Below are 144,179 nucleotides of genomic sequence, written 5' to 3' on the forward strand. Positions count from 1 at the left end.
TGTGAAAAAGGATTTATATTTTGGTCTGTGCTCACAAAAAACCTACTGGATTACTTCAGAAGACATTGATTAAACCACCAGACTCTTATGGATTACCTTTATGCTGACTTTATCTCCTTTTTGGACTTTCAAAGTTCTGGCCACCATTCACTTGCATTGTGTGGACCTACAGAGTTTTTATGTTTTATTATTTATTAAAATACAGTCTTTTCTCCTATGATTGTCAGACCAATGCAAGACAGTGGAGTGTTTAGGAGTCTTATTTGGAAAAAAAAAAAAAAAAAAAATATATATATATATATATATATATATATATATATATATAGTTTTTGCAATAACTTTTGGTGACACTAGTGGCACAGAAACTTTGGAGCACTGTATGGCAATATGCACCAGTCCCACTGTGTCAATACACTCCACGCCACACCATCTTCTCCTCTATGTGAGATTATAGTTATCTATTGTCTCTGGGGAGCTCACGAGGCATACACATGTAGATGCATACAAACATACATACACATGTTGTTATTTTTGAGTGTTCTAGACTTGTTACTGAGAAAATGAACTGAGCTGTCTCAGAATATAACTGAGCTGACAGCTGGCCTTTATCAGATCAACAGACTGAACAATGACACCAATTCTTTCAGAGGGAACAGAGGTGGGTGGCAGATGGATGAAATAACAAGGAATGAAATTGTTTCCACCATCAGAACATTAACTCCACAATCATGACTTTATGTCAAGCAGCCTCTCTAAGCACCTGACCCCAACAACTTCTTTGAATATTATAATGGAATCATGTTCACTTTGAAGAACTGAAACATCTAATTATCCCCTGTGTCCACAAGCAGTTCAGCAATGTGGCTTATTTATTTTTTTTCTTTATCATTACATCCTTATTTCATGTCAGTGTGTTGCTTGCATTCACTTGCAAATATAAACTAGAAAAAAAGAAGAAAAAAAAAAACAGTTGCTGTAACATATTTGTCTCTGAACCACAAACCAACCAGCTTCCTCTGCTGTTGCCATAAGCAGTGTGCAATGCTGTGTGTCTTTGATGCAAGACAGACCACTGAGTGATAGTTACTGCACATCCATGACTGTTTTTAAGATACAGTAAAACAGGCTTTGTTCTTCATTTATTTATCAGGATTTTGCCTGGTATATTTTGAATGCTTTTGAATGCACTTTTGATTGCTGTGCTGAGAACATTTAAATGTTACACTGTGTTGTTCCATACATTATATTTATAAAATGCACTTACAATAGGCAGTATATATGTATATACACATACAGTACATTATGCTACTGACATATATTTTCTTTTTTTCATTCACATTTTTAGAGCCTGTCAAAGATCTTATTTAAAGCATAACTCCCGCCCATCTTTCTCTCTCTGGCACTGAGCAGCTCTTGTGCTACACTAACTGCTCCTGTACTCTTTGCAGCTGCAGGAAGTTGAGCAACTCAGCCTAAAGTGTGCCACAGAAATACAACCAGGTAACACATTTAAAAAAAAAATTGTTTTCTTTTAAAATGCATATACTATTATTATATTTAAGTTCAATATTTCAGTTTCAGTATGTTACACCTTTTTCTGCATGTTTCAAGATTAATGGTATATGTTCATTGTTGCTGTGCATAAAAGGACCTATATCGATCTTGAACGCATGTAAATGATGCTTGCCGCTTGGTAGCAGGTTAAAAAATGCTCATGCAGTGGCTGTTTGCAAAGAGGTACTTGGCATTTCTTGGTCATGGTTTGTAAGATTCCACAATTATGCATTCGCAGTCTGAGAGCTGGTGCTTCTGGTTTCCGTTCGAGCATCAGTCAAGGCCAATGTCTTTTATTTTTGTACGTCCCATTTCAAACAAGTTCATTATCTTGACTTGTTTCGTACAGTCTTTATTTGAAAATTAGTTTGGTTCATTTAGACATACATGAATGCGGTAATCGCACTTTGATCCGCACCAAAACAATCGGTCCCAGACCACCTGGACAAGGTATTCTCTGCCCAGTTTCAGACAAAATCTGGAGCAGTTTGCTTGTGGTGAGGAATTCCATTTGACCCAACGGACCAACCAATATCCCTATGATAAGTATAAACATACCTGTTGGATCTTTGGAGAAGAAATTGGTAAGTCAGCATGTCACTATAATACACAATTAAAAGCCTTGACCATATTAGATATTTAATCATGATAAATAAAAGATGGTGTTAAATAATTTTAGTATGCTTGCATCTTTCAGTTGGATAGAAGCTTTTGCACTTTTCAGTGCAGAAATTATGCTAATCAAATAAAGGACATTTTACAACTTATATCCATTCGAGTGAGGAATTATGTTTACTTGTAGCTTATTACTCTGACTGATTACAAGTAATGTGAAATGAGGAAATCAACAAACAGAGGTATGTGAATATTCTAAAAATGGAGGAAACAGAATGAAAAAGAACTGCACAGACAGACATATTTCTTTTCATTAACATTGTGTAAACAGCTCTCTGCCTTAAGGCTTTGCTGATGTCATGGCGGATGGGTGTATTGTCTGAGAGAATGCATGAGTTTCAGTAAGTGTATTTATTGTGTTGTTAATCACAACAACATAGTATATTATAAATAATATGAAACTTCCCTACATATACTGTATTTAACACAGCTGGAGAACAGTTTATTTAGGGGGTGGAGGTCAGGTAATGTCAAAGGAAGATGATTTACTGTAGCGTTTTGTAATTAACTGCTGTAGCCTTTTGTCTGTTTGCTATTTACACTGATTTCTGTTTGACGTGAAGTTTATGGTGTTTGCAAGCGAACTGATTGAATTAACTACTGTTATTCATATCTATAATACCCTGTAAAATATAAGGATTCTTCCATTCATGGTTTAAATGCTAAAATTATTAGCTGTTCGTTAAAAATTGCTGTTACGTAATTGCCGTTACCCAACCCTGATACATACTTACTGACATCTTGTATTTTTACACAACATCTTAAAGGGGTTATGACATGCCTTTTTTATATTTTAATTATATATTTAATATGTTCCTTGAGGTTCACTTATAATATTAGTAAAGTTTTTTTGCACACAAAATAGTCATATATTTGTAAAACATGATCATTTTACCCCCTCATTCTGACCCTGTCAGAAACATTTAGTTTTGGTGCTGCTTCTCCTTTAAGACTTGACAGTAATCACCCACTGTTCTGATTGGCTCTCTGCTCTTGACTGGCCTGATCTCACTGCTCACCACGACTGGGTGGGGCTACGGAAATTATAAGGTAAATTAGGCGTTGATGTGTTGTTATGGAGGCGTTCAGATGAAAAGGTCTACCACAGAGTGACATCACAATGTGGAGGAAGTAGAGAACGAGTTGTTTTGGCAGCTTGGTTTTAACAAATGCTCTTTTTGCAGTGAGGAGGAAGTTTTAAGTTCTGAAACTTACAATATGTTTTTTATAGTACAATGACCCCTTAAAACAAATCAAAATAAAATAAAATCACTTTATTGTCACTCAACCATATACACAAGTGCAACAGTGGGTGAAAGTCTTGGGTGCAGTTCCGAGCAACATAGATGTCATGACAGTGATGAGACATATACCAGTTTACAATAAACATCAGATTTATACAACACAATTTACATATCTAATATACACATAATTACACAACACAATATACAAATAATAATATACAATGTACAGTATACAATACACACAATATAGAATACACATACACACAATATAGAATATAGAGTATACAATAAAAATAGTATATATAAAATATACAGTATGTTGTATTGTGCTGTATTGACATTCAGGCTGTCGGTTGATAGTCAGTTGCCAGTGTGTTGTTAAGAGAGAATATAATTTATGACAGTCCAGTGTGAGAATAATAAGATTAATAAAGTGCAGTGGTGATGTATATTGATCGTGAGAGATCAAGAGTTCAAAAGTCTGATTGCTTGGGGAAGAAGCTGTCATGCAGTCGGCTGGTGCAGGTCCTGATGCTGCGATACTGCCTGCCTGATGGTAACAGTGAGAGCAGCCCATGGCTCAGGTGGCTGGAGTCTCTGATGATCCTCCGAGCTTTTTTCACACATCGCCTGGTATATATGTCCTGGAGGGAGGGAAGCTCACCTCCGATGATGTTTCTGGCAGTTCGCACCACCCTTTGCAGGGCTTTGCGGTTGAGGGTTGTGCTGTTGCTGTACCAGGCGGTGATGCAGCCAGTCAGGATGCTCTCTATGGTGCTTGTGTAGAACGGTGTGAGGATGTGGTGGTTCATTCCAAACTTCCTCAGCCGTCTCAAGAAAAAGGTGGTGGTGAGCCTTCTTCACAACCGCCTCAGTGTGGATGGACCATGTGAATTCCTCTGTGATGTGGACACCGAGGAACTTGAAGCTGCTGACTCTCTCTACCGGTGCTCCATTGATGGTGATGGGGCTGTGTTCTCTGTCTTTTCTCCTGAAGTCCACCACAAGCTCCTTGGTCTTACTGACGTTGAGGGAGAGGTTGTGCTGCTGACACCAGCATGTCAGAGTGTGCATCTCCTCTCTGTAGGCTGTTTCATCATTATCAGTGATCAGACCTACCACCGTCGTATCATCAGCAAACTTGATGGCATTGGAGCTGTGTGTTGCCACACAGTCATGTGTGTACAGGGAATACAGGAGTGGGCTGAGAACATAGTCCTGTGAGGCTCCGGTGTTGAGAGTCAGTGATGAGATGTTGCTGCCTATTCTAACCACCTGGCGTCTGCTTGACAGGAAGTCCAGGATCCAGCTGCACAGTGAGCTGTTTAAGCCCAGAGCCCGGAGTTTCACATCAAGCTTGGAGGGCACTATGGTGTTGAATGCTGAGCTGTAGTCTACACATTCTCACATATGTCTTCTTTTTTTCCAGGTGGGAGAGAGCAGTGTGTAGTGTAGATGCAATGGCATCATCAGTGGAGCGGTTGTTGTGGTATACAAACTGCAGTGAGTCCAGTGAGGCAGGCAGCACAGAGCAGATGTAATCTCTGATTAGTCTCTCAAAGCATTTGCTGATGATGGGGGTCAGAGCAACAGGACGGCAGTCATTTAAGCAAGTGATTTTGGATTGCTTTGGTACAGGTACAATGGTGGACGTTTTAAAGCATGTGGGGACCACAGACAAGGAGAGGGAAAGGTTAAAAATGTCTGTAAAAACACCAGCCAGTTGGTTCGCGCACGCTCTGATGACATGGCCCGGAATGCCATCTGGACCCGTGGCTTTACGGATATTCACCTGTCGGAAGGATCGGGTTACATCCGCTACAGAGATGGAGCGAGATCTCTCCATGAAGGCGGTGTTATTTCCCTCGAAACGAGCATAAAAATTATTAAGCTCATCTGGGAGAGAGGCAGTGGTGTTCATGGCGGAGTTTTTATTCCCTTTGAAGTCCGTAATGATATTAATTCCCTGCCACATGCTTCTAGATTCGGTGGTGTTGAACTGTCCTTCAATCTTGTCCCTGTACTGCCGTTTGGCTGTTCTAATAGTTTTGCGGAGGGCATAACTGGCTTGTTTATGCTCCTCCGCGTTCCCGGAATCAAAAGCGGAGGTCCGCGCATTAAGTACCGCACGAACATCGCTATTAATTTTTGGTTTTTGGTTAAGGTAGATCTGTATAGTTTTGGTCGGTACTACATCATCTATGCACTTCCTGATGAAACATGTTACGGTATCAGCATAGACCTCGATGTCGTCATCAGAGGCAGACCGGAATATCTCCCAGTCCACGTGATCAAAACAGTCTTATAGCATAGAATTTGATTGGTCCGACCAGCACTGGATCGTTCTGAGGGCAGGTGCTTCTGGTTTCAATTTCTGCCTGTTTCTGCCTGCCGAATTTGTCAAATGGTGGGTGGGGGAGGGATTTGTAGCCATCCCGGAAGGGAGAGTAGCAACGGTCCAAAACCCGGTCCCCTCATGTGTTGGTAGTATTTCGGTGCTACCAACACATCATAAGGTTATATATAAAGATCTATGTTATCTGTTTAATTCAAAAGTCTCTTGCTTCATTAATTTTCTCTGTGAATGTTCTGAATTCAACAAATGCCTGAAGCATGTTCAGAGTGCTACATGAGCAAATGACACTCATTTGAGTGTCACTGAATTGAATTGAATCTTTATTGTCATTGTATATGTACAACTCTCATTGCACCCGTACAACGAAATTACACTTGCAAATTCCTTAGATGCTGTAGATCAATAAAAATTAAAAATAAGAAATAGTAAGATTTTATATATATATATATACAACACAAAAACATGTGATGGCATGGGTGTGTGTGGTCCTTGTAGATGCTGATAGAGTGGCAGACAGAAAGAGATGGGGGAGGAGAGACATAGGTAGGGAAATGAGAGGAAGGCATAACAATCAAAGGGGGTGGAAAAGGGTTAGCATGACAAACCAGTCAGGCAAGTTCTTATTACAGTGGAGAAACATCATAGAAAAATGACAGACTGCAGGGAGTGAGTGTGTGAGAGAGAGCATAGAAGCACATGAGAGAGAAAATAGTAAGGCAGGATGGGGTGCACCTGTTCTCTCAAACGTCTGAGGGAAAGAGCAGTCCTCTAAGGTATGTTATTCCTGTTTGAATCAGAGCTGCATTCAACATGAGTTTTGTTAGCTGATGTGGCCGATTAAGTGTATGTCCATTGTTGTTTGAGTGCGTGCGTGCCTTGGGAGAACAGGTGTTTCTGTAAACTGACACTGACCTGTTGTCCTTGGAAATTCTGCAATGTTGCAGTGATATGGGACTTGTAATCTTGTTTTGCATTTCAATCTGTGGCTTCCTTTGCTGCTGTGGACAACCTTATGAGCAAATCTTTTCAAATGATTAGTATTCACTGTGTCAGTGTTTTCTTTATTTGTTTTCAACCAGTTCAAGGGTTTTTTTTATTTTTATGAATTGTATTTATTTTTTTAGTAGAATTAATATGTTGGCTTTTCTGGAAGGTGTATGGCACATCCCCTCTACCTCGCTCTCTATCTCTGTTTGCTGGTCTTTTATTTTAAACATAATTAAGAAATAACTGATATATATATATATATATATATATATATATAGATAAAGTTATCTCAGTTTAAGATAAAGGTGACCCTAAAAAACAGTATAAGGTGGGGAAAACAAATCTGGATTAGAGCAAAACTCATGTACACTATTTTGATTGAAGAAGTCTGCATTTTGTCTGTTAATTTAATATTCTTAGGGGATGGTTTGGATGTAAAAGTGTGAACATGCTTCATTGCATGCGACTCTTATCAGATGTTTTTAAAGTGTTTGAATTAATTTCAATGTGCTGCTTTGAATGAGCGTGGGTGTATAAGAGAGGCAGAGCGCAGAGTTCCTTCGGTTTGGGGATGTGTGTGCATGTTCTTTGTAATGTTATACCTTTAACCATGTCTGAATTCTGAGTATGTAACACATGTGGTGTCAGATAGGATTGTAGTTTGGTGTGTTTGACCTGTTATCTGACTGCTTATCAGGTTTTGTAATAAAGCTGAAGAGTGTGACAGGTAACATCAAGAATGTTGTCCAGATAAACATACAACGAAACGTACACACACACGTTGGTGTGGCTATCCTTATGAGGACTCTCCATAGGCATAATGATTTTTATACTGTACGAACTATAGATTCTATCCCCTAACCCTACCCCTAAACCTAACCCTCACAAAAAACTTTCTGCATTTTTACATTTTCAAAAAAAATCGTTTAGTATGTTTTTTTGTTTTTTTGTTTTTTTTAAGCTATTTGAATTATGGGGACACTAGAAATGTCCTCATAAACCACATTTATAGCATGATACCCTTGTAATTACCAGTTTGCAACCTAAAAAAGTCCCCATAAATCACCCAAACCCGCCCACACACACACACACGGACACAAATTTAAAAGACAAGTTGACATTTTGGTTTCTGCCTGTCCTGTGAGGACTGCAAGCAATAGTAGTGCTTGTCCAGAGTTTCAAGATGTTTACATAATGAGGGTATGGATGCAGTTTGTCTGACTGAGATTTATTGACTCTCGTTGTAATAAATACACAGTTTCAGTATGCTGAAATCCTCAGGTACTAGAATGAACTCAAGTAGGTGACTTGAATGTGCTCTTTATTAATGCATACATTGGGTGGAGGTGGTAGAGCTCAGTGATTAAAGGGACAGGTTATAGGCTGTAGTAGGGGACAATCCATGAACTATCACTATTAAAACATGCTACATAATCATGGTATTCATTAATAATTATCAAAATCTACTTTTTGCCTTTATGACCATATTAATTTATTGTACGCTTTCTGTGTCAGACTCCAGATGCTAGTTGTTAAACAGTCAGCTTTTTAAATAAACCATAATAACAGCTAAACTTCACATGTGGTTATTGCCTTTACATAACCTGAATGCATTCCTGAGAATGTGTGTACATACAAACAAAGAATTTGTCAAATTTGATAATGATTTTGTAATATGTTTATGCAGGATTTGTGGAAAGCTTTGACCACCTGACAGAACCAAATAAGGAGCAGAGGGACTCAAAACCATCTACTGCAGTACAGTAGCTCTCTTTGGATCCAGAGACCGTGATACAACTATCAAAGGAGCAAGAGAGTCAAGCTGAAAATTGTTGTTCTCCTTCACAACCCTTGGTTACAAACACATTTATTCCTGCTTATTTGAAATACTATTTAAAGTATAACAATGGTGGTAAAATATAACCCTTGATTACTTCACAAATACTGCCACTGAGACAGGAAAAGTTACTATTGTTTTGAAATCCATGCAAACGGGAATATGGACATTTTTGAACTAGCTACTGAAAATGCATTAGCAACCAACCTTTTATTCACATTGTAATGATTATCATGTATGTCATTCAGTGACATTTAAAAGCATGAATTTGCATACTCAATCAACTTTTGTACATCAATTTCCTGAATCAGACACAACTGGCAGCATAACTAAAGATACAGTATCATCCAATAGAACGGCAGCACAAGGACGAGGTCAGTCTGTGAAGCCCATTGGCTCTGCAGCAGCTAGATTCCAAATCCGCTCTGCTAAAACACTTCAGCACAGGCCTGAACCTACTACCAAAGACCTCCGGACAATATTTAATGTTTTTGAGGGTGGGAAAGCTGAGAGCACACGCAGAAAAAGTGATCCAAGTAAGGATGAGCTCCACAAAGATTATACTTCTTCTGCTAGTTGTAAACACACTGACATTGATTACACAGAGACCCCTAAGACTGTAGGTATTCAAGAGGACGAGAGTCAGAATGGAAGTGAAAGGAGCAGTGAAGCACTGAGGAGATTTTATAAGTCAAACAGAAGCAAAAGCTTAGACTGGAGAGGAGTGGCTAGTAAAGCAGAACTTGGAAACAGAACAGGGATAACTAGCAGAAACAGAGATCATAAGTTTATAAGGCGTGCTGATAGTTTAGAGGGACAGGGGGCAAACAACAAGATAACTTCACAGACAGAAGAGTATCAGCCTAATAGTATTTCATGGAGGATAAAAGCTTACAATGCAGCCAGTCAGTGTGATCAGAACAGTGACAAAAAGGCTTACCCAATCTCTGTACAAACACCTGTGAGAATGAGCCAGGTTACACTTGCTCTTGAACGGGCAAGCAGTGGCCAGTCACTACCTGCTAGACTTAAACCAAGACATAGCCAAGGCTCTACTGGAGAAGGTAGCAATCCCTGGGTACAGCTGAAACAAGGTGAATCCAGTTTTGATCAGACAGGCAACAGAAAGGGATCCTGGGCAAGAGAGCAAGGACTCACGAATACTGAGGAGGTGACAGGAAACCAAACGATAATGGAAAGAATTAAAAAACTATTTGGGGCAAGTTTAACCGATGACAAGTCTGATGCAAACCTAAAGGTTTCTATCAGGCTAAAACACAACAGTACTCCAAATTCGGATAGATCATTTTCCTTCTCTGATCCTGTGGATTCCATCCCTAGTTGCAGAAAGTCCACCACTGAATCCGAGTCTGGAACTCCTTCTCCTTCTTCTGACATTCAACAGAGTAGACTTTTTTACAGTGTAGACAAAGCTAGAACATTCCCAAGACAGTTTTCAAAAAATGAAAAGACATTCTTTGGTCAGATGCAAGAACCATCAACCAACTTGGAGAACGAAAATGATAAAAAAGATGCTTCTTCTGGATTAAGTGTTCCAGTGTCATCAAAGCCTAAATGGAGCATGGAAAGATTATTTGAGAAAAAAAATCAATCAATTCTACCTGCAGACAATGAAGAAATTAGTAAAATGTGGTGTGCATGGTCTCCAGAGTTCTGTAGTCGATCCTTAGAAAGGACCAAGAATAGGCTTTCTGCAACTGCTCAATCCAGAGGTTGCAAGATACAGTCCACATCTTATGAAGGTAGTCCCACAAGTCTCTCAAGTCAAGGTGTCAACCATTTGATAACCACTTCAGAAGACAAACAATCAGACAAGGTGACTACAAAAGCAAGTCCAAAAACATTAGACCTAAGTGAAAGAAAATATCTTGGATTGCAGGTAACCAGTTATTCTGACAAAGATCAGATCACCCAACCCAAATCCCCACTAGCCTCAAAAGGATTAGCAAAGAGTGAAATCCATGAAGAGGACGTTTTTACAGTTAAGACGGAAGGAAGGAAATTAGATGGTGTGCTAGAAGAATCCTGTGTACCTACCCTGGATTCTGTGAAGAATACAATCAATAAATTTGAAGCCTTGGCTCAACAAAGCAAAAATAAACACCAAATTCTACTTGTCAGGAGGGCCTTATCTGTGCCAGAGCCGCCAAAGCCAGTGGCTCTTGTGAAAAAAAGTGATTCAGATAGAAATCTACATTATAGTAGAGTTGTAGGGAACACAGAAGGTCTAAGAACAAATCTAAATAGTAAATGTGATGCCAGTGAGGAGACAAAAGATCTAAGTAGAACTCCTCAGTCAGTTTCCACAGTGAAAGTGAGACCAACATTAGAACAAAGTAGAGAGACAAAAGAGAGTGTTGAGAGTCCTCTGACACTGAAACAACTAAATGAACCAAAGACTGACCAAGACGTCACCATTTGGGATAAAAATGAAAGGAGGACTGTGCAAAACAAACACATAGATGAACCAGATTTTGCCATCCCTACTTGCTTAGGGCTCAGAAAAATAGAGGCAATGAAAGGAAAAGCAAGGAATCCAATTTCTCAGTCTACAATCACTCAAAAGTCAAATGCCAAAAGTTCATTGATAAAGCAACAAAGCATTAATGTAGAAATGGATGATGACAATGATGACACACCCACTAACTCTCCTGATAGAGCCACTCTCACAATAAGCATTCAGAGGCAGAGTTACCCCGCAACACCAGATCGATCTGAAGAAAGTCAAACCTCAGGATGTTCAGATGTAGGTGTTTCCACTCCAGTTAAGTCAGCAGTCTTAACAGTCAATGGTACCCATGGAACAGTGCCATCCAGTTTGTCTCACAGTTCTATTTCTTCTATTCCCGTCCAGACAATCTCACTCAATAATTCTAATAATAATAACTATGAAACAACAAGGAATGATTCAAACATATTTAGTGCTAGTATGGCTAGGTGGAGCTCCGATGAGGAAGACGATGATGATGAGGATGATGAGGAAACAGAGACAGAGAAAGACTCTGACTCAGGAGAATCATCTGTAACCATCACAAGCAACATGAGCCAATCAGATCGCAGAAGTTTCTCTTTAAGGTAATTGATCCACATATGGCTGGACAATCAAAAACTTTGAAGGCATCATTTTAGTTTCCTTTTCTAGGCCAGAATAGACTCAGGTTATAATCAAGATATTCAGAGTAAGTGTGTCAGAAAATATCCCACATGCACAAACCAGATTACTTGGTTTATACATTATACCTCAGAGTGCTTACTTCACTGCATTTCACCTTACATTTTATTTCTTAATGTTTCTGTCACCCTATGCTTGTCTTTCATTTCTTATTGTTTTATGTTTTTACATCTCCACCTCACCTCACCTCTCTACTCTTTCTACACCTTTGCCTCTCTCTTAATTATAGTCTTGTAGATCTATGTAATTTTGGTGGGGTGGACTATAAACCATCAGATGGCAGTGTGTCAGAGGATGAAGAAGATTGGCCGTCCACACGCTCTGCCTCCCTGAGCTCAGACATCTCAGCCTTCTCTTCTGTGACCCTGTTGAGCACTGATGAACTGGACCGCTTACTGGATGATGTCAGGAGTTTGGGAGATGATACCCTGCAGGTAAATCAAGTGACATTTGTTCTGAAATCAGCTGCAGCATACAATCTTTTTAAATGTAGAAATCTATAATTCGGCAATGAAATAGACTTAAACTTAAACTTGTTCATTTACATTCTAATATGAATATACAGCGGCTTTTTAAAATATTTGGACACTTTGGCTACACTAAAAGGACCTCTGGGACCTACAGGCATAAATGCAGCATCATTCAAACATGGTAGTTTTTAGTTACAGATGCCATTGCAGAAATTCACCATTAAAAGTCAACCATAATTAATTAAATCCATAAAAATGTCTGGTAACAGGGTGGCTAATGAGATTGAGTAGTATTCAGCTGTTCATGTGATGCTAACATGGCAGCCACCATGAGTGGACCCTCTCCATGTAGATTTAAACAGCTTTTATAAGGTTACTGATATAACTGAGTATTCACCTCATGTGAGTTGTCATGATTTTATACATACTGTACATATGTTTTAAAATTACTATTTATTTCGTTAAGTGTGAAAGTTTATCAAATGAGATCAAAATTACTGATTTTCTGATTTTGAACAATATATTTATTTTTTTTCTTTGAAAACCTATATTTTAATTATGCTAAGACATTCATACTAAACATTTTGGAGCCACTGTATATGCTTGTGTTTATGTAAGCCATTGTTCTGAAAGAAATTTGATCATTTCCTTTTGTTCTCATAAACTTTGTCTCTGACTTGTGACAGAAGTATGAAGATGTGCAAGTGGTTGTATTACACAAGGAGGTGGGGAGTGGTTTAGGATTTACCTTGGCAGGTGGAGTGGATCAAAATAAACCAGTCACAGTGAGTGTCTCTGAATCCTGCAATAGAGAAACAATAAGAAAAATTACAAATCTACTATTTACAGATAAAATAGTTTGTCTGTTAAGCATAAAACACTGTCAGTTAAGAAATTCATTTGTTCAGCTATTAATTATAAATATCATTAAAATATATTTTTCCTTTCTTTGTAAAGTGGATAAAGTAATCCTTGCAATGATATCCATCAAAGTTTATGGACAGTACTTTGACCACAGCATATTACAGTATATGCCTTTTTGTGATAGGAGAAAAGTAGCACAAGTTGAGCCTGAACTAATTTTTACTCCAACCAACTTTGCTTCTTATGGAGACTAGAACCAATAAACTGTCCAGCAGTGATTAGAATCATCATTGTGTTGCCCAATGCTTGTGTTGAGTTTTTGTTTGAGTTTTATTTTAATGAAATGAAATCTCGTCTCCTAGGTGCACAAAGTAATCCCTGGTGGAGTGGCAGCACAGGAAGGCTCTATCTTCGAGGGTGATCGGGTGCTGTCGATCAATGGTACTGCCTTGCAAAACTCAGCCCATTGGGAGGCTCTACGTACGTTGAGAAAAGCAAGGGGGAAGGGCATGGCAGTCGTGGTTCTTAAGAGAGGTGACCCCAGTGAGTCTCAACACCGCAAAAAAGAGGCCAGGCAAAGACCAGGAAACACAGGTGGGTGATGGAAGATGACAAAGAGGTGGTGAAGAAAAGCATTTTATTATAAATTGCTGATGCTAATTTTGAGACCACTACTTGGAAATCATGCTTGGAAAATTTTTGGTCAAAAGGTTTGAAGAGCTACACTGTTGTTGACATGATGACACCTATTTTACTATCCTAACAGAAAAAAACCCCATTCATTTTCCTCTTAAATTTTCATAATTTGGCATACATTGTTTTAAAGTTTTAGTCATTTCTAGTAAAATGTGGAAATTATCTTGCATCACTATGAGCATCATGAACTGTGAAATACAGAAACATTTTGAAATGAATAATGTGGATTTCTAAATGGACAATCTCTTGGGGAAACTCTTTGCTAGTTGGGGACCCAAGAGGAAGTCAAGAAGACATTGCAATCCTGCTAAAAGTGAAAAATGATGTGGAAGTACTTTGTGTTGGAGAGCCTGCGAATTGGTCTCCATCATGGGATTTTAATGTGTTCAATGGGCATTATTTGTTTTGTAAATTTTTCAATATTTATTGGAGTTTTATTGTGCAAATGTTTGGTTGCACATTATTTTACAGTACGTGTACTTTCAGGTATACTTACAGCATACCTACCCAAGAAAGTAATGAGTAATGTTAGGTAACTACATGTACTTAATATGGGTTAGGGTTGGGGTTAGGGTTAGGTTTAGGGTTAGTACCTAGTAATTACTGTAGTTTTTGTTATTATATAGTAAGTAAATGTAGAACAGTACTGTAAAATAAAGTGCTACCAAACATTTTTATCCGTCCTATTTATTGTATTTACTGGTGTTGTTTTTAACTCTCATTTATCTCTCATGTTCTTCTTTTATTCAAAGTAATTTGTTAAGAATGTGAGGGTGAGGGTTAATTTTATATTAAACAAAATGATATGTTCCAATTGGTGAAGGTGGGAAAAATTGTGTATTTAAACCAGCCACCACTAGGTGAGAGAAGACAAGATGAATGGATTGTGTTTGGAGCATTTTGGAACAAGGTAGTTTGTTAGCGCTGCTTGAGCACAATGGACTCTATTGTTTAGGGAGGCGAGTCTGTACTGCTTTTAGTATCCATAGTTCTAGTTTTAAACAGTTTTTTTTAAATGACCTTGGGTTTTATATGCTCTTAAAACACTATTTATTTGCACATTTACGAATTAAAAAAACATTTATATTTACATTTACTCATTTAACAGACACCTTTATCGACTTACAAATGAGGAAAACAATAGAGGCGATTCATCCTAAGGGAGACAGTAGGTAGCAACATGCTGTAATACTTGTTTCAAAAATTGCTTAGAGAGGTACACATAGCGAGGAAGATGAGAGACAGAGTAAGAATGGAATTATATACAGTATATATATATATATATATATATATATATATTTTATTTTATTTATTTTTTTATTTTTTTAAGTAGCGGAGAGTACATTATTAGGGTAGGATCAAGTGCTCATGAAAGAGCTGTGTCTTTAGGTGTGTTTTGAAAGAGGCTAGAGAAACAGCTGCTTGGGTGGAGTTCGACAGGTCATTCCACCAGTGGGGCACAGTTGAAGTGAAGGTCTGGGAAAGTGATTTAGAAAAGAAAGCCTGGACAAGAAGTTGTGTTGCATGCTCAGAGAGGAAGGGTCTGATCTTCCTAATGTTGTACAAAGGATCAAAGCATTGTCTTTGCAATGTGGTCCGAGAAGTTTAACTGATCGTCAAACACAACACCAAGATTTCTGGCTGTCCCGAATAGTGTAATCATTGATAAGTTTAGATGAATGGTGAAATTGTGATGAACCGCTAGGCTCTCAGGAACCACGAGAATCTCCGTTTTTGCAGGGTTGAGTTGGAGGTGGTGTTCTTTCATCTAATCTGATATGTCTCGCAGGAAGGCTGAGATCCGAGTACTGTAGGATCGTCCGGCTGGAATGAGAGGTAGAGTTGTGTGTCATCAGCATAGCAATGATAGGAAAATCCATGTGCCTGAATGACAGATCCCAGTGATGACATGTAAATAGAGAAGCTAGTTGGTGAGACTTGGACACCACTCCCCTCCAAGACACCCTGAAAGACCGTCTCAGAGCTTCAGTAATGGACAGCAGAGCAGTTTCTGTAGAGTGTCCATTTTTGAAGCCAGCCTGGTTACTGTCTAGCAGGTCTCATGAAAAGTTGTATATACTGTAACTTACGATTTGGCTATTTCGTACGGTCTCGCACAATGTTATTCGCATAAACTCGTACAACTTCATCACGTGCAAATTCCCGGATGTCTAATGCGAAAGTAAGCGTGAGTTCCACGCACGAGGCATTAAGGACATACTTATTAATATTATGCCCTTACCCAAACCCTTTATCTAAACTTAACCAATCAGTAGAGTGTGTAAACATGATAGGAAGCTGTTGTGTGTGACCGAAACAAGTAATTGTCGCATATTAGATGGAAAAGATATCCAGTGACATCACTGGCCGTAGTGAAAGTTGTGGGAATTCAAACGAGTGCAGTTGCACGATATTATACAAATTAGACAAATTTAGAAAAGTCATACAAATACTGACGATTTCGCCATGAGAGTGTTTTGCTAAAAACATCTTTGAAAGGCCATTCCTGCTTCCTGCTGTGATCTCTCCTTGTTACTGCCTTTGTCCTTACCACATACTTCCATTTTCATTTATTTCATTATGTTATGACGTCTCATACTAGAGAGAGATTTTCAATATTAATAAACATAAAATAAGTTAATGCTTTACTTATTTTTGTGGATGCTAGCATACGGTATAAAAATCTATTGATAAATAAAATAGCATACCTGAATACCTCGAAATGTCCTGCAGAGTGTAGAGTGAGCCTGTGGAGAGTCCTGCAGTGTGACGTGAATCTCCCTCTAAAACTGTTTCAAATATTTTTTCTAATTGTATTATTTTTCTAATGTGTATATTGTAGTATTTGTGTATGCAGTTTTCATGACTTCACATTAACTGAGAGACTACATGGGGTACATATTTGTACATTAAAAATACATATTTGCACTTTAAAAATTTATTTGGCACATCACAGGACCATTGAAATGAACTAGTATAAGCAAAAAAGTTGATTAAAAGAGGTGGAAAAACTTAAAAGAAATGGTGACCAGTTATACTGTTTATTTCCCTTATACAAACATGCATCCATTTTAACCTTAAATAAATACTTCACCCAAAAATGAAAATTCTCCAAAAGCACATAAAGGACTCCAGTGGTTAAACTGATTTCTTCAGAAGTTATTTGATAGGTGTGGGTGAGAAACAGATTGGTATTTAAGTCCCTTTTTTTTTACTATCAATCTCCACTTTCACTTTCATATTCTTCTTCTTTTGTTTTTGGCGATTCACATTCTTTGTGAATATTGCCACCTACTAAGCAGGAAGGAGAACTTGTTGTGAAAAAAGGATTTAAATATTGATCTGTTTCTCACCCACACCTATTATATCACCTCTGAAGACATTGATTTAACCACTGTAGTCTTATGAATTACTTTTATGCTGCCTTTCTGTGCATTCTGGAGCTTCAACATTTTGGTATCCATTTACTTGCATTGTGAGGACCTACAGAGCTGAAATATTCTTCTAAAAATCTCTGTTGTGTTCAGCAGAAGAAAGTCATACAAATCTGGGATGGAATGAGGGTGAATAAATGATGAGAGAATTTTCATTTTTGGGCGAACTATCCCTTTAAAACTTGATTTTTAAAAAAGTGCAAAATTGGTCGCAAAAATGCTTTCTATTGTGTGTATGCTCCCTTTAGGCAGGAGAATACGCGTGACTCTAAACAAGTCCAGATCTGATCTTGGTTTTAGTCTGGAGGGAGGGGTGGACTCCAGCTCGGGAGACAAACCCCTCACCGTACAAAAAATCTTTCGAGGTGAGAGCACTTTTTTATCAATTTAAATCAATACTACTCAACACTTATTCACACAACCATTCCCAACAAACAGCTGCTTACCTAACACCTTTTAGCAGCTCTTCTGTCATCCCTCCTATCAATGTCCATTTTCTTCAGGAGGGGAGCTTTGAACCTGGGTTGAGTCTCATGATCAAGCTCCTCAACTATAGACAACATATTTTTACCCTTTTCCACATCCCTCTAATACATTATACATACAGTACATGTTAAACTCATGAATCTGATTTTGTCTCCAATCAAAATGTTTGGAAAGACTGGAAGCATTTTTATTTAACCAAAGCTACATCCACTGGAATAATATATTTACTGTCAGGTGTAAATGACTTGTTCCTAGGTGGACCAGTCAGTGAGGTGTTTCCTGGGGATGAGATGTTGGAGGTACAGGGTCAGAGTTTGGTGGGCATGAGGCGTCTTGAAGCTTGGAACCTAATAAAGAAGCTGCCCCCTGGTCCTGTGGAGGTCTTACTAAATCGACCTCACCAGCCACATTAAAGAACTTTACTGCACCTCACTTTTCAAAGCACTTTGCAATACAGTCATAATTTAAACACTGGTATATTTTATATAGGATATAATTTTCCTATTTTTATTTTTATTTTTTTATTTTTTTTATTTTTTTTGCTGTTACAGTTTCTATGAAGTTATATTTTTGCAAATTTTTGTACCATTTATCATAGTGTTCTTGCTTACAAATTAGGTAACTGTTGATTAATACTGCCAAAATTCAGGACATGAAACAGCACTGGAGGCCAGTAGGTCATTTGTTTAATATGTCTAAACTGTATTATTTAAAATATTGGATATGCACTCACATTATGAAAATATAGATAATACTATTACTTTTTTGCTACCAAGTATGTATATATGTTTGTATGTACAGAACTGATCCATCCCCATTTAAAACTTTTTTAAATATTAAAGCCAAAGTAAGCAGCTTCTTTGTTGTTTTGGTGTTTTATTTAAATGTGACTTATGTTGTTGACTTAAAAAAAATCACTGCCCACCGTTACCATTAAAATATGGTAATGCATAGTAATAGGCATCTTCTAAGAAATTTTAATTACTTGGCAATTAGCAGATGCCTCTAAAGGACACTTTAATTTCAGAGATTCTACAACAGCCAAGGCTTTGAGCCTTGATTAAAAGGTGACAGTGGTCTCTTAACACAGCTCCAAGTAACTGGTCCCCTCTCAAGGATTAAACTTGTGGACTCAGCTTTATCAGTTCAGAACCATAACCATTAGGCTATAACCCTCTATTTAAGAGTTCACTTAAGAGATTTTTCATTCAAACCGACATTGACGTAGAATTGGGATATCTATCTATCTATCGATCTATTGATCTATTGATCTATCGATCATAGATAGATATCCCAATTCTACGTCAATGTCATATATTTCCTTATATATTTTGATCATTTATACACACTGCTTTTTAAAAAAATATAGACAATGTAGAATCTAATGATAGCATTTATGACTCTAAATCCTCTTGGAACAGGACAAGTTATTGTAGAACAAATATGTTCATGATCGAGTACATATGTGTGATTTAGAGGAAACTGTGTAAATCTGAAATTTGTGAATTAATGTAGTGTTTTCATATGTGTTACTTACACCATAAAATTGCATAACTTTTACAATAGTCTGACGTAAAATTCTGTATGCCACCGTAGAATGAGAGCATGTGCTTTTGGTTGTATATGCTATGCTGCCCATGTGTTTGTTCATGCAATTTAGCAGATGTTTTTATCTACAATAACGTACAGTCCATATTTAGTAAGTAAAATTACAGTGAAGAGACAATTCTCTATGTACTATGGGGGCAGTTTCAAAAGACAATCACACTGAATCATATTATACAGCTATAAAATACAACCTAATAATGTGTTTTTCCCCTGACGTAGCTGTTTGGTTGTGCTGCAGCAGCTCAGTTGAAAACCAGCAGAGACACTAAGGGGCAGTTCCCTATCTGTCACTCACTCGATGTTGGTGTCGATGTAGTGACACTAGGGGTCACTCTTGGGAGCCCGAGACACCTCTGGTCTTTGATAAAAGGCTGATGAAAATTGGGGAGTGGTATTTGCATGCCACGCCCCCGGACATACGGGTATAAAAGGAGCTGGTATGCAACCATTCATTCAGATTTTCTCTTCGGAGCCGAATGGTCATGCTCATTGAGGTGAATATTACTGTTCATTCACCTTTGCTGGATCTGACAGCGCATTTCAGCGGCTTTTCCCTCCTCTGCACTGGTGCACTGCAGAGAACGCCCCTGGGTGCTTCGGCTGAAAAACTAGAGAGTATATTTTCAGAAAGAGCATTTTTCCCCTCTAAAAGAGTATATATTTCTTTAAAAGAGCGCACACACGGAACATCTTTTTAAAGATGCTTTTCCGATTGTGTGTTATTCCTGGTTGCGCTCGTTATCTCTTGCCTTCTAACGGTCACGATCACTGTCTTTCGTGTCTGGGCACTGCTCACGCGGAGACAGCGTTCGCGGATGGTCATGTTCTCATTGCAAGAATATGTCGCGGCTCGCCATCGTAAGAAAGCAAGCCACCCCAGAGGCTCCCGCCTCGGTCCTTTTATCCACGGGTATGAGGCCAGCGTGGCTAGCACTGGGGGCGATTTGGGGACCCCAATGGGACCGCCTCCGCCGGATATCCCCCCGCGGACCTCCCATTCCCCAGCATGCTCGTCTGCCCCGATCAGGCTTCCGGGTGAGTCCGCCGGCTCGTCTCACAGCGAGGTCGACCTCTTATTCGGAGTCCGCGAAAGTGATGAGCTCTCGAGCGCAGCATCGGAGAGCGGGCTAGTCCAGTCGGAAGCCTCAGCTGGGCTCCTCCCTTCGGGGTCGATTGCCCAGTCACAGGCTGACGCGGAGATGACAACATGCCTTCCCGGGCAGCCGCGAGCGTCGGTTAGAGTGGATCTCACTGCTCTTCCCTGAACCCTTGCGGCTCAGCGATTGGTTCCTGGGCCCACGGCGCCACTCAAAGCCACGCCCTGCCCCCGTTCCTTTCTTCCCGGAAGTGCATGAAGAGCTGACAAGGTCGCGGGAGGCACTTTTTACTGCCCGGTCCTGATCTTTTCAGCTTCCCCGCCCTCACTACCCTCGATGGTGGGGTGGCCAAGGGCTATTCGGCAATCCCCCGGTGGATAAAGGCGCTCACGGTGCACCTATGCCCGCAGAGCATCGCCACCTGGCGCGGGTGCCCAAAGCCCCTGTCCAAGGCCTGTAGGTTTACGTCGTCTCTGACGGCCAAGTCCTATGGTGCCGCTGGACAAGCCGCCTCCGCCCTGCACACCATGGCTCTCCTGCAAGTCCGCCAAGGCGCTAAAGGAACTGCATGAGGGTAGTTCCGCCCCGGGATTGATGCAGGAACTGCACTCGGCGACCGACCTCACTCTACGAGCGACGGAGGTCATGGCGCGGTCTCTCGGGCGGACGATGGCCACACTAGTGGTCCAGGAGCGCCACCTTTGGCTCAACCTGGTCGGGATGGGTGAGGCCGACAAGACACAATTCCTTGCTGTCCCCATTTCCCAGGCGGGCCTATTCGGCGACACCGTCGAGGACTTTGCCCAGCAGTTTTCGATGGTAGAGCAGTAGATGGATGCTAGCCGGCATATCCTGCCCCGGCGCGGCTCAAGATCCCGTACCCCGTCTACTCATCGCCAAGGGTGTCCCCCTGCGGTGACTGCACCGGCTCCACTGCAGCCCGCCCCTTCAGCCCGGCCCCGGCGTGGAGCCCACCGCAGGAAGCAGACGCCACCCGTCTCGCGGTCGCCCAGAACCCATGAAATTCTTCAAAGCGCCCTTGAGATGGGTGACCCAGGGACAACGAAACCCGCTGCTCTGGAGCTGGTAAGCAGATCTCCATCTTTTTGTTACCTTTTGCATTTAATTGCACTGCATGCCCAAGTGGCTGCAGTACTCGAGCTCAGCAAGAGCGGTTTCCTTGTTCCCTGGGTCACGTATTCGGTGTGTATGGCCGTCATCACGACCACCGTCTACCACTCTATTTGGCAGGTTTGGCGCTCCAGCAGCGGTCTCCCGCCCAGCTGTGGCACAAATCCGCCCCCGATGTGACAGTCTCCATGGGTCATGAGGACAGGCCTCTTCCTCCCCGTCCCAGGCTGTTCCGGGGGTGGTCACAAGGAGCCAGGTAAGTGCTTCGATGTCCTTAGACTCAGCATGGCCACGACGTGGTGTGGCACCTCGAGCCCTGCCGCGAGGCCCCACCTGCTGGTACGTCCGATGACGTTGTCCCTTTGGTCCCCCTTGCACAGAACTTGGACGCATGGCTTGCACTTTCCAATCTGTCGCGAGGGCTGGTCCAGGCCGTCCGACTCGGCTGTGCGATTCACTTCGCCGGGCATCCGCCCAGGTTCAGCGGTGTCCACTTCACCTTGGTGAAAGACGAAAATGCTGCCACCTTGCGCGGAGATCACTACCCTCATCCGGAAGGGCGCGATAGAACCTGTCCCTCCAGCTGAGATGAAGAAGGGGTTTTTCTGCCCCTACTTTAACGTACCAAAAAAAAGGCAGTGGGTTGAGGCCAATCTTGGACCTGTGAGTTCTGAACTAGGCTTTAAACAGACTCCCGTTCAAGATGCTGACGCAAAAACGCATTCTGGCAAGTGTCCGGCATCAGGATTGGTTCGCGGCGGCAGACCTGAAGGATGCGTACTTCCATGCCTCGATCCTTCCTCGACACAGACCCTTCCTGCGGTTCGCGTTCGAGGGTCAGGCGTATCAGTACAAAGTCCTCCCTTTCGGCCTGTCCCTGTCTCCTCGGGTCTTTACGAAGGTCGCAGAGGCTGCCATTGCCTCTCGAGATGTGTTGTGTGCACACAGGGACCTGGTGCTCTCACACCTCAGCCGACTAGGGCTTTGGGTCAACTGGGAAAAGAGCAAGCTCCTCCCCGGTTCAGATCATCTCTTTTCTCGGTTTGGAGTTGGACTCCGTCTCCTTGACGGCGCACCTTACGAACGAGCGCGCCCAGTCGGTGCTGGCCTGTTTGAAGGCGTTCAAACAGGGAACAGCGTTTCAACTGAAACTTTTTCAGAGGCTCCTGGGACATATGGCATCCTCTGCGGTGGCCACCCCGCTCGGGTTGATGCATATGAGGCCGCTTCAGCACTATCTCCAGACTCGAGTCCCGAGACGGCCATGGTGCCATGGGACACACCGCGTGGCCATTACGTTGGTCTGTCACCATCTTTTCAGCCCTTGGACTGACCTCTCGTTCCTACAGGCAGGTGTTCCTCTAGAACTGGTCCTCAGGCGCGTCGTGGTCACGACAGACGCCTCCAAAACGGGCTGGGGCGCTGTTTGCAATGGGCATGCAGTCGCCAGCCTCTGGACGGGTCCGCGACTGCATTGGCATGTCAACTGCCTCGAGTTGTTGGCAATTCTGCTCGCCCTGCGGAGGTTTCGGCCGTTGATCCAGGGCAAGCACGTGCTAGTTCAGACAGACAACACGACAACGGTAGCATATGTCAACCACCAAGGTGGTTTGCGCTCTCGTTGTATGTCACAACTCGCCTGCCATCTCCTCCTCTGGAGTCAGCAGCACTTCAAGTCGCCGCAAGCCACTCACATCCCGGGCAACCTCAACACTACAGCGGACGCGCTTTCACAACAGGTTACCCTCAGGGGAGAGTGGAGACTCCACCTTCAGGTGGTCCAGCTGATTTGGAGTCGATTCGACAGGCACAGGTGCACCTGTTCGCCTCCCAAGAATCCTCCCCACTGCCCGCTCTGGTACGCCCTGACCGAGGCCCCCCTCGGCATAGACGCGCTGGCACACAGCTGGCCCCCTGGCATTCTCAAATATGCATTTCCCCCATTGAGCCTGCTTGCACAGACCCTGTGCATGGTCAGGGAGGACGAGGAGCAGGTCATCTTGGTAGCACCCTACTGGCCCACCCAGACGTGGTGCTCGGACCTCACGCTCCTTGCGACAGCTCCCCCCTGGCGAATTCCCCTGAGGAAGGACCTTTCTCAGGGAAGGGGCACCATCTGGCACCCGCGTCCAGACCTCTGGAATCTCCATGTCTGGCCCCTGGATGGGATGCGGAAGACCTAAGCTGTCTCCCACCTGCAGTGGTAGACATGATCACTCAGGCTAGGGCTCCCTCTACGAGGCGCCTGTATGCCTTTAAGTGGCGTCTGTTCGCTAAGTGGTGTTCTTCCCGTCGGGAAGACCCCCAGAGATGCGCAGTCGGATCAGTGCTTTCCTTCCTGCAAGAGAGGTTGGAAGGGAGGCTGTTCCCTTCCACCTTGAAGGTGTACGTTGCTGCCATAGCAGCACACCACGACACAGTCGACGGTAAGTCCTTAGGGAAGCACGACCTGATCATCATGTTCCTAAGAGGCGCCAGGAGGCTGAATCCCTCCAGACCACACCTCGTTCCCTCATCGGACCTCTGTATTTCTTCAGGGTCTACAGAGAGCCCCCTTTGAGCCTTTGCAGTCAGCTGAGCTTAAGGCACTCTCCTTGAAGACTGCCCTCCTGACTGCGCTCACTTCCATCAAGAGGGTAGGTGACCTGCAAGCGTTCTCTGTCAGCGAAACGTGCCTGGAGTTCGACCCAGGTTACTCTCACGTGATCCTGAGACCCTGACCGGGCTATGTGCTCAAGGTTCCCACCACCCCTTTAGGGACTAGGTGGTGAACCTGCAAGCGCTGCCCCAGGAGGAGGCAGACCCAGCCCTGTCGTCGCTGTGTCCGGTGCACGCTTATGCATCTATTTGGATCGCACGCAGAGCTTTAGAATCTCTGAGCAGCTCTTTGTCTGCTTTGGTGCACAGCGGAAAGGAAGCGCTGTCTCCAAGCAGAGGATCGCCCACTGGCTCATTGACGCCATAACTATGGCATATGTCGCCTAGGACATGCCGCCCCCGGTAGGGCTACCAGCCCATTCTACCAGTGGTGTAATGGCTCCCTGGGCCCTGGCCAGGGGTGCCTCTCTAACAGACATTTGCAGAGCAGCGGGCTGGGCAACACCTGACACCTGTGCAAGGTTCTACAACCTCCGGGTGGAACCAGTTTCGTCCCAGGTAGTGGCACGCAACACAAGCGGATAAGCCCGGGATAGCTGGCCAGGTGTATCGCTTGCACATAGCGCCTTCCACCTCCCTTTGAGCTGAATACGTGTGCCATTAATTCCCAGTAGTGTTCACAAACTTTGTTCCCTGGTTGACTTCCTCCGAGCCATGTGGCAGTCGAGTTTTTGGAGAGACTCGCTGCTGGCCCAGTACATGCACTAACTAAGAGCCCTGTTCTGGGGTAGGTGCTCCGCATGTGGCGGTTCCCTGTAAGGCTAACCCCATGCGATCTATATCTTCCGATAGTTCATTTCTCTGCTGGCAAACTGCATCTTCCTTGGGCAGAGCCCCTCTGCCCCAGTCTCCATGTTTGTAGTAACTCCTCCCCCATTGGGCAGGATCTACCTTGAAGGCTCTCCACATGGTTGGAAAGACCATGTGATGTATTCTTCCACTTAAATATCCCCCCCTCTCTTTGGGTGAGGTGTGGTCTCCGTGGTGTCTTCCCCTTCGGAGGGACACCCCCCGACTAGACCTGGCGGCCCAGTTGGATAATAAAAAGAGAAGGGGGAAAAGAGGCCACGACTGGGTTAAGCCTGTCTCTATCTTTGGGTAGTCAACTTGTCCCAAAAAAGGGCCGTTCGACACTCATAACTGTGTCGGGGGAGGTTACGTGTCGACCTGGTGTGCTGGCTATGAGGCACACAGCAAGTCTGCCCACCACACACCGCCAGTTCACGTGACACAGTTCAGCCTTGTGGCGTTTTGTATAGGGACCCCTAGTGTCACTACATCGACACCAACGTCAAGTGAGTGACAGATAGGGAACGTCATGGTTACTGGTGTAACCTCCGTTCCCTGATGGAGGGAACGAGATGTTGTGTCCCTCCTGCCACAACGCTGAACTACCCGCTGAAATGGCCGGACCTTATATCGGCTCCTCAGCATAAAACCTGAATGAGTGGTTGCATACCAGCTCCTTTTATACCCATATGTCCGGGGGAGTGGCATGCAAATACCACTCGCCAGTTTTCACTGGCCTTTTATCAAAGACCAGAGGTGTCTCGGGCTCCCAAGAGTGACCCCTAGTGTCACTACATCGACACCAATGTCTCGTTCCCTCCATCAGGGAACGGAGGTTACACCACCAGTAACCATGATGTTTCTTTCTGTTAACATGGCCTTCTCTATAGGTGTCATGTCTGCCATGTACCTCTGCAGGGGAGTATCAGGTAAAAAATAGTTATGTACTAATTTGAGGTAGTTAAAAGGATAGTTCACCCAAAAATTAAAAATCTGTCATTATTTACTCACCCTCATGTTTTTCCAAACATGTAAGATGTTTTCACCTCTGTGGAACACAAAAATAGATGGTAGGCATAATGAAAGTGTATGGTCACTGAAGCTAACAAGAAAGCAAGTCATACAGGTTTGGAACAACACCATGGTTAAAAGAAGATGACAGAATTTTCATTTTTGGTTGAACTACAGTATTCCTTTAAGGACAAATCCTCTGTAATCTTACTCTTTTCAGGATTCTCATACACTGATTTTCTCCTATATTATCACTGATACACTGTTAGGAGCTCATCTAAACCCGGCTGTGTCTGGGTTTCTGTGTGTTGGGTGCTCTACCCTGGAAAAAGCTGCTACCCTACTCTCTGGCTAAATTTTTGGGAGGTTACCTCGCCTCTGGGATTGTCTATCTCATCTACCGTGGTAAGAATAGGGACTGAAAGAGATACACATGGTTAGGAGGGTTACTTTTGAAATGTATTTCACTACAGATTACAGAATACATGCTGTAAAATGAATTTTCCGTTAGTATTCCGTTAGATTACTCAAGGTCAATAACGTATTTTAAATACTTTGGATTACTAATCACTGGTAGATTTTTTTTCACTTGTTTTGACTATAAAAACTCTGCTAGTACAGTAAGACAAAATACACATGTTAAAAATACATTCTCTGACAAACCAAAATATCTTCTGCAGTGTTGTTTCTAAAACAAGATAAATCAAATTAATCTTGTTTTAAGGATTTTTTGATATTTTTTACAGGAAAACAATACAAAAATTATCAAGAATATGATTTTTGCCCTAATATCAAAGGGCTTACTAGAAAAAAAGAAATTATGATCCAACGTGAATTTTCTTTTGATAAAAAAAATATGATCGTGTCTGGTAACGTGCATGTAAAATGGCTAGAAAAAGCATTTTAGCTTAGCGTAAAGCTGACAATTTACATAAGGTTTATTTCAATTTTTTGTGCTCCAAACTTACTTCAAATTTACTTCTCTGTCTGCTCGTATGAATGTAACACATCATAAGAAAATGTTTCACCGCTGTTCAAATGCACTTTGGATCGCATCATTTATATGTATAAATGTTTTCCATCTGAAAGGACTAAATATTAAATGAAACAAATGACAATAAAATGCAAAGTAATCTCTTCAGTAATCAAATTTTTTTTGAATGTAACTGTATTATATTACCAATGATTTAAATTGTAACTGTAGTGGAATACAGTTACTTATATTTTGTGTTTTAAATACATAATCCCATTACATGTATTCCATTACTCCCCAACCCTGGAAATACTTAATATCCGCTGAAAGTATTTGAAACCATAAACAAACTAAATGACCTGTCTCAACAATCATTTCAAGCCTCTCTCTATGGTCTGCTCTCTAACTCTCTTCTCCACAAGATGCAATCATGGAGTTCAGTGGGGGAGTTCTCACTGTATTTGGTCCTAATGAAATGGCCAGTATCTTTGACACTTACCCTACTAATGTGGTTTCAGTGCAGACTAACTTCCTGGATCAGGTCAGAGAAAAGGCCACTGAATATAAGACGAGCTCTGCCAGTGCAAGCACAGTAAAAATACTATATAGTAAATCTGCATAATCTTTTCTAATCTAATTTTATTTACAATACTGTATTGCAATATATTACAGTATTAGGCAACATAATATTGCACAATATAATAAAAAGATGCAATGTGTATAGAGATTTTCAACCATCAAAGAATTTCCAACAGATTCGGACTGATATGCATGCTTAGTTGTTTGTTTTCTTGTCTCTTGTATGCCTGTGTTTATGTTTAGGTGGTTGGTACAGCCATGCTGATGCTGTGCATTCTACCTTTGAATGATAAGAGGAACGCTCCTGCTCCTGAGTCGTTGCTCCCTCCTATTGTAGCAACTGTTATCCTAGGCATTTCCATGTCAATGTCGGCTAACTGTGGAGCAGCTATAAACCCTGCCCATGAACTTGGTCCACTACTCTTCACATTTACTGCAGGCTGGGGGACTGAAGTCTTCAAGTAAGTTGTCAGATCTGCCAACTACATCTATTTCCTACAAATTAAGGGTTCTGTTATCTCTTGTCCTTACACCAGTTATCGCTCAACTTATCTGTCCCCAATTAAAACTAATCACGGGGTATTTCACTTTGCTTTGCTCCACTGTTCTTTCAAAATGACTTCAGCCACATTTCCCCATTGGCTTAACGGTTCATTAGTGGCATTTTATTTCTTTACGAGCTCTGGGCATTAATGTAACAAACTCTCACCTCCTATTTCTCACTGAAGTGTAGATGTATATGACCACTCTCTGGCATTTATAGGCCTTATACTTATTTAATCTGTACATTCTCTTAACAATGTAATCTTATATACCCCTCCTCTTCTGTGACACACACAGATGCTATGACTACTTCTTCTGGATTCCAGTAGTGGCTCCTATGGTAGGGGGTGTGCTGGGGACCATTGCGTATCTGGTTTTTATTCAGTGGCATCTGCCTGAGGCTGAGGCTGAATCTGAGGAGGATAAAGATCAGACAAATGTTGTGGAACACAATGACCAACAACATGTGGACAAAAATGAGGAGTTTAAAAATGTGGGGACAGTTGGGGCAGTGACTTTACTGTTAGCGCACATGCTGCGGCACATTGAGCAATGGTGCTTATGTGCAACGTGAGTTTGAATCTTGCTCACCGCATTTCTTGATCCCATTCCCCTTCTTCCCTCCATCATTTCCTTTCTGATCTATAAATGATGCAAAAGGCCAAAAATAAAAACTGGGGAAAATTTACTCAGGATGGACAAAAATGTTTCATCACACTGCTGCAGATTTGATATGTAACTTATTATTTAGATATTACATTTTAAACCCTTTCCCTAATAGAATATTAAATTGGGACTGCTTTCACTGCTTGATAATGGAGTGAATTAACAAATTTGTATATAGCATGTACAGTAGCCTATATTAGCTATTTTTAAATATACCTCCTTTTTATTTAATCTGACCTGGTGGTAGTCTGGTGGCAGTTAGATTTGTGGCTTAGTACAAAAATACAAGCCAAATATATTTTGCGCCCCAATATTCTAAGGGCTGACTGAGCAAACTGGACTATTTTTTAAAGCATTCACAATGTTTCATTACAGGCTATTGCAACTAGGCCTACTGTTTGTATTAAACAACTGTTTGTGTTATTTATATTATTAACTAATTAAATTACAGAAAACAACAGGTTTTCTGTCAGTGGCATTGATATTTATGCCATAGAATATTAATCAATGGATCATTTGTTTATAGGGCGAATTAAGGTAATCACCTTCGACTTTCACAATTTACTGTGATTGTCACCCTAACACTTCAGACCAACAAATGAGAGTTTATCTGTTGAAAAGCCCACTCAAATATGGTCATATTAATATAGAGTTGCTTGTAATGGAGTAAGAAATGTACACAACAGATCTTAGATGTCCTACATTACCCAATGTCTTATATTAGCCTAATACACCCTACACATACACTATATTGTTTAGTGTATGAGTGTAATTAATTTTTTTCTCTCTGTTAATAAATATACCAATAATCATACCCCACTTTGTTTTGCAAAAATTTTATATAACCACATTGTACTCTATAATCTATTTGCAGGTTGCTCTCTCACATGTAAGTGAAGCAATATCTTACATCAAAAGCCTATTACATCACAGGACTACAGGGGGATCAGTGTGTGTTCATTTGCTGAGGTTTCATGGTGCATATTAACAAATATGCAACAAAGAGTTTATAGAGTGCATCAGGTTGAAGCCCCTTTTGAACTGTTGGGAATAGGAACACTTGTTATATATCCTGAGAAAGCCAACATCTACTTTCCTGTGATTTATTTTTTATTTTTATTAGAATATCATCTGTTCAGGGAATTATTTCACCTTGCATTAAATGTATGATCTACTCAAATGTAGTGGCAATAAAAAAAATAAAAAAAACTGCAACCATATGACAGAAGGAATTACCCAATGATTGCAAATACAGAATTAAGTCTTATCTTCTGTTATATGAAGGTTTTGGTGATAAAAGTACTGATCAATATAAGGCTGTTTAGCAGTTAATTTATTTGGTCTCACCAGACACACTCCAACAGCATCTGTTCTTTCAAAACTAGCTATAGTAAGTCTGGGCAAACCAGTGAGGCATGAACTCAGATCAGATGCAAGAGATTTACATTTTGCTGAAGTGAAAGCTATCTCATTCACAGCAGCGATATATGTCTGTGTAAGCTTTGTGAGCTCAAGTTAACCCAGGTGTGTCCATCGAAAGTGCACTGGCCTGAAACCTGTGACTCACAGAATTTGTTTTAGATACTTTTGACCCACACAACACAACAACCAACTATGTATTCAGTCTTCACTCTCAATCATCATACTGTATACATAATGACTTCTTATAATTATAAATGCTTTTGTTTTGTTTTTTTCTGAGGTCCTTACTACATTTAAACATGTCCCTATCAACTTCCCGACCATAATCGAAAACGTCCCGACCATAATTTGGGAAATTTTGCCACTTAGAAAATACTTTAACTTAATAATATATTTTTATTTTCATTTTAATGATTGTAAAAAATTATCTGTAAATTATTGTCCGACGTCTTCTAAAGCGGCATATAAAAGGCGTTGTCACGTGACACCTGTTACTTTTCTCAGCGATGTTCAGGCTGCACCAATCACAGACGTTTGTTTTTACTGTATAAGGGCTTTTTTTTTAATCATTCTCTGAAGATTACACAGGCGGATTTCCATTTGTATTTTAGGTCCAGTCCTTTAAACTAATAGTTTTAAAGCAATAGTTCACCCAAAAATGAAAATTCTCTCATAATTTACTCACCCTCATGCCATCCCAGATGTGTATGACTTTCTTTCTTCTTCAGAACACAAATGAAAATTTTTAGAAGAATATCTCAGCTCTGTAGGTCCATACAATGCAAGCGAATGGTGATCAGACCTTTGTAGCTCCAAAAATCACATAAAAGAAACAGAAGTAATCGATAAGGCTCCAGTGGTTAAATCCATGTCTTCAGAAGCAATATAATACGTGTGGGTGAGAAACAGTTTTGTATGCGGCCCAATGGAAGATTCTGCTTTTACGCGCCATCTTGGGGAAGACACCTTTGAATTTGAGCGACTGTGCCAGGTAAGGGGGTGGTTTAGAGGAGCAGGATTTTAAAATGCTAGTATAACTGCACAGACAACTAATGGGCATCCCAAATTAATAATTTAGTATTGGTCAGTGGGGTTGCACGATATATAACAGTTTATAAAGATACAGGTAGCAGAAAATCTTAGGCACACGCACTGGGCACTCGTCTAGTATGTGTGTGTTTCTTTGACAACATAGGCATGTGTGAGAAAGTCGAGCAAGCTGCTCGTCAAAATAAGTCAGTCTATGTCAGCGCAAGGATGTTTGCATTTTAAACTAATATTTCATATTGTTTTGCACACAACGTATTAGATACATTTAGCCAATACATGTTTTATTTTGCACATTGGAGAAGAACATCGGATTAGATAGGAAAAGCATGTTTTGTCTATAAAATACAGGAAATAAAATTACATCTTTGTGATCAAAATAGTGCTATTAAAAAACAGGATAGTATTTAATATGGTGGGGCAGAGGAATATAAAATGAGACTTGTTATATGAGGAAATATTGTGCATATAGGCACTGTACTATCTCGCATTATTAATATCAACATTTTGAATAATGTCCTCCTTGCAATATGTCTCTACCAACTTCCAAACCAAACCTGAGGGTGAGTAAATGTTGAGGATTTTCATTTTTGGGTGAACTATCCCTTTAAGTATCCCGACCTTGAATGAATAATCGATTACTATGACCAGCAGAGGGCGCACACGACAAACCAAAACAATGAGCACATGGTGATAGTAGGTTACCGTCTCAATGCTTCATTGTAAAGAATTACACCAATCTTCTCATACAAATAACCTATTTGCTGAATATAATTAAATAACGAAATCATCATTCTTTCAAGCCACACTAAGTAACAAAATGTGCAGTCGTCAGCAATGTTGAACAACTCTTTTTGAGCATTCAATAGTGCCGAGAGCATGCTGTTTGAGTTCAGTTGATTTCGCCTTACAGTAAATGTAAAAGCAGATGCAGATGGAAACACCGCCCCTTCACTACCGCCTCCCTCATCATACTATGAGCGGCTGCTGGCCTAACAAGTCCGATACACTTTCCCCTATCAAGGCTGTTTTGATCGTGAAGGAACGCATGCATCAGACATACATGTTGCCTTAAACCCGATGGGATACCCGAAGGGAAAGAAGATGTCCTTATAGATAACAGAGAAATGTCGGAAGTTCTCATTGCATACAGGAGGAGCTGAAAAAGGTAACCGTGGTCCCTGTTTATCCGCTCACGTCAATAAGCTTGATCATCATCAGTTTATTAACGTCGCTGTGATCTTTGTAATGAAATGTCTCTATGTCACGTCACGTTAGATGTTTTCTTATCTTTTAAAGACTGTCAAAGCATATAATGTAGCGTCTCACCACTGACAGTGGTGTCCCTATCAGTGTAACATCCTGCTTCATCTCAAAATTCAAATAAAGTTGACTAATGTGTGAATGTTGCCGACTAAATTTATTTGACAGGTTATCGTCAGATTCTCTAGAGTCTTGCAGATGATTATTGTATTTTTTTTTTTTTTTTTTCATTCCAGATTCACACATTCAGTGGCCACACTCATAAAACTCAAAAGATGATCACTAATAAATAACATAGGGTGGCCTTTCTTCTCGAAGAGCCACTCTTTGAACATTCAGACAGGTTTGCCTTGTGTAACAGACTGTGTGTGCATTATACGTACATTAGCATATGTGAGAGAATGTGTTTGTGTGCGTACACACTGCTATAGATGCTAATTAGAGATGCTGAGTCAAATGACCTGTTTTACACTCCTGCTATCTGTTGTCAGAGTGAACATGTTCATTTCTCTGTCTGTGTTCATATTCAAAATGGCTTTCAGATCGGAGTTATTTAGCATCAACACAGTCTGTTTACTGAGTCTGTCTTTGAGTATCTTTGTATGTATTACTGTGTGTGTGTGTGTGTGTGAGAGAGAGAGAGAGAGTGAGAGACTGTCTGTCTGTCTGTCTGTCTGTATTGTGGGTCACTGGTTTTGACCTGCTGGTGTGGACCCTCCAGTCAAATGCATGGTAAATCAGACTCTAATCATGGCTGACACACATGTGTGTCCAGATAGAAATATTGCATCTCATCTGAGGTACCCTTCCGTATTCAGCTAATATACTGTGCTCTTTTTGCATCTTTGATTTCTCTCATCTTTGGGTTTTTATATTTTTTGTCTGTATTTTTATCTGTATGTGTGTTTGTATACAGTTGTGCTCAAAAGTTTGCATACCCTTGGAGAATTGGTAATATATGTACCATTTTTAAAGAAAACATGAGCGAGCAGGCAAAACACATTTCTTTTGGGATTCATATTCAACTGTAGGTTATAACAGAATGGCACAATCATAAAACAAAACATGGCAACAAAGAAAAAAATTAAATGACCCTGTTCAAAAATCTGCATACCCTTAGTTCTTAATACTGTGTATTGCCCCCTTTAGCATCAATGACAGCGTGCAGTCTTTTGTAATAGTTGTCTATGAGGCCCCACATTTTTGCAGGTGGTATAGCTGCCCATTTGTCTTGGCAAAATACCTCCAGGTCATGTAAAGTCTTTGGTCGTCTTGCATGAATCGCACGTTTGAGATCTGATCTGAGTGGCTCGATGATATTAAGGTCAGGAGACTGTGATGGCCACTCAAGAACCTTCACCTTTTTCTGCTGTAACCACTGGAGGGTCAACTTGGCCTTGTGCTTAGGGTCATTGTCGTGCTGGAAAGTCCAGGAGCATCCCATGTGCAGCTTTCGTGCAAAAGAATGTAAATTGTCTGCCAGTATTTTCTGATAACATGCTGCATTCATCTTGCCATCAATTTTCACAAGATTCCCCATGCCTTTAGAGCTCATACCCCCCCAAAACATCAGTGAGCCACCACCATGCTTCACAGTGGGGATGGTATTCTTTTCACTATAGGCCTTGTTGACCCCTCTCCAAACATAGCGCTTATGGTTCTGACCATAAAGCTCTATTTTGGTCTCGTCACTCCAAATTACTGTGTGCCAGAAGCTGTGAGGCGTGTCAAGGTGTTGTCGGGCATATTGTAACTGGGCTTTTTTGTGGCATTGGCGCAGTAAAGGCTTCTTTCTGGCAACTCGACCATGCAGCTCATTTTTGTTCAAGGATCATCATATTGTGCTCCTTGAAACAACCACACTGTCTTTTTCCAGAGCAGCCTGTATTTCTCCTGAGGTTACCTGTGGGTTTTTCTTTGTATCCCGATCAGTTCTTCTGGCAGTTGTGGCTGAAATCTTTCTTGGTCTACCTGACCTTGGCTTGGTATCAAGAGATCTCCGAATTTTCCAGTTCTTAATAAGTGATTGAACAGTACTGACTGGCATTTTCAAGGCTTTGGATATCTTTTTATATCCTTTTCCATCTTTATAAATTTCCATTACCTTGTTACGCAGGTCTTTTTACAGTTCTTTTCCATGGCTCAGTATATAGCCTGCTCAGTGCATCCACGTGAGAGCTAACAAACTCATTTTCTATTTATACACAGACACTAATTGCAATTTTAAAAGCCACAGGTGTGGGAAATTAACCTTTAATTGCCATTTAAACCTGTTTGTGTCACCTTGTGTGTCTGTAACAAGGCCAAACATTCAAGGGTATGTAAACTTTTGATCAGGGCCATTTGGGTGATTTCTGTTATCATTATGATTTAAAAAGGAGCCAAACAACTATGTGATAATAAATGGCTTCATATGATCACTATCCTTAAATAAAATCAATGCCAAAATTTCACAATTTCTGCCAGGGTATGCAAAATTTTGAGCACAACTGTATGTAAATGTAATGCAAAATGTATTTGCTTTTACCTGCAGAAGAAAACACTTTTTGTTTTTCACTGTTATCACTTATCAACAAATCTACCATCTACCCAGTTCTTCCCACATGCTCAAATGAGCCTATTTTGATTGTCTACATAAAATGAGAATGTTTTATGCAGATATTTAAAGGATTAGTTCACCCAAAAACGAAAATTCTCTCATAATTTACTCATGACTTTCTTTCTTCTTCAGAACACAAATGAAGATTTTTAGAAGAATATCTCAGCTCTGTAGGTCCATAAAATGCTAGTGAATGGGTGCCAACCGTTTGAAGCTCCAAAAAGCACATATAGCCATAAAAAACGAATCGTTTGACTCTATTAATGAATGTCTTCTGAAGTGAAACGCTAGGTGTGTGCAAGATCAGTAATTTTTTTTAATAAAAATTCACGAGGGTCAAGGTCAAGCAAGTTGGCAAGTTCACGCGAGAATTGATATGTGAAATATGGAAAAAGGTGATGTTTACAACAGAGGATCATAGCGGATCGTACATAGATGCCTCATTCGGCTGGTTTGAATACATCAACTGTGGCGCCATATTGGAACCGTAAACAAGGAGAGCTGTTTGAATTGGTTTGAATGCAAGTGAGTGGAGGAGATGCCTCAGACCGAGCTCCTTGCTCAGACTACTGTATAAACTCCTTTTGTGACGAAAAAGTACCGCAGTCCATAGAAACAGCTGCTAATAAGGAATCTACTTATGAATATCTATGCAGAGGAGGCTTATCTCACGCGAGATGTACAAACCTCAAGTTGGCCGGAAGCTAACATTTTAGTAAAAAAAGTTTTAAATATTGATCTATTTCTTATACACATCTAGCGTTTCGCTTCAGAAGACATTAATTAGACCACTGAAATTATATGGATTATTTTTATGATGGCTATATGTACTTTTTTGAGCTTCAAAAAGTTGGCACCTATTCACTTGCATTTTATGGACCTGCATCTGTGTGGAAAGGCCTGAAAAGCATTACCAAGTATAAACACCTCCCCCTCGCTCTGTAAAGAACCAACAAATGGCTGATGAACTGAATGTGTTTTACTGCAGGTTTGAAAAGCCCAGTCATACACCCCTCCCCTGCTCTGATCTTCACTTCACACACACACCAACACCTTCTGGAACCCCCCTCCTTCCCCCTCTTGCTACTCAACCTGCACTTATGGTCTGTGAGGAGGATGTGTGCCGGGTCTTCCGGAAACAAAACACTAGGAAAGCTTCAGGCCCAGATGGTGTTTCACCTGCCCATCTAAAAGTCTGTGCTTACCAACTGACCCCCATCTTCACACAGATCTTCAATAGATCACTGGAGCAGTGTGAAGTTCCCTGCTGCTTCAAATGCTCCACCGTCATTCCGGTCCCCAAAAAAACCAAAAAAAAAATCACAGGACTTAATGACCACAGAACTGTCGTACTCACGTCTGTGGTCATGAAGTCATTTGAGAGACTTTGGCCTACCTGAAGGACATCACTGGACCCCTGTTAGACCCTCCTCAGTTTGCTTACCGTGCAAACAGGTCTGTGGATGATGCTGTCAGCATGGGACTGCATTATATCCTGCAACACCTTGACAGACCTGGGACTTATACAAGGATCCTATTTGTGGACTTCAGTTCAGCCTTCAATACCATCATGCCTGATCTTCACTCAACCAAACTGACCCAGCTCACCATGCCCACCCCAATCTGTCAATGGATCACCAGCTTTCTGACAGATAGGCAGCAGCTAGTGAGACTGGGGAAAATCACATCCGAGACCCTCACTATTAGCACTGGTGCTCCTCAGGGATGCGTTCTCTCTCCACTGCTCTTCTCCCTGTACATGAATGACTGCACTGCAAAGGACCCCTCTGTCAAGCTCCTGAAGTTTGCAGATGACACCATGGTCCGCGACGGTAACGAGTCTGCATACAGACGGGAGGTTGAACAGCTGGCTGTCTGGTGCGGTCACAACAACCTTGAGCTGAACACGCTCAAAACAGTGAAAATGATAGTGGACTTCAGGAGCACCCCCCACCATCCTGAACAGCACTGTGGCAGCAGTGGAGTCATTCAGGTTCCTGGGCTCTACCATCTCTCAGGACCTGAAGTGGGACACCTACATAGACTCCATTGTGAAGAAGGCTCAGCAGAGGTTGTACTTCCTTCGCCAGCTGAGGAAGTTCAACCTGCCACTGGAGCTGCGGACTCAGTACTACTCAGCCGTCACTGAGTCTGTCCTGTATACATCTGTAACTGTCTGGTTTGGTTTAGCCACAAAATCAGACAGAAGGAATCTACAATGGACAGTTAGGACTGCTGAGAGGATTATTGGTGCCCCCTGCCACCCTCCAAGACCTGTACGTTGCCAGAGTGAGGAGACGTGCAGGTAGAATCACTCTGGACCCCACACACCCTGCCCACTCCCTTTTTGAACTGCTACAGAGCACTCAGTGCCAGGACAACCACGCACAAGAACAGTATTTACCCTCAGGCCATTTACCACATGAACAATTAAACTGCCTTCAGGACTCTCATAGTGCAATAATGTATAAATATGTCTTGTACATATGTAAATGCACTCATATTTAATTCAGTAACTGTACATAACCCTACCTTGCACATATATTACCACTTGCACATGTACATATGCCATTCTATGTTATATGTCTTTATACTCTTACCTTGTTTATATCCTGTGTCTCACTGTAATGTTCTGTGTGCACTTGCTTGTTTCTCCTATCACCAAAAAAATTCCTTGTTTGCGTGAGCACACTTGGCATTAAAGCTCATTCTGATTCTGATTAAAGTGAATATTAAAAAGCTACTGATAATTTACAGAGAAGATGGGAAGTCAGGGCCATTGATTTTGCAAGCCAGTCTAAATGCTGTATAATTTGCCACAGCTAGTCCCAACCAAAAATACTGAAACCAAAGCATTGCTATGCTGTCTGAAAAATTGCATATAACTACGTCAGGTCACAGGCTGGAAAAATTATGTTAGATAAAAATGTAGTGCCTTTGGGTAATAAAAGATACTGACATAAACTTTCACTATCATTGACATAAATTACACTACTTAACTATGCCCATATTTAATAATTAACTGAAATTATTTAGCAAAAATTATCTGACACTGTGATATAAAACTGCAGAGCACAGCATTGTTTAAGTAGTAGTTTCAGTCTTAACATCTGCATTTCTATGAACTTTTTGCCCATATTATGGAGTCTATCAACTTTCTAATTGCTCCTATACACAATGGTACTCGGGACATAAAGAACTTATGTTATCTAAATTATCTAAATTTTGTTTTCATTTTATGTTTTTTTTTTTTTTTGAGTAGTAAGCAGATCCACACTAATACAGAAAATAATCTTTCTCATCACACTCCTATTCAGTAAAATGGTCCAAGTTTAAACAGAGCTCTGCTCTGCTGTCTGCCTATATTCCCTATGAGACAGAAAGCAGACTTCAAAGAGAGAATTATTGGCAACCAGAGCCACGAACATCAATGTGCTGCTGGAACACATCTAAACAGACCATTTCTATGACTCAGCATCAGAAATTACTGTCTTAAAGGAATATTCCGGGTTCAGTACAAGTTAAGCTCAATCGACAGCATTTGTGGCATAATGTTGATTACCACAAAAATGAATTTAGACTCGTTCCTCCTTTTCTTTAAAAAAAGCAGAAATCGAGGTTACAGTGAGGCACTTACAATGGAAGTGAATGTGGCCAAATTTTGCAGGGTTTAAAGGCAGAAATTTGAAGCTTAAAATTGTATGAAGGCACTTACATTAGTTCTTCTATTAAAACTCATGTATTATTTGAGATGTAAAGTTTTTTTAATGGTAATTTTTACAGTCATTTTAGGGTTTGTTGATATTATATCATCATGGCAAAAAAGTTGTAAAATTGGCCAAACCTTTACACAGAAAATGTGTTGTTTATGTCTTGTGGCTATACTTTTGAAAAAGTGAGTATTTAACATTCAAAAATTCAAATTTCTGCCTTTAAACCCTGCAAAATTTGGCCACATTCACTTCCATTGTAAGTGCCTCACTGTAACCTCGATTTCTGCTTTTTTTAAAGAAAAGGAGGAACGAGTCTAAATTCATTTTTGTGGTAATCAACATTATGCCACAAATGCTGTCGATTGAGCTTGTATTGAACCTGGAATATTTCTTGAATAATCCCATTACTGGTCACTTTATAAATAATGGGTACATGTAACAACTTTAAACGTGTTATTTCAAATGTTGACCAAACAGTTAGGTGTCTTTACTAATGCTGTATTCATGAGTCACATATCTCACGACCTGATTAAAGGAAAAATAAAGATAAACACAATTTGTTCTGTTTCACAACATTCAGGCGTTAAGATTATGGCAGCGGGTTCATTACCAGTGGCTTAGTTTTAGCTGACTGATCTGTACACTGTCATTGTTAAGGATTAAATATCATTGAATTTCCTGAGTGAGCGTAAACTGTTGGTATGTCCCCTGGTTTACCCTTGAGATCCTGTTAATAATGTGTTTCTCTCTCTCTCGTTGTGTGTGTGGGTGTAGATTTTCCCATGGGACAGAGCAGCAAAAATTTAGAGGTGTGGAAATGTTCAGAAAAAGTACTCCCCCAGGTAAACAAGCACACACGTTTTCATTTAATTGCCATACTGTGCTCTGAATTTATAATAAGAAACTTTAGCCTTCATGTGTGCAGCAGCAAATATATGCTTGATACCAATTTTGAAGCCTGACATTCGAACCACTACTACGAGGAAAACAGCTACAACACTATGCCATGAACCAAAATAAGTTTTTAAATAGCATATCATCATCCTTACTCAAATTATGTTAAAATGATGTTATATTAGGAAACAAACCAACCGTTTGCCTTCAGTTAGTCATATATTCTCTATATAGATTACTTAAATCAAGAACCTAATGAAGTGTTTATTTGTTGGATATTTCCAAGGAAAGAGAAAAATTTATAAGAGGAAGTAGTTTATAAAGTATGTAACTGAAGTATTTTTAAAGTGTGCATGTGTAATATATGCATGCAATGAGGTTAATTAATATATAAACCAATTTTTATTGATTTTCCAGGAACTTTTTACTATATTGTGAAATATATATTGTTATTGTGATATACAATTACTCATATCGTGGTATAAGATATTTGGTCTTATCACCCACACCAAATGTGGAACAATCTATATGAACAAGAGAGTGTGGTTAACAATTAAGAGACTACTTTATAGCAACATTAGCATTCTCATTGAGATAATAAGATTGTTCAGTGTATACACGGGTGTCATATTGATCCAAAGCTTGGATCTTGTGTGTGTGTTTTCTCTGTGGTGCAGTGTAAGATCAAAAGTTATTTAAAAAAAAATATTGCTTCACATGCACATGAGTTTGAATATGCTGGAGCATTGTGTTTAGCAGTCAGGAGGTTTCCTTGACACGAGACTGCCCCTTTCCACACACTCTGAGATACAAACAGACACTGCACGTGTACAGGCACCTGACTAGCCCAGATGTCTTCCACAGTGCCACTGCCTTCCCCTTCTTCCCCCTTCTTGCCCATCCTATGATAAAAGGTATGAAACTGCCTATCTATCTAGAGCCATTTTGGCTCTGGATCTTATTAGTGGATGTTTGATTGCCAACTGAGCCAGCATGGTGGTTGGTTTCTTGTATCTTGTAGCCATACATCTTTCACAGCTCTGCAGTGTCAAGTTGCTCAGGCAACCGCATCAGCTGGATCCTATTGGACACATCCTTGGCCAATAGAAAGCCTTTCTGATTATATCATATAAAAACAACATGGTGCTTTACGTGGTGCTGTTCAGTGTTTTTATTTAAAAAAAGAGTCCAGCCAGAGTGTTGTTATTTTAATGTCGTCGTCAGTCCTCTCAAAAATCAAGACAGGTATTTAGTGAATTAATGGTACTATTGGCCTATGTATGAGTTTAGAGGTCATATTAATATTAACTTAATAGACATTTACATTTAAGACAGACACACATTAGGGGCCGTTCAAACCGAATGCGTTCGTGCGCTTAAAAAAAAAAAAAAAAAAAAAAAAAGAGAGAGAGAGAGAGAGAGAGAGAAACGCAGCGCAACTAATAGGACAGAACGCAGGTGTCTCGAGGCGAATTTTTAAAGACGCATCCTGCACCAGACGTTGTAAAAACGCCGCGCAACGGTCAAGGACGCACGTAAAAAACAATGCAACAAGAGTGCAGACGGATGCAAAAAAAATGCGTTCGGTATGAACTGCCCCTTATGCAATTAAAAGGGCAAACACGATTGTCAGAGAGAATCTGAGATGTAGAACGTTACTTATGCTGATGCCTTGAGTGGATGTGGGATCACAGTCGTATTTAGCTATCAATAGCGTCTATTCATAGTGTTTAAAACAATAAATAGTTCTGGTGGCAGTGATATCAAGACTGGTCTACATCACCCCGAATGACCTCAACGACTCTGCGGCAAATCAACTGGGGGTGGTATCGTAGTGAAGACCGGGCGCAGCAGTGATTGTGTCTTTTCCTCTCACGGTAAGTCATTTGGCGCTGGTCTGAAGCTGCTGCGCACGTGTCTCCGTCTATCCTCTGTTGTGAAGTCCACGCGCCCCTGCTGCTGTGTGCGCAGAGCAAATGCAATGTAAACGAAACGACGGTAGGACAACATGACTATCCCAAAAGACATCCCGGAGAAGTGGTTTCCAATCATTCTCCCTTTGAAAAGGAAGAAAGAGGGATTATCCAGTTCTACAAAAATAAGAAAAGGAGCAGGTACCTTTACTTCGCAATACACAATTTGTTGACCATAAATTTGCTATCTACTAAAATGTTTGTCTTTGACTCGAAATGGTGAATGCAGGACTAGCTGATGATTTTTATTATTATAAAGCAGACTATGTAACATAGGCTATTCAAATGATTGAATAGAGGTAATTGGGACATTTTAATGATTATTTTTTAATTAATTGTTACGTCATTGTTTCATCCTCCTTGAACAGACCATCATGCAAATAAAGACTTTGTGCACTTTCATAAGTGTGTTTATTCATTCACTATTTCACACTCATGTTTCCTAACATCACCCCATGTCCACTGTGTGTGAAGAGATGAGAACATACATCATGATTTCCCCTGTCAACACTCATGATCACCCTCGTCATCAGATAATAACAAGTCCTTCTCACTGCACATTACATATTCAGTCATGTGTCCTGCGTCCCAGTTCACATCAAATGTTTATCATTCTGTACGGTCAAAAAGTCATGATCGCAGTGATTGTATAACCATGTTTTTACATTGAGAGAAAGGGTGTTTGCACATCAGTTGTCTCTAAAGACTGGAGGATAAATTAATTAATGAGAGAATATCCTATGAATAGTTAATTTTCTAGACTTTAAAATTTTCTCATATGTAGTTTGCTTCCCATGCCTGTTACTATAGCTGATTGTTTTACAACGTAAGGATCTGTTATCACTTGGTGAACCGCTGATCAGCATGAGATCAGATTGCTATAGAACTGGCCCCTTGTCAAAATGTCAGTATTGTGATGTGCATATAGCCTGCAACATTTCACACTGTGTGTTGTTAAGTTGCATGTTTGGTTAGAGTTTATATTTAAGGAAATTAGTGTTAGGAATGTTATTGTAACCAGTGTTAGTGAAACTAGGTAAGTGAGTGGTGCAAAGTATTTCGTTTTTGGTTTGGTTTGGTTTGGTTAGGAGTTGAGTTGGACAGCCAAACACTCTGCAGAACCGCAAATGTCAGGACAGTGCTTTTTGTTATTTCAGTTTACTGCAGATTGAGTTTGACTTCATGTGCTCTTTTAAAGGTCTGGGGGATTTCTTACACTCTTTGATCTGCTTGTACTGTATGTGTAGTCATTTTCACTTAGTGCTTGGAATCATTTGTGGCAGATTTTAACTGTACAAAAAGGCTTGAAATGAATGAGATTCTTCATTTGTCTGACTGGTTTATTTATGTCTCACTTTCCGCATAACAATCTGTTATGTACAGTATCTACAACATCATAGATGCACCCACTTGGACAGTTAGGGCCATCTGAAATTGTTCAGGGTGACTCATCAGTGATGGGTGCCTTGTGTACAAGTATACAAGACAAAATCAGCAGTTTCATTTTTAGTATAGTGGAGGCCCACAAAAATACCCTTGCTCTCTTAGCTGTACTGTTGTCAGCCCTCAAACATTCCGAAAGTGATTTGTCAGTTAGACCTTAAGTTGAAATTTCTTTTAATGGACCTTTTCTGTAATCACCTTGGGTTGAAATAGTCTAGTAAGACCTTACCTGCATTTTTCGGACATTGATTTTTGTTGTTGTTGTTGTTTGTTATGTGAAAATCTCCCAGATGTCTAATCTGAAACAGTGGTGACTACATGATATTTATAAAGACATATTGTCAGCCTGCATGGCATCAAATGTCTGTAGTGCCTTTAAAATGGCATTATTATGATTATTTCGTATTAGAGTCAGTTAGATTTTAATGATTTGAGGGAGATTAGTGACTCATTGTCATCTCTGTGGATCACACCTTCCATCAAAATAACCAGTCAGTACAGGTAAAAGTGACTTTGTGTTGCTTTGTGATATTTAATGTAAAATATTAAAATGTCAACAGAACATCACTGGTCTCCAATTCCATTTGAAGCCAATATAAGAAATATTTTAGAGCTTAAATCATATTTCATATTTCGTTTTTGTCACAATAAATACTGATAGCAGGACATACATTAATACACACATTTTATATTCAAAAGCTTCATTTTTTTATTTTAAGAATTTCATTTACCATATCTTTAATCCTTTTACGAATGTACATTTTTGTGTCACCTCCATTGAGTTTGAGTGTTAGATTCTCTGGTTTTGTTATAAGCACAGGAGTCCAGAAGCTTGTTATGTAATCTTTGCCTTGGGTCTCAGGAATTATGCTACCCTTTTCTGCTTTTGAAAGGCACACACAAATCTTGCTAAAATAGCCTTTGTGCAACACATTTTCTCCTCTGTTTATACTGAATGTACATAGATATTTCCATCTAGAATGGAATGTTCTGGGTTGCAGTCTGTGGGTGCCAAGCTCCTCTCTGTAGTTTTACACACAGCATTACACAAACCTGGACAGAAACCCCCTGATTATTATACATACACACACACACACACACACACATATATATATATATATATATATATATATATATATATATATATATATATATATATATAAATATGTGTGTGCATGTGCCACTAGTTGAAGTCAGAATTATACCTACACTTACGCTGAAGTCAATAAAACTCATTTTTTAACTACTCCACAGATTTCATATTAGCAAACTATAGTATTGGCAAGTTGTTTAGGACATCTACTTTGTGCATGACACAAGTAATTTTTCCAGCAATTGTTTACAGATTTTTTCACTTTTAATTGACTATATCACAATTCCAGTGGGTCAGAAGTTTACATACACTAAGTTAACTGTGCCTTTAAGCAGCTTGGAAAATTCTAGAAAATAGGTCAAGCCTTTAGGCAATTAGCCAATTAACTTCTGATTGGAGTCATTTGGAGGTGTACCTGTGGATTTATTTTCAGGCCAACCTTCAAACTCAGTGCCTCTTTGCTTGACATCATGAGAAAATCAAAAGAAATCCACCAAGACCTCAGAAAAAAAATAATTGTGGACCTCCACAAGACTGGTTCATCCTTGGGAGCAATTTCCAAATGCCTGAAGGTTCCACTTTCATTTGTACAAACACCATGGGACCACGCAGTCATCATACCGCTCAGGAAGGAGACACATTCTGTATCCTAGAGATGAACGTAGTTTAGTGCGAAAAGTGCAAATCAATCCCAGAACAACAGCAAAGGACCTTGTGAAGATGCTGAAGGAAACAGGTAGACAAGTATCTATATCCACAGTAAAATAAGTCCTGTATTGACATAACTTGAAAGGCTGCTCAGCAAGGAAGAAGCCACTGCTCCAAAACCACCATAAAAAAGCCATACTACAGTTTGCAAGTGCACATGGGGATGAAGATCTTACTTTTTGGAGAAATGTCCTCTGGTCTGATGAAACAAAAATTTAACTGTTTGGCCATAATGACCATTGTTATGTTTGGAGGAAAAAAGGTGAGGCTTGCAAGCCAAAGAACACCATCCCAACAGTGAAGCATGGGGGTGGCTGCATCATGTTGTGGGGGTGCTTTGCTGCAGGAGGGACTGGTGCACTTCACAAAATAGATGGCATCATGAGGAAGCAAAATTATGTGGATATATTAAAGTAACATCTCAAGACATCAGCCATGAAGTTAAAGCTCGGTTGCAAATGGGTCTTCCAAATGGACAATAACCCCAAGCATACCTCCAAAGTTGTGGCAAAATGGCTTAAGGACAACAAAGTCAAGATATTGGAGTGGCCATCACAAAGCCCTGACCACAATCCGATAGAAAATTTGTGGGCAGAACTGAAAGAGCGTGTGCGAGCAAGGATGCCTACAAACCTGACTCGGTTACACCAACTTATTGTGAGAAGCTTGTGGAAGGCTACCCAAAACGTTTGACCCAAGTTAAACAATTTAAAGGCAATGCTACCAAATACTAACAAAGTGTAAGTAAACTTCTGACCCACTGGGAATTCTCTCTACTATTATTCTGACATTTCAAATTCTTAAAATAAAGTAGTGATCCTAACTGACTTAATACAGGGAATGTGTTCTACGATTAAATATCAGTAATTGTGAAAAACTGAGTTTAAATGTATTTGGCTAAGGTGTATGTAAACTTCTGACTATATACACACATTGACTATATATACACACACAGTATATATACAGTATATCTTTTGGCACTGGTTGGTCATATTGTCTGCTGTTGTGAAATGGTTGTTTAGGAGGACAAATCTGGTAAGTTCACCTAAGGGAAGGAGTATTTTGATGAGAGATGGAGAGTGACTTTTGGTGTTTTTGTAACTCAACTGTTAGAGAATTGTGCTTGTAAAGCCAAGGTCATGGGTTTGAATTCCAGGGAGCACACATTTTGATTACAACAAATATACAGAATATGCCTTGAATGCACTGTAAGTTGCTTTGGTTAAAAGCATTTGCCAAATGCATAAGCGTAAATGTAATGTAAATTGCACAGGTTGAGCACAAGAGAAAGAAGGAGGGATGCAATGAGCGCAGGACTTCAAGAGTAAAAGCAAATGATGCAGAGATTGAATTATCACGAAGACGTTTTCTTTTTTAGCTGAACAGCATGACAGTTTTCAAATTCAGTAGTGCTGAACAGATGCATCAGCTGTCTTAAGGTACAAGCTCAGTCACACTCAAATTCAGGAACAATCTTTGATTGGAACAGGAAAAGTCCAAAAAACATATCCACTGCTGCTGTAAATCTTCCCCAACTTCACACACAGGATCACTTAAGTATCCATATATCTATATTTGCTGCTCCTAATCTTCCTTAAAAAAAAGTAAATTAAGATAACACAAACAACTCTTTAGGCAAAAGCAAGCCATTATAAAAATAGATGAGGAATTAGTGAGGAATTGGCCTCTGTAAAGGATGGAGTCAGTATTTGGCTCACCTCAATGCTTTGCTGTGTGAGCAGAAAATTTGATACACTGTAGCAATTAGCCCGGCTAATTTGGGCCTGTGTCTTGTCTCTTTTAGGCATTAACTGAGACAAATGGTTTGAAATGGTGGAGACAACAGGCACATCAGTGGTACTTTAGTGCTACTAAACAGTAGCACTTTGATTAAATAAGTATTGTTGTTGAAGCCTGATTCAAAGACTCCTTTTTTAAATATATCACATTTTAAATATTATGGGGCAGGGGCATTTTTGTCACTTTCAGAAGCATTTTTGCTCCATGTTTCAATCGCTATGAACCTGCCCATGACTTTCAGAATATTGTCTCTAGACAACACTAACTTGCATAAGATTTATATATGTTTAATGTATATGGCAACTGCCACCTACAACTTGCTGGTCTGTTTGAATTTGCACAGATTTATGAGCGAGCATTACGGATGTCTTTGACAGTAGTGCCGAATTGCAACAATAACAGCTGCTTCTCTGTCAATGGCTGTTTTTTGAGAGAAGTCACACAAGCAGCGTTTTATCCACTGCGGCTCTTGCGGTGCTGCCCATGGCTGTGTTAGGAAGGGCACTGTGTTAAGAAGTGCTTAATGCCCCAATTTGCTGAGGTTCACGCCGGCTAGAACCAGAGCCTTTGACAGTTAGTGCCATTATGTCATCGGCAGCCAACAGGCAAGTAATGCTCTCCCAGAGGCTGGAAACAGCAGTGTGGTTTTCCATCAGGACTGATAACAGAGAGGGAGAGAGGACAAGAGATAGCCATGAGGAAAGGCAAAAGATTGATGTGACCTTGAGGAAGAGAGAAGAAAGTGAAAGAGTAGGGTGAATACAGAATGACAGAGTGATGGGGCAAGAAATGGATGAGAGGATAGATACTTTTGTTTTCTTTTCAAAATAAAATGAATGGATGGAGAAGAGAGTAGATGAAAAACAAAATAACTCTTCAAAGATGTGTTTGTAAATGATCATGCCATTGACCCTCTGTCAATAAGTAGGCTTACAAGATATCAAAATACTACATTATTATTAAGAATTATTTATGTTTTCATTTCTGACAAATGGGGGGGGGTTGGGGGCCTCAATCACTGTTAGCCTCAATCACTATTCACTTTCATTACAACTTTTTCCATTCCATGAAGGTGAATGGTGACTGACGCTAACATTCTGCCTAACATCGCCTTTTGAGTTTTATGGAATAAAGAAAGTCATAAAGGTTTGAAACGATATGTGTGTGAATGAAATGATGACTGTGTGTGTGTGTGGTGTGTGTGTTTGTGTGAGTGAGTGAACCGGCAATTCTGACCATTATAAAGGAAAAACATTAGCGAGTCGAGTTGCCTTTACACAGGAAACCACAAAGAGTGTGAGTCTCAGTCACTGAGAGGACCAAAGCATGTGCGCGAAGCTCAGTGCAGATAGAAACAGGCCATAGATCTGCTGTGTCTGTTTGCATGCAAGGGTTTGACCTTTATGGTGCACACATAAATAGTGCATATGCAGGGTTCGGCCATTCAGTAGACCTCTCTGTCTGTGTCTCTCTTTTTCTCTTTGTTGGTTTAATGTAATGAATATATTAAGATGTGATTTTAGGTCTGTATGTCCTGTTAAATGTCCTTGTGTGTGTGTGTGTGTGTGTTATGTGTGTGTGTGTGTGGTGTTTGGGGACAAATTTGATTATTGAGCTTGCTGTGCTAAAAAGTGAATTACAGTCAGCACATTAAAACCTTTTGCAAGAAGTTTCGTCTCTTTAAAGCTTTCAGTGTAGTCTATTTGTACACCGCTGCTGTTTCAGCCATCAAATTGCTGCATCAACAATACATTTCAAAACAATCACTGCCGGACGTTAAATCCTTTGCTGTGCGTAATGCTCCCGTATTTGTGAGGTGCTTTTAAGAGATGAAAGTTTTCAGCTGATTCTGTCTGATACTGTGTAATAAATAGTTGCAGTAAAAAAGATTTAAACTGCTTGATGTCGTGAACTAGATGTGTACCCGCATAATTGTATTGCAATTCTGCGATTTAGAATGTGTAGCTAGGATCACTGGTTTACATGACATAGTGCTCTGCATTGAAGCACGTCATTCTGCATTCATGATACACATAAGCGGTTTGTGCTATTCTGTATTGGAGCCTTTCTTATTCCTTTCTTCTCTGACTTTGATAGTTTTGTGCAATAAGATGTTATAGTTATTTAACATATATTTTTGTTTAATATCCATTAGTTACCATGTTAAAGTGCTGCGCTTAGCATCCATATATCCATCTGAAACTTGTCTGATCGGGGTCACTTGAACATAGCTGAGCTGAATTATACATTATTATCCTTAACACTGACTAGTCGACTAGTCGTTCAAACAACCGACCGACTAGTCGATTATGAAAATTGGTAGTTTTGCACATCCCTAATATCAATATTTGCTGAGAAACAGCCCCCTAATGAAGATGAATCGGACAATACTTCAAAGGAATAGTTCCCAAAGCAATATTCAAAAAGAGATGTGTTAATAAATATAAAAGCTGGTCTTTTCTGTACAATTGTAGTAGATAGTTTCTTACTTTAAAGCTTAAAAAAGGACCCAAAAGCATCATAAAAGTAGTGCATGTGGCTTGGGCATCATATTCCAGGTCTTCTGAAGGCATACAAATTCAAAATCTTGATGTCCGTTGCACTTCCATGAGTGCATGAGAGAAGCTCGTGCACAATGGCAGAACTTAGACAACGCAATTCTCACGTGTAAACGTTGGGTGAAACATTTCTTTAAAGCATTGAATAGACATGACAAAAAGTGGCTTTAGAAGTCAATTATTTTTTCATATCATTGAACATAAGCCTGTCTCTGGCCTACAGTTGACTACACTGCAATGGAGTGTTATTTTTACATCTATTTTACATTATTTAAAGTTTGTCAGTTTGTCTGAGATACAACCCCAATTCCGAAAATGTTGGGACAGTATGAAAAATGCTATTAAAAATTATATTCAGCCTTTGCTATATTTAAAGCACTTCAACTAAATATTATATGATGTTTTACCTTGTGAATTTCATTGTTTTTTGAAAATGTACAGTAATTTCAAATCAGATGATTGCAAAATGCTCCAAAAAAGTTGAGACAGGGGCCATTTAAGACTAATAACAATTTGTCGAGTTGAAATAACAAGGCAATGGGAAACAGGAGATGTTAAACAGGTGAGGCAGTCGTGTCATAGTATATAGGGAGCCTCCAAAAATAGCATAGTTCTTCAAGAGCAATGATCATCAAGATTTGTCAATTTGCCAACAGATTCTTCAGCAAATAATCCAGCATTTTGAGAACAATGTTCCCCAAAGACAAATAGGAAGGATTTGGGGCATTTCACCCTCTACAGTGTACAATATAGTTAAAAGATTCAAGGAATATGGTCAAATCTTGGTGCGTAAAGGGCAAGACGAAAACCACTTCTGAATGCGCGTGATCTCTGACCCCTCAGACATCACTGTCTTAAAAATGGCATTCATCTGTAATGGATATCATGAACATGGGCTTGGGATAACTTTAGTAAACCTTTGTTAGTCAACACCACTCGCCGCTGCATCCTCAGATGCAAGTTAAGACTTTACTATGCAAAGCTGAAGCCCTACATCAACACTGTCCAGAAGCTCTGCCAACTTCTCTGGGCTCGGTCTCATCTTAGATGAAAAGTAGAACAGTGGAACTGTGTTTTTTGGTCTGAAGAGTCCACATTTCAAAAAGTTTTTGAAAAACAAAGCTGTCGTGTTATCCGGGCCAAAAAGGAAAAGGGCCATCCAAGCTGTTATCAGCGTCAGGTCCAAAAGCCAGTGTCTGTATGGGCCAGGGGTGTGTCAGTGCCCATGGCATGGGTAACTTGCACATCTGTGTGAACACCATGAATGCAGACAGATATGTAAACATTCTGGAGCAGCATATACTGCCATCCAGCACCGTCTTTCCCAGGGACATCCCTGCATTTTCCAGCAGGACAACTTCAAACCACATACTGCCCAGATTTCAAGTGCACGGCTGTGTGAGCAGAGAGTGTGGGTGCTAGATTGTCCTGCCTGCAATCCTGAACATCTCCAATTGAGAATGTGTGGCGCATTATGAAGAACCCCATACGACAATGAAGAACCCATACTATTTTGTAGCTAAAGACTTAAATAATGGATTAATGGGGGAAAATTCCACTTTCTAAACTTAACGAACTTGTGTCTTCAGTGCCTAAATGCTTAATAAGTGTTATTAGAAGAAATGGTGATGTTTCACAGTGGTAAACACTCGACTGTTCCAACTTTTTTGGAGCGTGTTGCAATCATCTGATTTGAAATTACTGTACATTTAAAAATAACAATGAAATTTACAAGGTAAAACATCATATAATGTGTAGTTGTAGTGCTTCCAATATAGCAAAGGGTGAATATAATTTACAAATCCCTCCTTTTTTTATTTTTTTTAGCATTTTTCATACTGTCCCAACTTTTTCGGAATTGGGGTTTTAGACTAGTCTGTCTTAGTATCCTAAATTAATGCATTAAATTGACAGCCCTATTTTTTTATACTTTGTTTTTGAGTTTTTGTATTGTGTGTCTGTCGGGCTGGAAAGACTGAGGTTAATATGGAAAGAGCTTTGTGTGAACATGTGAAACTGCGTTGACTCGTTCTCAGCAGAAGTGAAAACAGCAGGCTTATAAATATGTGGTAACCGCAGTCTATTCTCTTTCACAGTTAGTCCCTTTTCAGCCTCATATTACAGAATTTAATCAGACACACCACAATCAGCTGTTGCCTCCATCACCTCAGGCACGTTGTGTTTTTCTTAGCAGTCAAAGCCCTATCCTACCTAATAAACTTTGGTGTGTGTGGCATTGACATGATGAGCATCAGATCGCATAGTTTCTGTCTTATAGGGAACTGGTGGTTTAAGGCCTGAAAGTTACTTGGTGGCGTGCCACTAGATGGTCTGTGTGTGTATGTGTCTATTTGTAATGCAAATGATCCTTCAGGAAACTCAAAAGTGCTTCTGCCTCACTTTTCAGATATCTCAGTCCTGTTGTTTTTCACATTGAAGTGTGTTTTTTTCTTCACAGAGGAGGAAAGGAGAGTCCGAGCCAATGATAGAGAGTACAATGAGAAGTTCCAGTATGCTGTAAGTGACACACACACACACACACACACACACACACACATACACACAACTTTAAGATGACTTGCATCTTAATAGCTTAATTTTATGCTTCCACATCAATAGACCCTGAGTTCAGTGTTTTTACCTGTCTCATCTGTTTCTCTGTCCACAGAGCAATTGCATCATGACCTCAAAGTATAACATCATCACCTTCCTACCAGTCAACCTGTTTGAGCAGTTCCAGGAAGTTGCCAACACCTACTTCCTGTTTCTCCTCATACTGCAGGTATAAACTCTGGATTTGTGCTTACTGTTATGCAGTTTTATCGACCTAAGTGAAAACAATCTCAGGGATGGCGGGAATGTCAAGAGTGACGAGGAGTTTAAGTTATTGTAAGTGTTAAGAATAGATTGCGGTTATTTGCAAAGGTCAGGTGCCTGTTACCATGGCACTATTACTACAGGCAAAGAGGCTGTTGTTAGCTACAGTTAACAGCACACTTACAGATCATCTTGACACATTGGTCATACAGTACATGTTCTCACTTACTGTATAAGAACAGTGTATAGTTGGTGTGTTCTTTTTGGGAGAGAAAGGAGTCAAACATATGATTAAACAGACAGACAGATGGTACATTCCTCTCCTTGAGGGGGATATTATGTTATAGAAGTTAGACAGATAAGAGGTTAGGGTTATGTTTGTGTGTGTGTGTGGGTTTGGGTGGTTTACTAGGACATTTTTTTTAGGTTACAAACTGGTAATTACAATGGTATTATGCTATAAATGTGGTTTATGAGGACATTTCTAGTGTCCCCATAATTCAAATTGCTTAAAAAAACATACTAAACTATGTTTTTTTGAAAATGTAAAAATGTAGAAAGTTTTTTGTGAGGGTTAGGTTTAGGGTTAGGGTTAGGGGACAGAATCTATAGTTTGTACAGTATAAAAATCATTATGTCTATGGAGAGTCCTCATAAGGATAGCTGCACCAACGTGTGTGTGTATGTGTGTGTTTGTGTGTGTGTGTGTGTGCGTGCATGTGGGTGCGTGTACAGTACTGTGCAAAAGGTTTAGGCACTTGTGAAAAAAGTTGCATAGTGAGGATGTCTTCAAAAATAATGCCATAAATAGTTTTCATTTATCACTTAATGTCATGCAAAGTCCAGTAAACATAAAAAAGCTAAATCAATATTTGGTGTGACCACCTTTCCTTTAAAACAGCACCAATCTTCCTAGGTACACCTGGACACAGTTTTTCTTGGTTGTTGGCAGATAGGATGTTCCAAGCTTCTTGTAGAATTCACCACATTTCTTCTATCTGTTTAGGCTGTCTCAATGGCTTCTGTCTCTTCATGTAATCTCAGACTGACACGATGTTCAGTGGGGGGCTCTGTGGGGGCCATGACATCTGTTGCAGGGCTCCCTGTTCTTCTATTCTAATCTTTTCAATTTGCAAAATTAATGTTTGTGAGTCTAAAATGTACTTTTCCTATTGACACACTAAAGCTGAAGATATAAATAACCATCTTAAGACAAATGTTTTTGTGAAACATCTTATGTGCCTAAGACGTTTGCACAGTACTATATATGTGTGTCTGTGTGTCTGTGTGTCTGTGTGTGTGTGTCTGTGTGTGTGTGTGTGTGTGTGTGTGTGTGTGTGAATGTGGGTTAGAGAGAGAGAGTAATGGGAGCACTATTTAATATGTTCAGGTGAGAAGAGAGGTGTTAACAGTGACTGCACTTACATGCACATCAGAATTTGATCATATTATGATTATGCATTTGTCATTGTAACAGGTAATGGTTGGGCAAGGAGGAGGCGGGAACCGGCTGAATGGTCAACAAACATAAACAAACACAGACACACAGTGCATCTCTCTCTCTCTCAAACCGGCACCTCCAGCTGCCCTTTATCTTACTCTCCCGCTGATCAGCTGATTCAGCGCCGGCTGTGCTCCATTACAGCCCAGCCACGCCCTCCTCCTCGTCACAGTCATGTAAACATTTTAAAGGGATAGTTCACCCAAAAATTTAAATTCTCTCATCATTTACTCACCCTCATGCCATCCCAGATGTGTATGACTTTCTTTCTTCTGCAAAACACAATCATAGATTTTTAGAAGAATATCTCAGCTCAGTAGTTCCATACAATGCAAGTGAATGGTAATCAGAACTTTGAAGCTCCAAAAAGGACATAAAGGCAGAATAAAAGTAATCCATAAGACTTCAGTGGTTAAATCCATGTCTTCTGAAGTGATATGATAAGTGTGGGTGAGAAACAGGTTAGTATTTAAGTACTTTTTTACAAAAAATTACTCCTCCCTGCCCAGTAGTTGGCAATATGCATGAAGAGTGTGAGTCGCCACATTTATATTTTAAAAAAATTACATATTTATCTGTTTCTTGCCACTTGCATTGTATGGACCTACTGAGCTGAGATATTCTTCTAAAAATCTATGATTGTGTTTTGCAGAAGAAAGAAAGTCATACACATCTGGGATGGCATGAGGGTGAGTAAATTATGAGAGAATTAAACTATCCTTTTAACCTGATTACCATAACACAATTAAGCCAATATTCCGGTTTCTAGAAATCTGAATAATACAGCTGGCATATACCTAGCCTGCATTAATCAGAATTCTGTGTCATGTAAACAATTTATTTGGAATAACTACTGTACATTTACAGTATATATGCTCAAGTTCAAATGAAAGTTATTATGAGTGCCCAGACACTGGCAGAAAAGTGAAGCTGCAGTATTATAGAAAATGTTTTGAGTAAGGAGACTTTTTTCAAGAATGTGTTTATATTTGTTTATTCAGATTAAAATTAACCATTCAGACTGTGATTACCAATGTACTGTTTACAGGAATGTTCCAGCAGCTATGAAGAATGGAAACTTTTCTGCTTAATGCAGTCTTATGTAGTGTTTCTTATTTCCAAGTCTGAAATTCTCCTGCATAGATTTAGACTGCATCTACACAATTGTGTGGTGAGAATTTGTAAGTGTATTTTAAAATGGCTAAAGGGTAAATGTGGGAATGTCTTTTTCTCAGTTGATTCCACAGATTTCCTCGTTGTCCTGGTTCACCACCATTGTGCCTTTAGTGCTGGTGCTGAGCATCACTGCAGTCAAAGATGCCACTGATGACTATGTGAGTCTCAGAGATACACACACACTAACACACACTTATTTAGCTGTCTAAATGAGGACATATCGTAGACTTCTATTGTTTGTATGTAAGCTATACATACTACAGACTAATACTAACCCTACCCCTAAAAGAAAAAAAATCTGCAATTTGAAAATTGAAAAGTACTTTATTTATTGCATTTATGAAATAGGTCTCTGGATGTCCCCAAAGGTGGTTTTTGTTAGATTAAGCTCACCCCTGAGGAAATTGTTTTCACACACACACACACACACACACAACTATACTGTAATTTACTGTAACTAACAAAACCCCCTTCACACACAAATATCACATAATAACAACCACTTAACACACGTACCACAAGAAGAAACAGTTGGACACACACATTTGACATTTCTCTGTTTCACTCACAGTTTCGTCACAAGAGTGACAACCAGGTGAATAACCGTCAGTCTCAGGTCCTCATCGCTGGCATGTGAGTCTTATATTAATATACACACACTTCCTTTTAAATCGTGTTGACAAGAACACATCTGCCAAGATAGAAAATGAAATAGAAATGAAATATTGATCTTGCTAAATTATCATTTAAAATTGCAGAACATTTTTTCTGTCCATGTTATAATAACTTTTTGTGTACTGTATTTGCGTATTCACAAAGCACAAATGAGTTTTCTTCAATCATTTTTTATTTATTTTTTTCACTTTCTCAGTCTTCAGAAGGAGAACTGGATGAATGTCAGAGTGGGTGACATCATCAAACTAGAGAACAATCAATTTGTGGCAGTGAGTCTTTATCTGTTTATGACATCACTCTTATCCTGATCACCCATGTAGCTGTAACAGCTTTGCCTAAGGCCATTAATTAAACACTCTCTTTTGTAAAATCTTTTTAGGTTGGTACTAGCTCAGCACTCCCAGATACTGCTAATTCATAGCCATGTATTCACACTCACAAAGTCTGATGGATTTACTTATCCATCAGACATGAATACTTATGCAGCTGTTCTGCACTGTGTTATTGATCTAGTAACCAAGGTCTAATTTGTTTATTCTTCCTCTGGTTATGTAACTCTGTCTCCTGAGGATAACCAGCAGCTCAGAAGTCTTGTTTAATATGCTGAGTACTTCACATTTGAGTGACAATTACTTTGTTCATATTTAAAATTATACACTGTGTATGGGTATTTAACAATGGACATGTTCCAATAAGTTTTCCACTCAGATTTTGTTATACTTATAATGCAAAGACATTCAGACATTTTTTATCACAGCTTAACTGTCCAAATAGTAATTCGTGTTTACCCATTTTTAATAGCCTTTTTACCATCACTAGTTTATATTAAATTGTCCTTGGGCATAACAGATTAATTGTGTAAGTGAAAATGGTTGCATAACAATTATAATTATTACCCCATGCATGATAATTATAAAATAATTTTCATGTCAGCTACCCACTTTATGTGTTGCAGGCTGACCTGCTGCTGTTGTCCAGCAGTGAACCTCATGGTCTGTGCTACATTGAGACTGCAGAACTGGATGGGTAAGACTTTGTTTCCTGAGTTTGTCCTGTAAATTAGCATAGTGTTTTTTAATGTATCCAGTACAGTTCAATACTTGGATGGGTAGCATTGCTTGCTCATTTCTTTGTTTCTCTGCCACAGCGAGACGAACATGAAAGTGCGTCAGTCTCTGTCTGTTACCTCAGAGCTTGGGGATCCTAATAATCTAGCCCAGTTTGATGGTACGAACCTGCCAAGTCTTGTGTTTGTGTGTGTGTGTGTTGTGTCGGTGAGAGTGGGAATGAGTGTGTGATTTAGTAACTTACAAAGAGGGATTAGAGAACAGGTGAAATAGTAAAAGAGAAAGCACATAGAATACAAAATAAAAGACAGTGAAGAAGGACTGATGAATTTTCAGTGTGTTAATTCACTAAAGAGAATTAAAAAACACAAAGAGCGAGGGAAGGAGTTTATGAGTATAATGGACATTTTCTCATCAGCATTTCTTTCACACCCATCATAATGTGCTGCTACACACACACACACACACACACTCACACACACACACACATCAACACTTTCACAGCATCAGCAGCACAGACAACCTACGCTTCCTGTTTTTAAACAACAACAAAAAATTCCAAAGCTCACAAACTGTACCGGACTCCTGGGATGCTGTACTATTTATCATACAGGGCTTTCATGGTCATGGAAATGTCAGGGATTTATAAAAGTATGATTTCTAGGTCCGGAAAATTCATGGTATTTGATAGAATCTTAAAAAGTAATGGAAAGTCGTGGGAATTTCTATAGTGGATATTAATTTTTCTAGCTAAGCTCAAAGTAGTTCATCGGCTCTAAATTGCTCTTTTTGATTGCACAATCTAAAATACCTATCCAGGAATCACAAACAACTTGAAAAGTCATAGTAATTCATTGGTCAATACTGTAGATGTGGGAACCCTAATCATAACACACATCAAATTTACTGTAAGATTAACTTTTCAGTGTTTTTTATATGTGTTTTTATAATTGTGATTTTTTTTCTCTCTCTCTCTTGTCATGTATGTGCACATGCAGGAGAAGTGGTGTGTGAGCCTCCCAACAACAAGCTAGACCGTTTCTGTGGTACCCTGTATTGGAAAGACTGTAAATACCCCCTCAGCAACCAAAACATGTTGCTCCGTGGCTGTGTACTGCGCAACACAGAGAGCTGCTACGGCCTTGTTATATTCGCAGGTTGGCGTTGTGTGTGTGTGTGAGTTTATAATGTTCTTAACCTGATTGTCATAATGATGATGTTAATTTCCTCTGGGCTGCTCAGGTCCCGACACCAAGCTGATGCAGAATAGTGGCTGCACCAAGTTTAAGCGGACCAGTATAGACCGGCTGATGAACACACTGGTGCTATGGGTGAGAAACTGTTTACAAAAACACTCTCTTACAAACATCTGCTGAATGTGTGCAATACATATGCTGCATAGTATAATATATGTGTACCTGTTAATAGTTCAAACATTCAAAACTTTCTCCCTAGTGTGTAGGTAATTTAATGAAACTAAGCTGCCAAAACAACTTATTTGAACTTCTACAACTTTGTGATGTCACATAGATGCACACATCAACAAATGAATGTCCAGGTTTAGATGTCAATAAGAGGTCTGCGCGGGATTGTTTTTTCCATCCTGCTCCCGCCCTCTCCAGCAAGTTTCTATCCAGCACACGCCTGCTCCCATTACATTTTACTCCACGTTAACCCGCTCTCTGCTCCCAACAATTTTCTTCCTGACCGCTCCCGTTCATGCAACACCGTATTTGTTTTCCACAGTGGGCAAAAGCCATTCAAATAGACAAGTGTTGACAAAGAATGTTTTATTTTTCTGTTATTGCTATTATCAGATGACATGTGAAATGATGACCATCTGACTTGGAGGTTGGTTTCCTAACACTAAACTGACCATTTTCCAGTCCCAGTTTCACATCCTTTGATAACACAGTGTGCCCATGCTTTGCTCTGTCATTCTCCTAAAGCCCCTTTGACTACCTACATAACCTGCTTTATATAAGGATTGGATAATTTGATGTACGTGCTATATGCAAATTTTTTCACGTCATATTTTTCATTTTATTGTTCTAAAAAAAAAAAAAAAAAAAACATTATTATTGTTTTTTGCATGTGGTAATAATAATAATAATAATAATAATAATAATAATAATAAAACATATCCACATAGCATTTTTATAGGCTATTCTCTGACTGCCCGCTTCTGCCCACAACTAATAGAATTATCGCCCGCTCCCACCTTCAACTCTGAAATGTAATCTTACGCCACAAACAATCTAATCAGGTCCCGTGGATACTGTGTGAGTTCTGTGGGTTTGCTGACCTCTGAAGTCAATGACGAATATTGCTCATTTCATTACATGCGAATGGGGTGCTTCTTAACCCTCAGGGACCCAATATATCATTTATATTTATGATATATTTTCTTTTTTTCCTTCTTGAAAGTGTTTTTAGAAAGTCACTGATGAAAAAAATCTTGACTGTTAAAGGGATAGTTCACCTAAAAATGAAAATTCTCTCATGATTTACTCATGTGTATGACTTTCTTTCTTCTGCAGAACAGAAATTAAGATTTTCAGAAGAATATTTCAGCTCTGTAGGTCCTCACAATGCAAGTAAATAGGTGCCAAAATTTTGAAGCTCCAAAATCCATATAAAGGGAGCATAAAAGTAGTCCATGTGACTCCAGTGTTTAAATCCATATCTGCATACACAAGATGATAGGTGTGGGTGAGAAACAGATACATTTTTAAGTCATTTTTTATCATAAATTCTCTTCTCTGCCCAGTGGGGGCAATATGCATGAAAAATGTGAATCACCAAAAACAGAAGAAGAATGGGAAAGTGAAAGTGAAGTGGAGATTGACTGTGCAGGGAGGAGAATTTATAGTAAAAATAAAGACTAAAATATTGATCTGTTTTTCACCCACAGATAAAATGTAATTTTTTACCATTTTTTAAAAAGTAAAGTTTTTTAAGTAAAAAAGTGATTTATATATCTTAAAATATATATCATATCTCTTCTGAAGACATGGATTTCATGGATGGAGTCATCTGGAGTACTTTTATGTTGCCTTTATGTGGATTTTTAGAGCTTTAAAATTTTGGCACCCATTTACTTACATTGTATGGATCTACAGAGCTGAAATGTTAAAAATCTTAGTTTGTGTTCAGCAGATGAAAGAAAGTCATACACTTCTTGGATGGCATGAGGGTGAGTAAATTATGAGAGAATTTTCATTTTTGGGTGAACTATCCCTTTAAGTATATCTTGTTTTTAGGTGAATTTTATGTGACTTAGCAACATGTGACATTCAATGTTAATTTTTTTCCCACCATACAGTTACTACTGTTCTATGACAGTTCAGAGTAGGGGTCCCCAAACTTTTTGCTGCCAGGTTTAGGTCACTCTGTTATATTTTCATGGGGGGGGGGGCTATGGTGTTTTTTTCAAAGAGATTATTCTTCTGCTTTTAATACATGGATTAAATTTACAATTAAAATCCATTCACAGAACATGATTTTCATGATTTTATATGTTTTCTATTGTAGGCTAACGAGAAAAAAACGTAAAAATCTGTGTAAACTGTTACATTTTAGCCTACTTCATTTTACACCAGTACCATCCATTGGCTCAAAGAACTTGTAATAAGTACTTTATTCATCAAAAAGATTCATTCAGGTTAGTTTATTGATTCATAAGCGTTTCCCCACAAATGACAGCAAAGCATATCATCATATTGTGCAACTGCTGATTATGACTTTTTATCAAGCTATCCAAAAAAATAGACAACAATAAAATAATTATGAGTTTCAGTCAAGTCCGTATGCCATTGTAATAAGTTGTTCATCACCCACTGTATTCATAATTCATCTGGCTCCAAACGACTTGTCTCCATCTCACTTTCAGCCTGTCAGCAGATCCTCTTGTTCACGAACAAGATGACTGATTTGTGTATTTCATTCCCAAACAAGTGTACCAATACATTCTGTTGGTTCATGAACGAGACATCTCATCTTGTTCAGACTCAGATGAATGATTTGAAGTTAGGTGGGTGAAACCAATGATATGCTCCTTAACAGCCCACACTCGAATGCTATTGGCTCACGCTATAGTCAGTCTTTACAGGCATGAAAAGCCACCAGAGCAGTCTTGCGCTTCATGACATGGTTTTGCGGGCCGGTCAAAACATTTCAGAGGGCTGTATTCGGCCCGCAGGCTGCAGTTTGGAGACCCCTGGTTCAGAGCGTCAGCTACTGTTATGTGTAGTTTTTTACCATTTTTTAAAAAGTAAAGTTTTTTAAATAAAAAAGTGATTTATATATCCTAATATATATATATATATATATATATATATAAAATATTATTATATTAAAACACTATAATATATAAATAATGATATATTTATATAATAAAATATAATAATTTTATTGCAAAAATGTTTATTTAATTGCTTCAAACAAACATTGCAATTTTGCTACAATGTAAAGGCGCAGCAGCAAAAATGGACTAAATAATTCTAAGAGTCAGTTGGTGGGAAATTGTCAGTGAAAACTAGAATATTATAATAAAACATTATGATATGACCCCTTTAATACTTCAAACAATAGAAATTAATCAGAATTTTCATTTACATAATTCCCTTTCCCCAGTTTTCCCCCTTCTTCAAATCTGCACCTACTTTTTAACATTCTAGTTTCTCTCCCTTTCCTCATTACCCCATTTCTACCTCTTTGTCAGATTTTTGGGTTCCTGGTGTGTATGGGAGTGATTTTGGCCATAGGGAATGCGGTGTGGGAAAAAGAAGTGGGCTCTCTGTTTCAGAGTTTCCTCCCCTGGGACCCTCCAGTCAACAACTTCCTGTTCTCTGCGTTCCTCTCCTTCTGGTCCTATGTCATCATCCTCAACACGGTTGTGCCCATCTCCCTCTATGTCAGGTGAGAAAGAGAGCAAGGTGTGGGGAGAGGGATGAAAGCAGTGAGTGAGCCAATGGAAATCGTTCGTGTGAAATCAGTTTTTCTTCTTGATCTTGATGCTTTTTTATTTTTAGGCATTTTTGGATGTTATTTTATGTTTAATACATTCTTTATACCAGTGGTTCTCAACTGGTTTTGCTTCAGGACCCAGATATTACATTGGACATGCAGTAAACTGGCGAGCTTGACACAGTACTAAAATTATTTATCATACAAAAGTAAACAAAAATGTCCTTAAAATCAAACATTAAAATGTAATTTAAAATTATTTAAATATTAAGAAGCCTATAATTCACTGCATAAAACACATTGTGTGCACAAACCAAGTTTATCCTTGCTGCATTAAAACAAGTAAACTTATATTAAATGTATAGTAGACTTGGACAAATTTTCTTTTACCTTGTTTTGTCCGTGTTGGCTAATTTGGCTAGCTTCTGACAGATGAATTTGCGGCATTAATTTTAGCCCTTGATTGAATGCAGGTCCTTTGACGTCAACAACACTAGATATAGGCAGCGTTTTCTCCTCCCTTTTAAAAGTTGATAAGACTATTTATTTTGCTGTCTTTGCACAATTAAATGCTGAATCTGTGTTACAACAGCATTTATTGTTTTTCCCTGTTGTCCGAAAACCTATCAGAAAAGACCTGCGACTAATTTGTGGGTTTGACGAGTTGTGAACCACTGCTTTATGCATTTCTCATTTTATTTGGATTTGTTTTGTTGTTTTTATGTTTCCTCAGACTTTCCCTATCAGGTAAGAGATCCATATGCCCCACTCTCTCTTCTCTCTCTCTGAAATACTGTAATAACAGCCCCCCATATGATATAATCAATGTAACATCACTAAAGTCCTGAGCCCAACCTGGCCCTACTGAATTTAGCTCTGTCTGAGCTTTAACTCTGCCATGTGCTTCAGCTAATGCAGCCCTCCTCTTACCTGTGCGGACTCATTAGGAAGAACTGCAGCACGGCACTGAGCAGCACCACATGGCACAGCATTTACTGTACAGTCACAGACTTTCTGCTGCGGCTACACACTTTATATATCGTCCCTCTGACATGCATTTTTTTTTAAATTGCTATGAATTAACATTTGTATACTGACAAATAATAAAAGGGATTGTTCGCCAAAACAATTTGTCATCATATACAGTACTCACTCTTACTGTATGTCGTTCTAAACCTGTAAGACTTTCTTCAGTGTAACAGAAGGAGAAGTTAGGCAGAAAGAGCAGTTTGGACAATCTGCTATAAATAACTTCTTTTGTGCTCCATAGACGAAAGAAACCCATACAGGTTTTGAGGTTTTTAATATTCCTTTTAAGTGCCTTCATTTAACAGGCTGGCAGACTGCTGTGCTATTGTCTCTCAGTTGCACACTAAAATAATGTCTGTGTCTGTAGAATAGAAATCTGTGTGTGTGTGTGTGTGTGTGTGTGTGTGTGTGTGCCAAGTTTGTATGGTTTACGAGGACATTTTTTTAGGTTACAAACTGGTAATTACAAGGGTATTATGCTATAAATGTGGACATTTCTAGTGTCCCCATAATTCAAATCGCTTAAAAAACATATTAAACAATGTTTTTTTGAAAATGTAACATTTGTTTGTGGGGGTTATGTTTAGGGGTAAGGTTAGGGGATAGAATCTATAGTTTGTACAGTATAAAAATCATTATGTCTATGGAGAGTTCTCATAAGAATAGCTGCACCAACGTGTGTGAGTGTGTGTGTGTGTGTGTGTGTGTGTGTGTGTGTGTGTGTGTGTGTGTGTGTGTGTGTGTGTGTGTCATTTTGGTGGAAGTTTGGTTAGGAGGTTTGCAGTAAATTTTGTGTGCTTCCATATAAAAAGCATATCATATTTGTGTTGTCATAACCCTCTGACTCTCTCACTCTCTTTCTCTCTCCATAAACCTCTTAGTGTGGAGGTGATTCGTCTAGGTCACAGTTACTTCATTAATTGGGACCGGCGGATGTTCTGTAGCCATAGTAACACAGCAGCAGAGGCCAGAACCACCACACTAAATGAAGAGCTGGGACAGGTGGAGTACATCTTCAGTGACAAGACAGGAACCCTCACGCAGAACATCATGACCTTCAACAAGTGCTCCATCAACGGGCATGCATATGGTGAGACACACACACAATTTCCATATTGGCAATTCTGTTGAAGAAACACACATAATCACCAGTCATTTCATGTTTTCTGGGAACAGCTTGACCCAGTGTTTTTCATATTTTCATGAAAGACTCACCAAAAGGGTTAGTTGAGCAAAAAAATTCAATTCTGTCATAATTTGGAGGAAAGAAATTAAAATAGCCATGGAATAACATGAGCATGAGTAAATGATGAGAACATTTTTATTTATTCCTTTCACTGAGAAGAACAGTGATTTAAAACAAATAAATAGATAAAACATACTGTATAAAACCATATGGAGCCAATAAATCATGTAATATACAGTATACAGTATGTAGAACATATAATGCACAGATAAAGATGTTGCAATATGCTGTGTAAATATTTGCTTGTCTTTCTTTTTACAGGTGAAGTAATAGATATCCTAGGGTCTCAACAAAAGGTGAGCACAGCCAAGATTCATTGTATGGACTGAAAAGGGATAGTTCCCCCAAAAAGGAAATTCTGGCAACATTTACTCACCCTTGTGTTGTTCCAAACCCATATAAAGGAGAAATGTAACAAATTGTCCACACTATTCTTTTCCATTCAATAAAAATGAATGTGGAAAGTAGGGATGGGCATTTCAAGTAATTTTGTATTTGAGTACACTAACGCACAACAAACAAATAACAGATTGCTCGCTAATAAGTACGAAATTTATGTTTTGTTTTATTCACAAACATTACCAAGAACTTCAACAAACTATGCTTTTTTTTTTCTTCTTCTTCTTTTTTTTTGGGGGGGGGGTGGGGGAATTAAATGAACAATATGCATTAAAGGTGCACTCAGTAACATTTTGTTTGTGTCATCTTGGACTTACAGTCACACCTAGTGGTGTGGATGCAGCATCATTCAAAACCAATACTTCTCAGTTACAGATGCCATTGTTGAAATTCACTATTCACAATCAGCCGTGATTCATTTAATTCTAGCGTGAAAGTGTCCAATAACAAGACAATTACTGAGATTAAGTGAGTAGTATTCAGCTGGTCATGTGATTCTAAAATGGCAGCCCCCATGAAGGAGCCCCTGCCCCATGTAGAATAAAACAGCTTTTATAAGGTTACTGATACGACTAGAGTCCTCATCTCATGTGAGTGGTCATGATTTTAAACATTATTTTTCAAAATTACAATAAAATTTTTTTTAGGAGTAAACCTTTTTTAATGGGAAAAAAATTACTGAGTGTACCTTTAAAAAAATAACCGCAAAAAACCTTTGTACTCACCCAGAACTGAGACTACAAAAAGCAATCGTATTTTTGTAATTTCACATTTCACAATTTCATACAGTTGGCTTTTTACAAAATGCGCTCTGCCGGTGTTCAAAGATTTAACATACATACACACATACTGGTCTGATAAGCTTCCAAGTTTCTTGTACCGCTTTGCATTTTCTTTCCACCATAAAAGCTGATAATTTTCCATTGGTAAGCATGACTCCAATAAGAACCGAATACCAATAGAGTATAATTCAATAAGAATCCAAATATTACAAGTATTACCACACTTCACTTCACATTTGACCAAAGACGGCATCAGAATTCTTTCTCTCATCCAAGACCTTGACAACACACATCCACAGCGTCCCAAAATGAACTCAATTGTAACTGCGAAACTTAGTAAGCTATTCAGAGGGAAAGTAGAGCATAATTCAGTGCTGCTCATGGTAGGCAAATGCACAAAGGAAAATCAATTTGTGATATTCAAGTAGTGTTTTTAATAGTCGACGAGCTGATGCAAAACGATTACTCCATTAGTCGATTATTTTATATGCACATTCCTATTGGATGGATGCTGTTCCAAAAATGAAAAAACAAAAGACACCATAAAATTAGTCCATATGACTTGTGCACAATATCCAAGTCTTCTGAAGATATACAATAGCTTTAAGTATGGAAAAGACCAAAACTGGTCTTATTAGGGTTAGGTTATGGTGCTTTCTTGTCATTTTTGGAGCGTAACAGCATCTATCCTCTTTTACTTTCATTGAATGGAAAAGAGCAGTGTAAATATTTTGCTAAACTTATCCTTTTATATTTTATCAAAGAAAGAAATATATATGGGTTTGGAATGACATGATGGTGAATAAATGATGACAGAATCTATGGGTGAACTATCCTTTTAAAGGACTAAATCGAGTGTACAAAGTACGGTAAATATAGCGTCTTTGCGTCACAAAGTTGCTCTCATTGTTGAAATGTTGTTGTACAGAAATAAACTTCTAACTTCTATTAATTTATAACTTCTAATATATTATTCTCAGAGGGCACAGCCCCTGGATTTCAGTACTTGGAACCCCTTAGCAGACCGGGACTTCTGTTTCTATGACCAGTCTCTGCTTGAGGCAGTAATGGTGGGAGAACCGGCCGTGCATGAATTCTTCCGAGTGCTTTCTCTCTGCCACACAGTCATGAGTGAGGAGAAGAGCGAGGGTAAGGGTTTGGATCAAGATTGATTATCTGGCAGACTCAGTAATGTCTTTTCATCCAATAGAAGCCTAAAATGAGCTGTTGCCTTTAATAATGTTAAAGGGAAATGATGGCCCAAATTTGAATTGTAATATTATTATAACTCATTATGTGTTATTTGTCATTACTGTATGTCTTCCTTACCCATTCTCTCCTCTCCTCCCCTCCCTCACTTTCTTTCACATCCTAAAGGAGAGCTAGTGTATAAGGCTCAGTCTCCAGACGAGGGTGCATTGGTAACGGCTGCGCGTAACTTTGGCATTGTGTTTCGCTCTCGCACACCTGGTACAGTCACCACACAAGAGCTCGGCAAAGAGGTCACATATACGCTCCTCGCCATCCTGGACTTCAATAACATCCGCAAAAGAATGTCTGTCATAGGTATTCAAATATGTTTACAATCATTCCAGCATCTTGCCTACTGAAAATGTCAAATAATCACACACTTTACTCAGTTCCCTGTGGGAAACTCTATATTGTACAGATTTTAAACACTGTTTTAGAGGGCCCTAATGCCAGATGGCTTTGTACTGTTATAGAGCGAAATAGCCAGTAAAATTCCCAGGGGTCAGAGAAATCTGGATACAGCATAAATACTGCCCTGCCAAACATTATAAATAAGTGGAACATAAGTGCTAATATAGAAAATATTTTATGAGGTATATACACTCTCATAATGTGGAATTATGGCCCTCGTGTTTGAGTAAGTGTTGCTTACAGTTTGGCAGGCGTTTTATTTCTGTGTTTGCGTATGGACATTTATGTCCATGTGGTCTTTGTTTACATGAAAAAGTAAGAGATTTTTTTTTTTTTTTAATTTAATGTGAGAGTAACTTCTTCCATGACCACAGAGACACAAGTGCAAGATCTGTAATTTAATGAGTGTGTGTGTGTGTGTGTGTGTGTGTGTGTGTGTGTGTGTGTGTGTCTCAGTAAGGAATCCGGAGGGTCGTATCCGTCTGTACTGTAAGGGGGCAGACACTGTGCTTTTTGAGAGGCTTCATTCTTGCAATCAGGAGCTGATGAATATCACTTCAGACCATCTTAACGTGAGTGTGTTTTGGATTGTTACCGTGATTGCAAGGCAGCACTCTATTTATATTCCTCAAACATTCCGGGTTGGGTTATTGTAAATAGCTGACCCACCTTGTCTTGGAGATGATGTAAGTGTGCTATTTTTGTAAACTTAAAGGAATAGTTCACCCAAAAATGAAAAATCTCTCATCATTTACCCACCCTCATGCCATCCCATATGGGTATGCAGAGCACAAATGAAGATTTTTAGAAGAATGTCTCTGCTCTGGAGGTCCACACAATGCAAGTGAATGGTGGCCAGAACTTTGAATATCCAAAAAGCTCATAAAGGCAGCATAAACTTAATCCATATGACTCCAGTAGTTTAATCCATGTCTTCTGAAGTGATCAAATTGGTTTGGTTGAGAAGAGACCAAAATGTAACTCCTTTTTCACGATATATCTTGACGTCTCCTTGGCGATCATGATTTCAAGCTTGATTATACTTGTATGCTCTGTGCATTCATCAAGCACTAGGAAGTGTAATTGAGCTTGAAATCATGATCATGCAATTATTTATCGTCATCAAGATTTATAGTAAAAAATTAGATATGTTTTGGTCTGTTCTTATACAAAACCAACTGAATCACTTCAGAAGACATTGATTAAACCACTGGAGTTGTATGGATTACTTTTATGATGCCTTAATGTGCTTTTTGGAGCGTCAAAGTTTTGGTCACCATTCACTTGCATTGTATGGAACTAAAGAGCTGAGATATTCCTCTTAAAATCGTTGTTTGTGTTCTAAAGAAGAAAGAAAGTCATACACGTCAGGGACAGCATGGGGGTGAGTACATGATGAGACAATTTTGAATTTTGGGTGAACTGTCCCTTTAAAACTTTTGAAGACATTTAGGATTAAATTTGAAAAATTTGAAAAGCGTTGATGTCATCATAATGTTTACATAGTGAATACCAAGTTGTCTTTTTTCTTAAATGTGTTTGCATACTGGACGCCATGTGAGAAACAGATGTGTGAATCACGAGCTCTGCGCACTTTGCTGTTTTTTTTTTATTATTTTCATGTTATAATCCGGTGAGATTCGATACACCCAGTACATATTTGTTCTTTGAGGTAAACATGGCAAAGAAGTCAAAATCCTCTGGCTCTGGAGACATTAAAAGACACTTACGTGCTCAAGATGAAACCTCTGGGCCTGCAGACCGGGGACTCGATTTGGAAGGCTCGTCAGGAGATGAGATCCAGCGTCAACTGTCCAACATCTCGGTGATGCTGACAAAGGTTGTTGCTGACTTGGAGGATCTCGCTGTAGTACGTCGATCGATTACGGCGATGGAAACAAAATTCTCTGAGTTGGTCACAAGAGTCGCAGAAGTTGAGAAACGAATCAATTATCTGGAGTCTTCGGAGAGGGAATTATCCGCTAATCCGCCCGCGTCCAAAATAGTCGTGGAAAATTTTTGGGAAAAACTTGAACATTTGGAAAATAGGAGCCGAAGGAATAACATACGAATTGTTGGAATTCCTGAGCATGAAGAAGGCCGAGATATGGTGAAATTCCTAGATGAGCTCTTCACGAGTCTGCTCGACATAACAGGCCATAAACTGGAAATCGAGCGAGCTCACAGAGTCCCTGCTCACAGATTTGCTGAGGGAGACAGGCCCCGATCAATTCTGGCCAAATTTCGGAGATCATCCGATAAAGAGCTCGTGTTGCGCCAGGCGAGGTGCAAAGGAAAGCTTTCTTGGAAGAATCACAATATTTTCTTGTTCCCAGACTTTGCGAATGCAACGAGAGAAACGCAATCGATTCAAGGAATGTAAGAAACTCTTACATCAACGGAAGATCGCTTTTGCACTGATGTTTCCGGCCAAACTGAGAATAGGAACGAAGGATGGTTGCAAGGTATTTACATGTCCAAAGCAAGCACTGTCTTTTATAAAAACAATGGGTAAGCCATTTGGGGTTTTTCATGTAGCTCCAGAGTGGATTAACTCACTGTGCTTACTCTGGCTGTCTGAGGAAGCTCGATGCCATTTTTGTTTCTTTTGCGTTGGCTCCGCCTAGTGGCTGGAGTTTATTTGTGGCATGACTCCTTCAAGAAACTTTTGCATGGACGGATGATCGCATTTACACTGAAGTTCCCGGCCACATTAAGAATGGACACTAAGAATGACTGCAAAATATCTTCATGCCTACACAAAGGATGTCTTTTATAAAGTTGACGGACTGAGTAAGTCATGGTGTATATTTTTTTTATTTTATTTTTTTTATTTATTTATTTTTTTTATGCAGCCTCCGAGTGAATTTGACTCACTCAGTACACACTTGACCATTCGAGAAACCGGGGCGTCTGTTTTGTTTTTTGTGGTTTTTTTTTTTTGTGTTGGTTCCATCTGGCGGCTGGAGCTTGTTTTGTGGAATAACACTCCTTCGGATTAGCTGTGGATGAATCTGATCGTTCTTTGTGCTTACACCTCCCATTGGCTGGAGTTTGTTTTGTGGAGTATTTTTTAAGGGACATTAGAATGATTACGTCATCTGCTGCACTCATAACAGCTGGCTCACTGAACACTTGTTTATCTGTCCGAGGAAACTGAACAACTTTATATCAGCTGGAATTTGTTTTGTGGAGGAACACACCTTCAAAACAGTTCTGTGAATGAATCTACATGTTCTTTGTGTTTATTCTGCCTGTTGGCTGGGGTCTGTTTTACAAAGTATTTTCTGTTATGTGGTGTTGCCTTACAAAATTTGTGCAGAAGCACCGGACTTGAATAACCCGACGGCAAAGTTGACGCGGGGGCACTCGTAGGCGTACATGGACCTTTTGAGTTTAGAGGGATCGACGCCGGTTGGCGCTGTCGTGCGCGGGGTTATGCGCACATTTTTCTTTTTTCTGTTTGTTTTGTTCAGGGGGAAGATTGGGGTTTGATTGTCGCACTAATGTTGGAATGTGGTCTGTATAATCTTGTTTTTGACACGCAATTTATTTTTTCTATTATATCAAAATGTCAAATGTTAGTATGAGTGGATTGTCTCTCTCCACATGGAATGTGAATGGGTTTGGGCACCCCATAAAAAGAAGGAAAGTTATTTCTTTTCTTAAACGCAAGAAATATGATATAGTGTTTCTTCAAGAAATGCATCTAACCCCACAGGAAGCTGAAAAATTTGGGAAGATATGGGGTGGACATGTTTTCTTTAGCGCTGGCTCAAATAAGAGCAGGGGGGTCATTATATTGATAAATAAACATCTACAATTAAAATCTCTCAAACAGATTAAAAATAAATTAGGAAGAGTCATTATTGTTTTAGTAGAAATTCAGGGGCAAATGTTGATTTTGGCTAATATTTACGCTCCTAACGTTGATGATCGGGGCTTTTTTGTAGATCTTGAAGGGATGTTGCATGCCGCTGGCACCCCTCATGATATTATATTGGGAGGAGATTTTAATCTTTTGATGGACTCAGTCCTTGTTCATAGTGAAGCAAAAGTGTGTAAGCCCCCTAGAACAACATTGACGCTTCACAGAATGTGTACAAATTTTGGTCTTACAGATATTTGGAGACTTTTGAACCCATCTGGGAGGGACTATACATTTTTTTCATCAGTCCATAAGATTTATTCTAGAATAGATTTTTTTTTTATATCTAAATCCCTCATTTCATCTGTTGTTGATTGCTCAGTTGGAAAAAAAATCATAAAGTTGATGCTTTAATGTATCCCTTTTGCAAAATCCTGATTTTCAACAAATGTTAAAGGCTGAAATCAATGTTTATATGGAGACCAACTGGTCCTCCGTATCCTTTGTAGGTGTGGCTTGGGAGGCACTTAAGGCAGTTCTTAGGAGTCGGATCATACAGTATGCCTCATTCATCAAAAAATCCAAAGCATGAGAACTCGTGGAATTGGAAGAGAATATTAAAAGTGTCGAGGCAGAGCTGAAGCACCGAATGTCGTCTAATGGCCTCAGAGAACTGACCCATTTGAAATACAGATATAATACTATTTTGTCGCGGAAAGTGGAGTTTTGGTTATTCAGGGCAAGATAGTCATATTTTGAGTCGGGTGACAAAGCAGGAAAACTTCTGGCTAGATAAATAAAACAAAGAGAGTCTTTTTCTACTATTCCCTCAGTGAAATCTGCTGGTGGTGAAATTTTTACCTTGGCCACTGATATTAATAATGCTTTTAAAGAATTCTATCTTGATCTCTATAGTTCCACGTCTTCATCTACTGATGAAGATATTAGGAACTTTGTGGAACCATTAGAACTACCTAAACTGACGACTGAGCAAAAAAATTATCTTGATTCCGAAATAACCTTAGAGGAGATTGACGAGGTAATTAAGGCCTTACCTACAGGCAAGGCTCCGGGGCCAGATGGCTTTGCCGCTGAATTTTGTAGATCTTCTGCTACAGAACTGGCTCCACTTTTGTTAGAAGTTCAAACGGAATCATTAAAGAATGGAATGCTTCCCCCAACCATGACACAAGCCCGGATCAGTCTGATTCTTAAAAAGGACAAAGATCCAAGTGAGTGTAAGAGTTACCATCCAATTTCCCTGATCCAGCTAGATGTAAAAAGTTTGTCAAAAATTCTGGCTAACCGATTGAGTAGAGTTGTGACATCTCTTGTACATGTAGATCAGGTGGGGTTTGTTCGGGGCCACAGCTGTTCTGATAACATCAGGCGTCTCATCAATATCATGTGGTCAGTAGCAAATGATCAGACTCCGGTCGCTGCCATCTCACTTGACGCCGAAAAGACATTTGATATGGTAGAATGGGTTATCTTTTTAAGATTTTGGAAATATATAGGTTCAGGAATACTTTTATTGGATGGATTAATTTACTTTATAGACACCCGGTAGCAAATGGATTAGTAATTGGATTAATTTCAGATTATTTTACTCTGAATAGGGGCACCCGGCAGGGTTGCCCTCTTTCCCCATTATTGTTCTGTCTTGCCCTGGAACCATTAGCAGCCGCGATAAGAAAGGATGGTGATTTTCCAGGGGTGGTGGCAGGTGGTGTGGCACGTAAGCTTCTGCTTTATGCAGATGATATTTTGTTATTCGTCTCTGACCCTACTAGATCTATGCTTTGCCTCCACAGAATTATCAATTCCTTTTCTAAATTTTTGGTATACAGAGTTAATTGGTCTAAATCCGAAGCTTTGGCACTGACAGCGTACTGCCCAGTAACGACTTTTCAGCCGGGCACCTTTCATTGGCCCAAAAAGTATTTGGGCATTTTATTCCCAGCAAATTTATGTGATTTAGTTAGAGTTCATTTTGACCCTTTAATAAAAAAGTTTTCGAGCGATGTGGGCAGGTGGACTTCATTACATTTATCTATGATTGGGAAGGTTAATGTTATTAAAATGAATTGTATTCCAAAATTCAACTACCTGCTACAGTCTCTCCCTGTAGATGTCCCCCTCTCTTATTTCAAGCAATTTGATAGCATAACGAAGTCCTTTATTTGGAATGGAAAACAACCCAGTTTACATTTCAATAAATTACATAGGCCGATTGACAAGGTTAGGACCCAGCTTTTCATATATTTATCTCCTATATTCAGGACCCCTCCATCACCCAAAATACAAAGTCTGGGGCAAAATGAAAACTGAGTGCCCAGTACGTCACACACAAAACGATGGATCCTCAACCAAAATTCCTGAATCTTAATACAAGCCCAAAAAACATGGGTTATGTCCCCGTCTTCTGACTGGCATCGCGAGCAGGTGGGTGAGCCTTTAAGACCAAGCCTATACAATCTAGAGGGGGTCCAGTAGAACCGATGCAAAATCTTAAATTGCATAAGGCGTACCCTTGCATCTCTAGATGCAGACCTGATGCTTTTTAGAATCCTAGCCCACACTCCCTCCTCCAATATCAAGCTTAAATTTTTCTCCCATAATCTCTTGAGAGAAGACGAATTAACAGGGAGTAATACACAGAAGCTTCATGACCTTTCCCATAAGCAGTAATCACCATTTTCAAAGTATCTGCCACTTTAGGGGGGTGTATACCATTCCCAAAAACAGTACAGAACAAGTGGTGCAGCTGTAAAAACCTAAAGAACTGGGATCCAGGAATCTTAAAATGTTGAACCAAATTATCAAAAGATCTCAGTACTCCACTCTCATATAGGTCACCGAGTGTAGTAACCCCCCTCCCAATCCACTCTGACCAACAGAAAAGGGACTTATTAATATGTAATTTAGGGTTCAGCCATATGCTTGAGGCAACATTTAAATAAATGTCTGAATTACACACTCTGGGCACTTTAGTCCAAACCACGTGCAAATGTGAAATAACGGGGTGTGACTTTTTTAATAAATTTGCATAGACAAACAAACTTCTTTCACGTTGTCATTATGGGGTATTGTTTGTAGAATTTTGAGGAAAATAATGAATTTAATCCATTTTGGAATAAGGCTGTAACATAACAAAATGTGGAAAAAGTGAAGCGCTGTGAATACTTTCTGGATGCACTGTAAGTTCATTCCTAATGCATAATTTTGTGGTTAAATTTATTTTTGTCTGTCTTGGAATCAATAAAAAATGTTAATAACAAAAAAAAATGTGTTTGCATACTGAATTTCTTGCATTTATATAACCATTTATAGCCTTTAAACCGAACAGTAAACATGTTGATTCTCTTACACAGCAAAAAGAAAACTAGACGCATGCTGAATGTAGTGAAAATGGCAATGAGGCTCTGATGACGAATTTAATTTACTGTACACAGAACCAAATTCTTTTCTGCCTTGCAAGGGCTGACATTTTCTTGAGGAAATGCAAATCTAGTTTTCATGATTCATGTGTATGCAATTTTTGGACCATAAGACCAGCATTTGCATCAAGTGTGCTTTTTCAGTATTTACAATTTTACATTATACCTTTACTGTTGTTTATATATATTAGCTAGAAAATGTAAGGTTTAGTACTCTCAAGGGGAATGCCATAGTCTGCAGCAGTATTTATAAGTTAAACAACAGAGCCCTCTTGTGTGTCTTGTTAGTATTGTAAGTCTATAAAGACTGCTATTGCCAAATGTCTTATTTCACTTACACTGATTTAAAATTCACTATGTAAATTTAATTTTACAGACTTGTTTATATTTGTTTACACTTTGAAGATGATGACAGTGTGTAAAACATAATACTAGAATTGACAATGTCATGATGTCATGAGTTGATTTTGGAAAAACGTGTGTTTATGTAGGAGTATGCGGTTGACGGGTTGCGGACTCTTGCTGTGGCGTATCGGGATCTGTCTGAGGAGCAGTGGGAGCAGTGGGCGGAGCATTACCGTCGTGCTGATAAGTCCACAGACTGCCGGGAGGATCGACTGGCTGCTGCCTATGAGGAGATCGAACAGGATATGATGGTGTGTTTTTAATTCCTAAAAACATGCATAAATATGCTTGCTTTGTTTCTGATGTTTAGATCATATTTAATGTTTACATACTATCTTTTGCAGTTGCTAGGGGCAACGGCTATAGAAGATAAACTGCAGGAGGGGGTTCCTGAGACCATTGCCATACTCTCATTGGCTAACATCAAGATCTGGGTGCTAACTGGAGACAAGCAGGGTAAGTGCTTTTTGAAGAATGTCAGAGATTATTTTGAAGCATATTTGCTCTTGCCAAGTTTAAAATTTAAATCTAAGGCTCAGTTTCACACTTTGCATAAACCGTATGGCTCAACATAGCAAAAGTGTAAATTAAAGTATTGTTACAGTTCTGAGAACAGCAGAAACACATTGAAAATGCATTATAAACCTATTTCTAAACACAATCTTCTGCAATAACCGCTTTTATGAAAAAACAAAAGAAAATTATGGAGCCAATTACTAACTCCCTTATTAAAAAAAAATACATCTGTTGACCTTGATGTAAGTTGACAGTTGGGTTATTGTAGTTTTGGAGTTTTACTTTAGTTTTTATTTCTATTTTATATTCAATTTGTCATTACAATTTAGTTTAGTTTTCGTTAGTTTTCACAGTTTGTCTGTTAGTTTAGTTTTTGTTTTCTCAGTGTTTCATAGTTTCAGATTAGTTAGTTTTTATTTTAGTTTTAGTATTTTTTATGGCTGCCAAAGCTGAGCGTTTACTGGTGTCATTTAAAAATGTTTAACATCATTACATTTCTCAGGGCAGTCTTGTTTTAGAGGTATTTTCATGTTTAATATGGATTGTTAGTGTTGCAAATTTTGTAATATAGGGTGAATATGGGTAAAGTGACAAAGGACATTTAAGCCTGATTCACATTGTATCCATATGTATTTCTTTAAATGATTATAAATCATTACTAAACTAATCTTTAGGGAGTAAACAATTAAAGGGATAGTTCATCTAAAAATGAAAGTTTTCTAATCATTTACTTACCCTCATGTCATCCCAGATGTGTATGACTTTCTTTCTTCTGCTGAACACAAACAAAGATGTTTAGAAGAATATCTCAGCTCTGCTGGTCCATATAATGCAAGTCAACAGGGGCTAAAACTTTGAAGCTCCAAAAAGCACATACCATGCTGTTTATTAATTAATGTCTATTTGCATGTAAATTTGATCCCTTTTCACATCTAATTTATATTTCCCGATTATCAAATTTGTAAAAGTTCTCAATGGCCCACTACCATTAATTATTTTCAAATTTATGGCTGTTATACTCCTCACTGTAGTAACCCAGAAATCAAGTTATTTTCAGTATAGAGCCGCAGTACACTACTCATTGGAAATGCTATCAATGTGAAAGCCCTATGCAAGCCTGCTGTTTCAGTTAAGCTATAGGTTTTCCTGCAGGAGTAATTGCTTACTCTAGTCTTTCTCTTCCACTGTGACAGAGACTGCAGTGAATATTGGTTATTCCTGTAAAATGCTGACAGATGACATGACAGAGGTCTTCATTGTAAATGGACGCACTGTACAAAGTGTGCGGGAGGAACTGAGGTACAATGCAGCCATCTGTCACATCTGACCATCCATCAGTCCATTTAAACATGAGAACTGAAAGTCTTTCAGGAAAGGCCTTTTCACCTCCAATATCCTCTTTTCTGTACATCGCTGTAGAAAAGCAAGAGAACGAATGTTGGAGTCAGCACGTGCCAGAGATGGAGGGAAGGAGGCTGAAGCTCAGGGTTGGGGTGGGGTGTGTGCTCTTGGAAATGGTTGTGGAGGTGGTGGTGCTGCTAACTATATGCCTGATGAGGCCAAATGCCCCCCTCCTCAGGCCCCGCCCTCCTCCTTGCTGGAGTCAGTCAGTGGAGAGTTTGCCCTCATCATCAATGGACACAGCTTGGTGGGTTGCAACGGCATGCTGGAAACTTATATTCTTAGATCGGAATATTTGTAATTTTATAAAATTGTGCAAAAAGTGTGAAAATATTATTGAAATGTGTGTATTTAAGGTGCATAAAATGCTAGGTGCGTTTTATTCCAAAAAACTAAAAAATAAATTCCAAGAAAAAAAACATTCTCCTGTGATGCATGTACGTCCACTGTTGGACATTTTTAGTAGGCAATTTAAATAAACTAGTTACTGTGAAAAGGGCCACAAGGACTGCAAGTACCCATTGCAGAAGAAACACCTGTATATTTCAGAAAATGATTGATTGTGCAGTAAGTGAAGAACATTGTAAAATTTCTAGAATGTGCTGTGACAAACAAATAAAGTCCAATCCTCTCTCTCTCTCTCTCTCTCACTCTCTTCCTACGGCAGGCTCATGCATTGGAGATGGATATGGAGCGTGAGTTTTTGGAGACAGCTTGTGCTTGTCGAGCAGTAATTTGCTGCAGAGTTACTCCTCTACAGAAAGCTCTGGTGGTAGAGCTGGTTAAACGCCGTAAGAAGGCCGTCACACTTGCCATCGGAGATGGAGCCAATGATGTCAGCATGATAAAGAGTAAGAGGAAAATAGAGAATATTAGAGAGAAACACGGTCATGTTTAGCACATATAGACACCCATGGCCAGGAGAATGACATTCTTTTTGGCTGCTGATTTGTTTTGTTGTTGATATCTAAGTGTTAAGAGTTTATATTTACTTAAATTAGTTAAGGCTGTGAAGAGCAAATTAAAAAACCCACACAAACAATTTATATGTGACGGAGCTTCAAAATATATATACAACTGTCACCATGAGAATGAAACTCTTGATGAAAGAAGAAAAAATAAATTAGATTTAACAATCTCAGAAACAAACTTTAAACTGTAGAAACAATACTTTTGCATTATTTTTTTATAAACAGCAAACCTTGAAATATTAATAATTAAAAATTACAATTGATCCTTGACATCAGTTTTTTACTTTGGTTTAGTGTAACTTAGGGCAACTTTTTGAAAAGAATCACTAAGCTTTAATGTGTCAGATTTTTGTTTGACAGATATTTATGACCCTTTTTGTGAGAGCATCTCACTTATGGCTTTCCAGCAGGAAGAACAACAAGACTGACTGAAGTTTATTTTGTACATAGTTAAATGTAAGGTATGTCTGCTGAATAGAGTTCAGGAAGCCCCATAAATAATGTTTTAAGCATTAAGCATAAGTGTGCATATATAGCCAATCTCTTTATTTGGTTGAGTTTTTTGTAACCAAGAGGTTGATGAATCCAGGTACAAATCCAGAAATCATCGTTCCACCCCAAGGATCCTGTTTTAAGAGCGCTAAGCACATATCTTTGTGATAAGTCATGTGCATGAAGTCAGTGGGCATGGCCATGATGTTTTGGTATTTTTGTGCAAGTATGCGCTAAGTGTAGGCGCATGTGGGTTTGGTGAAATTGCGTGTGCAAATCGCTAATGGGCTGGATCAAGTGCAGTCTATTTCTGAGGTTCTTCTCCGGTTATTGCACTGTCAGCATCCTATTATATAGTCTATTCCCTCAAGTACCAGCGATATAAACAAAGACAGCACATTCATAAGAAATTGGTAGTGTAAATGGACTGTATGCAATTAATTAGATGAATAGAAATATGGACTTGCGTTATTTTGTGCATTAACTGCATCCTTGTTGAATGTCAGGCATATTTCTAGTGACATGCTCCTTTTATACTGAAGTAAAATGTGTTTCTCGTCAGGATTTGGATGTAGGCTCAGTTAAATTATAGAGAATGTACACCAAGTATTATTAATAATTTCCATCTACTGACACACAAATCATGGCTAGTATTAACAGTGAATGTATTGGCTTTCCAGGCTAGGCTGTGGAGTTTTGCACGCACTTCACTTCTGGTCGATTTTGCTTTTAAAATTAAGATTAATTTATTGAAACACAAAAAAATTAAACCAAAGATTTTTCTAAATTCAAATTACACTTCAAACAAAATGAAAATATAATCAAAATGACAAAGTGGTCAAAAAATCATATACTGTGTAACCAAACCATCTCCCCAAATCCAAACATTTTACCCTCTCCAACTTCTTCTACTGGCCTCTTTTGCTGTGACAAAAATCACTCTAAAACAACATTTGGAAATATAACAATATAAATTAGATCATAAATAGGCTATATTGTAAATATAGCCTAATAATAATAATAATAATTGAGAAATAAACCTTGACCTCTAGAGAGTTTAACACAAATCTCATAATTTTTTTTTTTTTTTTTTGCATAAAACAGGTACCACTGATTGTCAGGGACAAAAACAAATTGCTCTTTGCGCTACTTCATTAACATACAATACACCCACACCCACTTGCACTACGCTTAGCGCAGTCATGAAAATAGAGCCCCAAGTATAATTGACATTTTATGGGGGAAAAAACTATGTTTGTAGGGGTTTCTGTGCTTTCTTTTCCCACTTTTAACTTGAGTACATCAGAGAATATTTTTCAGATCTAGCGTTTGTGATATTCATACTGTTTTGTTGTTACTGTATGAGGCTGTGTCACTTCCCTCGGCTCAGAGATCCCACCATGGGCTCTCACGGTGTCACAACCATATTTCAAAAGGCTGCTGTGAACATGGATAAGAACAAGATGTGGCGGATGTGGTTTATGTCCAAATCTCTTTGCACCATTCTGTACTGTCCCAACTCAACCTGTTAACACGCACACACACCAAACATGGTCTTACCTTTGCAATAAGCGATGTTCCATCTTCTGTTTGTTTGATGTTGTGGGTGTCTGTTTTGTTGGTGTTTTGGAGTCAAATGTAGAGGTCAATCAGAGTGCAGTGCAGTCATAAAAACACAGACTGAAAATAATACTGCTGTGTGAAACAAATCATTTTCACAGATGCACATCTCTTAGGAGAGCCACAGATCTAGTCCCTGTATTCTTTCTGTTGGCATAGTATTAGATTATAAAATTGTTTCAGGTTTTTTAGTTGGAGAGAAATGAGTTTATACATCATAAACAGACACAGTTCATACTACCTCTTTTTGTTGCCAACCAGCATGACTTTCTTTCTTCCATGGAACACAAAAGGAAGGAACCTCAGTGACCGATCACTTTCATTGCATCTTTCTCCATATAATAAAAGTGAATAGTGACTGAGGCTGAAATATCCTTTTGTTTGGATTTGGAACAAAATGACATGGCAAGATTTTAATTTTGGGGTGAACTGTTTCTTTAACTTAAAATAACCCCTTTAGAATTACCAGCTAACACCAACCAGTCAAGTTAGATCAAACTTTGGATAAATCAAGCTGCATCAGCTGATCTTCCGTTTGTCTCTCCATCTCCAGCAGCTCATATTGGTGTGGGCATCAGCGGTCAGGAGGGGATCCAGGCCGTGCTTTCATCAGATTACTCTTTTTCCCAGTTCCGCTTCCTGCAGCAACTTTTGCTGGTGCACGGACGTTGGTCCTACCTGCGTATGTGTCGTTTTCTATGTTACTTCTTCTACAAAAACTTTGCCTTCACTATGGTGCACTTCTGGTTTGGATTCTTCTGTGGATTCTCAGCACAGGTGAGAGCATGTGTGCGGAGTGCAAAACATTTTTGGAAGGCAGTGTTCTCCTTACTTTAAACTGTACTTTTAAACTAATATGTGCTATGCTAATGAAATGCACTACTACTAAGTTGTTAAAAAGTTTTTTGTTTTTCTTTTGGTCATGTCTTATCTCACCTATGGCACCGAGTGAGCCAGCACTGCCACTGGTGCACCCTCAAAACATTTTCATAAATATGAGAGGTTAAGGAGATTTCATAATCTTCCTTTTTTTTACTCACTGTCATTATTTTATTTAGACTGTCTACGACCAGTATTTCATCACTCTCTACAATATTGTGTACACATCCCTGCCTGTGTTGGCAATGGGCATCTTTGATCAGGTAAATAGTAAAAAGAAAAAAAGCATGAACATTTTTGCACTAAATACTGATTATTTTTTCTTAAACTTTTAAAAGGCATTCACCCCCATGCCTGTCTTTCTTAGGATGTCCCTGAACAGAGGAGTCTAGAGTATCCAAAGCTGTATGAGCCAGGCCAGCTGAACCTGCTGTTTAACAAACGCGAGTTCTTCATCTGCATCGCACAAGGAATCTACACCTCTGTGGTTCTGTTCTTCATTCCTTATGGCATTCTCTCTAACGCCACACAGAGTAATGGAATTCCACTGGCAGACTATCAAACTTTCGCTGTCGCTACTGCTACAGCCCTTGTCATAGTCGTCAGCGTCCAAGTGAGTCCTTGTAAAATGGCTGATAACTGTATCAGCAAGTTAAAGACAAACATTAGCACTTCATATATCTATTTAAATTATATTTATCATTATTATTATATATTAAAATAACTTTTTTGGGGGGCTTTCTCAGCAAATATTGATATTTGTGATTAATTGCATTTAATTTGATTATTCGTCATTTGTCATGTAATTAGTTTGCTTCAAACTTTTAATCAATTGACAGTCCTAGTATTCGCACTAAATAGAGTAAATAGTGGTAGATACTGTTTGCATCCTGGTGTAAATACCAACATACACTATGCTGGATTCGAACTGATTGCCTGCGCAAAAATACCAGTGCACATGCTCTAACTTCCAGGCCACTTCTCTATTACGCAAATGGCACAGTCACTGCATTTTATAATTTTTTTAGCATTTTAAATAGTGACATGGAATTATGTAGCTGTTTTGTTGTTTAGTGTTCTGAATAGTGCAACCTTTTCTGTTACTTGTTTATAGATTGCTCTGGACACGGGTTATTGGACAGCTATAAATCACTTCTTTATATGGGGCTCTTTGGGTACCTACTTCACTATCCTCTTTGCTATGCACTCCAGCATCCTGTTCAACATCTTCCCCAAGCAGTTCCATTTCCTTGGTGAGTCGGCACTGTGGTCCAACTGTCTGGGCAGTTGAACTGAAACCAACATTTCATAACATCTACATTGTGTCACAAGCACTGCTTATAAGCCGTACCTTGTGACATCTGGAAAATCAGATAGCATTACTCTTATTTAGGTTATTAAAATACAACCTACAACAAATAAAACTAAACAAAAACCTACTCAATAAATAAACTAATTGTTAACGTATATGTACATAAACAAATTGGTTTTCCTTATGTTAAAGATTTCAAATTGAAAGATTCTATACAATCTTCAAATCTTTAATACGCTTTTATTTAAAAGCACTATAGTACAGCTTTCTTTTAAACTAATTATTGATACTGTTTTGTTTGGGTTTTAAATTTGATCTTAATCATCTTTTATTTTTGTCTTTTGTCTGCGTGTGTGATGCATTGCGACCACAGGAAGTGCACATAACACACTAGGGCAGCCAGTGGTGTGGTTAACTATTGCTCTGGCTACCGTCATCTGTATTGCTCCCGTCCTCGCTTTCCGCTTCCTCAAACTGGACCTAAAACCTCAGCTCTCAGATACTGTAAGTGTGTGTGAAAGAGTGTGACTACGCAGCATATTTTTTTTATTATTTATTTAATTATCTTTTATCCCCTTTTCTCCCAATTTGGAATGCCCAATTCCAACTACTTAGTAGGTCCTCATGGTGGCACGGTTACTCACCTCAATCCGGGTGTTGGAGGACAAGTCTCAGTTGCCTCTGCTTCTGAGACCGTCAATCCGCGCATCTTATCACGTGGCTCATTGTGCATGACACTGCGGAGACTCACAGCATGTGGAGGCTCATGCTACTCTCCACGAGCCACGCACAACTTTCCACGTGCCCCATTGAGAGCGAGAACCACTAATCGCAACCATGAGGAGGTCACCCCATGTGACTCTACCCTCCCTAGCAACCGTGCCAATTTGGTTGCTTAGGAGACTTGGCTGGAGTCACTCAGCACACCCTGGATTCGAACTTTCAACTCCAGGGGTGGTAGTCAGTGTCAATACTCGCTGAGCTATCCAGGCCCCACCATTATTGTTTTTATATATATATATATATATATATATAAATCAAACTTGTATTATCGGTTCACTGCAGAGCAAATATAATACTTAAACAATAGTTAAAAAGCTGATATTCACTAAATGTTCTTCATTTTTGTGAGACCACTGAGTAAATCCCAAGTGATTTTTATTGAGTGAGTTTCTGTGGATGTGTGGGTTTATTTTATGTGCGTGTGTGTTAGTGTGAGTGAGAGCACCCTGCTTTAAGGTTTCCACAGATAAGTCAGGGACAGGATCCACAAAAAATTAATAAAGTTAGGAAATTATAAGAAGTTTGTAAGATTGTCTCTAAGTGTGAGAAAGAAAGAAAAAATAAGTCTTTTCAGGAACACAAAATATTCTTTACCTTTTTTTAAGTTAGACAATAAGAAGAAAATAGTAGTTAAGAAGAATTTTATTCTTAGGAATATTTTGTGAATCCGGCCCCAGATTTAATTATCAAAAATGCTCAAACACTGAAGGAATTGGACTTCAGCACTTACAGAGACTAAATATGGGTACAGAAAGACTCTGACACAAAATAACACATGGAGAAGAGTTGCAAAGTAGATGTGTAAAGAAAGTATATTTGAAGTCGTTGATAACTGTCCTTTCCACTTCTTAAAAAGGTTTTGATTTGGATTAGGTATTGGAGAAAATTAAACCACTATTTTGTACATGAAGGCAAAGCATCTATTGTAGCATTATATTTTAGAAAATGTTATGAATAATATACATTTTTATATATAAATATAATTAAACAAATCTGATCATCAAAATTATTGTTGGAAAAGTTATGGTTGATTGAAGAGTATACCATGTTAACCCTGAACACTGCATAGTCTGATTCATACCAGTAGGTTTGATTCATTGGCTCTTTTTTGGTTATCCCGTCACACTCATAATCACCCCCTTCTTCAATTTTTCACTCTCTTTCTGCAGGTGCGCTACACTCAACTCGTGCGACAGAAGAAGAGAAATCTCAGTGGGCGCACGGGTCGTGGAGTGGGTGGAGCTGGAGCAGCTGGTGGCAATGCTCTGGGTCGTCTGGGCAGAGGTGGCTCTCGACGCTCTGGTTATGCGTTTGCGCATCAGGAAGGTTTTGGCGAGCTGATCACATCGGGAAAGAATATGCGCCTGAGCTCATTTGCCTCCCGCCACAGCAGTGGCTGGATTGACACTCTTCGCAAGAAAAAACATTCAAACAACAGTGGTGCACAGAATATCCTGACAAATGGAGATGACTGTAAAGTCTCCTCTCAAGCCCCACCCCTTTCCACTTCTTCATCAGTGATTGGTCCTCAGGGCACAACCCCAGGGGAGACAGGGCAATCATGTAATGAAACTGACCTCACTCGCAGCCTTGATGACATTGCTCTCAGCATGGTTAGGTGTACAGAAAAAGTGGCTGGAGGATGTAGTAATGGAACTGTGCAGGTAAATATGTTTATGAAAACATCAAATGTCTAAGCACAGTTTGAATACAGACACATGACAAACAGGACAATGTTGGACATTTGTAAACGTTGGATAGAGTCTTCATGCTTTAGAGCCCTGAGAACAAATTTTTTGAATTGACAAGAATAGATAATTTCCCCTAAAGAGAAAACAGCAGGAAGCAGCACTATTAAACACACTTTCATTTTTCACCTTTTGCAAGTAATAATGGTCTCAGATATAGCTTCCCAGTATTAAGGGGAATCCTGTTGATTTTCAGATGGGTCACTAATTTTCATAATATTTATTAATTTTTTTAAACAAATACTGTACTCAATCTTTCTGTGTTTTAACTGTGGCTACATTTATTCATCATATAATTAGTGCTGAGGTTGCCTTGCAATGGCTATGCAAATGTAAAATCTGAAAGCCTAGCAGAACTGACCAGTTTGAGCTATGGACTTCAAATTTCACACTCACAAAGTGTGCAGATTTGCCATTTGGGTGCCTATTGTGCATTTTCTGTTCTTTTTTTTTTTTTGCTTAACCAATTTGCATGATATTTTTAGGACCTATAGCTTACTAATTTGCAAAGTATTCGTTGAAAAGGCACATTTTTTGTTTTTGTTTTTTTTAAGGTTTTTGTCTTTACGTTCTCATTTATGTTTGTGTATGACCTTCTTTCTTCTGCAGAACACGAATAAAGATTTTTAGAAGAATATCTCAGCTCTGTTGGTCCATACAATACAAGTGAATGGTGGACAGAACTTTGATGCTCAAAAAGCACATAAGGCAGCATAAAAGTCCAGTGGTTAAATCCATGTCTTAAGAAGCTATATGATAGGTGTGTTTGAGAAAAAGATCAATATTTAAGTCCTTTTTACTATTAATCTCCACTTTCACATCTACATTCATCTTTTATTTTTGGTGATTTGCATTCTTCATGCAAATCGACACTTACTGGTCGGGGCTGGTCAAAGGTAGAGATTTATTTTAAAAAGGACTTAAATATTGATCTGTTTCTCCCCCACACCTATCATATCACTTCTGAAGACATAGATGTAACCACTGGAGTTGTATGGGTAACTGTTATACTGCCTTTACTGTATGTGCTTTTTTGAGCTTCAAAGTTCAGGCCACCATTCACTTGCATTGTAAGGACCTACAGAGCTGAGATATTCTTCTAAAAATCTTCATTTGTGTTCTGCAGAAGAAAGAAGGTCATACACACACACGCACGCACGCACATGCACCAAAACCTTCAAGCTCCAAAAAGACAAAGGCAGCATAAATGTAATCCATATGATTTGAGTGGTTTAATCCATGTCTTCTGAAGTAAAACGATCATTTTGGGTGAGAAAGGACCAAAATTTAAATCCTTATTCACTATAAATCTATTTATAAATTATAAATCTATTTAATAAACTATTCCTTTAAAACAGTTCTTATTAACACAAACAACAATTATCATTTAATTATGGCCTCTGGCAAGACAAACTGCTCATTAAACTTATATTGTCTTTGTGTGACCTGCAAGTAGTCATGGTCTCCCTGAATAACAACATTGAAGTGACTACAAGAAATTATCTTGTGTGATGATGAACCATTACAATTAATTAGCAATTAATTTGGGCCCTCTGTTTTGCAGAACTCCCAGTTTGTTAATTTGTCCACTTTGAAATTGCAAGGTAATGTAGTTCATAGGCCTATTTGAGTACAATGGACATTGAAAACCATCAAACTTCAGTTAATTAATAGAAATTAATAGTAATGTTATAATAATAGTAAAATGAAACACTTAGGTTTAGGTAGAGGCACACTTATGTTAGCACATTTAATCTAGATTTTATAATCATATGAAACTTTCATTGGAACCTTCCTTGTTTAGCAGCTCTTTCACTGAAAACTGACTCTTTCTTCTAGGAAACACTGTTTGTTTGGAGGGGACCTGCACCCCGGATCAGTGGTGCCAGCAGCCCAGTACCGCCCCCCATTGCAGAGGAAACTTCTAGTGGCGAGTGAGAAAAGGTGAATGACAGGTGGATAAACCAACTGGAATCCTTTATGTGGATGCTCTTGCCTTCTGGTTTGTTTGGTCATGTTTCTGTGTGAGAAGATGGCCAGTGAAGACAGGCACCAGACAGCTTGGAAGTAAAGACATGTTTTTAAAAATATGCAGATTCAGTGGACAGCAGGCAGTACAAAGAGGGTTATTTGTTGTCACATTCCCTGTATTTCACTGTATACATTCTCTCATATCTTGTCTGTAAGGAGAGCTTATTTGAAGTTATTTGAGCTGTTTATGGCTGAAAGAATGTTCTATTCTAGTCGACTTGTTAAAACAACAAACCACCAAATAACATGACATGGGTGACATACCACACACCTCCCTGTCCATGTAGCTGATGTTAATAGCTCTCATATGCTAAATGAAATTTTAAGTTAAAATTACATGTTTAATTTATATGTGTAAATTTAGACTTTTTTTTATTTGGAGAGAAAGCAAGGAAAGAAATGTCTACTTATTAGTTAAATGAGTATTACCTCAGTCATTCTCAGTCATATCGAGTTTTGTTATGTTTTCTTTTTCAAAGGGAGTAGTCCTGTATTTTATATTCTTCTTTTGAAATCTCAGTCAGGTCAACGGATTTCTTTTATTCTAATGTACATATGACAAGCATTCTTATTCTTCCTTCTTTTTTTTTTTTATCTCTCTGTCACTCTCTTTCTCTTGTGGTCTAATTTTAAGATCTTTTTCAGCACATTAAGTCAAATTACTTCTCTTTTTTATCTGTTTGTTGCTCAGCATAAGCCTTTTGACCTTTTCTTTAATGATAATCTCTTTTAAAATTCTGCTCATATACGATGATCATATATACACTTAAAAAATATTTTGCCCTATTTTTTTTCTCCCCAATTTTGAAATGCCCAATTTTCACTACTTGCTAGGTCCTCGTGGTTGTGCGGTTACTCACCTCAATCCGGGTGGCGAAGGACAAGTCTCAGTTGCCTCCACTACTGAGACAGTCAATCCGTGCATCTTATCACGTGGCTTGCTGTGCATGACACCGTGGAGACTCACAGCGTGTGGAGACTCATGCTACTCTCCGCGATCCATGCACAACTTACCACGTGCCCCATTGAGAGTGAGAACCACTTAATCGCGACCACGAGGAGGTTACCCCATGTGATTCTACCCTCCCTAGCAACTGGGCCAATTTGGTTGCTTAGGAGACCTGGCTGGAGTCACTTAGCACACCCTGGATTCGAACTGTTGACTCCAGGGGTGGTAGTCAACGACAATACTTGCTGAGCTATCCAGGCCCTATTTTACCCTATTTTTTAAGATTTGTGCGTTTTAATTTTTTAACAAAATTCCATCAAATTGAATTGTGTAATGTTTAACAAAAATGTATTAAAAAATGTAAAAAATAATAATTTTACTTTATTTTTTTTTACTTTTTGATGAATGATTACTCATTTCAATGTGATAGAATTTTGTTATGAAATTGAAATGCTTAAATCTTAAAAGTATTTTTTGAGTGTATGTAATCGTCAGCTGAGAAGTGAATATCCCCATGTGCTGTTAGAGAACATGTGTTGTGGGTCTGTTTGACATTGAATCCATTTCATTTTCTGTAAACTATAACTTCAGCCTGCTTAGCAGATTCGCTTTGCTTCCCACTGATGAGAATAGCACTAAGTGTGTGTTTCTGAGCGACAAAACACTATTGTTCTCAGTGAGAACGTGACTCTACTCAAATGGATGAAACCCTTCTTTCCTCATCCCTCTCTTTTCACCATATTGGTGCTCCAACCCTGAACGTCTATCAAGACTAAAAGCTACTGTAAAAGCTGGTTGACTGGAAGTCCAATCAGTTCAAACCCGAAACTGTTCAGCTGGATCTTTGAGCAATTAGCCATTTGGTTTACAGTGGTGCACTGATCCAATGGACTATAAAATTGAATATGTTTGGAGTTTTTGTGAAGTTGGAAAAAAATGTTTCACAAAAGAGTTACCAAATGGATTCCACCTTGACTGTCTTAGTCTTAATGTGGCCTTCACCAGTATTTTAATTTATTTTGCGTGTATGTTATTGTGAATGAGAGACAGACCAAGAGAGTACTGAGAGACTATAACTTATTGAGACTTGCCATGCGCTCTTATAGTTAGACCTAGCTCTCATACTGTTCAATAGCGGTAACAATGTATGCCTTAAAAGTAAAAAGTGTCAGTGTTATTTTTTTTTAAAAATGTGTACATATTTCCATCCACAGCATAAAAATATATTGCAATAAGATATTTAAAGTAACTCAAAGCATATGGGTTTCTGTCAGCCAAATTAATGGGAAGGTCCATTCATCATGACCTGTGTTGTAAACAGTAGATGACCCTGCTGTTGTGACCTAGTAAAAAATGGAAATATATGATTAAATGATTTTAATCAAGTGAAAAATCAACTGTGTCTTCAGTGTGTACACCATTTGAATGCACGAGGTTTATAAATCTTTGAAGACGTATTTTAAGTAGGCTAATAAACCATTAACATAGCCTGATACTAATTAATCAATAGTTTAATTTCACAGGTTATTCACTGTAATGAACTTCTCACCTCACATCTTTAGTCCATAAATTGACTTGATGTTTTGGCGCCCCTCTGTGATATTATTAGACCTTGGGCAGTATTTCCCTATAGTAAAGTTTCATAAACCTGACCGCAAACAGAAATACTTTGTTTCTCGGTCTTTGCCTAGTCAAATAGTAACTTGTTTGTCTTTTTGGTTCAACAGTTTCGCAATAGCGGATTTGTTGAAGTAACAGATAGTTCAATAAACGGCGCGAGAGGAAGGGGAAGGGCTGGCGTCTTCTGGATCTCTCACAAACACACGAGAACCTTGTCGAGATGATGTCTTGAAGGAACTGTTTTTTTTTTTTGTTTTGTTTGTTTTGTTTTTTTTTTTTTGTTTGTTTTGTTTTGTTGTTTTTTCATTTGTAAACCTCAGACTAAATTTAATGAAACTAACTGTTTAAATTCGTATAATCTTTTGTCTTTCTGTCAATTGGGCTGTCTAAAATGTTGATGTATTGGCCGCAAATGTAAGTAGCCTAGGTATTTTGTATGTTTAACCTGCCTGAACTACATTATCTCCCGTTATACACTGATTATTTGTGGCTGATTCTATCTGGAGGTGAAAAACTCAATAATAATGTGGACCGGGTCTGCACTCATGTTGCTAATCGGCTTAGCTGTGATCAAAGTTCACTCTGCTTACAAAGATGAGCTGTGTCCTCGAAAAGGTAATAAATCATTTTTTTTTCTTCTCCTCTTCTTATTCTTCTTCTTTTTTTTTTCCTCGCAACAGAACCAAGATTAAAAAAAAAAAAATTTTTTAAAAATCACATTTGTGTTATTGACCCAATATCAGTCCAACTTTCTTTTTTACTTGTATCTCTTACAGCTGAGCCTATAGCTATATTTTGACATTTGAAAATAGCAGGCTAATTAATTGTTTTCCCATCTCTGACATGGTCATATTTGATATAAAAATTCAAATTTAGAAATTTTATTCAGAATTTTATACTTCTGCTTTGCGTCTTCAGGTTTAGGGTCCATATCTATAGTTATGGTGGGCGCTTGCGCTAAAGAGTTGGCTCATTTTAAAAGATATTTCCTTAGTATTTTAATAAATGTTGATACAGTTTTATACTATAATTACCTTTATATTACCTTTATTAGCATTTAAAATCATTTCCAAGCAGAAAATGGAGAAATGAATCCGACAATTGCGCCGCGTCTCGCTGTTTTCAGCGTTTTTCAGATGCCGTCATGTTAAAGGAATATTCCGGATTCAGTACAAGTTACGCTCAATCGTCAGCATTTGTGGCATAATGTTGATTTGATTACAACACACAAACTTATTTTTATATCATATTTGGGGACTCTCCATAGACTTCCATGCATTTTATGGATTTTATACAGATCTAACGGTAATTTCTATCCCCTACATTTGGTCCCCACAATGTAGTATACACACACACACACACACACACACACACACACACACACACACGTGTTGGTGCAGCTATCATTATGAGGACTCTCCATAGACATAATGATTTTTATACTGTACAAACTATAGATTCTGTCTCCTAACCCTACCCCTAAACCTAACCCTCACAAAAAACTTTCTGCATTTTTACATTTTCAAAAAAACATCGTTTAGTATGTTTTTAAGAGATTTGAATTATGGTGACACTAGAAATGTCCTCATAAAGCACATTTAGAGCATAATACCATTGTAATTACCATTAACCTAAAAAAAGGTTACAACCCCCCCCCCCCACACACACACAAACAAACTCGACTTGTCATTCCTCTTCTTTAAAAAATAAAAATAAAATCAAGGTTACATTAAGGCACTTACAATGGAAGTGCATGGGTCCAGTTTTGGAAGGTTTTAAGGCAGAAATGTGAAGCATATAATTTTATAAAAGCACATTAATTCTTCTGCTAAAACACGTGTAGAGTACAACGGGGCTAAAGGCACTCCTTAAGAGTAATTTACTTCATTTCTGGTCACAAAGTGTATCAACTTAAAATAACAATAATTATAATAAATATACATTGATTGATGGAACAACATAATTTGTGTGTGAAAAGAAATAATAAGATTGCTTTTATTAAAATTCCTTTTTTCTTTAAAAAGGTTGCAAGGGGGACTTTAACCCTACACATGAAGTAAAAGGCCCCCAAGGTGTTTATATTGATATTGTAGATATAGGGGCGATAGTTATAGTACAAACTTTTCCTGCAAAATGTTTTTTTGAGTAGCAAATTAAGATAAGTCTTATTCAAAATAACCACTTCCAATTTGGCATTTCATAACATCCCAAGTATTCTATAAACAACTGAATTTCTATTGTAATTGGATCAGTCAATGTGAGCCCACAACAGGGAGGCTTTTGACTAATCGTGCACATATTGGACAGTTATTGGAAAAAGTTTTTATTTAATCACCTTTCAAAACTGAAAACAACAAATAAATACAGTACTTTGTCTCAAAACAAATGAAAATTTCAGGGATTTTCATATAAATTTGCAACATTTTTAAAATTATTAAATTTTTGATCAAACTGCCTCAAAATCAACCTTTAGACACTGAATACATTTATCTCATGGATCAGGAATAATTTGCAGTGCATAGTGACAAGCAGGTGTTTTGAAAGTAGTTTTGTTGCTAATTAGTGTTTTGGGAGAAAATAAAATCAAATGTGCCTTTTACCCGGGGGGCTGTAAAGTTTTTTAAATGATTGTTTTTATGGTTGTTTTAGGGTTTACAGTGTTACAACATCATGGCAACAAAGTTTTATAATTGGCTATAACTTTACACAGAAAAGGTTAGTAAGCGATTTTATCACACTAAAATCACATTTACACACATATCATTTATGTCATGTGGCTATACATTTGAAACGGTGGATATTTTAATGTTTACAGATTGGCCCCATTCACTTCAATTGTAAGCAGGGCCACAGCAAGGTAATCTGGGCTCCCTGACTGTATCTGGGCCCTTTTTCTATTAAAAAATACAATTTAGAATTTGTTGTGGGGCCCCCTGGACCTTTGGGACCCTAGAATTATTACCACCTTTCACCCCACTAGCTATGACCCTGATTGTAAGTGTCTCGGTGTAACCCAGATTTTTTGCTTTTTTAAAGAAGAGCAGGGCAAGTCAAATAAATTTTTGTGGTGATCAGCATTATGCCACAAATGCTGCTGATTGAGTTTAACTTGTATTGAACCCGGAATATTCCTTTAAAAATAAATTCAACTGTTAAAAATGAGCCTTGAGACACCTACCTTCTGTTCTATTCATTGTGCTGTATCTAGCCTTTTTATCAAAAAAAAAAAAAAAAAAAAAAAAGAGTTCTGTCTGAATGACCTCTATCTTGTTACATAGATGCAATCTATACCATCAGTGACAATTTAAGAGTGAAATCCTTGGTAAAGTTAAAGAAGGTGCTTGCGTATGACATGCATGATAATTGACTGTAACATTTTAAAGTTGAATAATAAAGACTTTCCATTTATTGTATTATATTTCTTCTACACATAGTGATTAATACTTTTTAATCTATATTTAAATATCCTAAAATTGTATTGTTTTTGTGTAATGCCATTTCAGTTCAACTTGAAATGAGTGACAGAAAAAAAGAGGTTGTGGGGAAGAAACTTTTGGAACTAAAAGCAAAAGTAGCTCTTTATTGCACAGTTTTGTTCTATATTTAACCAAGCCAGTGAACTATGAAATGTATATAGTCACCCATGGGATTAAAGGGATAGTTCATGCAAAAATTAAAATTCTGTTATTATTTACTCATCCTCATATACTTACAAACCTTTGTGACTTTCTTTCTTCCGTGTAACACAAAAGGATATGTTAGACAGAATGACAGCCTCAGTCACCATTAACTTTCAATGAATAGGAAAAAAGATGCAACGAAAGTGAATAATGACTGAGGCTGACATTCTAGGCCAATATGCTATGAGCTGACTCTGAATTTGTTTGAACTGTCTTCTTCAGAGCCCCCTCCTGGAGTTTTGGTATTGAAGTTGGGAAGCAATGTTGTGCTTGGCTGCAGGGGTGATGTCACTGTGGATGATGTGCCATTGGTTTTGGCCACTGTAATGAATAAAAAACACAGAAATGGGTGGAAAGAAGACATAAATGTCAGCTGGTCAACCCAAAGAGAAAAAGTATTCACTGGTGTTAATGCTACACATCAGACCAATATCAAGGGAGTTTCTACAACTGGAACACACCAAAAGATAGCTGATTCAAGTAAATGTACCAAAGCTAAAGAGGACACGATGATCACTGTTAAACCCCCAGTATCCATGAGGGAGGAACAAACCACTTCAAGGCGTGTTTCACGTGCTGTCAATCAACCCGCCCAGTCAGAGAGATCAGATGGAACCGGATCAGAAGAACACGCATTTCCTGTTACCATGGGGACAGAAAACTTTTCTGAGGATGATGAATATGAGGACTATTATGAAGAGGAAGGGTCCAGAGTGACAAGAAGCATCAAAAAGCGAACACACTGGACCCTGAATGGTCGACAAGTACGTGTGGGAGTGGAAAGGGGAGGGATTTTAAAACTTCCTAATCTCAGCTTGGCCAATGGTGGTAATTACAGTTGCTACAGAGGAGAGAGACTGATTTCATCTGTCAAAATCAGTGTTGGGGGTGAGGAATCTTTTTCACATCCACCCACATAATTAATTATTTACTGATCTACAGAGAAACATGCATATTTTTGTGTTATTTTCACAGTGCCCCCAGAGAGACCTACTGTCTCATGCTACAGGAAGTCTCACACAAGCAAGGTCCGCTGTGACTGGTCATCAAAACAACCAATAACCCCACGACCACTGTGTTATTTACTTCTTAGAAGAGGGTGAGTGCATGTAAAAAAGACTAAAAAGATAGGCACTTTATTTTGAAAAGTATTTAAAAGTAATCAGAGCACTTCTTAAAAGAACAGAAATTCTGTCATAATTTATTCACCCATATGTCACTCCAAATCCATTTGACTTCCTTTGTTGTGCGGAACACAAAAGAAAAATTTGTAATCCATCCATCCACTTGTCCTATGCAGGGTCATGGGTAGTACTGGAGCCTATCTCAGCTGTCTTGGGCTGAAGGCAGGGAAACACCCTTGACAGGTGGCCAGTCTATCACAGGGCAACACACACAGACATACACATTTACACTCTCACTCACACCTACGGGCAATTTAGGGTCTCCAATTAATTTAAAACCAGAGCACCTGGAGGAAACCCATGTGAACACTGGAAGAACATGCAAACTCCACACAGAAAGGCCCAGTTGAGCCATGACTCGAACCCGGGACCTTCTTGCTGTGAGGCTACAGTGCTACCCACTGAGCCACCGTGCTGCGCATGAGAATTTAGTGTCTTACATTTTTGGAAGCTTAAAGCTTAAAAAAGGACCCAAAATCAGTTCCACCTCTCCCTATACCATATGCATAATACACAGTCTGGATAGGATACAAACTGGGGGGCTGGGGGGAGTGGGAGGGGCATCTTACTAGGGGGATTTCTCATGCACTCATGAACACGCAATGGACATCACAAACTTGCAACAGATAACACAAGTTCATGCAATATTTGCCCCGATTTCCTGGGGCATTGTTTTAACCTTTCTGAGGGCAAATTTTGTCTAATACCAAAGACTACCTCTACTACTGCTATGTATGATACTATAAAATATATAACATTTTAGATGACAGATGATTTGCTCCCAATATGGTCACTTTTGATGGCATTTTTGCCCTGAGCCCTGTTCAATTTCTGAGCCTTTTCTCTTCCACCTCTTTTAAATGAATCCCTTTTGTGTACTTCTCTTCCTCTCTCTCTGTCCCTCCAAAGATTCTTTGGTAATGTCACACATGTGCCTTGTTTATTCTCCCATTCGCGGTGTTGGTGTGCTTTTTCTGTGGAGGAGGGTGACAAAACTCTTCATGTGGCAAAACTGTGTGTGAAGAACATAGCAGGCAATACCACCAGCCAAGCAATCAAATTCAAGCTACAGGACATCAGTGAGTGCTTGTGTTTCTCTGTGCCACAAGGCATTTTAAAAATCAATTTTAGCTGTTGATTATCTAATGAGATTATTTAATACAGACACAGTGAGCTGGCTATCTGGCAAGCACACATGTTTTTAATAAGAGGCTTTTAAAAGCTTGCCACCTTGTGTTTGAAAATAATTAATAAATAATAACTTATTTTTCTCTCTAGTTAAGCCAGATCACCCAACCAAAGTTGTGGTGAGAGCAGTTGAGGGCCAGAAAAACACACTTCAAGTGTCCTGGACTTATCCCAGTAACTGGAAGCATGGCTACTATAACCTGCATTTCCAGATAAGATACCGACCACAACAGGCACAGAAGGTAAAGTGGTAGACTTTTCATACCTGCATGCAAAGTTTGTGGATAAAATGGAGGCCTCAAAAAATATAGTTTTATACACAGGTGTGTCTTCCCATAAGAAAGAAAAATCATAAATGAGATCTTTAATCATAAATGAGTTGTTTCTCCTAGACAGCAATGAGATTTGATGGAGACCAAAACTGAGACTTTCGTGCAAGTGTCTTCACCTGAGAAATAGACTCTGATAATCTTACATGTGTCTCCCTTAGGGTTTAGAAGAGATCTCAAAAATGTCTCAAACTGTGCTCAGATTTGCCAAGATAACAAAGTCTGCAATTAAGAGTCAGAGATTTCAAGATGAACTCATCAAATTCTTCCATAACCTAATGATCTAATATGCTTCCAACATTAATTTTATACCTCTTTACTCTGTCTGTATGTCAACAATTGACTCATTTGTGCAAAACTGAACAAACATACTTCATCACAATATGCATACGCAGATGCGAGTGCTTGGTCATCGCATTGCCAACACACAGTCAGCTGAACATACACACTGCGTTATTGTGTTACTGTGGTGGTAATTAACCTCAATACTCAATGGGGTGATAAAGGTACCTTCAAAAGTTTGTGCAAAATAAACTGGATGTGTTATTATTTAGGTAAGTTGCTATAAATATATTGACTTTATCTTGCTCAGCAATGCTTTCTCCCTCTCTTACACTGGTGAAGTGCAGAGAACGCCCCTGGGCACTTCAGCAGCTAAAAGAGTATATTCTTCCTACTGAAAGAGTATATTTTCCCTTCTAAAAGAGTGGCATTAATGGAGAGCGTCTTTTTAAAGATGCCTCTCCGTTTGTGTGTATTTCCTGGTTGCGGTCGTTACCTCTCCACTTCCGATGGCCACGATCGCGGTCTTACGTGCTTGGGTGTTGCCCGCGTGGAGACAGCGTTCGTGGACGGGTCATGTACTCACTGCAAGAGCTTTTTTCCTTCGTTAGAGGGAAAGACCACCCAAGCGGCTCCCTGCCTTGGTTCTTCTACCTGCGGGTTTGAGGCCGCATCGGTTAGCACTGGGGGCGATTTGGGGACTCCAATGGGAGCCACTCTGCCGGGTAACTCGCCACGGACTTCCCATTCCCCAGTACGCTCATTTACCCCGCTGGGATGAGACCGCCGGCTCGTCTCAGGGCGGGTTCGTGATTTCGTTTTGGCATTCGTGAAATGGATAAGCTCTCGAATGCAGCATCGGAGAGCGGACTGTCCAGTCTGACACTGAGGACTCGACTGGGCTCCCACCTTCGGTTGCGGTTGCCCAGTCGCAGCCTGACGCGCAGCTGGCAGCTATGCTTGCCCAGGTGGCTGCATGTGTCGGGCTGGAGTGGAACCCTCCACCCCCCCAAACCCTCGCAGCCTGACGATTGGTTCCCTATGCCCCGGTCCCTTTCTTCCTGGAGGTGCATGAGGAGCTCACGAGGTTGTGGTGGGCACCTTTCACTACCCGGACTCAGTTTCTGAGCTCTCAATGATGTGGCTGCCAGGGGGTACTCGGCGATTCCCCAGGTGGATAAGGCAGTTGCGGTGCACCTGTGCCTGCAAAACGCCGCCACCTAGTGCGGCCGACTGAGATCCCCATCCAGCGCCTGTATTACGTCGACTCTGGCGACTAAGGCCTGCGGTGCCGCTGGACAGGCCGCCTCCACCCTGCACGCCATAGCTCTCCTGCAAGTGCACCAAGCCAAGGCACTAAGAGAACTGACCCGGGATTGATGCAGGAGCTGCGCTCGGCGACCGACCTCACTCTCCGGGCAACGAAGGTCACGGCATGGACTCTCGGGCAGGCAATGTCCACCCTGGTGGTCCAGAAGTGCCACCTATGGCTCAACTTGGTCGAGATGTGGGAAGCTGACAAGGTATGGTTCCTTGACGCCCCCATCTCCCAGGTCAGCCTGTCCGGTGACACCGTCGAGGACTTCGCCCAGCAGTTCTCGGTGGTGAAACAGCAGACGGAGGCTATTCAGCACATTCTGCATCGGCGCGGTTCAAGACCTCGCACCTCATCTGCTTGTCGCCAAGGACGTCCTCCTGCCGCAACAACACCAGCTCCACCACAGCCCAGCCCCAGCGTGGAGCCAACCGCAGGAAGCAGACACCACCCATCTCATGGCCGGCTGCCGAAAACCCGAGGAAGGCTTTGAAGCACCCCTGAGATCAGCGACCCAGGCACGTGGAGACCTGCTGCAGGCCTAGAGATGGTAAGCAGACCACTCCATCCCCCGGTGGAGGGCCGGGAGGAGAATCCTTTGCGTATTCTTTTATTCGCCGCATGCCCAAAGGGCTGCGGCACCTACACGTTCAGAAAAGGAGCAGTTTCCTCATTCCCTGGGTCACATATCCAGTGCTCACGGCCGTCATTATCACAACCACCGGCCACTGTTCCCTTATGTCAGGTATGGCGCTCCAGAGGCAGCCCCCCCGCCCCTGCGTGCCCAGCTGTGGCACAAACACGCTCACGCCAGGCCGGTTCTGATGGACTGCGGGAACGACTTTCCTCCTCCCACCTCCCTGACCGGCCCTGTGGTGGGTGTCCGGAGCCAGGAAAGTGCTTCGATGTTCCCAGACTCAGCACGGCCATGAAATCGGGGCTCCAGCCCCCTCGTCGTGGCCCCTCAGGCTCCGCCCCGTCGCGAGGCCCCACCCGCCGGTACATCCGATGTGATTGTCCCCTTGGTCCCCCTCGCTTGGAGCTTGAGGGCGTGGCTCGCGCTCCCCAACCCGTTGCAGTGGTTGATCAGGACCGTCCGACTCAGCTATGTGATTCGTTTCACCAGGCGCACGCCCAGGTTCAACGGCGTCCGCTTTACTTCGGTGAAAGACAAGAACGCTGCTGCCTCGCACACCTGTTCCTCCAGCCAAGATGAAGAAGGGGTTTTACAGCCCCTACTTCATCGTACCCATAAAAGGCGGTGGGTTATGGCCAATCTTGGACATGCGAGTTCTGAACTGGGCCTTGCACAGACTCCCATTCAAGATGCTGATGTAAAAGCGCATTTTGGTGAGCACCTGGCATCAAGATCGGTTCAGGGCGGTAGACCTGAAGGACGCGTACTTCCACGTCTTGGTTCTACCTCGACACAGACTCTTCCTGTGGTTTCTTTTCGAGGGCCGGGCGTACCAGTACAAGGTCCTCCCCTTCGGTCTGTCCCTGTCACCTCACGCCTTCACAAAGGTCGCAGAGGCAGCCCTTGCCCCGTTAAGGGAAGTGGGTGTTCGCATCCTCAACTATCTCGCCGATTGGCTGATTCTAGCTCACTTGCAGGACTTGTTGTGTGTGCACATGGACCTGGTGCTCAGGCACCTCAGCTGGTTGGGGCTTCGGGTCAACTGGGAAAAGAGCAAGCTCTCCCAGGTTCAGAACATCTCTTTTCTCAGCATGGAGTTAAACTCAGTCTTAATGATTGCGCGCCTCACGAGCGAGCACGCAGTTGGTGCTGAACTGTCTGAAAGCATTCAAGCGGAAAACTTCGGTCCCACTGAAATTATTTCAGAGGCTCCTGGGGCATATGGCATCCTCAGCGGTGGTCATGTCGCTCAGTTTGATGCATATGAGACCGCTTCAGCACTGGCTTTAGACTCGAGTCCTGAGACGAGCATGGCACCACGGCGCACACCGCATGCTCGTCATGTCGGTCTGCCGCCATCTGTTCAGCCCTTGGACCAACCTGGTGTTTCTATGGGCAGGAGTTCCCCTAGAGCTGGTCTCCAGGTGCGTCGTGGTTATGATGGATGTCTCCAAGCGTGGCTGGGGCACCGTGTACAGTGGGCACGCAGTCGCCGGTCCTTGAACTGGCCCGCGACTGCGTTAGCACATCAACTGCCTGGAGTTGCTAGCAGTATTGCTCACCCTGCGGAGGCTTTTGCCGTTGATCCAGGGCAAGCATGTGTTGGTCCGGACGGACAACATGGCAACGGTAGCATACATCAACCACCAAGGCAGTGTGCGCTCTTGTCGCATGTCGCAACTCACCCGCCGTCTCCTCCTCTGGAGTCACCACCAACACGCTTGGGGGAGAGTGGAGACTCCACCCTCAGGTGGTCCAGCTGATCTGGAGTCGATTCGGTCAAGCGCAGGTGGACCTGTTCACTTCCCGGGAATCCTCCCACTGCCTGCTCTGGTATTTCTGACCGAGGCTCCCCTCAGCACAGATGCACTGTCACGCAGCTGGCCCCTGGGGCTACGCAAGTATGCATTCCCCCCAGTGAGCCTACTTGCACAGACGTTGTGCAAGGTTAGGGAGGACAAGGAGCAGGTCATCCCAGTAGCACATTACTGACCTAACCAGACCTGGTTCTCAGACCTCACACTCCTTGCGATAGCCAAACCCCCCACCGGCGAATTCCCCTAAGGAAGGACCTTCTTTCTCAGGGACGGGGCACTATCTGGCACCCACGACCAGACCTCTGGAATCTCCACATCTGGCCCTTGGACAGGACGTGAAAGACCTAAGTGGCCTACCACTGGCGGTGGTAGACACGATCACTCAAGCCAGGGCTCCCTCTATGAGGTGCCTGTATGCCTTGTAGTGATGTCTGTTCGCTAAGTGGTGTTCTTCCCAACGCGAAGACCCCCAGAGATGCACAGTTGGCTCAGTGCTTTCCTTCCTGCAGGAGGGGCTGGAGGGGGGCTGTCCCCCTCCACCTTGAAGATGTATGTAGCCGCTATATCGGCACATCACGATGCAGTAGACGGTAAGTATTTGGGGAAGCACAAATTGATTGTCAGGTTCCTGAGAGGCGCTAGGAGGTTAACCCCCCCAGATCATATCTCATCCCCTCGTGGGACCTCTCCGTTGTCCTTCAGGGCCAATGGGGAGCTCCATTTGAGCCCCTAGAGTCAGCTGAGCTAAAGGCATTCTCTTTGAAGACTGCCCTCCTGATGGTGCTCATCTCCATCAAGAGAGTAGGGGACCTGCAGGTGTTCTCTGTCAGCAAACCTGCCTGTAGTTTGGTCCAGGTTGCTCTCATGTTATCCTGAGACCCAGACCGGGCTATGTGCCCAAAGTTCCCAAGACCCCGTTTAGGGATCAGGTGGTGAACCTGCAAGCAAAGCTGCCCCGGGAGGAGGCAGACCCAGCCTTATTGTTGCTGTGTCCGATGCGTGCTTTGCGCATCTATTGGGATCACACGCAGAGCTCTAGACGCTCTGAGTAGCTCTTTGTCTGCTTTGGCGGACAGCAGAAAGGGAGCGCTGTCTCCAAACAGAGGATTGCCCACTGGGTCATTGACTATCGCTGTGGCATATCATGCTCAGGACGTGCTGCCCCCCTTGGGGCTATGAGCCCACTCTACTAGGAGTGTGGCGGCCTCCTGGGCTCTGACCAATGGCGCCTCTTTAGCAGACATCTGCAGAGCGGCGGGCTGGGCAACACCCAACACCTTTGTGAGATACTATAACCTCCGGGTTGAGCCTGTTTCGCCCCGTGTGTTTTTAGGTACTAACAGGTAAGTTCCGGGACAGCTGGCCGGGTGTACCGCTTGCGCATAGTTCCCATTGGCCTTTTTTCAAAGATCAGAGGTGTTCAGGGCTCCCAAGGGTGACCCCAAGTGTCACTACATCGACACAACGTCTTGTTCCCTCCATCAGGGAACAGAGGTTATGAAAGTAATCAGGACGTTTCTTACACCAACGTATTGGTTTGCTACAGAAGACATTAATTGATTGACTACAGTCTGGTTTGGACTGTCAAACAGCCAGCAGCCTGATGGCACCCATTTACATATGGACAAACTGAGCTGAAATCTGCTTATAAAAATCTTAACTTCGATTCTGCTGTAGCAGGAAAGTCATACACATCTGGGATGACTTAAAGGTAAGTAAATCATGAGAGAATTTTCATTTTTGTGTGAACTACCCCTTTAAGAGTGTGTGTTTGGCAAGAGCAATAAAGTTTCTCTCTGGGTTAGTTTGTCTGAGTGTGTGGCATAATTTATGTGTGTCTAGTACCAGACCGTGTTGGTGGATGAAAGTTTGGACAGACTGCTGTCCTGGATGATTTTCGATGCTCTGCCAGATACTCAGTATGAGGTGCAGCTTCGTGCCAAGGATGAATTTGACGGCATCTGGAGTGACTGGACCGACCCTGTCTTTGCACTCACTTGGTCAGGTAACAATACATACATTTGTACACACATTTTTGTTTAACTCTTAATTATAAAATTGATAGTTCTAGTCCTGGATGCTGATTAGTCAAAGCACAGCTATGACCTTCTCACAGAGCTACTATTTGTATCACTGCGCAGCAACCATAGCTGACCATTATTTTGTTGCATAGCTACGTTCTGTTATTGTTTACTGGCAGGGACTATAATATTCAAATGGAGGGATGACATTTATTGATTGTACTAAAACAATACATTTTAATATTAATTTTAATGAACATTTGTGCCCTTAATATTTTTGCTATGTGGTTTCATAAAAGCAATAAGGCACTCAAGGGTGTGCCATATTGTGAATGTAGTCACTCCACCTTAGGTTATGCCGAACAGCGCCCTTCAGTCTTGACTATATTCACAATATAGAATGACCTCTCTTATTCCTTAAAACCTTTTTAGATTGTCCTCCCATCATTCCATTCACACATTAGTCAAAAATGTTCAGTATTTTTCTTTTGTCTTTTGTTTTTGTTTTTCAACAAGTTGTTTGTACATGTTTGTTTGTTGTGTCTCTCTATAGCTCCTGAGACTACTACTGCCCCTGAAAGCAGCACTTTGGTAAGTTAACCCTAACTTCTAAGCGGAATTTTCGTGCCAGTGCAAAGTTCAAGTGGGCGTGGGTGGGAGTGTTTGTGCTAGTGTGGGTGTATGCGCACAAACTGTGGGTGTATTTTAAAGCGCAATTTGCTATTTTCCTGAGAAATAGGTCATTACGCTAAGACGTTTGAAAACCACGTCTTAACTTAGCACAAAGTTTAAACTCAGTTTCTGCATTTGCAGTCTGGAGATTCCACCATCAGGTGGTAATAAAGTTCATGTCCAAACTCTGAAAATATACTGGAACATAAAATTTGATCCCTGACGATCAGAGTTGAAGCCCTCTTATATGTAACAAATATTAATGAAATTTGTGTTAAACTATAGGTCATGGTTTATTTTTCAATTATTATTATGTTTAAATTTACAATTGTATTTATGGTCTAATTTGTAGGCCTAAAGGCATTTTTCCGCCTGTTGTCATAAAGTGATTTTTAAGTCACTGCAAAACAGGCTGGTGAAAGAAGTTGGAGTGAATAAAATGTTTTTGAATTGGTATGTTTTTTTGACCACTACATTATTATTTAGAAATATTTTTGGTTTAATTTTTTTCATGTTTCAATAAATTAGTACAATTTTTCAAAATCAAAATCGACCGGAAGAAGTGAAGTGCATGCTGATACAATCAATGTTAATACTATAGCCATGATTTGTGTGTCAGTAGATGAAAATGATTAATAATACTTACATTCTCTGTAATTTAATGGAGCCTATATCCAAATTCTGATGAGAATCACATTTTCCATGCATATAAAAGGAGCATGTCACTGTCATAGAAATATGCCGGACAATCATCAAGGATGCAGTTAATGCAAAAAAGAACGTAATTTTCAATTCTTCTAATTAATTGCATAGAGTCCATTTACACTACCAACTTCTTATGAATGTGCTGTCTTGGTTTATATCACTGGTGCTTGAGGGAATTAACTATATTTTAGGATGCAGACGGTGGAATAATAAACGGAGAAAACCTTAGAATTAAACTGCACTTTATCCAGCCCATCTGTGCGTTGCGCGTGCGAAACCTACTTGTGCCTAGACTTAGCGCATGCTTGCATGAAAATACCAAAATTTCATGGCCATGCCCACTGCACTTACCGCTAGCGCTCTTAAAATAGTGCCCCTAAAGTAATATCTTGTGATAATATATGCAATATTTATATTAATATATGCGATTTATAAAAAATCTTAGTGGGCCGGTCATTTTTGACTGGGAACACAAAATGTGTTAGCACAAAACAAACACAACAGAAGGGTTAAGTCAATACAATATCAGCACAAAACAACACTCACACAAATGCAGATCCAAACACAAAATTAACATATTTACTGGTACATAAACAATTTATTCTTCTTCAGGAACCCTTCGAGATGTTTCCTGAAGGCTCAGGTGGATCTGGAGATGACCGTGATATAGGTGAGTCTGTGTAAGACTGAGTAAGGTAGGTATGAGCTTACCATGTCTCATTGTTCTACTTCAGTTATTGTAGGTTACACATCTGTTATTTCTGTAATGAAATGAGATGAAAAATAATATGGTACCTTATTGGAGAACCAAAACAGGAAACGGTGTGCATTAACATTGTTGAAGTTTAACAATGTGCCTTCTCTGACATTTCACCTCTGTCCTCACTCACATTTTCTTTCTCTCATGTTCAGTGGTAATAGCTAGAGCTGCTGATAATGAAAATGCTTCAATGAGGCTGCATGTGTCATGGGTTTTTGGACTGTGTTTTCCTGTAGGCCTCACCATGCTCTCAGTCTGTCTCTTCAGGTAAAACTCCACATTCTCTGTGCCATCACAAATTACAGTTTGTATATACAGTAATTTTTCCTTAGCTCAGATTTGATAAAACAACCTACTTGAGGGTGTATGATGTATGCAGGCTGTGTAATTGATGTTAGCTGTTTAGCTAACAAATTTAGGGTGTCTCACACACAAACATACAGCACTTCAAGCTGAAGTGTGTAATTTTGTCAATGTTAAAATACTTAATTTGCTTAATATCCTGAGACAACCATAAATAAGCCATTGTAGGTTTGTAGGTTCATGAAACCTGTTTGAAAACAATCATTATTTTTTACAGAAATATACAGTTGTTTCCCTTTGGTGATACTAGCGGTGCAGCAGTTACATACTTCAGCTTTAAAAAGTCTGAGATCTGCAGTTAACTTTAAATTAAAGATATCTTTCTTTTTTATTCTTTGCCCTTCCATGCAAACCCCTCATTTACACCCCTGTGTTTTCTTTCCATCGTTGTGTCTCTTTCCCAGGATACATTTGGTTGTTAGAATGGGAAAGCAGATTTTGCCCTTTTCTTCCCTCCCTCATTCCTCTCCCCCTCCCCCTCGTCCTCCCCTTGCACTCTCTGAACAGCTTCCAGAGGAGGGAAAGTCTCTGATGTCTCCTTCCGAGCACAGCCAGCATCACTTCCTTCCTGTTCAGCAAAAGGAAGAGGAGGGCATTCACCTGGATAACATGGACTATTTCCTGTCTCAAGGGGTTGAGGGTGTGCCATGGATTGTCGGCTCTTCTACACAAGAGACATGAGTATACAAGCAAAACCTTTCTGTAGTGAATACACTGTGATTCAATAAGGACTAAGAAGGATCTCAGCCTTTTGCTCTTTAACACATTATATCACAGTGTTATTACTTTGTAAGTATTGTATTTTGTAAGTACAGTATTATTACTTTGTAAAAAAAAAAAAAAAAAAAAATGTGATGCTGAGAGTTAATGTATAGACAAAGCAACTCTCACAGCCAACTCTGATCTGTTGTGTTATTGATCATTTTTGACTACTATCAAAACAATTTCTACATGTTTGCCTTTTGTTGACCATTGCAGTCTCATATGTGAAGCACTTTTTTTATGTTCCTCTGAATAAGAGTGTCTTCTAAAATGCCTTTAAATGAAAATAAGCTTTTTTAATTATATGTGGAGAATTCTACCTAAAATAAAAATCACCTATATATAGCCTTGCGGACAACTGATTAGAGGTGACCAAGTGGAGAATAACTGAGATCCCTTTCATCATTATGTATAACAGTAACAATATGCCACTCTACTCCACGGAAACTCAACTACCAGTGTTTTGCTTGTGCTTTTTATAAAAAATGTATGAAAATTACAAAGAACAATGCATGACATGCAGTGTTTCGCTGTTTATAATATTTGTTTTTTAGAATATGTTTGTAATGAAATTTGTTCCACCAAAGTTCAAGACCATCAAACAATTTCAGGGGTGTCCTTTTTGTTAGAGAAGATCCTCTAAATTTGAACCTCCTTGTAACTTTGAGCTGAAGAACCTGTGCGAGTCTATCTTAAAGGACAAGAACCAAAAGGATGTGAAGTGTTCTGCAGTCTACACAAAAAGAAAATGAAACTGTTCTGTCTGGAGGACAAACAGCCTGTGTGTTTTGCATGTCAAACATCAAAAATACATAAAAATCATGACCTCTGTTTCATTGATGAGGTAAGAGAAAACCATTTCAAAAAGGCAGTCACAAGAAAAGAAAGTCTTATGACTGTGCATCTAGTTGACCTCTGGACAATAAAGCTGATGTCTGTATGTTTTGATAGAGATCCTTCTAGATCTTACTGTAGCTCTTATAAAATGTACATCAGGGGCCAGTTGCTTAAATATGTTTTGGACTAGTTAGTTAAAATCTAAAATCTTAGTTTAAGACTGGTCTTAATTTTTTCAGTCAGTGGCATTAATTATTCTAAGACCAAATTGTAAGACTGCACACACCTAAGATAACTTTTGTTTACATTCTCATGATATGTGCTCTTATTTTTGCACAACAAGCATGTAATGTAATTGTTCTAATTTGTTTACTTGACTTAAAGGGATAGTTCACCCAATTTTCTTTTCATTTACTCACCCTCATGCCATCCCAGATGTGTGAATTTTATTTCTTCTGCAGAACACATATGAAGATTTTTAGAAGAATATTTCAGCTCCGTAGGTCCTCACAATGCAAGTAAATAGTGGTCCAAATTTCACATAAAGGCATCATAAAAGTAATCCATACGACTCCAGAGTTTTAATCAATGTCTTCTGAAGCGATCCAATCGGTTTTGGATGAGAACAATGCAAAATGTAAATAATTTTTCACTGTACATCTTGCCATTGAAGTCTTTAGGCACGATCAGGATTTCTAGCTCGATTACACTTCCTTATGCTTGTCATGCAGAGCGCTAGATGGTGCTTAAGGAAGTGTAATCGAGCTCGAAATCACGATCGCCTAAGAGACTGCTAGTTTTTTGAGAAAAAGAAGTTACATTTTGCTATGTTCATGCAAAATAATAGCTGTATTAGACCAAGTTCTAAATTATTTTAAATGGTTTGCATACTTTATACAGTAAGGTATTTCATTGGTACACATTTATTTTTGACAGCCCTTCACAGTAGCGTATCACTAGCCCATGGACGTTAAATCATTGTTAACACTGTGCCTCAGACTATTGCTTAAAAAGTCTTCTACAGTTTAAATAGGGTTAAAGATTGTATTAAGGTCTTGTTCAGTCTTGCAACTGTATGTGCTGTAGGTGTACGTGTGGAGGTTCTAAGAGCTTTTTTTTTGGATGTTCCAGAGCTTGTGCACCTAAACTATATGTCATCTGGACTGAGTGTAAATGTATTGGAATCCTAGTGAGCATTAGTAGCCTACATCTATTTCACACTTTCCTTCAGGGCATTCCTATCTGCAAATGGAACAGGTATAGGCTACTAGACAACCCTTCAGTACACATTAACAGCCAAATCAATAGTAGCCTATACGAAAACATTCACAACAGGTAAACAGGCCACAATCTTATGGAAAATGTCACCTGTGCTCGGAATGCACCCTTTGAAAATGTATTAAAAATAACAAGTTGGAGTATTTGTTTGTTTGTTACCCTTTGCAGAATATAACTGTAAAACAGGTATAGATGTGAATGGCCAGCAGATGGAGCAAAGAATGGTACATGCTTAGGCTACACTGTCAATTCTTTCTTTTACGGCAAACAATAAATAAATAAAAAAATAATAAAAAATGAAAATAAAGAAATGTGAACCCATACCTACAGAAACTGATGGAAATTTTGGAAATGCAGGCAACATTGTAATTGCCTGTATTAAATGATATACAGTTTTCCTATTAGAGGCCATTTGGATAGGCCAGTGTTTCCCAACCTTTTTTCTGCCACGGCACACTTTTTACGACTAAAAAATTCTACGGCACACCACTATCCCACACTGGCTAGTGGCAAGTAATGAAAAAACAACAAATTTGCTTCTTTTATAATTTGTAGATTTGTTCTTGCAATGCCACAACAAATTAGAGGGATGCAAACTCATGAGGGGCGAAAAAGGTAAGACAATCACTGGTCCATGGTTTCTGGGGATAATCTTTTTTAAAGAATAAGCTAAAAGCACCAGTTCCAGCTATTTTAGTGATTCAAGTTTATTCAAGTTTACAACTGTGCAGAATTAACTGCAAAATAAATAATATTTTGGTGAGGCTTGCTTCTGTTTCACAAATTTGTTAAATTTTATTAACTGATTAGTTCAGTGACCCCTTCTGGAAATGTCACTAGGTGGCGACAAATGATATTCTTATGTGCTATGAGTGAGTCAGTGAATCATTTTGAGTCGTTCATGACTGAAATCTACCAAGATACTTTATAGTGTTTAAGCATTAAAAGAACAAAGCAGATCTATAGTCTTCCTTCAGTCTGAGCATTATTTTTCATCCAAAAAGACAACAATAATAGTCTAATAATAGTGAGTTTCAATAACGTCCTTACCTTCTCCTTTATTAAAATTTGCATGGCTACAAATCTACTGACTTCAGTATAAGAATTATAAACACAAAGCAGATCTACGGTATCATTTTCCTACAGTAGCCTATTTAAACTGCTGAGCATGGCTTTTATCAGAAAAGACCACAATAATAGACAAATAATAATAATTTTGAGTTTCAATAATGTTCTTTCATCAACACCAGTGTCAAGCCCCGCATTGCCCTCCACATGACAAGAGTTGCAGAAAGTCCTGGGTCAGTGGTAAAATACGCTGGCTACCACCCCTGGAGTTCGCTAGTTCGCTAGTTTGAATCCCAGGGTGTGCTGAGTGACTCCAGCCAGGTGTCCTAAGCAACCAAATTGGCCCGGTTGCTAGGGAGGGTAGAGTCACATGGGGTATCCTCCACGTGGTCGCTATAATGTTGTTCGTTCTCGGTGGGGCGCGTGGTGAGTTGAGCGTAGATGCACCGGTGGATGAAGTCTCCACATGCACTATGTCTCCGTGGCAACGCGCTCAACAAGCCACGTGATAAGATGCGTGGGTTGACAGTCTCAGAGGTAGAGGCAACTGGGATTCGTCCTCCGCCACCTGAATTGAGGCGAATCACTACGCGACCATGAGGACTTAAAAGCGCAATGGGAATTGTGCATTCCAAATTGGGTGAAAAAAAAAAAAAAAAACGTGTTGCAGAAAGCGTCACAGAGGGACGATTTTACGAGTTTGCCACATAAAAAAGCGGGAAGTATACACAATAAACATTAAAAACATGTATTTGGAAGAGAGAAAAAAAGCTTGCAGTTGCTTTGATAGCAGAAAGTATTAAAAAGACTCGTTTGTGTTTAGGTCTAAGCGTTTTCTTGGTGAATTTAAATTAGTTCAATAACTGGGGTCTCTGATATTCATAAACGATAAGGTCATATTTAATTAAAAAAATTATGAGACATTCAGTGTCTCTTCACAAATTTGGACAGTTTTTAAATATTTCTTGTTGCTTAGTACTCTCAAAGACATTATTGGTGAAGCAAAAACGTGTGTGTGAAAAACACTTTGGTGTAAAGTGACGTCACTTCATAGACTTCAATGGATTCTGCAGTGAGTCATGTGAAAGACTCTTAACATGTATAAATATCACTCACTTTTGCACATTAATCATTGCTCTTCACAATCACAAAAGTGACCGATTATGGTTTCCAAACGGCAAATTTCTCTGCAAGGTGAGGAGTTTGGATCCCTGATTTTTTTTTTTTTTTTTTTTTTTCATGCATTTATTTATTTTGTGGAATTTGATCATTTTCCATGGCACACCTGACAATCTTTCACGGCACACCAGTGATTGGGAAACACTGGTATAGGCTATGTGAATGAAGGAAAAACAATGCCAGTGGCAGGGCAAATGGCAGAAAAATATTTTATGCTCTTTTGTTGCAAAAATAAATAAATAAATAATGGAAAGATGACATGAAAATCTTCTTAAACTATACTTGTTTTTTGTTTTGCGCTTACATACATTTTCACACAATAAACGCAAATTTAATTTGAGACATTTTAATAACAATGGACTCACTGTTTGTCTCGCACATCCACAAGTGTCTGACTGACTTGTGTATGACTGGAAGGTTTCTAAAAATGTAAACTATTTAGATGCAAGCCCGCTGACCGCAGGCTGGTGCTCGCGTTTCATGCACTTGTGGGTGATACTTCTCTTACTGAGCTTTGATGATTGCTAAATGTAATAAATACACACTCTAAAACATGGTGTCAATTTTTGATTTTATTTTCCCCCCAGAGTTCTACCAATGAGCAAATAAATAAACAGATAAACAAATACAGTCCCAGACTCCAGACCAAGGGCATAGCCAGGAAATTACTAATGGATGGGCCAAATTTTCCCCCAAATTGTTTCTCTCCTAATTTTCCTTAGCAACAGAAAGGTGGAATATTCAAACTCTTCTTTCACTCTTTCAGAAAGCAGAATTTTTCATTATTTTATCAATATATATTTGGAGTCAAAAAATAATCTATAATATTCTGGGTGGACCACGGTTTAATTTGGGAGGGCCCAGGCCTACCCTTGGCAACATCACTGTCTCAGACTCAGGTGCTTTTCAATAGCTGACAACACAGTGTTTTAGAGTTTTCTGTTCTCTGACATGACTGAAGAACAGCAATCAAGCCATTTAAAGCCAACATTAAATAACCCAGCCTACCAGTTTGTGATGTATTTATTTAGTTTCACACGGGCGTTGCCGTTTGAAGTCCGCACTCATAGCGGCGAGTGACAGGCCGTGCTTTTTGAAACAGTGCTTATCAGGCCAGATATGAGCAACAGTCGTGCTGGTTTACGTGTTTGAGGTATTGTCAACACTTCCGGATTTCGCACATAAAGAAGAATGCGCAGACCGGCAACACAGCCTTCACCAAGGAGGACAACGACAGCGATGACCGGGACGATCCTACGCGCACTTTTCCTTGTGTTGCAGATGTTTTTAGTATTTAATACGTCTGCGGAATCTCGTCATTCTGAAGGTGAGTTAGTGGCTTGAAAAGTTTTAAAGCCGTAGCCTATAAAAGGTCATTCTCACAACCTTTTTTATTCGTCCTCTTTACCAATACGCGTGGTGAACTTTGCTAGTATTTGCACATTGTCGACTAATTAGTTTCAACCTCATGAATGATCCGAATGAATTACATGCTGCATTTTTGCTTTTCATTACTGAATGCGCTCGCATGCGTTAGGGATGGTCGGATCGATCCTAAAGTACCGATATATTAGCAAATACTTGTGCAGGATGGGAACTGTCTCTTCCGCTCAACCGCTTGCGCCGTCACAAGACTCATTCAAACAAGAGGGATCAGTGCCTTGTAGAGTCGTATGTTCTCCTATCTGTTTTAGGGTTTTGCGTATGCCCACCTGAAATAAGTGATGATACGTGTGGCCGCCAGAACAACGAGGAGGCTTTTGACCCGGAACTTGAGTGATTATTATTTTTATTTTTATTTTTTTTACAGAGATTCTCACTAAACGCGCAAGGAGATGCACTGGGGAGCACTGGCAAGACAGACAGTCCGACCAATCAGAACGTTCATTTCAGACGCGAGTAGATATTTGCTAACCAATCATATTTTCCGTTTTAGTAAGGGGCGGGACATTTCCAGCGTCTGATACACACGCATCCCTGGAGAAACTATAATTTGCACTGCATATTTATTTCCCTGCTAAACGTAAATATATGTATAATATACATTTAAATTTAACTTATGCAATTAAACTTTGTGAAAATACTGCATGTTATTGCACCCCTGATCATTTTTTATGCTCTTTTTTTTTCTTTTCTTTTTTTTTTGCCTTTTATTGCTGTCGTTGGTGCCTTTTTCTCGTGATATCAAATAAGTTACATTTATATTTCTAAGTAGGAAAACAATTTCACTCTACACAGAAAATCACATAATAGTACACAAATAAAAAAATATAACCATTAATTTTTATGTAGACTATATATGGTAATACAAGATAACATGTTAAGGTGAACATTACTATTCATATTAGCTACAATGCTTAACAGTTTATTGCGTATTATTATTATTCTAACTAATAAACTAATTCATAAAGTATTAACATTTTCATAGTAGCCTAATAAAAGGAACATTAATGACACCTATTAATTTAAATACATATTTAACATGAAGTTACCATATCATTGTTCTTAGCAGTGTAATCTACACCATGCCAGCAAGAAACTTACCCTGATACACATATTGTAAGTTTATGTGGGACTATAATTACAACAGTCACAATTTTAATGGAAAAAACAAAAATTCTTACACATTTTACATGAACTGTATATAAATATAACTTAATTTTAGAGATCGGGTTCATGCGTTTTTCATAAATTCACAGTATGCCCACATCTTCAGACACCACTACACCACTGCTTCTTGAGTAAATTCACTCTAAAATAACATATCTAAAGGTGACATTTCTTATTTCTTATAATTGTGTGTAATTGTTGTTAATAAGTAATTAAAAAATAGTTAACCATGGTTTTACTACAGTAATATTGTAGTAACCATGTTTTTTATTTGTATTTATTTATTTTATTTTTTTATTTGGGGGGGCTGAACCCATTGTTTTACTACAATAATATTGTAGTAGTAACCATGGTTAATTGTGTGGTAACTATGGTTTAACTAAATACCATGGTTAAACTATAGTGAAATGGTTAATTTTTGTAAGGGTAAATAAAACAAAAGTCTAATAATTTTCTGTTTAGGCAAAAATAATAATAATAATAATAATAATGACTTGAATTATGACTAAAAATATTCTTTTATATTACCCATTTTATCCCAATTAATCGTAAAAAAAAAAAGAAATGTAATAGAAGTATTGGTATCGGTATCGACGACATTGTACTTGAAATTATTGGTATCGGATCGAAAAGAAAATAAGTGTTATCGTCCATCCCTAGCATGCGTCTGTAGGCGCGCTGAGACCGCAGAGCCTTTAGTCCCGCTGTACTCTAACTGATGGGCTGGGACCCAAAATTTGCGGACAGCAAGATAAACAATGCTAAATGCATATAATAAAATGAAACTAACAACATAATGCAGATTGGATAGTAAGATAAATACTAGGCTTATCAATTTTAAAAAGAGTGGAGTTTACCATATCTATTGTTGACATCAAATGCTGCGGGTTCAATCAAATTCTACCATATTTTGACTCAGATTCATGTCATGTTAATATGGTTAATACAAATACATTTTCTGGCCCAGTGTTTGTTCCATTATGTTAACCTGGTAAATCACACTCCTGTTATGTCATGTTAAACATTTTGAATATTGTTGTTGGGTCTATGCAGTTCATGGTAATGTTAATAAACTTCAATGTTTGATGTTAAGGACATTTTGTTTACTTTTTGTATGATAATAATTTTGGTACTGTGTTGGGTCACGACTTGATGTCGACAGTAAAATCTGGGTTCTGAAGCACATCCAGTTAGCAATCAACAACTCAGCTGCCTAGAAGAATATAAAAAGATAACATATTAATTAAATTGTGTTTTGTGTTTGTCATTTATCAGAAAAATGTCCTACAAAAAAGGAAATACCATCATGTAAGAGTATACTCACGTCCACGGACAAGGAATATACATACCAGGTGCTGCCGAGCTTCTATGCATACTTGAACATGGATTGCGAACATGGATGGTATCATCAGGTGGGCACGTTTGATGTTTAGGATTTTATGTAATTTGGTAATTGTTAAATCATAGTATTGAGAGAGTAATATTGTTATTCCTCTGTTTTCTGTTCTTCTGTGCATAGAATGGAACATTTATTGTTGATTCGACTGTGCATGGCAGTGGGGAGAAGTTAGGATGTGTCGTGCATATGACACCTCAGAACCTGACAGTCAGTACTTGTATGAACCTTCAATGGCAAATTCACTGTGAACAAATTCAGGTGGGAGCAACAAATGTGTTTCTTTAGCCTGTGTTTCAAAAGCTTGTTTGTGTGGCTCTGTACTATAATTATCGATTTTGAAAGGACAGGTGAGTTTTTAACAATACATATTTTTTCTTCTATTACAGTATAACTGTACAGTCAATTATATAGGTAAGCATAATGAAGCCTCACACCACAGATGCTCTAGAAACTATTGTTAGGACTTGGTTAATCCTCTGATGCATTCATATTCACAAAAGATATTTGTTCTTAATGTTTCTTTTTACTTTAGAACAAGAAAATAAACAATCCTGATCTTCTTCTGCAAACTGATGTATTTTGCAAGAGTTACACATCTGTCCATTACATTATAAGTTGATGGTAATTTTTCCAGATGTACACTACCAGTCAAAAGTTTTGAAACACTTGACTGAAATGTTTCTCATGATCTTAAAAATCTTTTGCTCTGAAGGCGTATGCTTAAATGTCTGAAATTAGTTTTGTAGACAAAAATATAATTGTGTCACCATATTAATTTATTTCATTATAAATCTAAAATTTAATAAAAAAATAAATACAAAAACATTTTTGAAATTGATGACTTGGACCAAATAATAAAGAAAAGCAGCCAATAAGTGCCCAACATAGATGGGAACTCCTTCAATACTGTTTAAAAAGCATCCCATGGTGATATCTCAAGAAGTTGGTTGAGAAAATGTCAAGATTACATTTCTGCAAATTCTAAGCAAAGGGTGACTACTCTGAAGATGCTAAAATATAACACAGTTTTGATTTATTTTGGATTTTGTTTAGTCACAACATAATTCCCATTGTTCCATTTATATTATTCCATAGTTTTGATGACTTTACTATTATTCTAAAATGTGATAAAAAATTATAATAAAGAATGAGTAAGTGTTTCAAAACTTTTGACCAGTAGTGTATGTGGTGCATCATCATTTTCATCAGTATGTTTAAGATATGTTAAAGTGTATGTAAAATCATAATGACATACAGTATAAAAGAGATCAGTCAAATAGAATTATTGATAAAGGTAAAAAATAATCATTCATAGATTTGGAAGTAACATAACATCCTGAACCTGAAACCTACTGTATATAAAGTGTGCTTTTGTGTTTGTGCCTTAAGTTTTACAACAAGAAACATCAGTGAATGTGCCTCCAGAGGACAAACAAGGTGAAAACCATAATGCCAATAAGCAGTTAAAAATTTAATGTTTTGATGTAATTTAAACTTCTACTTGACCTTGTTTTATATTAACTTTAATACCTTAAAAGAACAGTTCACCCAAAAAGTGCCATTACTCACCCTAATGTCACTCCAAACATATATGACTTTCATTCTTCTGTGGAACATAAACGGTGAATTTATAAAATGTCTTTACAGGGTTTATTTGACATACTGTAAGTGAATAGTGACGCTGGCCTGGTCGAAAATGGTCAAAAAACACCATAAAACCACCGTTAAAGTAGGCTAATCGATATGACTAATGCACTATATTCTAAGTTTACTGACGTGATATGATTACATTGTGCGATGAACAGAATGAAATTTAAGAAGATATTTACTTTCAGATCAATTCAGTAATAAATCGCTTAAAAGTGGTGGCTGCATCGATAACATCAAACCTCAGTGGTTCTCATCACATCTCACTACCAAACATGTGACATGATGTCATGACGTTTGGTAACGAGACATGATGAGAACCAATGAGGTTTGATGTTATCAACATGTTCAGCAGAAGGAAGTCTTATGGGTTTGAAATGGCATGATGACAGAATTTAAATTTTTGGATGAACTATTTATTTAATAGATTTTCTAAAGCTTTTGTTGACATATTTCACCAGGTTCACCTCACTGGGGGATTGCTTTAATTGTGTTGGGATTGGTGATTGTTGGTTTGATTGTTGGTGGTTCCATTTGGTTCTGGTGTCAGAATTCTGGAAACAGGTGAGTTCCTTAAACAAAGTTGGGTTTAATATGCAAGACTGATGCTGTTATTCTACTAGAAGAAATGTCTGTATAAGGACCATTACATTTCAGCCTGTATAGTTGGTGTAGGTTATACAATATTTTTTGTTTGGATCATAGACACAAATCTTTTCACTTCACAGGAAGTGAATTTATTAGTAGTATTATTGTTATTACTACTACTGTTATTATTATCATTTACCACAGGACACGTTACAATGTGGCTGGACAAAGCAATCAGGCGTAGTGGGTGAAGATCTGGACTGGTAACCAAAAAGGGCGACCTATGATCTTGAGCAAAACACTTAACCCCATGTTGCTCTACGGGGATTAGCCATGTAACAAGTGAACTGTAAGTCACTTTGGTTAAGAGTGTTTGCTAAAATTCCTAACATATAATTTCTTTATTTGTACTATTTCATTTTCTTTTATAACAATGGGCGTCTTTGTAAATTGTTACTGATATATTGTTAACTCTGTCATTCTATTGTTTTAGTAGCATTTAGAGTCTCACAGCTTTATATATTGCAGTGCTTTGTGTTTGGCCTTCAGTCCACATGTAATCATGACTCTGTTGCTACACCAAAGGCAGAACTGACACAAAAAAAAATTTTTTTTTTAAATAATAGTGAATGAATAAATGAATGAAAGAATGTTATATTTCATTCATTCAATAATAGTAATAATAATGTTTTGATATACGTATATAACATGCACTGATTATACAGAAGCTAAGGGGGTCATGTATGTTAACTTTATCTATTAATATATATATATATATATATATAGCTCATAAACATATATATGTAATATTACATGGCACAGATTTCTTGAGAATGTAATAATGTATATGAGGGAGAAAGGAAACTTATGTTTAGCTTTGCTGCCATTGTCCAGACATTGGCTTTGTTTATACTGGGTAGGGCTATGGTCTCGTTCTGCGGAGGCAAAGGAAATGTACAATGAGGGCAAGTATTTTAAGTTTTTGCTGTGGAAGCAAAATGCATTGAAATGCTGCTCCAGTGAGAACACAAATCTAATGCATTATTCATTATATCCACTTAACACCTGCCTCAGAACAGGCCTGGAATACAGTATTTACACTAGTGCTTAAAAACAATAAATGTAAATCTGGGAAACTGTAAACGTAAATTAAATCAAGCTTAAAGGTGAAGTGTCTCATTTCTGTGCCTGTAGCGGAACCAAGCGGAACTGCAAATATTATGATTGTTTTCAAAACAGGCATTCTAAACATTCCCCTCGTCATCCATTGCTTTGAAATACAAATAGTCCCATCCCAAACACCTCCACACTTAGTTAATGTTGCCCTGTTGGGCTGGTTAGGATGCTCAAACGAGCAGAACATGCTTTGAAAGTGCCACACTTTTTACACTTATCGGGAAAATCAACATAACAATAAATTGTTACGTTGTCTCTGCATATTAAGCTGGGACAGGGTAAAGTAGGCTATTTTAACATAATGGGTCTGTTCCAAAACATAGTGAACATCCTCTTGAGACAGCATTTTAAGACATCATAGGCGTGCTCCCAACGCAAATGCTGGTCCAAAAGTTAGGGATCTCAACTATGCTGCTTCATAAGATATCTTGTTTTGGCCAAATTCCAAGATATAATCAAATGTATCCTTCCCCAGGTGTGATGAGCTCAGCGGAAAAATAAATCCAAGATGGCGGACAAAGCAAGATACATTTTGATTATTAATATACTTCTAATCCATTCACTACTGAAAAGTATCGCTAAATAACAGTTTAATACAGGGCCAGCCAGCGGGTCTGTGGGGCCCTAGGCGAAATTATGAAACTGCAAGTATGATAATTACTAGGTAACATTTTACAATAAGGTTTGCATTAGGTATCATTAACAATGTAAAATACAATTTTTCAACATTTATTAATCTTGGCTAATGTCAATTTATAAAAATAAATTTTTTTATTGTTTGTCCATGTTAGTTCATATTGTATTAACTAATGTTAAAAATGGACTAGTATATGTAGAAATTAACATGAAATAAGATTATTAAGTATTGTTCATTGTTAGTTCATGTTAAATAATGTTTACAAATACAACCATAAGTGTTACCCATTAAAGTTACACTAAATAAGAGCCTCGCGTGTGCTGCGTGTGAAATCGGTCACTTATGAGGCATCATTTCAGTAAGGATGCGGCCCATGTAAGCCGGAGACAACAAGGCAGCTTACTAAGTTTTTGGAACAGACCCATTGAAAAATTATACACTTCACCTTTAATTAAAGGAGAAAATTATGTTATCAAGAAGATACTCAGACTATCAATACAATACACAGAGTAAAGCATTTGTACTAGTATATTGATAAATATATATATATATATATATATACACACACATAAATGAATGATTATATCGCTCTGTGCTATGCTATCTGCTGATACTCACTACATTGAGGAAGCAATACTTTTCTTTTCTTTTTTATAGTCAATAATGAATATCTATTTATTTCATTTAAGATGTGGTTACATTTTAAATATATAATACTATGTGCAGTATTATGATAATGATAAACCTTAAGTCAGTGTAAAAGTCAGTTGGATCTACAGTATACTGATCCAGTGTCAGCTGCCAATTTGTTGTGAAATAAAATTAGCACTGCTAATTCTGTTAAAATTATTTTTCCTTTTTGCAAAGCTTTTTAAGTATAACATGACATTACTATGCAGTCTCTTTTTAATGTTTTCTGCCTTTATTTTCACCACTTCAGTTCCTGTCAATTTATTTTCTGTCAATAAAATCTGTTGAGACCATTTTCATGTCTTGTGAAGTTCTTAAAACCTTTCTTTACTAAATGATTTAACAACAGGGGGATTAATCGGTCCTGTGAAGATTCTGAGATGTCTGCCGTTTATGTTGTGTTGAGAAGAAATGCATAAAATCAACTTGCTATTACAGCTTCAATCTGACTCCATATATTTCTTCTAACTGATTCGGTTAATTCAAAAGACATCAGTGAGCATTTTAACAAAACTGATGGTGGTAAGCATCAAAAGATGCTTATCGTATTTGTTATCTATCATGTTGTGGGCTTTCCCTGCTGAAAAAAAGGAACGTTTATTACCAGCATATGTTACGTCTATATCTAATTTCACCCTTACAATTACTATTATAATTACCTGTTGTAATTAGGTTGATTCAGTCATTTTAAATAATGTTTTCTGATTTTGACATTTTTTTAAGGTGTAGATTAATCTCCCTTTCATAAAAAAAGAAGAAAAATCCCTCCCTTTCTCTCCCCTTTCCCATTTTTTTAGGTGTAAAATAATCTCCTTTTCATAAAAAAGAAAAAAAATCCCTCCATTTCCCTCCCTTTTTTTTTTTTTTTGTTAGAGTATTGATTGTAACCTAAGCAACAAGATCACACAGCGGTGAATACATGTAAAGTAGGACACTCTCTGATCATTTGTTACTGGTGTTGCTTTAAAGTGTGATGCCAAATTGCTTAGCCCCTCACACAATACCCTTTTAAACATAAAGATCTCCACGACATTACACAGAAGAAGAAAAAAATAACTGTCTCAAACTCCTTCCTCCCTGCTCAAACTTAAAAAAAACTACTGCAGCATTGCAATTGGGGGAATATCCACCCGGCCAGCTCAGGCATATAACACATCCCAAACAAAGATAAAGAAGAAAGGAAAAGTCTGAGAAAGGAAAACCATGAGTCACCATGAGTCACCTCTACAGTTATTTCAGGACATGGCTGTAGACATTTGAGGGACACGGGACATTTTGTGACTGTTTTTAATGTTTGTAAATTAACAGGCATTGTGTTTTGACAAAACTTTTGTGTGCACCAGTGAAGCAACAAATAACACATCTGACTATAAATAAGATGTAAGTTATTGGTTAAGGATATGTAGGCTCACTTTAAAGTAGAGGAAAAAGTCCTGCCTCACACCTGCCATCTCTTCCCTTTAGTAAATCAGTTAAACCCAGATTGCTCCCTGAGAATTATAAACAACTCGCATCAAGTAGTGTAATGTAAATTGCTTTAATTTAAGAAATGTCAGCAAAATGGGTATACTGAATACTTTTTTAATTCAACTGTTTAATTTTGACCTTGATCAAGATTAATTATTTGGCTACAAGATCAGACTTCAGGATCCCACAGGATTATATAGAGTGAAGAGTTAAATGACACTTGAAAAAAAATCAGTGATTCATTAACTGCGTCTACCGGGCTGTTTGGCATGTTTGTATTGTGATCTAATCACCTCAGCTGTTCTGAAAGTAGACTACCTTATGCACAAAAGTGCACAAAGTTCATTCTTTCGCTACTGGATTATGTGACTGTGATTAACTCTCTAAAGTGAAAATACTTATCTCTTCTCTGAGGAAGGTGTTACAACTTTAGATCCATTTAACCCTTATGTTGTGTTCGGTCATTTTGACCCAGACAACTTTTTTTATTTTAACGATTGTTTTTTTTTTTTTTTTTTTTTTTTTTTTAACTTAATCCAACTGGAATAAAATTTCTTGACTTTGCTCACATATGTTATCTGAAAACACACAAAAAAGTGGACAATTTTCTTAGCAATTTATTGGTTTTATTTCACTTTATTACACTTGTGTTCCCGGTCAAAAATGACCGGCCAAAAGAAATTAATGTATTAGACTACAAAATACAGATATATTAAGAGTTCAGGAGCATCCAAATCCTTTAGATGAGCACATATGTGGATGTGTGTTTGCACATACAAAGTCCTCGGACATGTGCACACACACACACACACACACACACACACATACACCCACACAAACACATTTGTGTTGAGCGCCCTCTTGTGGATCGTCTTTCCATGTACACTCTTTGAGAAATATTTCACAATCTAGTTATCATATTATGTTGCATTTGGGCTCGTTTGAATCAGGACAGTCTGCTGTACATGACGATATGTCATTGTCTATGTTATATATATATGTTTCAGGAAGTAATAAGAAAAAAACGTGACAAAAAGACACTTCTGTTTATTAATTGATCTGATGCTCACCCAAAGCAATCGTATCGCTTTAAAAGACATTAGTTTTACTACTGGATTCGTACGGATTACTTTTACTATGACTGTCTGTGCTTTTTGGAGCTTTAAAGTGCTGATCACCATCCACTTGCAGGCTGAATGGATGACAGCCTACATTCCGTGTTTCATTTGTTTCTTCTTGCTTTCAGAACAACACGTGATGTAATAAGGAAAACACCACTATTAATCCTTGAGATTTCCAACCCAGCATACAGGTACACCCTCGTTAAACCACGGTCACACTCAAAATTACATTAAATTATTAAAAGAGAAAACATAAACACACATCGTGGGGTTCAAAAATCTGAGTCTATTCAAAATTTAAATTAAACTTGGAAATATAGTTTTAGGATTTTGCAGGTGCGATTCACTGAAAAGGGTTACTAGTTGATCAGCTTGTGAAGCGCGAATGACTTGCACATGCAGCACGAATCTCGTCACACTTTAATAGTGTTTAGTCTCCCATTCAGCTGATGAAAACATGCTGCGATCATGAGGAAGGATTACAACAAGATGTAGATTGGAATGCAGGTGCGAAATACGTCATATAAATAAAATAGCCTGCTCCTCTCTCACTGTTGCTTGCGTGCAAGTGATAAAAAGTTATACTTTAAATGCAAATGTTTAATAGCACTCTTTTTTTCATAACAAACCAATGCATTTTTAAATACATTGTGGTTAAGGTAGAGTATGATTTCATTTAATAATTTAATTAGAATTGTTTTAACACCAATCATAGTCAAACTATCGCAAAATGTTTGACTTGAATAAATACAAAACATATTTTTTTAAAGAGCCGTTTGGGAGTGAAAAGAGCCGCCGAACGAGCCAGCTCACTGAAAAGAGCCGGAATGCCCATCACTACTTTACAGTTCATTTTTCAGACCAGTCCAAATGGAAAAACGGTTTGAAACATTAATTTAAAAACATTTCCGTTTACTTTAAGAATGGATAATTTATATTTTCTCTCATTTTCTTCCATTTTACTTTTTCTAAATTGTGACTTCAGAAATGAATTTTGGAATAATTGACTCATAAACAATTTTCAATTTTTTTGTGTCTTGCAATTTGCGCTGTGGGCTGTACCATTAGCACGGGGGTGTGGGTTAGTGAACGGATTGCATATTACTTACTGTATGGACACTGAGGAGTTTAAAAGGCTAGCAGGGGTCACGACCTAATTAATATTATTATTATTATTATTATTATTAGCAGTAGTAGTAATAATACTATTTTAATCTATTAAGCCCTTTTTAAGGAGCATATATTGCAATTTACCAGGTCCATTTCTCCTTGTATGATATTCACTGGAAGAAAATTGCTGCATGGTGGCTGGCTAAGTGAAGAAAATTATTCGCAAGTAAATTCCCTATGAAGGTGTTAATATATAAGTATAGATAAATACCAATCCATTTATGTAGCCTACGTTTTTGGAATGATAGCATAAAATTTGGGGCTCTTTAACACAATAGCGGCTGGCTGGACTAACCAACGGACATGGCATTTTCTGCCATTTCAGTCTTTTGACCCCTCTAATGGCAAGTAAAATCCATAAAAAGGCATTAATGTATAGATCTATAAGAATAAAATAATGTAATTCCTAGAAGTGAATGTCATACAAGGATAGATTGGTGACCTGGTATATTGCAAGTAAACTCTGTATAAAGGCCTTAATGCATAAGATTAATAACCCTAAATTTAAAAGGAAATGAAAAGCAACCCAGAGGTCACAACTGTTTATTGCAAGTATGCTTTGTAAATAAACTTAGAGAAAAAAGTGATGTAAGTGGCAGGAGGACTGACATATCATGTGATCCGTCAGTGCCAGTTTCTGCAAGCCAGCGAGAGATTAAACCTTTATCAAGCACTGCGCGGAGCAAACAACGTAAAGCTAAACCCTTTATGCTTGCACGACCCACTTAAAGTGTAGAGATAGCTTGGCAGCAAGTTTATCGCGCGAATGGTTTGTCCACTGTCTTGCTATTGCCCACGTGCCAACCCCTCCGCATGGCAAAGGTGGTACGTGTGCCTTCGGTTGTCGATCCCTGGGCAAGCCTTGTAAACTACTCCTCAACGTATATGCAGTCCATTCCCTAACCCACACCCCCGCGCTAATGGTACAGCCCACAGCGCAAATTGCGAAAAAAATATTTTTTGAAAAGTTGAAAATTGGTGATGAGTCTGTTATTAAAAAAATAATTTATAAAGTTGCAATTTAGAAGTAATAAAATTGAAGAAAAGGAAGTAAATCTTGAAGTAACTGGAAAAAATTAAAAATGAAAATTTCAAACAGTTTTTCTATTTTTGCATTTGGATTGGTATATTCTGAAAATGTTACTGTAAAGCGTTACACGGACCGTCTCTTAATACATCTACAGTCACCTTCAGACAGGGCCATGAAAGGTGGTAACAATTCTAGGCGCCCACAACAAATTTTAAACTGTATTTTCAACATGAAAGGGGTCCAGAGCAATATACAGTCAGGGGGCTCAGAATTCCTTGCTACGGCCCCACTAAGTCGTGAACTGTAAATTGCTTTAATTTAAGAAATGTCTGAAAAATGTGTACGTTGAAATCTTCTCCAGTGTTATACATATCAAGCTGAGGCCATTTGTAATATCAGTCTTAATCTTGGCCATGAAATCATAACCACCACATATAAACAGATGCTTTACCATGAAGCCACAAGATCAGGCTTGTAAACTATGAGAAGTGTGTTGATTCTTTGTATTAAATTGAGGTAAATTATGCTTGAAAGTGGAAAAATCTGTGGTTAACAGGCTGCTGTTTTTAGCATGTTTTTACAGTGATTTAATGACATCAGAGGGCTGCTCAGAAACCACATGGCTCTCCTTAACTGCACAAATTGTGTCAGTTACTGCTGGATTGTGTGACTGTGATTAAATGTCTTTTTTGCTAAGCAAATCTTGTAAATATTATAAGTGCAAAACACTATCAAGGTCATAGAAAAGCCATAAAACCATTACAAGAAGAAACTGAGAGCCCAACATTAAAATGAAGGACAGAACATCACACAGTGACAAACAAATGTCAAGTGTCATGGTTACCACTGTTTTGACAAAATATCCACACACACTCACTTACACACTCAAACAAATAAACAATTACTTAAAAAAAAATTATGTCTTATCACTTCACAGACTTTTGTGTATATACTTACAGGAACCTATGTAAAATGTTATGGAGAACCTTGAAAAAGCAGCCGCAGAAAGTGCTATGGATAGTCTAGGCATGTCTAGTGTCTCTTTGCACAGACATGTGTGAGATTGGCAATGCTTGTGTGCAGCACTCAGACCCTTTCATTCCGCAGAAGGTGTGGAGGGTAAAGATGCTATGAAAATTATTGATCACTCAGCAAAGAATGCTAAATAGGTCACTTCTGTTCTCTTTGTCTTTTTATAAACAGTTTCTATACACAGTAGGAAATCAACCCTAAATTATTAATTTACATTGAAATGTATAAATATACCAAATTTTTAAAGAAACACCGTCATGTGGACTCTTGATTCCCAGGCTGTCACATAGCTGCTGTTTACAGTTCAAAGCTTTGCAGTAATGAAAAATCATGTGATCTCTGTCTGCATTTCCCAGCAAACAGCTGGCTATGCAGATAGCCTCTCCAAAACATAAGGAAGTCAATCAGTCGTAACAGAAATGGGGGTGTTTTGGTATTCACATTTTGAAGATGACATCAACTGTGTTTATCAGTAAGCTCTCTCAACAATATATTGATTTGGTTTGTGTGGTTATATAATGTATTCTGTTCTGATTATATTACTGGTCCTGGCACAGACACCTTGTATTCATGTTTCAAACCTACCCTTTGCAGTTATGTTTCAAACCACCCTGCTATCCTGAACCTGTTTTTCGGTTCAAGTGTACTATTTTTTATCTTCTAGGTATTTTGGCAGTTCTCAATAAGACATGCACAGAGGTAACACTCAGAACAATTCCAATATTCAGAGCAGGAGTGTTTGTATGTATGATGAGCAAGGACATTTCACACAGATGAGATGTAGGCTACTACTGGTTTTATACACTTCCACAGCCTCTCCCTTAACCACAAAAGTTTCCAGAAGCTTTTTTCTAGAAGCCGATTTCTCTGTGGTTCTGCCACACATCATGATTCCTACATTTGGAGAAATGTAGATGTATTAAAATAAAATGTCCATAGAGCATAGCATCACGTATGGCCAAAGGTTATAGAGAGGCAGTTGTCAAACTACAGATTAGGGTTTTCATAATTTCTTGGTGGAGTCAATAGGAAATTCATTCAGGAATTTGAGTGCTTATCGATGCTGATGGTGTCTTTTCCTGTTGGAGTACCAGGAGAAAATAGAAAGTAGGCTGATTTTTAGTTTTGCCATGTGAGTGGCTGGAGTATCACAGCTAGGGTTATAATCGTTCACTGTAACCTGCTTCTTTTCCTGCATCACTTCCTGTTGTAGACAAATGGGGTGATCAAGTGAGGTGATTTTGCTGGCATGTGATTGGTTGCACCAATAGCTGGAAAATGTTTGGTTCTAATGTTATAGCTTAGATTATTATGGTAACCTGCAGCGGTAGCTGAGATGATTTCTGAGATTAGCTGTATGTTCTTTAAAATATTTTAGATTGATGTAAGACTCCTGTTTGCTCTTATGTGTAGCATCACTGGTGTTTTTTCAAAATACTACAGTACTCTAACAATGTGTCTGAATGTGTCCAAGTTACAATCTTTGTTTTTAGGTAGAATCAGTAATTTAGCTGTGACTAAGAGTTTACATAGAGCTTCCTCTTTCACAGGAGTGACTTTTGCAATATTTTATCCTTTTAACACTAGAAAAATTATCTCTTTGAGCCTGGGTGGGGAGCTCAAGTGTAGTGGAAGTTGCTTTGTAAAACATATATATCGTTTGAGGATTTTATGAGATGCCAGTCATGTCTATTTAGAAGAAATGCTGAAAATCAAGAAGGATTGCACCCTCCATCTAACTCCATATTTCTCTTCTGGCTGATTTGGTTAATTGTATGAAATTATACAGTATCTTTGATCATTTAGCTGAAAGAGCTGTTCATGGTAAGCATCAAAATGCTTATCCTGGTGTTTTTTGTCTTGGAATGAACATAATGGCTTCTCGCCAGAAACATGTGTTGGCTGTTAACTTGCCCTTCACGTTGGAACTTTGGAAGGGTTGTGTTTTTATGTGGTTCGATGTGGTGCTGGATAGACCATACACCAGTGATGTGGTCTATCCGACATTATAAATGGTCAGTGAGATTTCCCACTAACTGACAGTTTTTTAGCTTTATTTCAAGCTTTTGACTGAAATTTCCTAATCCATTGCATCTAAAAAATAAATTTACAGGTGTAAATGAATAAAATACAGGTGCTATTATTTCCTGTTATTAACAGAAAATAATTATAATGAATAATGAAAAGAATTTTTAAAAAAATCACAGTCTTGTACACTCATCTTTGTTGACTGCACAATCCATTGAGGATAATGATCAGGCAATTCACTTTTTTTTAAGTTAAGCAAGTATAGCACTTTAAACAGCCAATGTGTGTTAAAAAGCATCACATCTTTAAGAGAGGAGAAAAAGGAGCTCACAGATGGTAATACCAGCCTCTCCTTCTCTCCAGCACTCAGCCATTGGCTTGGCCACTACTTAGGCTACTCACAAGCAGGCACCATGTCCTTCAATCCCAACTCCTGTTACACAATCTACTGTACCTAATGCCCCATTACACTGTTAGAAGTTCGAGTTTGAGCACCGTTCAAAGCACAAGCTCTCCAAAAAGAAAAATGAACAACTTTCGCCATAGAATTTAAAGTAAGCCAAAGCGATCACTGAACTTATCCATCTGCAACAAATACAGAGCCAATACAAATGAGTCACGAAAAATGTGTTTTAGTGTTTCAGAACTCTTTAAAGAAACAGAGTGGGAATTCAAATATGTTTTTGCATATCTGCAACAAGACTTTTGGTCATGATCAAAGTCACCTGTGTATCTATAGTGGTGAATGGTCCTTATGCAGAAAAGATCTCACCCAACTACCCTACTGTACTCACAGAAACACTATTTTAAATGCACTTTTGGGAAAAACCCTACAAGAGCAAGATGTGCTCAGACAAATTTACATACTTTGTTTAGCTTAAGCTGCACAAGTTCCTGCAGTCATGAGACCATCTCCAGTACTGCCTGCATTGCAACTGTAACAACATCCACCTCAGTTGCCTGCACCTCCACCTTGAAGGCTACTGGCTACCATCTTCTCTTTCTCTTAGATGTACCCTGTAGTTTGGGGTTGAACTGTTCTGTTTAAACAATACATTTTGTACAGAGCCAGGATAAACTGGACCTTATCTCAGTGTTTGGAAGCATTTTGTAAATCAGGGCTGTTCTCTGTTGTACTTCAAATAAACGTGCTGCACCTGTGAGATGCAGATTCGCTGAGCGCACACTCGAGTGCCAGTGCTTGCACTGCTGTAGTCCAGTGCGCGATCGACCAATCATTTCATATAAGGTTGATATTTACATGGATTTCTAATAGATATCTTATTATTAAAAAAGACACTTTACATTAAAGTTCCATTCATTAGCATAAGTTAATGCATTAGGTATCATGAACGAACAATTAACAATATATATATTTTTACGGTATTTTATAATCTTTGTTAATGTTAGTTAATAAAAATAAAAAATGTCATTGTTAGTTCAAAATTAAATTTTATCCTGGCAAGCAGCAGGTGCCCTAACCCCATCCCCACTCTAATCCTAACCATATATGGAGCCTTTAAGGCTGAGTAGCCTGCCAGGAACAACTCAAGACACCTTTCCCTATCGCGTGAAGTTTCAGGATATAAAAAAACGGATACTGCATTAATTGCGTTAATATTTTTTAACATGTAAAACAAGTCACACAATGAAAGGATCTCAGTGATAAATCTCACATATTAAAAGATGGATCTTGGGATTTTAAGAATCTATATCAAGATCGTTCAAATGAAGATCGAGACTATTTGGAAAATCTATTTTTTTATTCAGCCATAATTCCTATTATTTTATTTTAAGTCATAAATTTTTTTGAAGGAACTCCCTGGAACCTGCCTCTGTATCCCCCTGGGATACGCATACCCTCAGTTGAGAATCACTAGTCTAAGAGATGCATTTGTTGCGTCAAAAGTATTTCAAATAGAAATAATGATTGCTTACAGGCAAATAGATACCATAGCAACAGAACAACACATTTGTAAACACAAAATAGCATAGCACACTGCCTCATCCACACGCACTAACTTCAAAGTCCAAAACCTTAAAAAAAAAAAAAACAAGATGAAAACCTAATAGAGGACTGTAGCTGGGGAAGTCCGCCAGATCAACTCACCAGTCTGCTGTGAGAGAGGGAACAGTGTGCCAAATAAATAATAAAAAAGGCCAAGGCATAAAACAATGCATTTCTTATCACTATTCACTTCCACACAGCAAAGTCAAAGCAGTGAGGATATATTTGACATGAAAGTTTCTAGGTAACTTTAAAGTGTACTGTATGTGAGATAGAATTCAAATCAGATGGATGGGTGTTGGGTCTTGGCAAGATTTTAGTTCTGGGCAGTGATGCAACACACAATACACACAATGATGGATGACTCAGCAAACTGGTAGGCAGTAGCGGTTCTACCTTGTATTGCGGCCTGGGCGAAACCCCCTTCAGCATTCTGAGATGCTATTCTTCTCACCACAACTGTACAGAGTGGTTATCTGAGTTACTCAAAGTCTAGACTTTGTTAGTTTGAACCAGTCTGGCCATTCTCTGTTGACCTCTCTGATCAACAAGACATTTCCGTCCACAGAACTGCCACTCACTGGATGTTTTTTGTTTTTTGGCACCGTTCTGAGTAAATTCTAGAGACTGTTGTGTGTGAAAATCCCAGGAGATCAGCAGTTACAGAAATACTCAAACCAGCCCGTCTGGAACCAACAATAATCCATGCAATTATCTAATCAGCCAATCGTGTGGCAGCAGTGCAGTGCATATAATCATGCAGATACAGATCAGGAGCTTCAGTTAATGTTCACATCAACCATCAGAATGGGGATAAAATCATATCTAAATATAATTGTTGGTGCCAGATGGGCTGGTTTGAGTATTTCTGTAATCTTCTGGGATTTTCATGCACAATAGTCTCTAGAATTTATTCCAAATGGTGCCAAAAACAAAAAACATCCAGTGAGTGGCAGTTCTGTAGATGGGAACGCCTTGTTGATGAGAGAGGTCAACAGTGAATGGCCAGACTGGTTAGAACTGACAAAGTCTACAGTAACTCAGATAACCACTCTGTACAATTGTGGTGAGAAGAATAGCATCTCAGAACGCCATTCTGAGATGCGGGTTGACACTGTTTAAGCTGCACGAAGGGGACCTACACAATATTAGGCAGGTGGTTTTAATGTTGTGGCTGGTCGGTGTATATGCGCTCTGCCCGGGCAGGTTCACATTTCCGTGAGGCAGTGAACGCAATATTATCATTTGCATGGAGTTAACACTGCTGCAGTTAAATAGCCTCTTTGGGGTACTTTCATTTTTAAATGGTTTAAAATCAAATGGCATTGAACTTGTCTAATTATTGTATGTAAATATGCAAATTAGAGCAAAATTAAAAATACTGGCTTACCATTTATAAAGTGCAGAAACTTTCTTTTGTAAAAAACAACCTGGAATCATGTTTAAGAGTAACATGATGTCCTCTTTGCAACCTGAACTTTTTCAGAAAGCAGCACAGCGCAACGAATGAAACAACAGCCCCTAACTCGCCCTATTCTTGAAAAACTGATGCAAACCCGAGGGTTTGTCAGAACTCGACGAGTTCGGGTGGGCTGAAGACCTCTATTGCATGTGTACAATAACAAAATAGTGATTTTGATATTCGAATAGTGGCGCATCAAACAGTTAACCGAATGTCAAATATCTGTGCACATCCCTACTCCAGACGACTCTGGTGGTCAAATCCATATCTTGCTAAATGTGGGTGAGAAATAGATCAGTATTTAAGTCTCTTTTTTTTTTTTTTTTTTTTTTTTGGGTGATTCACATTCTTAATGCATATCACCCCCTACTGGACAGGGAAGATTATTTATGATAAAGAAATACTTAAAAATGTATCTGTTTCTCACCCACACCTATCATATCGTGTCTGAAGACATGGATTTAACCACTGGAGTCTTATGGATTACTTTTATTTTGCCCTTATGTGGATTTTGGAGCTTCAAAATTTTGGCACGCATTTGCTTGCATTGTATGTACCTACAGAGTTGAAATATTCTTCTAAAAATCTTTGTTTGTGTTCAGCAGATGAAAGAAAGTCATACACATCTTGGATGGCATGAGAGTGAGTAAATGATGAGAGAATTTTCATTTTTGGTTGAACTAACCCTTTAAGGTTAATTTGGGTGTTGGTAGTGAGGCTGGTTTGGAGAACTGATCAACCTTTAAGAACAATGTTTGAGTTCATTTTTTAGTTCATTTTTGGGTAAACTATCCCTTTAACACAGGCAATCTCATAACAATCTTTTGAATTTTCTTTAAAGTGATATGGCAAATCAAACAAAACTAAATTCAAATTATATAACATCTTATTTCTTTAGGCCTAGTTATACTATCCCCTTAGATATGAGTTGGGATTGTGCTGTGGTCTTTTATCAAGTCAAGGGCAAACATGGCCAGTATGTTGAATATCAGACATTATTGGAACAGGAGGAATCATGTCCATAATTTGTCTATAATGAATGGAGGTCCAGACTTTAAACCCCTGCATTCTGGGGCCTGGGTGGCTCAGCGAGTATTGACGCTGACTACCACCCCTGGAGTCACGAGTTTGAATCCAGGGTGTGCTGAGTGACTCCAGCCAGGTCTCCTAAGCAACCAAATTGGCCCGGTTGCTAGGGAGGGTAGAGTCACACGGGGTAACCTCCATGTGGTCGCGATTAGTGGTTCTCGCTCTCAATGGGGCACGTGGTAAGTTGTGCGTGGATCACGGAGAGTAGCATGAGCCTCCACATGCTGTGAGTCTCTGCGGAGTCATGCACAACGAGCCACATGATAAGATGCACAGACTGATGATCTCAGAAGCGGAGGCAACAGAGACTTGTCCTCCACCATCCGGATAGAGGTGAGTAACCACGCTACAACGAGGACCTACTAAGTAGTAGGAATTGGGCATTTCAAATTGGGAGAAAAGGGGATAAAATAATAATTAAAAAAAACTTCATTCTATATGGTACCTGCCCTTTAGAATGTTTAGCCTATCATATAGTTCTTCCATTTTTTAACAGTGTTATTTGTAATAATAAGTCCATAACTCCATGGATGGCTCCTCATTTGCTTGGTTAGGTCAATGTAGCTAGTCTTTCTGAATTATAAACAATAAATCTGTTATGAAAAAAAAAACCTAAACACATTTAGAAATTTGAACTATATAATAATAATAAGAAGAAGAAGAAGAAGAAGAAATATAAAGATTACATCTAATATTTGTAATATGAAGTGATAACATTTCTGTTTTAAAAATAAATGAATCTTGTTGGATGAATTTCTGTGATGAAATCTGTATTGGTGTAAGCATCAAGAGTTCCTTATTATGGTTTGTATGCTTTTGTAGTTCAGGTTATGGTTTCATAACTTTATCTCTAACATGCACTAAAGTTACATTACAAATGGCCAGTGAGGTTTCAACTAACTGCACTAACTGACTCCTCTAGATAATTTGCTCTGGAGTGTTTAGAACATGTGAATACAATAATAATAATAATAATAATAATAATAATAATAATAATAATAATAATAATAATAATAATAAAACACTTGTCTTCATCCTTTCTATCTGAACATACTATCTGGAGCATACCAACACTGTCATAATCGCTTCCTTTTTTCTTTTTTTTTTTACCAATGTTATGATAAATAACAAGCTGGAGCTTGTCTTAATCTTGGTCTTACCAAAACCTCCAGAGGTTTAATGCTTTAAACATTAAGCCACAAGATAAGAGTTTTAAACCACTATATCAGCAAGTGTGTTAAGACTGTGAAAGAACTGCTAAGTCATGTGTGAGAGAGGGGAAATCAATGATCTATTGGCTGTAATTACTCTGTACTCAGTCTGTATTTACTCAGATCAGATAACTTCAGACAGCTACCTTAAAACTGCACACCTAAATGGATATATACTACAATGTTTAAATAGCTTGTTTTCTCTCTATAGTGAAGGTTCCTCTGAGATCTCAGTCAAACAGTGTGTTGCAACTGATGATAATTTTTTTTATTTTTTTTTACATTTGAGTATTTAATAGTTTTCTGCTATGGGGGCCACTGGGTAGTGGTGGGGGCAGTGGTGGCTCAGTGGTTAAGGCCCTGGGTTACTGCCCAGAAGGTTGGGGGGTCAAGCCCCAGCACCACCAAGCTGCCACCATTGGGCCCTTGAGCAAGGCCCTTGACCCTAACTGCTCCAGGGGCACCATATAATGGCTGACCCTGCACTCTGTGAAGAGAATTATTTCACTGTGTATATGCAAATGTGTGGCTTAATAAAGCAAAATTCTGCTTTTACCATTCTCCCTAAGTGCCCATGTAACTTGATAACTTCTTTGTGAGTCATATTGATTCAATACAGTGATAGTTGCATTTATAGCATTGTTTTGAGTCATATTAAATATGTTTTAAAAGCAATGTGCCAGTGTTAGTTGCTGTAAGATCTGTTGTCATCATTAGCTTTTTTGCATTTTCTTAAACAGAGCTTGTGAAATCACTCCAGAGTCATTAGAAAGTTTGTTTAGAGATTGTTCAGGCCTAACTGATGATTTCCTTTTCCTGTTTTGAATGTGGACAAAATAGAAAGTTGAGTGATTTATGATTATGTAATTTCCTCTTGTTTTTTGTGTGAATAAAAGTATGGTCATATTTTTATTGATGTTTGTGATTGGTTGCAGCACTAGTTTGATAACGCTTCTGATAATGATTTGATGTTATGAAGGAAAACATTTGAAATTAATAGAGAGAGGTAGTATGAATTGACTTAGGACTGATGATGTTGTTAATATTTTTTAAAGGAGACCTCTGAAATATACTTAAATTTTTTTTTTTTTTTTTTTTTTTTACATGGACTAAAGTGCTCACAGTGATGATTTGTTGCTGTGACACACCATTAGCTCTTTTTGGGGAAGAAATCTAGGTACAGTCCCTGCATTACATAGAGTTTAAGGCACAGAGATTATCTCTCCTAAATATCAAAAATTTTTCATCTTCACTGCTCTATGTTAGGACTAACTGAATATTCAATCAAATGTGTTTCAAGCAAATCACAGTGCAGAGCACTTCAGTGAAAATCCCCTGAAGTGTTGCATCATTATTGGGTTTATGTTGTATCTGAATTGTAGTCATGTTCCTGTCTGAAGACAATGAGCCAATGACCTTAAATGACTGGTGAAGTCCTAATATGGACTTCCATATCTACAGTCACATTACCAGCAAACCAAACTGTGAGTCATTATCACATGCATCCAGTAAAACAGGTTGCTTTGAGGCTATACAGAGGTGGGCAAGCTCATTCACACATTAATAGCCCATTAGAACTCCAGAATCCAATTATTGGCTCTGCATATAAATGACAACCAGTTAACTCTTTAATGAAAGAGGAATTCTACATAAACATTATACTAGAAATATCTCTATAGTAGAACACTCAAATGACTGTGTTTTATAGCAACGTTTACTGTATAGCAGTATGATGAAATCCCCCTGTGTTTTGCATCATTGTCAGATTTTGGCTTGTTTGGTTAAGGGCTGCTGCAGTCATGAGTTCTCGTGAGAGTGGTAAAAGGAATGAAATAATTAACAGGTTTCATACTGTGGAAACAAAATCTTTCTAACCACTATTATGATTTCCTATTAGTCACTGTTATAAGCTATTATGGAGTGATCATCTGAGAACATTACAGAAGCTGAGAAATATAAATCATAAACACAGATATAACTGCATATATGCAAAAACAAAACAGAAAACTAAAAAGAGATATAATTTGCCTTAAAAACTGAATATGAAAAAATTATGTGAAATTATTCCCTATGAGTTATTCTGTGTTATTTTATCTTCTCTTAGCTTCTCTGGCCCATCCAGTGAGGCACAGCCCTCAAGACCTTTTAGTTTACAAACAGGTATCACATGTTAGAACGTCTCTTTAACAGATATATAGAACTTTCATGGTGACCTGGTTCTTGTTCTGTTGCTTGAGAGCTCACTTGTTTGTGCCCCATTAAGGCAGCTAGTGCTTTATGGGCAGCCTATATTTGTTCACCCTGCAAAGTAAGCACTGTGATAGCTGCTGTACTACTTTAGATCACAAGACTAATTATTATGTCCCTAGTCAATCACGTTGAAGGAAAAAAAAAAAAAAACTGGGACACGGATGTAGCGAACATAGATGGGGGCAAAATAGCGCAGTAATATGAGGAGCCGTGTAGGCCATTGTTGAAAAGCCTCTGACAAACACTAGTGAAATTAAGATATTCATATAAACATTAGTGAAATTCATTTATTTGTAATATTCATAAGCTTCTTACATACACTAATGAAATTAATACATTGACACAAACACTAGTGAAATTCATTCACATGCATTATTAAAAAGCTTCTTATAAACACTAGTGAAATTATGATATTCATATTCAAAATTGAATCTGTGGACTTGTATTGTCATGTTCTGTACCGGGTTGTGTTTTGTTTTCATTTTTATTCTGAGTTACTTTGTTCATCTTTTGTTTCCATTAAAAGCTGCACTTAGATCCTCCATCCTCGCCTGCCGTGTTACACATGTATTAACCAAACTAAATTTGAAAGTGTCTTACAATCATTACTTCAACTCATATACACTTATGAAATTGTTTTTCAATCACTACTGAAATCTCTTTCAAACTGACATATGAAACTGTCTTGTATTAACTACTATTGTGCTTACTGATCTAACAAGATTTTGAGGTAGCTCAGCGAGTAAAGATGCTGACTACCACCCCTGGAGTTCGCGAATTCGAATCCCAGGGTGTGCTGAGTGACTCCAGCCAGGTCTCCTAAGCAATCCAGTTGCTAGGGAGCGTAGAGTCACATGGGGTAACCTCCTCGTGGTTACCATAATGTGGTTCTCGCTCTTGGTGGGACGCGTGGTGAGTTGTGCGTGAATGCCGCGGAGAATAGCGTGAAGCCTCCATATGTGCTATGTCTCCTTGGTAACGCGCTCAACAAGCCACGTGATAAGATGTGCGGGTTGACGGTTTCAGACGTGGAGGCAACTGAGATTCGTCCTCCGCCACCCAGATTGAGGCAAGTCACTATGCCACCACGAGGACTTAGAGCGCATTGGGAATTGGGCATTCTAAATTGGGGAGAAAAAGGGGAAAAGAAAAAAAAACAAGATTTTGAGATGATATTGTCACATTGTCTCACATCCTCTCAATAAGTTCTGTAAGATCCAGTTTCACAGGTTGATGAGAGATGACTTCAGTAGTTGATGATTTCACTGGAAAAGAAAGCTGTGTCCTCACTTCCTGTTGAATTCTGTGTGTGTAGTGCAGGGACTCGAAGTTAGCTGATTGGCAGGTCTCTGTTAGACCCTGTTTGGTAACCATAGGCGGAGGGTGAACGAATTGCAGGGTAAGGCTTACCTTTAAATAGTAAAATAATTGGATAGTTTAGCATGTTCAAAGGCAAGATAATGCCTTACCTTAGGCAAGAGAAGATAAACTTGTTCCAGCTGTCATCTGATTTTTATAAAATGGGTTATATATTCATTGAAATACCATACAGGTCTATGAATATACATATTTAGACACCCATATTTTTAATTGAATGGGTGTTATAACAGCAATCACTCGATTTTAAGGTTCCCCACCTCCAAAATCTCAATTTAACCCCTGCATTCAAGAAAAAACATTTTATTAAATGCAATCTACTTCCAACTGTAAATGTTCACACTCCATACAAACCTTCCAGATGAATAAATGGTTATTATTGTTGTTTACACAGATGCCAGTAGGCTAATCATATTAATAATTATTTAAGCAACTCAATATTAGGCTACAGCAAGCAAATATTCAAATGTATTTTATCGGCATAACAGCAAATAAAATACTATGTAGTAAACACTCTTTGCTAATGCAGAAAAAAATAAAACATAAAAATGGAAACATTTGTACCTGCATACGTTGTTAAAAGTGGTCCCACACCTACAGTATCTTATGTCATGCAGATGATTTAAAGTTTTGGAAATTAAAATAAAATCCAGTGGAGAGAGTCTTCTTAAGGAACCATGATGAAAATATTTTCAGTCATCTCTATGCTGGATCGTTTCAAGTTTGACTGGATGCTTAGGCTATTGATTTAAATGTGAATGGATGCAAGGAATGGAATGGAATGTTACAAATGTGGATACACTACTTTCAATGCAACTATAATCTAATAAATTTCACTACGTTATTTTATATTTGTTTTAAAATGTTAAATTCTTTCAGAATTAAAGACAACCCACGCAGTGACTCAAGCGATTTACAAGCGAGTCAGCTTTCCCTTCCCGCTAGTAATTAAAGTTTGTAGGGAATACGAGGTGGGGGAACTGAGACAGTTTACTGGCCAGGGGAAGGCTAAGCTTCACCCAGCCTTACACATGCTCTGCCTATGTGGGCAACCCTAATACCCTAGCAATCAATCCCCTAGGGACTGCACATAACACTTTAGCAACCACCCAGAACATCCTAGCAACTGCCTAGTAACAACCTAGCAACCACCAAGAAAACCCTAGCAACCCCAGCAATGTGGTTGCTTGGTGGTTGCTAGGGTGCTCTGTGTGGTCATTAGGGCATTGCTAGAGTGTTCTGGGTGGTCTCTAGTGCATTGCTAGGTGGTTGCTAGGGTGTTCTGTGGGGCTAACAGGGACTTGCTATTCAGCTAACTTTGTCCCCCTGCACCACATGCACAGAATTCAACAGGAAGTGGGGACACAGCTTCCTTTTCCAGTGAAATAAGCTCTCATCAACTACTGAAATTGTCTCTCATCAACCTGTGAAACTGGCTCTTACAGAACTTATTGAAAGGATGATGTATTTCATATAATGAATATAATGAATTTTAGCAATGTTTCTATCAATATCTTAATTTTACTGTATGTAAGAAACTTTACTATAATGTGTATGAATATAAAATTTGTATCAGTGAATTAATTTCACTAGTGTTTGTAAACTTTTCAATATTGCAAATAAATGAATTTCACTAATGTTTATATCAATATCTTAATTTCAGTGTTCGTAAAAGGTTTTTCAACAATTATGGCCTACACAGCTCCTCATACAGTAAAAGTAAAGTTATAGCACTTAAAATGTACTCAAATAAAAGTATAAAATTTTTAAACTACTTAATAAATTGCAATTCCTGAAAAAAATAATAATAATAACAATAATAATTCTCTCATCATTTACTCACCCTCATGACATCCCATATGTATATGCAGAACACATACAAAGATTTTTATAAGAATATCTCAGCTCTGTAGGTCCATATAATGCAAATGAATGGTGATCAGACCTTTGTAGCTCCAAAAATCACATTAAGGAAACATAGAAGTAATCCGAACAGATCAAAATGCAAGTCAATTTTTTCTTCTAAACCTCTGCATTCACTGTCACTTTTACATCTGAAAGTCACATGTGGTGCCTGTTTAGTTTCACTTTCCCATCTGAAAGTGAACATTAAAGTGGAGATTTAGAGTAAAAAAGTACTTGTTCTGTTTCTCACCCACACCTATTATATTGCTTCTGAAGATATGGATTTAACCAATGGAGTCATACTTTTATGTTTCCTTCATGTGATTTTAATATCAAATATTCAGCAGGTGGTGCAAAATCTGAGGGTCTCTTTTGATATAAATTTAAATACTGAATACCATGTCAAGAAGTTAGTTCAGTCATGGTTTTATCAGTTAAGGAATGTTTCCAAGGTTAGACATGTCTTGATTTTTAATTATACAGAGAAGCTTATACTTGCGTTTATTTAATCTTGTCTGGATTAATGCAATGCCTTATTTTCAACTTTAATCAAACATACCTTTGCAAACAAAACAAACAGTAGATTACTCCTCATGACTCTAACTATTGCAAAGAAAACTATCCTTATGAACTGGAAAATAAGGAACATCACACATATTGCACACATATTGCAGTTCTTCTATCTATTTAGGCTGTCTCAGTTGCTTCTGTCTCTTTATGTAATCTCAGACTGACTCAGTGTTCAGTGGGGGGCTCTGTGGGGGCTTACTCCAGTTTAAACTTCTCTGCACTGGTTACCAATTCATTTTAGGGTTGATTTTAAGATTGTATTAATTACATATAACACATTGGAAGGTTTGATACCAGAATATTAAGCAGAACTAATAAGACCTTATGAAACAGTTAGATCTTATTGTCAAGAACTGTTATCTGTTCCAAGATCCAGATGAAAAGCTAAAGGTGACAGAGCATTTGTTGTGAAGGCACCACAATTATGGAACAACCTGCCCGGGGAAATTAGATCTGCTGAATCTGTGTCTGTTTTTAAGTCTCGTTTAAAAACTAATTTTTCTAGACTTGCTTTACTTTTATGTGAATATGTTTTTTGTGTGTGTTTTTGATTTGATGTTTTGTGAAGCACTTTGTACTATATTGCTGAAAGGTGCTATACAAATAAAGTTATTATTAATATTATTATGCTCATAATTGTACATTTGCAACTTTCTAATTTTTTGTGTAATGTGTCATTATTTGGACATCACAAACACATCACAATATAACCACAAATATTGAAGACTGCCCTCTAAAGAGGCTGGGGCCTGGCAAGACCATAATCTGTCCTTGCCTGATTAATAAACATGAAAAAGTGGCTATAATTATTCATTTCATACACAGAAATCAAAATCCCACACACTATCTTAGCTTGCAAAGAGTATTACAAAATTTATTTATGGCAACATTCGGTCACATGACCTTCGTCATTCATTTACAAACACAGAGTGCAATAGTACCAAATTTAAAATACATCATAACCTATCAGCGCATCTGATGACCGTGATGTAACATAACCAATGACAATTCACTATGTGACACAACTTTTGTTCCTGGGTAGTACGTGTTATTTCCTAATTGCTTATGCCTCAAAAGTATAGAAAATGGCTATTATTCCCCACAAACTTTGCTTTTGTGACCAGGACAGTAATATTTTGAAATGTACCTATTTCCAATGAGAAAATGGGCGAATTTGTGTCTTTTCGTTCACATAAAGTCAGAAAAAAACAACATATGAATCCAAAATCCTTCTTTATCTGTGGTCCGACGAAGACACTGGCTTTGACCTTTGCCTCAGACAGCTTAGGGAAGAAGTCTTGAAGGTACCTGAAGGCTGCCGACTCCTTATCTAGAGCTCTGACAAATTGTTTCATAAGGCCCAATTTGATGTGCAGTGGTGGCATCAGCAGCTTCCGGGGGCCCACCAGTGGCTCCCACTTGACGTTGTTCCTCCCCACAGAGAACTCGGTCCGCTGTGGCCAGTCCCGCCTGTGGTAGTGCGCCTTGGTGTCCCTGCTGTCCCAAAGGCAAAGATAGCAGGGAAACTTGGTAAAACTGCCTTGGAGACCCATCAAGGATGCCACTATTTTGAAGTCTCCTATGACCTCCCAACCGTACTCATCAAATTTCAAGGCGTCCAGCAAGGTCTTTATGCTGTTGTAATCCTCTTTGAGGTGCACCGAGTGAGCCAGGGGAAGAGACGGGTACTTATTACCATTATGGACCAGCACGGCTTTGAAAATTACTTTAGTATAAATACTTGTTAATTTGGATTCATATGTTGTTTTTTTCTGACTTTATGTGAACGAAAAGACACAAATTCGCCTGTTTTCTCATTGGAAATAGGTACATTTCAAAATATCACTGTCCAGGTCACAAAAGCAAAGTTTGTGGAGAATAATAGCCATTTTCTGTACTTTTGAGGCATAAGCAATTAGGAAATAACACTTACTACCCAGGGACAAAAAAAAAATACAAATTTGTTACACAGTGAGAGGACCTCTAGAAAATACCTATAAATACAGAAAAAATAAAAATATATATCACATATGTATATACACAAGCATATATACAGTACATATAATAAAATACAACTGAAAGACCCATGACATTATATACATATCCTTTTCTTTCTTTTTTTATATAGAAAAACTAACGATACATACAGTATATCTACAGCATCACATTAAACAAGACTTCATCTATTAAGGTCCTTTATTTAATTGATTGTCATTGGTTATGTTATGTCACGGTCATCAGATATGCTGATTGGTTATGACATATTTTAAATTTGGAGCTATTGCACTCTGTGTTTGTAAATGCCTGACGAAATTAGTGTGACCGGAACGTTGCCATAAATAAATTTTGCAATACTCTTTGCAAGCTAAGATAATGTGTGGGATTTTTTCATTTTCATTGACTTTGCGGCATCTTGTGTCCTACGCACCTGTCTGTTACTTTTCAGGTGTGCGAGGTTAGTTGTTCATTGATACACAGAAATCATAAATATTTTCCATATGGTACAGGCTGGACATGAGTAACATCAAAACTCATTGGTTCTCGTGTGTCTCGTTACCAAACGTCATTACATCAAAACTAAGCCATAGGTGGCATTTAATTTTTAGAGCTGCTTTTTGCAAGTGCTTATAATAATATTTTTAACTTTTATAACCAATGGTTTTCTTTCCTTCCTAATGTACATCATTTGATGTATGTCTGTGTTCTTGTATTTGTGTTACTACCCTGGTAATAAAAAAATTATAATTGAGGGCTCCTCTAGACTGCCAGCAGAGGTGACGATTATAAGTGAATAAAGACAAAAATATGAACATTTCTATCTGTTTCTCACACAAATCTATCGTATAGCTTCAGATGACATGCGTGAGTGCTTTGTCATCATTGGGGCTTGATAAACGTGGCCACTATAAACTGACTTGAATTGGGGAAAAAATATTAAATTCTTTAAAATTCACAGAAAAAACAACAGCATAGAGATTTGGTGACAGCCCATTCTGATAACAATGGAATTAAAAACGTCATGTTGCCAATTAAAAATGCTACACCAAAAATATCCGCAACGGAGATTGCCTAAATAACACTGAACACTCTAATCTGCCCCATGAGAAATGCTGAATATTTCCTCAAAAACTATTTGTCAAATAGCATGTACAAAAATTTTTTTCCCAGTCTTACCATTCAGACGTCTAGTTTCAGTAAGTGCAATCCACAAACCTCTATCCAAAAAGTAAAGAAATCAACATGCAAATAAAACATAGATCCAGTATGAGTAACTTCCTTTTCTGTTTTAGCAGTTGTGTTCTGTACAGCACAGGGTTGTTTTCTAATTGTTGAACATTTTGGCTTGCCTATTATGGGATGAATATAGTATCAAAACTATTCACAAATGTGTAAACATCCATCAATTCGATAAATGTAATACATGCCCCTTACTATCCACACACAAATGCCATTCAAATTGTGTCTATGTTTGTTTGTTTGTTTCTTTCATTTTTTACACCATGCCAGCTTATATGGCTATATTCATGCCAGGTTTAGTTATTTAAAATAGTTAAATAGGTTAAATGAGGTGTTTAAGATTCATTTTTCCTAAAAACCTTAAAACTAAATTTGGATTCACTTGATTAAAAACCTTTTCAAAAGAATCAACTGAATAATACAGGTTCCTCAGATGTGTAGAGGTATGACAGTCCAGTAAAATATGTTTAATGGATAGTGGGTTCTGACAAGATGAGCACTTTGGTGAATTTTCTCCTGATAGTAAAAATTGGTGTGTGAGTCTTGTATGTCCTATCCGGCATCGTGTATAAATGACTTGATCCCAGCGATTATTAAAAGGGAACACATATCTTGTTCCAACAACAAGATTTATTTCTCGTAATTTGTTGTTTAAACATTGATCCCACTCCGACTGCCATTTGTTTTTGATATATACATTCAGAGTTGCTTTCAGATCTGTGGAAGGTATAGGGCATTTTACTGGTTCAGTAGATAGTGCTTCTCTGGCAACTCTGTCTGCTTGTTCATTACCGGAGATTCCTGAGTGTCCAGGTACCCAGCAGAAAATAATATTAAAACTCTTTGCTTCAAGAGATGACAGTTTGATTAAAATCTTCACGATTGTTGGGTGATCAGTTTTAGTAGCTTCCAATGCTTCAAGACATGATTTTGAATCAGTTATTATTTAAAAAATGTTGTGGAACAGTCTCAGTATACTTCAGTGCTAGTAGTTGAGCATTTGCCTAAATCCAGATGGATTTTAGGATTTTTGAGATCCCATGGAGGAATTTTGCAGAAATGTGTCTGTTCCACACTGTTTAGATCCACTTTCAGATTCTCCAGATGGGTTTTTATACGTAGGCCAAATGGACGAATCAAACTTGTTTTTTTTTTCATATATTGTTGAATACTGAAGTGGGGAAACTGCTGAATAGGCTGGAAAAAAATCTTTCGTCCAAAAAGGATCCAAAAGGAGGGAAAAAATAATCTCCAAAGAACTCAGGAAAAAGACACCAAAAATCAGCAAAAATAAACATAGGGAAAAAAAACAATCCAAAAGGCATTCAAAGTTTAGTACTTAGAACTAGAGCAGACTTACGGCAGCAACTGGCTAGGAACATCAATAACCAAGCAAAGAAACAAAAGGAAGTGATCAACTTAAATACACAGCCCAGAACGAGGCACATGTGAAAACAATAACACATGATAAAATGGCGGGAAACTGAAATGAATCACAATGAGGGCCTCTAGTGGCCAAAATATAACATTAAAGCAAAAAACTCTGACAGAACCCCTCCCTCTAGGAACGGCTCCTGACGTTCCCTCCCGGATGACTAGACTTGCAAGCATGAAATTCTTGAATTAGTTTGGAGTCCAAGATGTCCTTGGCAGGAACCCAGGAGCACTCCTCAGGGCCATAGCCTTCCCAGTCCACAAGATACTGCCGCGACCCATGTACTCGACGGGCATCCAGTATTCTGCGGACTGTGTAAGCTGGCTGGCCACCAATGATACGAGGAGGGGGAGGTTTACCTGTCACAAGAAAAGGAGAAGACAAAACAGGTTTTAACAGTGAGACATCAAAAGTGGGATTTATCTTCAAAGACTTAGGCAAGTATAAGCGATAAGTAACTGGGTTTACTTTCCTGGCAATCTTGAAGGGGCCAATGAACCTCTGGGAAAGTTTACGGGATTCCATCCGCAAGGGAATGTTCTTAGTGGAGAGCCAGACTCTTTGGCCGGGGTGCAGAGTGGGGGCAGGTCTGCGTCTGCGATTGGTCTGGTGCTGATACTGCTGAGAGACCTTCAAGAGCTTGAGTCGGGCTTTTTTCCATGTCTGGCGGCAATGTTTAATGAATGTTGAGCAGAGGGAACTGCAACCTCCACTTCTTGCTCAAGGAATAGTGGAGGGGTGTATCCCAACTGGCACTCGAAAGGGGACATTCCTGTAGCAGAGGAGCAAAGGGTATTGTGAGCGTATTCTGCCCACATGATGACGGAAGACCAAGAGGATGGGTTGTTAGCTGCCATACACCTCAGTGTAGTCTCAAGGTCTTGGTTAAGCCTCTCCGTTTGCCCATTGGACTCCGGGTGGAACCCAGAAGATAGACTCACTGTGGCCCCCAGAGATTGACAAAATGCCCGCCAGAATCGGGAGGAAAATTGGGGTCCTCGATCACGATGTCTTGTGGGATGCCAAAGATTCGGAAGACGTGGTTTATAACCAATTCAGCAGTTTCTTTAGCGGTGGGTAGTTTGGGCAGAGGAATAAATCGGGCGGCCTTGGAGAATCTATCAACTATGACCATGATAGTGGTGTTGCCTTGTGATAGCGGTAGTCCAGTAATAAAATCCATGGAAAGTTGAGACCAAGGTCTATGAGGTATGGAGAGAGGATGCAATAGCTCCTGAGGAGAACGGTGAGGGACCTTACTTTGGTTGCACGTGGGACATGCGTTTACAAATGTTGTCACATCCTCCTTGATAGTTGGCCACCAAAATCGTCTTTGGAGGAACTCAAGAGTGCGAGAGGTACCAGGATGACAAGTGAGACGAGAGGAGTGTCCCCACTGGAGGATCTGGGAGCAGACAGCTTTAGGGACAAACAGGCAGTGGGTTGGCCCCCCTCCTGGGTCAGGTTCTCGGGCTTGGGCTTGTTTTACAGTATTTTCCAGATCCCACCTGATAGGAGCTTTTATCTTGGAACTGGGGATAATCGATGCAATAGAATCTTCCTGAGGAGTGTTTACGTATACTCGGGACAAAGCATCAGGTTTTAGGTTCTTAGAGCCGGGACGGTAGGATAAGATGAACTTGAATCGGTTGAAGAATAAGGACCAACGTGCCTGGCGGGGGTTGAGTCGCTTTGCCAGCTGAATGTATTCCAGATTTTTGTGGTCCGTGAATACTTGGAATGGGTGTTTGGCCCCCTCAAGCCAATGCCTCCACTCTTCAAGCGCTAGCTTAACTGCCAGTAACTCTCGATCCCCTACATGATAGCTCATCTCAGTCGGTGTAAGGCAGTGGGAAAGGAATGCACATGGATGCAACTTGTTGTCCTCCCCCCTTTGGGACAGCACAGCTCCAACCCCTACGTCCGAAGCATCGACCTCCATGATGAAGGGTTTATCTGGGTTAGGGAGAATCAGAATAGGTGCAGAGGAAAAATGGCTTTTGAGTTTGCTGAAGGCCAACTCTGCTTCATGTCCCCAATTAAAGCTGGTTGTGTTCCCTTTGGTGAGGGCAGATAAAGGAGCCACCACAGTACTGAAGTTCCGGATGAACTTGCGATAAAAATTGGCAAAGCCAAGGAAACGCTGTACTTCCTTTACCGACGAGGGGGAGGGCCAATCCACAACTGCTTGAACCTTTTGAGGGTCCATTTGTATCTGGCCAGGCTTGATAATGAATCCCAG

At 38.9% G+C, this 144,179-nt stretch overlaps 5 protein-coding genes across 14 annotated transcripts; all 5 read left to right on the plus strand.

The window, feature by feature from the left end:
• The first annotated feature begins 1,365 nt into the window (after nucleotides 1-1,365).
• LOC127452894 (uncharacterized) lies at nucleotides 1,366-18,655 on the plus strand. 5 transcript variants are annotated; one of them, XM_051718745.1, is made up of 8 exons: nucleotides 1,418-1,500; nucleotides 2,020-2,570; nucleotides 8,504-11,749; nucleotides 12,076-12,280; nucleotides 13,003-13,101; nucleotides 13,543-13,774; nucleotides 17,559-17,675; nucleotides 18,052-18,655. In XM_051718745.1, the coding sequence occupies exons 3-8, from the start codon at nucleotides 8,916-8,918 to the stop codon at nucleotides 18,207-18,209; spliced, it is 3,645 nt and encodes a 1,214-aa protein (XP_051574705.1). In that variant the 5' UTR covers nucleotides 1,418-1,500; nucleotides 2,020-2,570; nucleotides 8,504-8,915; the 3' UTR covers nucleotides 18,210-18,655. The 5 variants fall into 5 exon arrangements, with proteins under 5 accessions (XP_051574703.1, XP_051574707.1, XP_051574705.1 ...); XM_051718743.1 differs by lacking the exon at nucleotides 2,020-2,570 and having other exon boundaries at nucleotides 1,366-1,500; XM_051718747.1 differs by lacking the exon at nucleotides 2,020-2,570 and having other exon boundaries at nucleotides 1,366-1,500; nucleotides 13,006-13,101.
• A 2,938-nt stretch (nucleotides 18,656-21,593) lies between these two features.
• On the plus strand, nucleotides 21,594-30,034 carry LOC127452906 (aquaporin-10-like). 3 transcript variants are annotated; one of them, XR_007899324.1, is made up of 4 exons: nucleotides 21,594-25,611; nucleotides 25,915-26,008; nucleotides 26,360-26,495; nucleotides 27,886-28,021. XR_007899324.1 is itself a non-coding variant. In XM_051718785.1 (3 exons), the coding sequence occupies exons 2-3, from the start codon at nucleotides 27,901-27,903 to the stop codon at nucleotides 28,757-28,759; spliced, it is 480 nt and encodes a 159-aa protein (XP_051574745.1). In that variant the 5' UTR covers nucleotides 26,035-26,495; nucleotides 27,886-27,900; the 3' UTR covers nucleotides 28,760-30,034. The 3 variants fall into 3 exon arrangements, 1 of the variants encoding a protein (XP_051574745.1); XR_007899325.1 differs by having other exon boundaries at nucleotides 26,360-27,671; nucleotides 27,886-27,996; XM_051718785.1 differs by lacking the exons at nucleotides 21,594-25,611; nucleotides 25,915-26,008 and adding an exon at nucleotides 28,483-30,034 and having other exon boundaries at nucleotides 26,035-26,495; nucleotides 27,886-28,103.
• An 11,143-nt stretch (nucleotides 30,035-41,177) lies between these two features.
• On the plus strand, nucleotides 41,178-88,455 carry LOC127452893 (phospholipid-transporting ATPase ID-like). The gene is made up of 28 exons (XM_051718742.1): nucleotides 41,178-41,903; nucleotides 51,823-51,881; nucleotides 52,033-52,146; nucleotides 54,918-55,016; nucleotides 55,430-55,491; nucleotides 55,730-55,802; nucleotides 56,489-56,559; nucleotides 56,681-56,760; nucleotides 57,599-57,757; nucleotides 57,843-57,931; nucleotides 61,324-61,520; nucleotides 63,479-63,687; nucleotides 64,105-64,139; nucleotides 66,005-66,173; nucleotides 66,402-66,590; nucleotides 67,143-67,258; nucleotides 74,486-74,650; nucleotides 74,744-74,855; nucleotides 76,109-76,214; nucleotides 76,335-76,563; nucleotides 76,984-77,167; nucleotides 79,953-80,176; nucleotides 80,458-80,541; nucleotides 80,646-80,891; nucleotides 81,393-81,531; nucleotides 81,964-82,094; nucleotides 83,543-84,037; nucleotides 85,961-88,455. The coding sequence occupies exons 1-28, from the start codon at nucleotides 41,798-41,800 to the stop codon at nucleotides 86,057-86,059; spliced, it is 4,041 nt and encodes a 1,346-aa protein (XP_051574702.1). The 5' UTR covers nucleotides 41,178-41,797; the 3' UTR covers nucleotides 86,060-88,455.
• Nucleotides 88,456-88,904: 449 nt separating this feature from the next.
• Nucleotides 88,905-104,952, plus strand: LOC127452899 (interleukin-6 receptor subunit alpha-like). Of its 2 annotated transcripts, XM_051718762.1 has the most exons (11): nucleotides 88,907-89,336; nucleotides 91,371-91,436; nucleotides 92,624-93,289; nucleotides 93,377-93,500; nucleotides 94,495-94,664; nucleotides 94,864-95,015; nucleotides 100,996-101,158; nucleotides 101,728-101,765; nucleotides 103,164-103,221; nucleotides 103,464-103,578; nucleotides 104,079-104,952. In XM_051718762.1, the coding sequence occupies exons 3-11, from the start codon at nucleotides 92,728-92,730 to the stop codon at nucleotides 104,353-104,355; spliced, it is 1,659 nt and encodes a 552-aa protein (XP_051574722.1). In that variant the 5' UTR covers nucleotides 88,907-89,336; nucleotides 91,371-91,436; nucleotides 92,624-92,727; the 3' UTR covers nucleotides 104,356-104,952. The 2 variants fall into 2 exon arrangements, with proteins under 2 accessions (XP_051574721.1, XP_051574722.1); XM_051718761.1 differs by lacking the exon at nucleotides 91,371-91,436 and having other exon boundaries at nucleotides 88,905-89,336.
• A 4,668-nt stretch (nucleotides 104,953-109,620) lies between these two features.
• Nucleotides 109,621-117,838, plus strand: LOC127452911 (uncharacterized). Of its 3 annotated transcripts, XR_007899327.1 has the most exons (8): nucleotides 109,627-110,125; nucleotides 112,684-112,820; nucleotides 112,928-113,065; nucleotides 113,194-113,218; nucleotides 113,340-113,428; nucleotides 114,197-114,244; nucleotides 114,916-115,018; nucleotides 115,247-117,838. XR_007899327.1 is itself a non-coding variant. In XM_051718791.1 (7 exons), the coding sequence occupies exons 1-7, from the start codon at nucleotides 109,990-109,992 to the stop codon at nucleotides 115,284-115,286; spliced, it is 627 nt and encodes a 208-aa protein (XP_051574751.1). In that variant the 5' UTR covers nucleotides 109,628-109,989; the 3' UTR covers nucleotides 115,287-117,838. The 3 variants fall into 3 exon arrangements, 1 of the variants encoding a protein (XP_051574751.1); XR_007899326.1 differs by having other exon boundaries at nucleotides 109,621-110,125; nucleotides 113,340-114,244; XM_051718791.1 differs by lacking the exon at nucleotides 113,340-113,428 and having other exon boundaries at nucleotides 109,628-110,125.
• Nucleotides 117,839-144,179: the final 26,341 nt, after the last annotated feature.

Source organism: Myxocyprinus asiaticus, chromosome 15 (genome assembly GCF_019703515.2).
Source record: "Myxocyprinus asiaticus isolate MX2 ecotype Aquarium Trade chromosome 15, UBuf_Myxa_2, whole genome shotgun sequence".
Classification (NCBI taxonomy): Eukaryota; Metazoa; Chordata; class Actinopteri; order Cypriniformes; family Catostomidae; genus Myxocyprinus; species Myxocyprinus asiaticus.

Bases quoted from the DNA above. Each gene is read 5' to 3' on its own strand.
- LOC127452906 (XM_051718785.1), top strand. From the start codon at position 27,901: ATGCTGATGCTGTGCATTCTACCTTTGAATGATAAGAGGAACGCTCCT. The intron at 28,104-28,482 runs GTAAGTTGTCAG...TGACACACACAG, and splicing joins TGGGGGACTGAAGTCTTCAA to ATGCTATGACTACTTCTTCT.
- LOC127452893 (XM_051718742.1), top strand. From the start codon at position 41,798: ATGACTATCCCAAAAGACATCCCGGAGAAGTGGTTTCCAATCATTCTC. The intron at 67,259-74,485 runs GTGAGTGTGTTT...GTGTTTATGTAG, and splicing joins TCACTTCAGACCATCTTAAC to GAGTATGCGGTTGACGGGTT. The intron at 82,095-83,542 runs GTAAGTGTGTGT...CTCTTTCTGCAG, and splicing joins AACCTCAGCTCTCAGATACT to GTGCGCTACACTCAACTCGT.
- LOC127452894 (XM_051718743.1), top strand. From the start codon at position 8,916: ATGAATTTGCATACTCAATCAACTTTTGTACATCAATTTCCTGAATCA. The intron at 13,102-13,542 runs GTGAGTGTCTCT...CTCGTCTCCTAG, and splicing joins ATCAAAATAAACCAGTCACA to GTGCACAAAGTAATCCCTGG. The intron at 17,676-18,051 runs GTGAGAGCACTT...ACTTGTTCCTAG, and splicing joins CGTACAAAAAATCTTTCGAG to GTGGACCAGTCAGTGAGGTG.
- LOC127452899 (XM_051718761.1), top strand. From the start codon at position 89,246: ATGTGGACCGGGTCTGCACTCATGTTGCTAATCGGCTTAGCTGTGATC. The intron at 89,337-92,623 runs GTAATAAATCAT...TGTCTTCTTCAG, and splicing joins TGAGCTGTGTCCTCGAAAAG to AGCCCCCTCCTGGAGTTTTG. The intron at 103,222-103,463 runs GTGAGTCTGTGT...TCTCATGTTCAG, and splicing joins TGGAGATGACCGTGATATAG to TGGTAATAGCTAGAGCTGCT.
- LOC127452911 (XM_051718791.1), top strand. From the start codon at position 109,990: ATGCGCAGACCGGCAACACAGCCTTCACCAAGGAGGACAACGACAGCG. The intron at 113,219-114,196 runs GTAAGCATAATG...TTGTGCCTTAAG, and splicing joins CTGTACAGTCAATTATATAG to TTTTACAACAAGAAACATCA. The intron at 114,245-114,915 runs GTGAAAACCATA...ATATTTCACCAG, and splicing joins GCCTCCAGAGGACAAACAAG to GTTCACCTCACTGGGGGATT.